We start from the raw sequence: 135,873 nt of genomic DNA, 5'->3' as shown, positions 1-135,873 counted from the left end.
GAATCTACGAACATGTTCGTTCGTTCGTTCGTTCGTTCGTAGAATCTGCGAACATGTTCGTTTGTTCGTTCGTAGGTAAAATTTCATTTTTTTTTTTAAACATAAAATTTTCTTATTTCTTAAAAAAATATAGGAATGATCCTATGTACTCAATAATACTGTAAGCACTATAATACTGTAATTTACAAGTTGTGAACATTATTTTCGCACAAAAAATTTAACGAATATTTTTTTGAGTTTCCACTTGCGCAATTGAATGCATAAAACTAATTAAAAACATCTTCACTCAACAAAAAACATCGCTGAAAATCTTACTTTCACTCATTGTGGTTTGTGTGGCGAGAATAGAATGATATGATAATTAGCTGGACATGAACGTGGAAGTTGTAAAATGATGAAAGTAATGCATACACACAGAGAGAGAGAGAGAGAGAGAGAGAGAGAGAGAGAGTGAGAGAGATAAAAATGACAAAGACAGCAAAGTTCATCTTTTTTTGTCATTTATGGTGTGCAATTCAGAGAGACTTGTTGCAGTGATGATTTAAATCACATGGACGTTCAAACAGTGTGTGTTTTACGCACTGTGTTAAATCGCCACGTGCAAAACAGTTATACGTTTAGACAATGTTTTGTTCTGTGATCGTACAACACACACAGTTCGAGAGACAACGTGCTTCATGATATCACAGCAACAAGACGAATCTGAAATGTGCACACCATACTTGGCAAAAAGAGATGAACACTGTCTTTGTCACTTTTTCTATCTCTCTCTCCGTATGCATCACTTTCTTCGTTTCACAACATTTGAAACCAGCATTATTATTGCTTATTGCATTATTATGCATCCAATTGTGCAAGTGGAAACTCAAAAAAATATTCGTTCAATTTTTTGTGCGAAAATAATGTTCACAACTTGAAAATTACAGTATTACAGTGCTTACAGTATTATTGAGTACATAAGATCATTCCTATATTTTTTTAAGAAATAAGAAAATTTTATGTTTGAAAAAAAAATGAAATTTTACCTACGAACGAACGAACAAACGAACATGTTCGTAGATTCTACGAACGAACGAACGAACGAACGAACATGTTCGTAGATTCTACGAACGAACGAACGAACGAACGAACATGTTCGTAGATTCTACGAACGAACGAACGAACAAACGAACATGTTCGCATACGAACGAACGAACGAGCGCTCGTTGACCGCTCTGTCTTAACTGCGTTTTCATAAGAAAGAAGCGCAAACACACAACGAAACAAAAGGCTTTTGCGTACAATGACTGGGGTCGCACATGACATACACACATCGTGGCGTTGCGATAGAGAACACGCACATTATAAAGCCAATCGCATTGTGTAAAAACACAAAATATTATATAAATTGCAATACAATCGCTGATTGGCTCAAATCTTCGACGCACCTCTCTTTTGCTCAATCTCGAAATAGCCCAGAAGTGAAAAGAAAACATACAGAAACACACACACACACAACTACATGCACATTCCGCAACCGCATATCGAATTACGTATATTTGTAGAATCGAAAGTTGTGCGTTTGTTACTGACCCTCAACTGGCGAAATAGCAACAAAAGCCGTACAATTTGCTTAGATGAATGGCACACCAATTTTTTTTTGGGCAAAAATTGTTGTACGCTGTGAAGGATTCAAAGACCTTTGCGCTTAAATGATAAGAAGAAAAAAGAGCAGTGATTTTTTTTTTGCAAGCCAAAAAAGGTCATCGGATATGCACTGCTGCTGATGATAAACGTGGCAGCAATGAACCGGCAAAAAAAATTTCCAATTGAAAATTACACAGCAAAAAAACAGAACATTCAGAGTGCCGCTCAGTTGACTCGAAGATTTCGAGCTGCCATGATAAGAGTGTGTAAGTGCGTAAATATAGTTGAACGGTTTGCCAGAGCAGTATGGATGATCGCCAATTTTATTAAATCACTGGACTATCTCTCAGTCTCGCACATACAATCAGCTGTTGGCAATTGGACGTGGCATGAAACATTGGCCTGACACACACATTTTTTTTTCTTTGTTGCTGCTCCCATCGTTCACTTGATGTCATGTGACGAATGAATGCACCGATCGAACGCATGACGAAACGAACAGCGAATATTTCAGGCCTACGGCGCTGCAATTTTTTCTGCACAGAGCCTCAAATACATGTGCAGCGAACAGTGTTTTTCATTATCTCAAACTCAAAACGGTTTATGACTTGAAATCGGAGACTGTGGCTAGAGCGATCAAAGATCGATTTTATAAAGCGGATTAATGTATAGTACACATTGTGTATTGTATGGTTGGGGGAAGCCCATTTGGAAAAATCCGTAGAAAAATTGGAACGCCGTTGGAAATTCACTTGAATATTCAGTTCATTATAACAAGATGAAAAAACAAAACAACGATCGGCTTATAATACCCGCACAAACATGGTATTGGTAGGCGCAAGCATCTATTGAAATTGTTTTTATAAATTGTACATGTGTTGCCGATTCCGTAAACCAATCCAACAACAATAACGGCAACAACAGCCGAACAACGAAAAATAGCGCCGAGAATCCATAAAACAAAAACAACAATCGTTGTTTGGAAGAGAAAAAAAACGGTTCCGTATGATTTGCAAACAATACTACGATTGTGTTCGTATGTATGTACCTTAGCGACTCCATGTTCATGAACAGTGTAGTCGCTTCTGGTTTATCGAAGCGTGATCTGCCGCTGTGTTAGTGAGTTCGCTGCGAATTCGTCGTTTTGTGCGCTCGATTGCTTTAAAATGAACATTCTTGCCGCAGTTCACAACAGTCAGCGTTAGCGCAGTCATATAGTTCGCACAGAAGCCGAACGTGGTTTACATTTTGAAAGCACTCATAAAATGCGTAGTGCGTGCACGTTTATAAAAATCGTATCACAGCCAAAGAAAATCAACGATCAACAACGATTGCACATTCTAAATAAGAAATCGTAACACAATTGCTCGCATCAACAACGAAAATATTTATTCCAAAAACGAAAAAAAAACCTTTTCTCAAAAGTGAAGTGATTTGGCATTCGACATACTAAACTTAAAACAAAAAACACAAACACTGAAAATCATCTGTGATAGAATCCAAGTAGAATTAAAAGTTTTGTGATTCGCGCCATTTTTTTTTTAAACAAAATCATCGAAATAGAATTAAAATATAGCATTACGACAACCAATCGATCCGAGTGGGAAATTCAGTTGAATTATATAAGCATATAAATAATATTTATTTGAAATTTAAAAAAACACACCGAACTAAGACAAAGTTGGGAACCTAATTTATTTTGCAAAAAAAAAAACTGAAATCAACCGCCGTTAGCATCTAGAATATATTTTGTGATTGGTGAGTGTGTGTTGTTTTTTTTATTGTTTTTAGCGTAACGATTGGCGGACCAAAATTAGCATCCGCATTCACACAAAACAGTCCACAGAAACGTCTCAAGCGATTCCCTTTGTTTCTTGGAAATTTGATTTTCGTTTCTCTCGTCTTCATTCGAATCCGGGCTCTAACATAAAATCAATTCTATAGCTAGAAATCGAATGATGAAAAATAACGTACTTTTTCTCTCTCATTCCCATTGAGGCCATGCTCACAATTGCATGTGAATAGTTTGTAATTTAAGTGATTTCAAAAATGTACGCATCCGTTCCTGTGCTATGTGTGTTGCCTATCATGACGGTATTTGGAGTTTTCGACATCGAAATGGCATGGTCGACAATCATCGACTGCCAACGATCGTTCGCTTCGTATTCTAATTGTGAACACACTGCTCAACGCGAATTGAGGTGCACATTTCATTCTCTCTCTCTCTCTCTCTCGCTCTCTCTCTCCCATTTGCCTATAAAAGATTGTTGGCATGATGCCCGTTTTTCGCACAGCAGTCATGTGATGCTTAGGTCACACATAATGAATATTGCCTCAATTTTCTCTCTCATCGGTTTTGATGGCAAAGAATCTTTGTCTCAATTTGACACTAGTTGAAATTGATGGGATGCGCGTGCTTTCACCTATGGTATTACGACGTTTTTTCATTATTGGTTCATCTTTTGTTTCGTACTTTTGGTAAATGGGCCACTAAGAACAACCTGAAACGTAGTGCGAATACGGCAAAATAGCAAACAAAAAAATGATGTCGCATTTCATATCTTTACTCAACGCTATTTACGCAAAATGTACCGGTTCTGGAGAGCTAACTGATTGATAAACAAAAACAAAACGACAATAAAGGGAATCGCTGATCAAATCGCGTGCAATGACTTCGAACAACAAGTGAATTGTAAACAAATCCCAATGACTCAAATGGTGTTTTTTTTTTGTTGGTAATGGGATAAAAGTCCAGTTTGAACGGGATGCCTTCGTTTTTCTTTCTCTTTCTCTTTTTCTGATAAATCTTGCAATTTATTTTTGTATCAAGATTTCAACTACGCAAATTATTTTCAGATCGAATATTTGCTCAATTTTGTTTATTTTAACGACACAAGAAAGTCATTGAAATTTATGGATTTTATGCAATGATGAAAGAACTGTACATGTACTATTGTGTAACATAGAATGAAGTGTATACATGTGTTTGGCTGAACGCCAAAATGGGCAGGTACTAGTATCCTCTTTTCGCATCAACAATACCATACCGGCGAATTGAGAGAACGATACAAATATACATGCTCTGGCAAAATTAGCAATTCAATGTTACTTCGGTTGTTGTTGTTGTTGTTGTTGGCCGAGTTTTCATCTCCATTGCGAGTATTAGCGCGCGCGGGTGATTCGCTTTTATCACAAAAATACTCAACTCATTCTGAATTATCGTATTATCTAATTTGAATCGTCTGTCGCAATCACACTTTGATGAGAAAGTCAGCGCGTTTTTCATTTGCTTTTGCTAATAAAACCGAAAATTTTTGTTTGTATATGTGTTGAACAAACAATAGTAATCGTTAATTTTTTTTCACATTTTCTCACAGAGCTAATCATCGATAACGTTAAACATCCACCTAAACCTTTTGGTACCGACGACGGATTCAAGGGAGCTGGCGCTGCTTGTGGCAGTTCTATTGTAAAAGTTGCACATCAGATGGTTTCTGCTAAATCCTTGGGTAGAGGATTCGCCATTGCAAAGTAAGTTGGGCAATTGCAATTTTGGAACTCTTTTTTTTCCACTGTTGATAAGGAATTTTTTTTTGTTGCTTTCGTTTGTTTTTCAATAATTTTCGTTCCATTTGTTTTCATCTTCTTATTTTCTGTTTGCTTTTGATTAAATTTTTCAACAATTTTTCTTTATCTTCTACTTTTCAACATTGAAACCGTCATTATGCCGTTGTTTCCGTTTATTTATTATTTTTTTTTCTTCTTTAAACTAATCGTGCGACTCTTTTCTTTCCCATTTGTCCAGTACTCTGAGTAAAGATTCCGAAGAAGTATCAGCTGAACCGACAACAAGCAGCGATCCGATAACGAACAGTGATTCGCCGCATTACGATCAAATGTCTGCATCGTCACGTTTTATGGTACGTCGTGGATCAAAATCATTGCCTGCATCACCGCTTGGTTCACCAAAAACAATGCGTCGATCACATAATCCATACTTTACTGGCACATTTGCCATTGTCAATCAACAGCAGCAGCAGCAGCAAACGCAAACGAGCAATATTAATGCGCCCGATGGATATCGTGGATGGTTTTTGTCCAGTTTATTGGGTATGCAACGTGAGAGTATGTCATCAACAACATCTGTTGCATCGTCACATATTAGCGAAGAAGGCGAAGATTTGCATTCGCAATCGAAATCATCATCAGCCGGTGCACCAAAAGTCATCAAAGCCAAACCATCCGAATTGCGCGAAATGAACTTTTGGTCTCCCACTTCAATGTAATTTCATATATACACTTTGTATACAACACAATTCCCTTCCTCCTACCTTTCCCATTCATCCCTTGGCCTCTCCACCATAATCACACAATATACCTAACCCCAAAATCAATTTAAGTTTAATCGTGAAGAAAAAAAAAACAAAAACTTTTTTTCAGATCTTTAGCCATTAATTTTATTTTGTGTTTGATTCAGTTCTTCGTTTCGATTTTGATTTTTCAATTAATTCACAAATACATCAACCGTTTTTTTGTTTATCGAGCATTGTTAATCGCATTGATTAGAAAATGTATTGTAATTGTATTCATTGGAAAAATATTTGTACACAAATTCGTAGGTAAATGGAATGATAAGTGGCTGATCATGTTGATGTCGAATAGATAACCAATAGTTGTGTAACCCCGAGACACTTTGCCCGTTTATCTATCGATGGTTCTGTGTTTGTGTTTTTGCTGGACGAGATCTCAGTTTTTGATAAATTAACAAAGAAAAAAAAAACAACCCTTTGAACGAAGCACATTCTCAGAACGGTGGATTGGATAGGCGAATAAAATGATTCCCGGGTCGAAAGCATATGTTAGATGATTCTGTTAAGAAGTGTTCAACTTCAATGTCGAAGTAATGGACCAACAATATACAATTCAAATACAATTCTAGTGTGTACTTGTTAGGTCATTTGATTTTTTTCGTTTTATATACGCCCCCCCCCCAAAAAAAAAACAATATTAACACAATCTTCCAATGCCCTACGACACACTATCATTTTAATGGTGAATTGTTAAGATAAGCACACTCGAAAGATATTTCGGCAAAAATAAGAACAAGAAATACCATCCAATGACGTCGTGAAGAGCAAGAGAGAAAAAACAATCGAAAGAAGAAATTGAATAATCACGCTCATTTAATTTATTAGCTTAATGATAACATTAAATTACTGATTGAATAATTTTCTTTTTTTTTCTCATTGCAAAATTCTTTGATCACACAATTATTTCTTTATCATCGTAAATGCGGATTTGTTTTCTCATTCACGCACACACATACATAATCGACCATCACAATTATGTTGTATGCGAATTATGTTAGATCAACGCGAAAAAAAATCAGCAGAGAACAAATTTTTCGGTTTAAGTATCCAGTTTTAATTATATTATTGGACAAGAATATTACTTACACAATTGTTTTATATATAAATGAGATATTCTCTTAAAATTAACCTTGATTTTGTGTTTTTCTTCTCTCGAAAATTTTCTTACGTTTTTTTTTCTTTCAAAATTCCAGTTCATCTTACGTTCTTTTGTTTATCTCATTAGTTTCGTTTTGTTAATCGTACATGAGAAGAAAAAAAAAACAATCGATTACCAACGAAACAAATAAAAACTTCAGATTAAAATGAAAACAATAATGACGGAATAACAATTTTGCTTATCACGTGATGCCATTCCATTCAAGCGTCATCAGAAAATTACCGAATGAGTTTCATTGACAAAAATTTTACGTAAAATTTGATAAGGCTCATTTGTTATTATCATTTCTTTTCGGGCGTTTTCAAGAGACTGGAGCAAATCGGGTCACACATATACAGAGCTATTTTATTAAAAACACACATTTTTAGAGTTTCAGGATTTTATCTTTCGATAAGTTTTCTTTTCCTTCATTTATTTCGAATTTTTCCAAATTCGATAATTTTTCAGCACAATTTTGAGAGAAAAAATTTGGCCCTGCGCTCATGAGCTAAAAACATGAATCGTGTTGATAACACACTGTCTCTTGACAACAATTTGTTTACCGCTAAAAGTATACTATTAATGGGAAGCAGTGCTATCGAGAAAATACTTTGTGCGATATTCATATGTGTTTCAATCATGGAATGTTTTCCAAAGAATTTTCCTATATGCCTACGATGTACAGATAGACTGTCTTGATGAAAATGAACTCTTTGGACAAAATCAGAATTTGATTTTTTTTTTAAATCTGGTTTTTGACTTCACCAATTTTTTTTAACATCAAGTTCATTTAATTAAATTCATTTTCATTGAAAAGGTGTCACATCTGATTATAGCCAATTATCATTAGCTATGGCTAATGAAATGTCTCTAAAGAGTTGAAACTGTGAATCAAGAATCTTGATTCTTATTTCAAGATATCGGTTGAATATTGAATCGAGACGAATGCTGTATTCCACATCAAGGCAAATTTCAGATCTTCCTAGAGATCTTTGCATCAATTAAGTGTTGAAACACAACATCAGATCGAATTCATATTCGCCTTCTTAGTTCTGATCAAATTCTCCTCTCTTGAATACTTGGAAGATCACTTCGCAATGTACTTTTTCTACAAAGTTTATTCTGTTGCATCGTTTTCGATTTTTTACTTCGGTTTAACATTTGCTCTAATTTTCGTTCCATTTGATCTGATTTGATTTAATTTCCATTAATTTTTCCTTCGCTCTTCAATTCACCGTTTGATTATTATTAAAATTTTTATTCTTTATTCAATTTAGAAAAATTTCGTTTTTCCTCTTATTTTTACTAAAATATTGTGTTGATAAGCTATATTCAATCAGTGTAACCAAATAGAATTAGTAAAAATTGCAATTGGTAGATAAAAAAAAGTTCATTTAGAAATTAAATCAATTGACGCTTGCATGTCGAGTAATCAATAACAAACCCATTTTAATTCTGGCAATTAAATTGGACCATTTTTTTTATTAAATGCTAATTTTAAGGATTAGGCAAATTTATTTGGCTAAACATTTCATTCTACTATGTAATATCTTCATTTACATTCTTACAGATGGAATAAAATTTTGTTTGAAAAATCTATGGCGTTTTATTAATAAAAGCGAAAATTTCCGGCCACTTGTTGTTTTTTCCATGCCGTTCCCATATTTGATAAAGGAGAAATGATAAATATCGTGGAAAAATGTAGCAGAATTAGTGTCATTGAATCGTATCAAGGGTGAACATTTATGTCGTAGATCGAAATTTAGTACAGCGAAGGTAATGCCCGCTATAAACGGAACAAAAAAAAAATCAGCATTTCTGTACGTATCACTCGAGTGAAAAGAACGAAGAAGAGAAACCCGTTCGCGTGCGGTGCGCGAGAATGCAATTAAAATTCTTGAATATTCATGTTTTATTTTCATTTAGGCGAACACAAAGATGTACGTACGTATAGGCTGCGATGAGAGAAACCAACAAAACCGGCAACAATGATCAACCAAGTTCATAGAACCTTCGAATAGAACTAGTTGCATATTTACCAAACGGTTATGCAAAATAAATAAATGAAGAAACACGAAAATGTGACCAAAAAGGAAAACGAAATGCATGCATGCAACGGACGTTGAACAGGATTTGATTTCGGAATGCAAGCGCTCGTCTGCAGTCTTCTCGAATAGTTTAAAGTGATAAAATAGTCGGACCATTGAATTGAATAGAATTGCAGCAAAAATGAGTGGATATCATCTGATTTTTGGTGGTTTTTTGGCATTGAGCCTATTGAAAATAATCAGTGCTCAATTGTTGACCATGCAAAATTTGCCGTTATGGCGATCCGTTGTTAGTGTTTTTATTTAAATTTTACGATTTAATTCAGTTTTCGCACTTAAAGTGCTAAGAAATTTAATAGAAAAATGGTTTTTTGCCTCTTTTTTTTGTTCTCATTTCACCGATAGTTGTATCCATACGATGATTTAGGTAAAATAGCAAAATTAAATCAATAATTGAATGCAATGAATTCAAATTTTGTGAAAATTCTTGTTAATTCAGGTGATCCGTTGGTGTTGTCCGAATTGATTGCAGATGGTAACGAAGATGAAGCGCGCAAACTGGCGCGAGTTAATGAAAGTGAATTCTTGGATGTAGTCAGTTATTCGGGGTTTTTAACGGTTAACGAAGATTATGATTCAAATTTATTCTTTTGGTTCTTTCCGGCCGAGGGAACTGAAAAACTGTACGAAGACGATCGCGAAGGCAGTGACGATGATGACGGTAGTTATAGTGGCATTCATGATGATGATGATAGTCGAAAAAAGGGACCACCGCTGTTGTTTGGAAGCAAAAAGACTCGGAATAACACACAAAAGTTTGCGCATAAATTGAAAAAAGAATTTCAACGACCTGTAGTGTTGTGGCTTCAAGGTGGACCGGGAAGCTCATCATTGTTTGGCCTCTTCACCGAAAATGGACCGTTTTTTGTCAACAACGACATGAAAACTATTCGAAGTAGAATAATTACTGTGAATGTTTGAAAATGGACATTTTGGTCTAAATAAACGTTTTCGATTCCAGAAAATCCGTATTCATGGCACAAAAAATACAATTTATTGTTCATCGACAATCCGGTTGGAGCTGGATTCAGCTACACCGATCCTGATGGATACTGCAGGAACATTACACAAGTCGGAGATCATTTATACATTGGACTGAAACAGTTCTTTGAACTCTTCCCATGGTTGCAGCAAAACGAATTTTTCATTACAGGCGAATCGTTTGCAGGCAAATACATTCCGTCCATCGGAAATGCCATTTGGGAAGGGAACAAAGAAGAGGACTTTATCATTAATTTACAAGTAAACGAAATTCTGATTTTCTCTTTCTCATTTTATTTAGTTTTGTTAAATTTCTTCATTTCAATATATAACAAAGAAAACTGTCTCAAATATTCATTTTTCAAATCTAAGCACAAAATCACATTTTACCTGTAAAAATTGAATTTTTCGGAAACATTTCTAAAAGTTGTACCTAATTTTGTGTGGCTTAAGGGATTAGCTCTTGGTAATGCTCTGTCTGATCCGATAAATATGCTTGAGTATGCCGATTTTGCCTATCAAACTGGTCTAGTCGATTTACACGGTAAACACGCCATGAGATTATTCGAACTCCTTGCCAAGGAATACTTTCCCAGCGTCGAATCGAAAATTGTAAGCTTTTTCTATTCAAAATTAACGTATTTTATTATCAAACGTATTTAAATGTTAGAAAGAGGTAAATTTTGATTGATTTTCGCATTTTAATCATCTTTTGTCATTATTTTTATTGCATAGTATTGGGACACGATGCTGTACGCCTTCGTCCAAAGCAGTAACTATAGCAATGTTTATAATATTCTCCAGCCAGAGGCACTGGATTTGGAATCGTATCGTAAATACATCGAACAAAATCACGTAAATCTCTTTTCGATTAGTTGAATTCTTCCATGGAGATCATTTTTTACCCGAAGTTTTATCATTTTGATTTATACTTGATTCATTTTCGAGAAGAAAAATCGCTGGAAAAAAAATCTCGATTTGAAAATGTCCATTCCAAGGATTGACTTTCGATTGAGAAGTATTTTTCAAGTGAAATGAGGACTTAGTCTCTTGTTCAAATTGTTGAATTTTTATAAAAACAATTGAATAACCGTCTCATTGAAAAATATTTGCAGGTACGTCGTGCAATTCACGTGGGCGGTGCAAGTTTCAAGTCACCCGAATTTGTCTACATCAATTTGATACCCGACTTCATGACAACGGCAATGCACTGGACGGAGAAATTGTTGAATGAAGGGCTTCGCATTATGTATTATAGCGGTAATATGGATTTTATAGTCGCTTATCCACTATCAGAAAACGCTTATCAGCACATGAAGTGGAAAGGTTCGGAAAAATATCGATCGGCGCGTCGTGAATCTTTTATTGTGAACTCAAAAATGGCTGGGTAATCGATTACATTTAATCAGATTAGTTTTATTAGTGTCGTAATGCATTTCCTCTTCTTCTTTCTTTTCTAGTTACGTAAAAGTGGCGGATAATTTCGTAGACGCGTTGGTTTTGAATGCCGGTCATATGGTTCCAACCGATCAGCCTGAAGTGGCACTTGAACTTATCGACCGTTTCATTCGTAATGATTTATAATTTGCACGCGATTTCCACTAATTAATGATTGATTCACAGCAATTTCTCCAAAGGATCAATCAAACTTATGAGAAAAAAATGGAACAAATTAATAAAATCCATATATTTTTATCCAATGGCTGAGCATTTTTTTTATTACAGTCAATAAAGGTTAGTTTTTTTTGGGAAAGTAAAATCCAGAATTGAAAAGAATCCAACTGAATTTGCAATTCATGCCATCTTTACCGAAACGAAATGGTTCGAAACATAAGGTAAATTGAAGCGACAGTTTTCATGGACCTTGATTAAATATATTACATTAACTTCAAATCCAAAATATTTAACCCCAAAAGGACGCCACTCAGGACGTAATATTTACACAATATATATTTTATGATTGTCAATGTTACCCTCTCAGTTGAATTCATGGCATTTTCGATGGTTTTTATTGAAACTGGATCTTTAACTATTGCAAGTTTATTTGAATAGGTTTGTTGTTACAAATTATTTTCAATTTTGTAAAATTTCTCTTACTTGCACCCAACCTATACTTTTGGCCGGCGCAAAATAGCGGTGGCGCCTAAATAAGATGTATTAGCGATTTGCGGCATTTTTAAGAACTATCAATACTTGTTGTTGTTGTCATGAATTTCGCTGTACGGCTGTTGAAACCATCATAAGCAAACCAGAAATAAATAATAGTGCAGGAATTATCGCATATAGTACTATAATTACAATTCAGGAGCATTTTGTGATTAGCAAACAATAATCTAACACAATATATTACCTTCAAAGTCGGTAAGAATGAACCAACTTCTAATAAGCATTTGAATACAATGGCCTCCCAATGTAAAAAAATTCCTGTACATATAAAGGGTGTCCCAATAGCAACGCAAAAAAGTATTTATAAAAAAAACAATGAAAATAGTTTCCAATTTTCCAAATCTTTATTGTATGTTGTAGTTTGGTCTTTACCATTTATGTATGAAAAAGAATATCGTGCAAATGTCCACCACGGATCTTTTCACAGACCTTCAGCCGCTTGCCCAAATTTTCAATTACAGATTCGAGTAATGGCACATTTAGGTGGCTATGACACGTCTGATTTCAATTTTCAGCTCGGCAATGGTGCTTGGTTTGTTGGCATAGACTTTATCCTTGACGTAGCCCCAAAGAAAATAGTCCAATGGCGTTAAATCGCACGAACGAGGCGGCCATTCCACTTCGGACTTTTGAGAAATGATGCGATTTGGAAAACGTTCTTCGATTACCGCTAATGTTTCAGGTGTTGTGTGTGGTCTGGCACCGTCTTGTTGAAACCACATGCCGGATAAGTCCATGCCTTCAATTTCCGACCAAAAAAAAATACTGCAACATCTCACGATATCGCTCGCCATTGATGGAAACGGCCCGATGATGCCGCCGGCCCATAAACCGCACCAAACAGTGCAACGAGCTGGATGAGCTGACACTTCTTCAGTTTCTCTTGGATTTTCGCTTCCCCAGAATCGACAATTTTGGCGATTCACATACCCATTCAAGTGAAAATGAGCCTCATCCGAAAAGATCACTTTCTTCAAAAAATCGGCATCCGCTGCCTCTTTTCCTTTGACCCATTCGACGAAATGTCTTCGTTTTCCGTGGTCCATCGGTTCAAGTTCTTGAGTGAGGACAATCTTATAAGCGTGTAGACCCAAGTCTTTGGTGAGAATACGCCATGTGGTCATCCTAGAGAGGCCAACTTGTTGAGAACGTCGACGAACCGAGGTTCTTGGCTCGTCCTCCACACTTTCACTCACAGCAGCAATATTTTCGTGCGAGCGGGCCGTTCGCATACGGGTTGATGGCTGATCGTCTAACACAGAGCCAGTACGCTCAAATTTCTGCACCAGGCGACTGATGGTGGACACATTTGGTCGATTATTTCGGCCGAAAAATTCACGAATTGCACGAAACGTATTTTGCAAAATAGACCCATTTTCGTAATGGGATTTAACGACTTGAACGCGTTTATCTTTACTTAATCTTGACATGGTTATAAATGGTATAGATGGACGCTTCAAACTGACATTCCAGTTTGACAGATCGGGGCATCCATCATGAAATCCCTATTGAAAAACTTTTTGCGTCCCTATTGGGACACCCTTTATTTCTCGGACACCACCTGCCGCTGTTCCAATTCATCAACGATTCGCTCGTGATCGATGGATCGAATATTCTTCCCTAGAATGGCATCCAAAAGTGGCATATTTAATTCTTGCGTTTTGGTTGTGTACGAAAAGGAGCAATAGGTCTTCTCCTAAGGGGATTTATCTCTCGCGAATCATTTCAGAACAAAAATTCGAATGTTTACGAATGCGACGAATGCGGCTATGACAGCGAACTTGTGACTACATAATTCATTCGTGTTTGGGCACGCATTCGCAACGCTGCCGTATGATTTCTATCTAAACATTCGCACTCGCATTCGTGAGAACGTTCGAGAACAGCGAAATACGACTGCCATACGAATGCGAGTGCGAATGTTTACATAGAAATCATATGGCAGCGTTGCGAATGCATAGCACTGAGCGCGAATTTGTGAATAAAAATTCGAATGCCAAACCGACATAGAAGCCCCTAGGTCTTCTCTGGTCTGAGTGTATCGACTTGTTTCACCCAAAAAATGAGATTCGCATAACTTATATCTCCTCGTATCATCGCACCAAATACGACTTGAATAGATATGAAAACATTTAAATCTGTTTGAGTCGAAGTAAGAAAAAAATGGCAGAAAATGCTTTTCTTTTTCAGTTCATTGCAAAAATTAGCTTGGCAGTGCGAAGTGAAACAGTAAATTCCAACACCTGTTGAGTGTTGAGCCGCAGCAATTAGAAATGTGTTTGAATGCTATTTGGCACAGGATGTCGACAGCGCCTGCGCGCCAATTTCACATCGAATACCAACCGAGTGCTTAGCTTTCCATGTACCAATACATATGCAAACACCGACGCAGAATCACACATAATTTCCTTTACAAATGTGTTTTTTTTTCTCAACTCGCAAATATTCAGAGACGTCATATTCTATCCATTCGCAAGCATTGCTCGAGCCATTGTCGAGCTTCCTCTCGCTGTCGACTACTCTCATCAATTTCTGAGTCTCATGGTGCTATTCCAAGTCAAGTTGTATCTTTGTTGAATAAATAAAATCAGTGGACTTGTGAGTGTTTTTATTTCATTTTTGTTCGGAATTTTAAAGTGAAATTAAAATTAATTGAATATTTATTGTGTGAACTGTCTAGCACTGCGAAACAAAGATATTATGAATAAATTAGTGAGCTGCGACGTCTGAAGCACATCGAAAAAAGCAACGATTCCAAAAATCATCTTAATTAGAGTATTCGTTTGTCGCTCATCATGTGGAATTGACCATTTAACATTTACCATTTGACCAAGAAAAAATTCTCTCATCGAAATGTGGTACTCATCAAATGCGATTTGAATCGAACAAACGCGGACCCTTTCAATTCGATAGGCAAATATGAAAACAATTATAACGGGAAAATATTCCAAAATGGTTAACGAATTTGCATTAACGTAATAAGATATCATGCAATAAAATGATATCGACAGACAAATGAATATATAAACAAAGACATCGAAAGAAAAAATTGTGTGCGTGCAAAACGAAACCACCCAATCGAGATACGAATGTGCTAAACTCAAACGACATAGGAACGAATCGAATATTACTAAAAAGGGAGAAAATAAAACAAAATAGGTGAGACAATTTATGAGGTTCAATTAATTTATGATGGCAAATAGAAATGGTAATTTCGACCAGGACGTCAATGTTTGCCCCATCCAATTGCCATACAATATTCATTTTCCAATTGAAGTGTCATTTTTTCGTGTCATAAAGCTGAAACTCATATTGAATATTAAAATTATACCAGCAAAAAGGTAGGGAGACAGATAGATGGCAATGTGACATTCACGTGTAGATGTGTCACATTACGAATGGGGTGTAATGAAACGAACATAAAATTGAATGATTTTTCATTTCCACCCATTGAATTTTCACTGAATTACATTTCTCTCTCGCTAAATTCCCATTAACTCAAAGTTTCTTAATCCCCATTCGTCTCATTTTAAATTATTCATTTTGGTCAAACGGCAATATATCGTGCGTCATAATGATGTCTTATTATCCAAATCTTGTGCCCTAAATTTCGAATAAAAATAGACGATGAAGAAAATGTGAATGAATTAAGGTAGAAAAGAAGAGGTGTTGGAGAACACAAGTGTGTTTCGACGAATTGGCCCAATAACAATGAATTATCTCCATTCACACCCTCTGACTTGGAGTGACGTCAAGCGAAAGCGCATCAGTTTTATTACCTTCGTTCGTTACTAAGGTGCTTGTTTCTCACTCCATTCAAATGTAACTAACTGTTGTGTCAAAACATCAATTACTAACCAAACAAAAACGTTTGTTAGCTTGAGTTGGTTTCAGATGGTGTGGCAGCCTCATCGATTGAAAACCGATTAAGGAGCGATAAAACTGCGGTACAAAATAGCAACCAAGTTCAATAATAACTCAATAGACATTTACACGAAATGGGCTCATTCACTATTTTATCCATTGTTTCATAGGTTTATTTGTCAATTCAAACAGAGAAGGAGAAGCAGAAAAAAAACGAAGAAATGGTCTGTCGCACCACATTTGAAATGAACGCACGCAATTGGTTGGTCAACGTCGTTGATAAATTCTCGAAATTGAAAAATCACCAAGTAAAATGCGATCCACGTACGGGCGGCCGTGTGCCTCGCGAATTCTAAATGGAAACCGATATTGTGTGCGTGAGAGTTGATTGACACACCGTTGAGATTGACACACCGTGTGTTCAGCCTGCCTGTGTGTTTAATGTGCATATAAATCACATGATTGGTATTGCTTTCGACAATCGGAATGTGTTGACTATTTCAATTCAATTTCAATGCAACATGAGCTGCGTTTCGATGTACAATCGAGCTCGTTACGTTTTTGTTTTCTGTTTATTTACCGCAGTTTTACCGAAGACTTTTAACAAAGTCAACCGGATTTTTATCGGAATCACATGACAATCCGATAATTAAGTAATATAGACGTTTATTTTTTACACCATTGTTACATGGGTTCTTTATTGTTGGATTTGAAAAGTGTTCTTTTTTCCAATTTGAAATGGTATTTGTTCTTTTCTTTTATCCAACAGATGAAAGAGTAATGACTGACGAAACCTAACGCCAATTAGCCGAGAACGAATAATTTTCAACGAAATTTTGCAGCAACAGAAAAGAAATGACTGATACAAAAGATGAGAGGGTTGACGTACCACCGGCAAAGCCAACAAAACCCGCTATACCACCAGTTGCACCGCATCATTTGTTGCCGCCAAAAGAAGAGGAGAATATTTTGCGTCGCAGTCTCAAAGAAATTGGTGAAGATATGAAAAAAATGGAAGATTTAATTACCTTAACGGAGGATATAATACGACGTGAACGTGAACGTGATCGAGAATTTTATTTGCGTGAACGTCGACGAAAGCTTAGCGAATATCCATCGATACCAAGGCACTTGTTTCAAGTGCAAAAAATCGAACCGAAAGAAACACGGCAACCGCAAGTTATTGAAGTGGAACCCAACAAAAGCTCATCGCCCCAAAAAGAGAACAAGAGTCCGCTAACGCTTCGAATGAAAATAACGAAGCGTTTTAAACGGAAAAGTGTAAAATCGGATAAGCGTAAGTCAACGAATAATCAAGAAGAAACAACGCCCAATCAACCATTGAAATCGCCCACACTAAAGATTAATACGGTGGGCCAATCGAGTCGTAAATTGATCCGATTTAGCCCACGACGCTATCGTTCCCGTTTATATTTTCGCAACGGTAAAATTGGATGCATCGATCCGGAAAATGTGAGCGCCAATCAAACAAATATAGAGAAAACACATGCCATTGTTAATTACATCACCAGCGATTTGGACAATTATACGAGCTCATCGGCAAAACGATCGTCAATAACATCGAATATCAGCGATATCCTTTCAAAAGAGTCAACCGAGAGTTTGGACGATCTACCCAATAGCAATAGTTATTTCAATTTTGACTATTCGGCCACCGAAAGTGATGATCGCGGCATTGCTGATGATGATTTTTATGTGAACAGTTTGAGTGACATTGATTCGTTTACGGTGCAACCGAAAAGTGATGAGGAATTGACTACGAGTCAGGAACAAAGTGTCGAGGTGATCGAAGGTGCCGTTCAACAGCAATCACTCGACGCTGAAATGTGTAACAATGATGCAACACCAAATATACCCACTTCAGCTTCAGATACAGCGTTGGTCGACTTCATTGATGAAACCACATCGAAGCAGTTGGTCGAAGAGTCGGAAGAAAAAGCACCCAACAGCGCTATGAGCAATCATTCAAACATTACGTAGGAAAACAAAAAATTATTCAATTTTTTCATCAGTAAATGAAACATCTCCGTCTCCTTTTTCAGCTTAAATTCTGACATAAAGAATCAAGTGCGACACCTGGTGCGACGTTTCACAATGCGAACGGGAAACATGCGAAAACGAATCGAAATGCCACCTACACCAAGCACAACGAGCTCATCACAATCGCATTTAACACGCAATCGTGTGAATTTAGCACATAAACTGGGTTCGCCAACGCAATCACCATCACACACGAATGCATTGTTCAAAGCCGATGAACAGCATCCAAGCAACGAAAGCCCATTCACATTGAAAATGCTATTCAACGGTGTAATTGATCCACAGGGCTCACTTTATATCTTTTGGTTATGCATTGTATCGATGACATTTCTCTATAATGCATGGGTCATCCCATTGAGATCGACATTCCCATTTCAAACACCAGAAAATACAAACTATTGGCTGGCCGCCGATTTTTGTGCCGATGCCATCTATTTGCTGGACATTGTTTTCATCAAGCATCGTATCATGTTTTTACATGACGGATTTTGGGTTCATGACCGTAATCTCACTCGCAAAAATTACATGCGCAAATTAAAATTTAAGGTAATGCAACCGTTTTTACCGTTGTTGTCCATCGACTGCTAGTCTAACAGTCTACTTGAATTTTGTTGACTGCTAGTCTCTAACAGCCGTTGACATTGCTGGAGAAAACATAAGAAATACTGAAACTTTTCAAATTTTCACATAATTCAGATGGATATTCTGTCATTGGTGCCATTGGATTTGCTTTATTTCAAATACGGCATGCAAGCAGTTTACTTACGAGCGCCACGTTTACTCAAAATTCAAAGCTTTTGGGAATTATTTCGTCTTTTGGACCGGGTTATCGCCTCACCTTATCTTGTGAGTCTTTTATTTCTAGAATTTTACACCATAGGGGTATTGCAACGACCATAAAATATATGTATTTCATCAAGTTTGTCAAGCTCTTTCCAAGTTTATGCATAGTGTCGAACTTTTGTTCAAGCTCTACCATCTAAATGTACAGTGAAATAATTTATGGGCACGACGTAAGATGACGTTTTTTCTGGTCAAAAAAGTTGTAATATCCCTTTGTTTTACACGGAACTGAAGTATTGACCATTTCTGCGAAGAATATTTTTCCCTTATAAAATGACTTCTCTGAAAAATGTTGATGAAAACAAAGAAAAAAATGTTGCAAACTGGTTCAATTGTGAAATTTTCTCTCAATAGGTGCGACTTGGAAGGACGTTGACCTACATGTTGTATATGATTCATATTACGGCATGTACATACTATGCATACAGCGATTATCAAGGTGCGTGTTTCACCTAATTCCATTCATAAAAACCAATACACAACGATCTTTATTCTAATTTCAAGTGTAGCTACTGCATGCTAATAATTGTCTTATCTCGAAAGATTTCTCTAAAAATAGATGTTGAATCGCGATGACTCATGTCAGTGCGATTGATGTAATTCCGAGATTATTTTTGTTATCATTTTATCTGCTATTATCGTTTAATAATAACCATTTGTTTATTTCAATTTTCTGTTATTATTTCTCCGACTGCTATTTTCATTTTTCTATGAATCGACCTAGATCACATTTCTAATAATATTTAGAGAAAAAAATCCACTGAAATGATTTGTTGTTTCGAATACTGGCATTAAAATCGATGAATTGAAATAATCGAAGCTAAAATTTAAAAAAAATCTGTAGGTTTGGGAAGCGATCGTTGGGTGTTCAGTGGCAAAGGACATCCGTATGTGCGATGTTTTGCGTTTGCAACGAAGACAGCAACGTCCATTGGAAAAAATCCGAAGCCGGACAGTGAAGGTGAGCTGCTTTTTATGACAGTTGCTTGGCTAATGGGCGTATTCATTTTTGCACTGTTGATTGGGCAAATCCGTGATATTATCGCCACGGCAACACGATTTCAGGTGAGTTGATGCAATTCTAAATCTGTAAAAAGTGCTTTATTCTCATCACTATCCCTTTTCCTATTCCATTTTGTTTTTTTTTCTTTTTTGCACAGAGTGACTATCGTCAGTTGGTCGATGAAACGTTGGAATGTATGCGACGATTGAATCTCCCAAAGGCATCGATTGATCGTGTGAAAAAGTGGTTTAAATTCACATTTGAACAGCAGCGAACACTCGATGAGAATATGATTTTGGATTATTTGCCATCGAATTTAAAGACGGACATTGCGATTGCTGTTCACATTCAGACCCTATCAAAAGTACAGTTGTTTGCCGATTGTGAAGAGGCGTTGTTGCGTGAGTTGGTGTTGAAATTGCGTTCGGTCACCTACTTGCCGGATGATTATGTGTGTCGTAAGGGTGAAATTGGCAAGGAGATGTACATTGTGAAATGGGGCCAAGTTCAAGTGATGGGCGGACCAAATAATGATGAAGTGCTGGCAACGCTGACCGAAGGTTCAGTATTTGGTGAAATTAGTTTGCTGGCTATCAACGGAGTTGAAGGAAAACGTCGAACGGCTGATGTTAAATCGAAAGGATTTTCCAATTTGTTTGTGTTGTCCAAGTCGGATTTGAATGATGCCCTTGCTCAATATCCACAAGCACAGGCGATTCTTAAGCGACGTGCCCATAGTGTCATGCGGAAAAATGCGGAACGTGAACGAAACCGTGCGAATATGTCGTCATCGAATAATAGTATTGATGTTGTTATTAAAAATCCAGCCTCACCACGATCACCGCCCAAATTACTGGAAACAGTTATCAAAGCTTTACCCGAAGAGTCGTCAGCTGTACGACTTTTGACGCAAGGATCACGACGACACAAACCCATACGAAAACAATCAATAGCAGCGATTACTTCGCAGCATGCCGAAAATACAAATAACAAGAGCAGTGATAACAAAACGGCAGCAGAAAACAAAGCTATCGATAGCAAAACCATCGGTAATTCAAGTCAAACAACAAGTGAGCCGCATCGATCGGCCGAAAAATCCATCGATTGTCAAATTTTGTCGGTGGAAAATGAAAAACTGAAGGCACCACCATCGCCAGATCTATTGAGTGCAATACAAGCCGCTCTTTCCCATCGAAATGGCTTCATGAACTTGACCGATTCCGAAAAAGCATTCATCGCCAATCCAAACACTTCAACCGATATACGAACCGATTTTCTTGATCCTCTTGATGGTCGAATGGAACAAAACAATTCATAAAAGCTAATTAACCGTGTTTTTGTCCACAAGAGGTGCAAAATTGACCAAAATAAATAGTAGCTAAAAGTTAAGCGGCAATATGAATCGAACATGAAATGAAGAATTCGAATGAATTGTCTATGATTAAGCTGGAAATAGCACAACACATTCTTAATGCATTCATATTAGATTCAAGTGAAAAACAAACAAAACAGTTTCAAAGCAAACGAGAGCTTTCTTTCCATTTGAATTCATTTCAATAAAGTGTCTTTTTATTTACTGAAACATTTATTTCGTTTTATTTTCTTCAATCCGATAGTAAAATGAATTGTGATCATACAATGCTTATTGTAATCGGGTTGGATGTTGTTATTAAAAACAGATATGACGATTTACTCTTCGTCTTCGTCGTATTGACGGGCAGTCTTAGGTTTTTTCTTATCTTTTTCGCGAACGAAATCGTCGGCGGTGATCGAGTAGCTGAGTTGATTGTTGTGCAAATCGGCTGTGACATCAGCGGTACCGTTTGGATTGTACTGTGGACCATCTCCAATCGGCTCAATCTCTTCCCTGGAAGCAAAACAATGTGAAAAATAAGTTGAACTCCAATGTTACAAGATTTCGATTTTCGTCGAAAGAATGGTAAAATTAATGACTTTGAAAGTCCACTTTTCTCTTGAACTTTGAAAATAATGAAGACACACTCACTTGACCACCCTGTATCCATTTTCATCGGCTTCATAGTGGATGGTGCGTTTGAAGTAACCATCGCTGTACGAGTACATGCCACGCAATGCCAAACCTTCGCGTGTTTCTGACCGTTGAATTGAATGGTCGTTGATTTTGTCATCGATTGATGTTCCAAATGAGTAGTAGGCATTCTTGGCTTGTTTTTCACGCAACAAACGTTCTTCTTCGGTTTCTTCATGTGGAATACGTGAAATTTCTTGTTGAGCCAAAAGGTCATCATCGAAATCTTGTCCTTGTGATTGTGGTTGGAATCGATGTTGCACTAGCTTTACTGGCTGCACTTGTTGCACTGGCTGAGGACGGATCTAGTCAATTCAGAACAAAATACGATTAATTGGCATTGAAACGAAGTGTAGAGTATGTGAGAAATGAAAATCAAACGATAACTTACGCGTCTGACTGGTGCACGAACAGCTGGAACCGGGATAGGGGCTGGAACTTCTTCTGCTTCTTCTTCTTCGACTTGCTCATTAACAAAGATGGGTTGCGGTGTGGTTGTGGTTGTTGTAACTGGCACAACTGGGGCAGTTGGAGCAGTTTGGAAGGTTTGAACTTGTTCGTATTCAGGCCCTTGGTAGTTAATTCGAGTGTTGACATTGGCGGCTGGCTGGCTCTTAATATGTTTCTTCGGTTGTTTCTGGCTATGGACATGGGCTGGTTGATGTTGGGTCTGCACATATGCTGGTTGTTGTTGATTTTGCACATAGTTTGGTTGCTGTTGTTGGGTTTGAACATAGGCTGGTTGCTGTTGTTGAGTTTGAATGTGGGCTGGTTGCTGTTGGGTTTGAACGTAGTTTGGTTGTTGTTGTGGTTGTGTTTGAACATAGGCTGATTGCACGTAGTTTGGTTGCACCTGTCTTTGGACCCAATTTGGTTGTTGTTGCATTAGCTGTACCATTTGCATATATTGTACTTTTGCCTGATGTTGAGCCGCATTGCTCGAACCTGGATAATTCACCTGTGTTTGATACTGTGGTGACGTTGGATAATTTTCCAAACGCGTACGCAATTTGCCATGCAATTGGTGAGCGGCCGTCGTTGGTCTTCCATCCTATTGAACATACAAAAAATAAAATTATTCAATAAACATTATGAAAATGTGTCTGTTAATCTTGATCTTTCTTTCCCAAGTGGAACTTTTACAAGTTTAGTCTAAAATTCCGAAAGGTAAACAGATGCTACGATTGACGTCAGACAACGAAAGAGATAAAAGCTAACAACAAATAAACATTTGTAAGCAAACCGTTTTGATGAAATCCAACTAAATCGTTTGCAATTGAAATTTACGCTTTTTTTTCAAGTGTGATTCATCAAAGCGGAACTTTTAACGTGACTATCGAAGTGGGTGTTTACTTATAATAAAACGCTTAAAAGCATTCATCATGTAATTGGGAAAAAAAACACCGAATGTCAACAATCGCGTCACGTTAACGTGAAAACAAAGAATAAAATTAGGAGTGAGAAGAGAAAAGAAAACAAGTTCGACTACTTCATTTGAATATGTCTGAATAAATTGCTCTTAAAAGCGTTAAATGTTAAATTGTCCTCGTGACCATCGACATGGTCGTGTGTCAAGTGCAGAAAAACACTTGAGTGCTATAAAATGTTTACGTTTCAATTTATTTCGATTGATTCGATTCACCTCGAATTTTCTGGCCGCAAAAACAGACGAGCGGATCGAAACAATTGACAATTCAACACAAGACGGAGAGAAAATCGTAAAAAAAAAACTGACAAAAGTGATAAAGCAGCTGAGATAAAAAGTCGATTGTTCCATAGATGAAAGTAACTAGAGACTTGATTCATCTTCTAGTTTTGAATGAGTTTATTTTTTTCTCTGTTTTTCACTGATAAACTTATTTTCAGAGCTTCAAAAATGTAATGAATCAAATGACTCACTCTGCAAAGTGTGATTGATTTGAATGTATGTCGATATCAATTCGGTCGATGCATTGCAATCAAAGGTGATCGGTTGCGATCAGTGCTTCGAATACTGACCAGTTCAAACATACACAAACGCGTCTATTCACTTTACCCGATTCGACATGTAATACGTATGAATATGCAATACACTTACGATCACGAGTGATAATGTATTATAATCAGGTATATACACAGTATGTGGCGTTTGCTTACGATTGTGTGTTGGTAAAGAGTGGTCACAAGCAACGTACACAGCACTTGTGTAGAGTTGTTGTACATATCCTACTATTCTCTAAATGACTTCGACTTTTTTCGATGGATATCGTATTGCTTATGATATGGCATAATGTTTTGTAATTCGTTGAGATTCAGCTCAGTAACTAAACAGTTCAAGACTTGACTAGATCTTCGCTTAGTGTTTTGCAGATCACGAAAACTTCCACACATTTTACGGCAGTGAAGTAAAAACCACTAAAATGGGTATATTCTAATTGAGTTATTTTCATTTTGCTTTGCTAATTAAGTCATTTGTTAATTTTTTAGTGTTGGTAATTTTGAAACTTGCGTTTTCTTTTTCTTTTCATGACAAAACGTTATTGATTGATTCATTATTTATCCATCCAGCAAAATTTATGTTCCTGTTGGCATTGGCGGTAGTATTTATCGCAACGATCGAAGCAATAAGTAAGTTTTTTTTTTGTTAAACAGTTTCCAGTGTTTTTTTTCGCTTTTGGAGAAAAATGCAAATATATCGAACTAAATGCTTCTCGAAATGTTTGGCATTCGTATTTTCTTCTTTCTTTGAAATTGAAACATTTGTAAATTTGAAATTTTTTCCATGTAAACGTGATTAGATTCAATATGATTTCAATATATCAATCAAATCATTAATTTTCTTTCATACAACTCTTCGAAATTTTCTTTATTTTTCTTCAATTTTTTTTTTTGAATTTATCAATAACTTTGTTCACAGACTTCGGTGAATGTCCATTATCATCGCAAATGGCGTCATGTACGCCAAAGTGTATACAGGATAGTGAATGTTCGACTATGGGTGGCATTTGTTGCCCGAATTTGTGTAACACAAAATCGTGTGTTCGCCCAAAAGCCGGTTCACAAGGATCCAGCAGTGGCGGTTACAAAGGATCGGCCAGTGAGTAGAAAAACACACGAAATCATTTTATCATTATTCAAAAAAAAATTCCCTCAAACAATTCAAATCATTCCCAATTTGAAATAGCTAAAACTGCTACCGGTGTATACTGTGGCAACGTTAAATGCAGCGCATATGAAAAATGCGATCTGGACAAGTCTACCAAGCGCCAGAAATGCGTACGAACATAAGGAACAAAACTGGATCAACGATGTGATATTCATTCCATTTAATAGCACAATTTATATTCAACAACAACAATAACAAGCGTCGAAATTGCGACTTTTTCAACACGAAGTGAAGCCATCAAAATAATCGGTTTAATTGGTCAACTTCAGAATAATTTACAACTACTCGAAAATAAAAGTGTTTTGTTTCCTGTTCTTTTTTTGTGTGTCTTGCATCAAATTTGGTTTAATTGAATTATTGAATAAATACGTATATTTTGGATCACATGCTCAAATTTAAACCATCGTCTTAATGTGTTTAACAAAAATGGTCAACAATTCACGATTTCAACGACTGTTTTGAACTGAAGATAATCAATCACACTGTCTTTCGAACCGAAAATCATAATTTTTTTTTTTTGAAGTAAAAGAAAAATTTACGTACATAGCTGTTTTCTAGCGGCTGTCCGCTACTGATGGCAATGCCACAAACAATCACGAAAAAACCGAAAATATTCATTTTTTTAGCACAATTCCTATTTTCTACAGAGAGTGTTCGTTGATCGAATGGTAACTAAACTAATTTGAATTGTCAATGGTGTCACTGGTTTTTATACGGATTGAAATTCGTAATGGTCAATGCACAAGTGCAACAAATGCAATGGAAAACTAGTCGTGGAAATATTGCAATTGATTCCCCTCTCCTTCATTCATTCGGTACATCGTTCAAAATGCAGATGAATGCAAAAGACGAAGCAAATCTGATAGGGCCATTCTGCAATTGGCCAATGTGTGGCACTTTACTTTCAAATACTTTTTTTCGTATTTAGCTTGCTTCCAGTTTCGTGTAATGCCACATTTTTTTTATGTGACCGCACTTTTGCAATTTGCCATACATAATCTTATTGGTCCGGTTGGACCGTACCCAATACCCAAATTCATCAAAATTATTTCACTTGTTTTATGAGTGCTGAGCTAGCCGACACCTTTTACTCGCACTAATGACTCACTGTAAGTACAGGCTAATCAATATTTTCGGTGAAACAAAAGTTAATGATCCAACTCCAGACACACTCGATACTAATGAAGCGACGTAGAGACATTTTTGGAAACTTTCAGTTTTTTTTTTTTTGAAAAAAATGTTTTATTGCGTATTTAGGAACTGTGATAATTTCTTTTTTTACATTCGATTGAGGTACTTAACGCCTTATGTGCTATGGATACAAATTTTGCGCAACAACAGGCAAATGTTACTAAACTTAGCTCAGAATTTGTCATGGTGAAAATCAATAGGTAATTAAATGTTGAACAACACAATATTTTGAATGCTTCCAATCAACCCATTCTTACAGAAATTACTTTTCAGTCTGCAGTCAGCTGAAAACTTACACAGAAAGAATGTTCCGTTTTATCATATCACATATTTTGCAAACTATAAATCCAAATATGAATATTGCAAGTGGATATAATATTGCAAGCGGTTATATATTGCTATATACTTCAATCCATATGGATTTTATTAGCCGTTCTGTGAATTCAAATGTCTCAAAGATTTCAATAAGTCAAAATAAAAACGTACTGCGCTAAAAGCCTATATAAACAATGTTATTATATTTGACGATATTTGAGTCGATGTAAATGACGATGTGGCAGCGCCACCTATATAGATTCCTTATTAAAATAGGTGGAACTATTAAGTGCGTGCACCATATCGCACGTAAATTTTCAATATGGCAGCGTCCATAGAATTGAAACGTTAACCAATTTCGTAGTCACGAAATATCACCGTACGAATAAAAACGTCATTGGACTTCAGAAAATGAAGAGAAATTTATTTTTATTGGGAATTTTTCGATTATTTATCATTGACTTATTATTATTATAACATGAATGGTCATCAGCATTTTCTGTTGAAAACGATTGATTGCATTGTCTTATACATGACTACTAGCTCGAATCTCTTGCCATTGTGAGTTTTTTTTTTCAAATGAATATGCTAAGCCTAAAGAATAGCCTATTTTTATGTTGCAAAATCATTGTTGCTTTTGTTATATTAAGAAAGTCTGTTCTCATGATCCATTTCGTCCAAAGTCACTTCGATCGCCTCGTTAACCGTTCGAAGAACGGAGAGTGTAATAACATTCCTTTGGTGTATATTTAGCCTGAATCCTGCAGTTGGATTAAAATCAGCGAATGTATCTGTATCTGTATCAGTTCCACATTTTCCAAGAAAGTCATCGTTGCTCAGGTAAGAAATCATAACACCAGCTAAATTCTGTTAAACAACTTGTCTCATTTTATTTGCAACCGAATGGCTGCACTCGTATTTAATTGTCCAGCTTATATGATTAATGTCATACTTTTTCTATGCAACACAGTTGTCGCCATCATAAGACCTCTCCCAAATGTCTTTTTCGACAAAGTATTGCAGATTTCATTGTATCCTTTAATATTTACAATACTAAACGATATGTTGGTATTTGACAACCTTTCACTTGCGTGGAGCAACAGCTGAAGAATAAGTTTTTCTGTTGGCACACCCGATTCGATGAGACCTTTGATCGCGTCCATGTTTGCAATCTGTATGTAGTCAAGATATTTCGACACAGCACCCAATTCGTACTCATTATCAATAATTTCTGCATCCGTTTCAAAAGTTAATGTGAGCAAAAGGTGTCTGGCTTTGAAATGTCTTTGAAATTCTTCAAAAACTATCATCATCGTCTCTTTGTCCAAAGGATGTTCAAATTGAACACTAGAAGAGAAATAAATTTGGTGTTGATGGAATTTTGAAAAAAAAAATCATTTGAACTTTCATAATAAATACCAACTTTTCCATTGAATAGTCATTCAAATCCTATACAAATCCTTATACTATCCATACTTTTGGAAGAAAAATGATTTTTTTTTCATTTTCAGCAGAACTTCTGCAATTTTAAATAAATCAAAAGAAGAAAAAGGAAAACTTTATGAGTAGTAGAAGAGAGCACGTACCCTCGCCCGTCATCCAACTCAAATCCTTAAGCACGAGATGTGTGCACAAGTCCAGGTCAACCGATTCAATATCGAAATCACTCAAGGGTTTTGGTGACACTGAAAAATCAGCACACATGATAACTTTGCCATGGGATGAGCCTAATTATCGGATCATCGAAAGTTAGTGAATGATTTTACAAAGAAGGAATTATGATGAGAATTAGAAACGAACCGGTTTCAGCTTTGATTACCATAAAAACACAAAAAATTCTCAATATGTTTAAAATCATGATGAAGGGCCGATTTATGATATAACCGATTTATAATAAACCAACTTTTCAGAGTCTTCAATTGCATCGAATAAATGCTATGTGTAAAGCAATTAGGTGTAATAGAAGACTCAATACAAATGACACAACTGAATGAAAATGATCATTTGTATTTAAGCAATTAACTCATCATTAGGGAAACAAATGATGACTTTTCATTGATTAATAAACCATTTGTCGTTGGATATCGATTTGTGTAAATTTCTTCATCGAATAAATTTCCCGCATCAGCTGTTTGATTATTTGGAATTGCATTAGGTTTATCATTCTTCCTACATCAATTATTTTTATTTGTCAAACACATTTCCTTAATCATAATCGAAACGTTTGCAAACACCTAATTACCTAACGAACGATGAAAATATTGATGATAACCATGGCCGATAAAATAGATAGTGTACGTGTCTTCGGGATTGATTCCCTTCAAAAACGTTTCTTTTAGTTGCATCGATACGCATATTCACATTATTCGTCGTTATAAGTTGGAATGAAGTTTTGGTTTAAGGTGTTCAGCTGTGTGCTTGCACGAAGTATTCCGTGTGTATTCCATTGAAATCAATGTGAACCACCGTGTCGTCGTTTCAGCGCTTGAAACCGCGATTTCAGTGAGACTTTGATATTCAACCGTGATGGTCGCGTTCTATAGACTCTGAATCCAGTAGTCACATTATACATTGTTTGTGCACAAATTTGTATCGATAGTTTTGCCGATTGCAGAAATAACCAGTAATTGGCTTCACGGAACAAAATACGAATAAAACAGAAGATTTATATGGTGTTGTTAGCAAGTTCTATGAAATGAAAAATCGAATGGCAAATCAACGAAAAAAAACTATTTTACGGCGAATATTGAGCGGAAGTTTCAATTGAAACAAACAAGCAACCATACGCTATTCCCGATGAAACATCGAACAATTAAGTTTTATATGTGGCGAACGCATCACGGCGAACGAAAATTTACGTGTTAAATGATTGGCATGCCATTAAATGGGTTATTTTTTCTTTTTATTTTATTGTTGGTTTGTGTTTTACCAATGAAAGCCAATTGCTTCATTTGAACGATGATTTAGAGTGAATATTTGTGCATTAATTGATTCAGTTGGCCTCGATCGATTGGGTTGCAGACATTAAGGTAAGTTCATTGAATTAAAAGATTCAGGCAGATTCAGGCAGACTCAGACACATTCAGGCTGATCATTAGCAATGAATAAAAAAAAGAAGGCGATAGCTTCTTAAGACGGAAGAGAAATAACATCCGTCTCTTTTCTCCCTTTCCCAGTCCAATTCAAACGTATAACAAAAAAGAAGATTTTAATCGACGTTTTAAACGACATTTATTCCAAGAAACATAGTTTTTTTCATCATCATATAGGCTTTCCGTTTCAAAACATAGTTCAACGGAAAAAGTATTCAAAAGAATTTCTCAATGAATAAAAAAAAAATTCCAAAGAAGCCCGGTTATAAAAGAATTTGAAAGAGAAATAATGGTAGAGTCAAAGAAGAATATTCGTTCCGACCTGAACCTAAAAAAAAGAGTAAATTTCACCAGGGCAAAACCAAAATGAGCAGCAATATCTGGCATCAATGTGGCAAATACTTTTATTGCATTAATTTTCTACCCAAAACTCAACCAAAAACAATTGACATTTTTGTGGTACGTGCAAAAAGATTAAAACGTTCGATAAGCCGACAACATTTTATTTCCAGTTGCAAGCGATTCGTTTGCTCAAACTAACTTGTTTTACTATGTTCGAATGGCATAAATTACATTTAAATGGTGTACATCATGCACACGATGAGTAATTGTATAACCGAGTCATACATAAAATAACAACAATATATATGGAAATTAGTTTCAAAGGGAGCAAAACCAACGACTTATTTATTTGTACGTACAACTCATTTATTTGTTGATTGTTTAACTTTCTTTTTCGTCATTTTGTTCATCAATTTCTTACCAAACTTTCGATGAATTCTTCACGAGTTTCCATTTTATTTGGTATGTGGATTACAGACAAAATTCAATGTCCCTCTGAAGAAGTCTCTTACTTGTTACGATTTACTTATTTTCATTTATCGATGCAATTTCCTATTACCTTAGTTTTCCTTTCCCCATTCTTTTCTTTTTTGATTCAATTTTTTGAGGAAATTGAATTGAAGTTTTGCTTCGAAAGTATTTTCTTTCTTTTTCATTCGATTAATACAAACCGTTTGCAATACAAAGGGAGACATCGCGAAATGGTATGCAACTGGCTATACACAAAATAACGATTTGCCAAGTAACTGACATGCCCGCAAAGAGAGCACAAATTATTATCGATAGAAAAAAATGAACCGCAATACACCAAATTCTGGCGACATTCAATTGTATAATGAAACTAGGCATTTGCGGCTTTCCATATTCACACGAGTAACAACCACTTTTTAGCGGTAGTTCAGTTTGGTTTACTCTTTTTTTTGCTAATACCCTTCTCGGTGGCTTGTTCACTGACTTCAGTTTCTTTTTTTCATAAATTGTATTATGCATTGTATGACATGACATAACAAGCATACTTAACATATCCTCCGCTCCACATGATTTGCATATATGTATAAAACTAACAATCGAAAATTAACTGTTTACATTCATTATAATGTATTGCGTGCACAACCTTTTGAGCAGTTCAAATCCTTCTTTTTTGCTTTCCTTCAAAAAGCATCCTTGTAACCAACATGCGAAAAAAAACAAGTCTATTTTTACCATTTCGAGCTATTTATAATAACATATTTCAATTTGTCTTGTGACTTAAAACAGAGTCAATTTGTTTATATTTCAATTAAGAATTAGGAAATCAGACAATTACCCAAACATGCTTGCATGCTTCATCATATTACAATATATTATTCGACTACAATCCAACAACGACGCAATCAAATTATGTCAACACACAAATATTCGCATTAAAAGTTTGTTTATGGAATTTATGTGCCATATGACTGCATACCTACGATTACCATTCAGACCCTTGATTTTTCAATCGCACTCATTTGTTTCAACATTCGTTCATTATTCACCGATTCTTTTTTTTTTTGTTCTTCAAACAGTTGCAACTTGATGCATGCACGAAGAATTGAAAAAGACGACATTTCTTTTCTTTCAAGGGAATTTATATTATTATTTGAATTCATTGGGAAATTTAATTATGATGGAAAACTGTGTGTTATACTATGTACTGAGACAATTTTAGAACGTTGGTTTTAGATTTAAAAACAGGATATTTTGAAAATTCAAAAATTTTGAATTTGTTTTCAAAATTCGATTTGATTTGTATGTCTTTATGGCACTCATAAAAAGTACAGCTATTAGATTTGTCTGTCATTTTTTAAATTTCTCCACAATGTGTTGATCGGTTCGTTTCGAATTCTGCATTGAGGTACCACCAAAGCGGTGCCAGAAACGGTTTTTTTGCTGTCCATTTTTGAAAAAATTACTCTGTGTCGGTATTCTACGACACAATTTCGCAAAAATCGTTCGTTTTTCGATTATTCCAAACGATCAATTAAATTTCGGAGCCACAACGTTCAATAAAAATTTAAAACGGTTAATAATTTTCCAACAGAAAGCCAATCGACTTAATTGAACGTTGTGGTTCCTTTTTTCGAAACGCTTTGAACACTTGAAATAATTCCGAACGATTTTTGTGGAATTGTGTCGTAGAATACCGAAACAGCTTAAATCATTGTGGACCACGGTGGCCGATACGTGTAAGTCGTGTATCTTGTTGATGTAGACTACAAGTGACGAGCATTAATGATATTCAACACTTTATTGACTATGATATCGACCACAAAATTGTGATATAGATTATACTTTCCTGTAGTGGTAGTAAATTTCGTTTTTGAAACAAATTTAACACTATGACTGTTCTTCATATTTGCAACATATTACTGTTCTTGGGGGACTCCAGGGCCCCCAAGATACTTCATATGAAATCTGGACTGTGATAAGAGATAACAAATTAGTGTCTGCAGCAAAGTTGTAATACTCAAAGTTTGCTATAATTTTGGTGTAACAAATATTGCTTATCTCTTATCAGTTCCGCGAAAAACGCGAAAAAACGCGGAAATCGCAAAATTTTCCCACATCGTTTTAGTGAAGATGATGAGAAGTAAGAGACTTGCCTCTTCGACAGAAATGTAGAGCAGCTTGAGTACTACAAGTTCACCATAGACATGAAATCGTTATCTCTTATCAGTTTCGCGAAAAATGATTATCAAAAACTCGAATTTTTCGCGTTTTTTCGCGTAACTGATAAGAGATAACGACTTGATGTCTGTGGTGAAGTTGTAGTACTCAAGCTGCTCTACAACTTTGCCGAAGTTACCAAGTCGTTATCTTTTATCAGTTTCATGGAATACGCGAGAAACCGCAGAAAATCGCGAAAAAACGCGTTTTTTTCCTTATCATTTTTCACGGAACTGATAAGAGATAACGAGATGGCGTCTAAGGCAAAGTTGTATTTCTGGTTGAGTACTACAATTGTTCCGATTCATTATTTCGTTAACTCTTATCAGTTCCGTGAAAAAACGATAAGGAAAAAAACGCGTTTTTTCGCGTTTTTTTGCGGTTTCTCGCGTAACTGATAAGAGATAACGGAATAATGAATCAGAATAATTGTGGTCCCCGACCAGAACTACAACTTTGCCTTTGACACCATCTCGTTATCTCTTATCAGTTCCGTGAAAAATGATAAGGAAAAAAACGCGTTTTTTCGCGGTTTTCTGCGGTTTCTCGCGTATTCCGCGAAACTGATAAGAGATAACGACTTGGTGTCTTCGGCAAAGTTGTAGAACAGCTTGAGTACTACAACTTCACCGCAGACATCAAGTCGTTATCTCTTATCATAGTCCAGTTATAATATAAAATAGCCATGGGGCCCTGTGGTCCCCCAAGAACAACAGCGTAATAAGTTTTGCGGCAGGCTGTATTTTACACATACTCACACATATGCATATGTTTTTTTTTCATTCGTGTAGAGAAATGTTCAATCTATACAATGAGACTTAACTCCGGTTGGTTTATACACTGTTTAGTACTTTTATTCAACTTTAAAGTTCGCTGGGGGCCCTGGGTGCCCCAAGAACAATCATAGTGTTAAATCCGAATTTTTTTCTGCAAATACTATGAAGAAATGGATTTGTATGAATTTCATCCAAAGCAAAAAGATCGATTCATAAATCCGAAATCCCTAAATAGTATTTATAGAGTAAATGAACGTGCCTCAATATTAATTGAAAACATTTGAAATTATTCCATTTACTCCACAGTATAATAAATCATCATCTAAAAAATGGGTCGAAAGAAAGTGGTTAAAGATCCGCAGGAGGAGCTCGAAGCCGAATGTAAGCTGCTAATCGATGAAGCTACCAATTTGATGAAAGTTCATAACTACACAAAAGCTATGTCCATATATCAGAAGGTAAAACTACATTTCCCGTGCAAGTTTTCCGCGCGCTTTGCTCAATGAGCTTCAGTTTTTCGCAATAACATTTGGCTTTTTTTTCAAAGCTTTCCACGCTGGAAAAGCTTTTTCTCATGCCAATTTGAAAGCATGCCATTGTTTTAGCAACTGATTCACCACCGTATTGGATGGCTGATGGTACAATATTGCTATAGCTGGTGGTGTTTGATTGAAAATCCATTTTTTCAAAGGTAAAAATGATACGATTCAATGCGACAATCTAAATTAGAACCGAATGACATTAATATCCTCATAAATTGAACGAAATGCGGCAAAGTTTCACACCAACTAATTTTTAACGATTCTTCCTGCATTGCTATCTATCCATTTTGCTTGTTAAAACAAAGCCGCTTGGTTTTTCTACACACATTTTCCCCGTCACCCGCGTACCTCGGTATGTGTTTGAAAATCCATTGATGCGTCAATAAAGAATTGATTCTCGAGGTGTTGTTGCCATGGTGCCAAATTGAAAGGTGTTTCTTTTAAAATGCTTTCAATAGCTTTTCAATCGAATTAACAGCTAAATAACGAGTATCATTTTCGTCATCTTCAATTCCATTCAATTTGTTTGTTTGTGTTTTTTTTTCTCGTACGTTTAAAGTTTTTTAAACCACCAACCGTAACAACAAAAATAAAAACAAGAGAAAAAACTATTGATAGTTGTTATTCGTTTGCGTTTTAATAAAGAATAAATTAAATTGCTCTGTACGTTTGAGTTTTAAGTGTAAAGAGAGCAAACAAGAAAAAAAATACCACCAAGTTTTGCCATTATATCATTGGCCTGCGTTTCGTAATTAGAAAATTCCAAACTTATTTCAAGAATCAATTATATCAAACACGCGAAGTGCGGACGTGCACAAATCGAAGTGAAAAATGTCAAAAGTTCGAGATATATTGGGTGTTGATAAGGAATCGGAGTTCCTACAAAGTTTTGTACGCGTTGGTTTGACGGCCGATCAGGAAGACCATGAGCCGCACAAATCGTTGTACATGCAACCGAGAGCACCGCCAATTGCCAAGCAATCGTCAGAGATTCGTTCGGATCAGGACAGTGATGGTCTCACACGAGCTCGCACATCACCACGTGGTGACAATGGGCGCGTTCGACGCGGCAAACGCATACAATACTACGAAGAAATGTACACCGATAAAGACCGAGCGGCTGCCGTTTCATATGGTTGATTCATTTGATTTTTCAATGAGTGTGACGTTTCGATTTCTAGGGACACACTTTTTGTTTAACCTCTTTTTATGTCACTTTCGATTCGACTTTTGCTTAATTTTTGAAAGAATCGAAATTGAGATCATTCAGCAAACCAACCATTTTTGCCTCAAAAGCATTTTAACATCTCCTTAACTCCTTTCCCGCAATTAGGTTATTTCGACATAAAGCAAAGTCTAAGCATAAAACGTCGCCAAGATCGTTCTGAGGCGTTACAGCTGCCCGACGAAACCGATCCAAGCACTTTATTGGCACTTGGTCAGCGTGAATTCAAGAGTGGAAACACTGAAATTGCTATTTTATTCATATCTAAGGCATGAACTTGTATTAATTCCATTGGAATAGTGCAACGTTGAATCTTGAACATTTTTCCTATTTCATTTAGTGTTCAATGTTTTTTTTGTCAATATTTTCTTCAAACAATTTTGTATTCACCTCTATCAAACTTTACATTTTAGGCACTTGAGCTGAATCCATCGGATCAAAATGCGCTGGTTGCTCGAAGTAAATGCTACCTGCTGATAGGTGACCCGATCAAGGGACTACAAGATGCGGAAACCGCATTAACCAACGACAAAAATAACATTCGCGCCATTTACCAAAAAGCCGAAGCACTTTATTTCCTCGGCCAGTTCGAGTTGAGTCTCATGTTCTTCCATCGTGGTCTTCGTTTGCGGCCGGAACTGAACAGTTTTCGGTTGGGTGTACAGAAAACGCAGGAAGCAATCGAAAAAACGATTGGCGGCTTTAAAAGTTCGAAGAAACAAACATCGTCGGCCAAATCCAGTACGAAAACCAAACGATCCAAATCAATGCCAACAATTCATGAAGAAAGTCGACCAAAGACTAGCGCAAAAACCACACATAAAGTGAGCTTGGAAAAAAGAGAAGCACGTAAATTACTGGGTGAACTGTGCGTTGATAAAGAATATTTGGAGGGGCTATTGAAGCATCCAGATCTCAAGAGAGCTGATACAGGAACTGAAGAGGTATCGTCACTAGTCAATGATGCGGTCAAATTTTTGAACACTCGTCAAGAGTTTTGGCGCCAACAACGTCCCTGCACTGCCTTGCCAAAAAAGAAGAAAATCGACATGAAGTGGAATTAATGGCATCCATCGAGAGCATCGAGAAGAATTGAATTCGAGATGATTTACATTTCATGGCAGTAAGGTGATTAGCAGCATAGAAGATGTTAAGAACAAAATTAGACAGTTAAAAATTTGAAAAAATAAAAACATTTAAATAAAGTGGAAAAAAAACAACGGTTTGAAATTCACTTGAAAAAGCATGGATTCAAAAATAGATTTGGTTTTATTCTAATAAAATCGATGATAATTCCCAAACATAGTACATCCGAATGAATTGCAATCAATTTTGGTTTTGATACACTAAACTAAGTCACTTGACATCCTAAAAGCTAACAATTTCGTTTTTTTCTGTATAGAATGGAATTTATTAAAAAAAAAATACATCGATTTTTATTTAATTTTTTATCGCAATTCAAAAATAAGCATTATATTACAAAAAAGAGCCCCTTGATTAAGCCACAATATGTTGGTTTGGGAATCGTATGTATCCTAAATGTTTTTTTTTTTTATTTCTTAACTTGTGAATGTATATATTTGAGGAAAACCAAAATAAATGAGAAAAAGAATAATTGGTTCTATCAGATCCCAGGTGTAAATATCAAATTATTCATACAATTCCGTTTTGATTAATCGATTATCTTTTGACAATTTTGACCAATCGATTTCCTTTTCGTGGATATTTTTTCCAATTTTATCATAATTTATTGGGTGATAAAAATGATTATCACTCCGGATAGTGAGTGAGAACATTATCAACATGCTCTTGGTTATGAATTTGATTTCCAAATTCTTTTTTTTTTCTCTGGCACTAATTTCGTTCACGTTCGTTGGAATCGTTCATCGTTGAAATAAATGGAATCCAATGAAATCTGATGAACTTTGCGACTAAATTTTATCTTGATCTTTTTTTACACTATAAAAATGTTTGATTTATCTTTTTCGTTCATTTTTTGATATTATGTTTTGTTTATCATACAATAGAAAAAAAAAGAAGTTATAATTTCGTTTTGTTCGTTGAAATAAAAAATAAAAGTATTTGGGGAATGATTGACATTTCGTAGAATCGTACGAATATCTCGCACCGAAACTTGTATAAGTCATATATCGAATATCTCAATTTGTTTAGTTCCTATCGGTTTTCTTTTTCATTTTTTTCGTTAAGATGCTACGATGGCACTGAATAGTCCCTTATAACGGGATTTCGTAAAACAAGGGCACTTTGTTCCGATATGATAGGCAACACATTGGTCCAGTGGTAATTGATTAAATGGCTAATGCTGTCAAATATGCGATCCTTTGTGCGTACCTGCAAGAAAAAAACCAGATGCAAACCGATGAATTTTACAACACAAACAATGGCATTGAATGAAAAAAAAAAACGGAATGAAAAACCAAAATCATTTCGAAATTATTATTTTTTTCCAATCAAAATAAATTAATCGTACCGTTCCTTCTGGGTCAATAAGTAACAAGTGCTTTGGAGTTTGTGCTTGTAAACCGGTAAGAACATATTGCCCAGATTTGCCTTGTGATTCGCGCACCAAAAAGTCACCGTCATGTTTGAGCAGCGCTTCGGCCGCTTGTCGACTGATCGACGCGTGGAACCATTGCTCGGTTAGTAGCTGGGATCTTTGTACTTCGGCCGATAGTGAAAATGGCTCTACGAAAATGACAAGCAAATGATATTTATTTTTTTCCTTTAAATTCTAATCACGAAATTCAGAAAAAAATGAAGGAAACCATGAGAAAGTTTCTCAGAAATTGTTGAATTAAAAATGATTTCACAGAAAACAAATCATTATTATTATACGGAAGCTTGATAACAAAACAAAAAAAAAACAAATTGTGTTGAAAACATACGCATGTCGAAGACATCTCTCGTAATTGCTGGCGGTGTTGTGTTACTGTTGACATCAAAACTTTTGTCATTCACATAGTTTGGATCAGGCGGTGGACTATTCAAATCAATCAAATTACTACTCAATCGTTCGCGTGGTTTCTGTAATTTTTTTTTTTAATTTTTGAAATGAAAAAGTGTAAATATTTATTAAATGTGTAATTGAAAATCTCACAGAACGAGATAAAAAAGTGGCCATACTTGAATTGTGAGTTTTCTCAATGATTGTGCATGTTGCGATGATATGTCTTCGACTGGATCTAAGAGTTCAGGTGGTAACTTGCCCGGTAAATCATTGTAATAATCTTTTTCAATGTTTAGGTTTTCAGTGTCCCTTGATGCAAATTCAGCGCTGTCAAAAGAGAAAAAAAATCAGCAAATTAGTCGACGTTTCCTTCACTTTCCATGTGATGTTCGGAAAAATGGTTTCCGAAAAAATGGATTAAACTTTGAACAAAATTAATTGCTTTTAATGAAAAAAAAAAATTGTCATCTTTCCAAACCCGAAGTTCAAACAGTTTCGTATCAATTCATGTGAAATTGATCAACAAATGTGCTTGTTCTCTTGAATACTAAAATAGATTGTCCATTTGGATTAAAAGTACATAGTGAATATCAATTTAGTGCATTCAACTCACTTTGATTTATTGAAGAATTCATTGTAACGCAGTTCAAATGCTTGACCTATAGCAGCAATTAAATCGGACGCTTGACCACCGCCGCACTCAAGAACGTAGCATGCACGCCAGTCTTGCACATTTTTAGCGACATAAGCAACAAAATCGAGTGTTTCCTACATCAATGGGCGTATAAAATGTCACAAAACTCATTAAAAATTTCTCAATAAAATCTAAATAGCCATTCAATGGCATAAACGGTGTGTGTGTTGCTTACCGAGTCACCGCCGGATGCAAATGATATTCGGGGCATGTCATGTTTTGCAATCGTTTCATTATTTTCTAAACCTACGAGTGATAAAAATTTACTCGATACGCGCAATGTGGCGTTTGCGCCCGCCTTACTCATATTGGGTGTATCGGACAAGGCTTGCTGTATTCGTTTATCACAGCGTCGTTTTTTCATTGTTTTTAATCCGGCTGCTTCGCATACACGGTTTATACACTCCCTATGAAGAAAAACGAAAGTGAACAAATTTCAGCATATCAAGACAATCTTTCTCTGAATTTTCAGCGCAAACAAATTCCAAACAAAAACCAAATACTAGTTCAACTTACTTGGCCACTAATGATCGCAATGTAAAGTCTAATACTTTCATTGATGTTTTTATCTCAAGGCATCCAATGTACTGTATTTTGGACCAATGACACATGCAGAAGACGAGAGAGAATAAAAGAAACGAAATCATTTCATTAGGAATATTTCAAACGGAATCTGGATGAAATAAAAAAAAAAACAAACGAGCAAATAAACATTAATGAAAACACATACCCGAACATTGAATGTGACCCCTTCATTGGAAATTATGCTATCGGCATGCGACCATCCTCGAGCTGGTTTGCTGCCAAACGATTTGCCGCCATCGCAGCCACCGTCCGCTCCATCCATATCTCTGGCAACTATGGTGAATGGTGAATTTCAGCGGAATCGTCTGTAAAACAAACACAAAAACCACATTACATTCTCCCTCTCTCTCTCTCTCTCTCTCTCTCTCTCTCTCTCCATCTCTATCAATATTTGAATTTATTGTTTGGTTTCGGAATATCGTTGTTCGCATTTCGATTGATATTCGAATGGCCAACGGCTTATGCGCACAAATATGGGCACACACAAGACTGGGTGCATTTCAATTGAGAAACCGGGTCATATTTACATTCACAAGTGGCCGTTATCATATTACATGCACCGCGCGCTATCGAATCGGCCATATCGAATATTTGCATTCCAACATATCATTTTTCTTTTTCTTTTTTTTTCTTTTTTCTTTTCTTGAGCTCTGCATCGATTCAATGCATTCCGTTTTGCATACATTGCTCAAGCTGAATCACATCAAATTCCATGTATTCATTTGGACCGTAAGTAAATCACATACACACAAAAAAGGCAAACGAACGTATTATAAAGAAAGCGTCAGCCAAACAACAACAACAACAACCACAACCAAAAAGAAGAATAAGGAGCGAACGAACGAATGGCAACAACACAACACTAACAAAACAAAACAGAAATTCGTCGATTGGCGACTACAAACAATGAAACAGCGCACGAATAATGACACGAGCCACGCACAATGTTATCTGTTATTTTTTTTTCCAGTTATTCACATGAGTTCACTGTGAATTATTCATTCTTCGAATTAACATATAAAAAAAGGCTCTTGGTAGCGCATTCGAAAATAGAAAAACAAGAGGAAGATTGGTCTTCGAGAATAAGAACGTACTGAATCGAAATAAGTCGTTGTGTACATAAATGGCAACAACGGAAATTTATCTCCATCGAGAGAAAGAACCCAACGATTGACCCTCTCTCTTTCTCTGCCGCTCTACCATATCGGTCGGTTGACTGCGAATGAGTGATTTTTCATAGGCACATTTCGGCTCGCCCGTGTTTCGGTGGATTCGTCATACACTGATTAATCTATCATCATGATATGCGCGTATATTTCTTCATTTGACTAATGCACTCGGTGGCCAATTACTCGATGAAAGCTTCATTAAATGGCCTTGGCACACACACACACACACACACACACTCACTCAGTGACGCATACACAATCGTTCATGCAATTAGTTTGGTTGGAATTTAATTTAAATGGAAACGAAAGAATATTCGAGCGGCAACTTAACGAAGCAAGAGAAACTAATTAGTGAATTGGCCCGATGGCGTGTGTCAACCGCGCGAGTGTGCAATACACTACAACTCATCATACTTTGGTGGCGGCGGTGGCGGTGGCGATGGCGGTAACATGATCATGATTTCCGTGTAATGTTATATAAATTCACAGCAATTGGCGCGTTGTATGACTCGTTATTCACATCGGCTATCGTTCATTCTCTATGTATATCGTTTATATTTTCTAATAACTGTCACCATGGTTGCCAATTAGTAATAATTTATTGCCATTTAATCCAATTTATTGCCATTTAATAATTTATTGCCATATACACATGCACATACACACGCCGAATCCACAAAACCTGGGGCCGAAGACGGAATCACACACAAATCAACCACATCAATAATCAATAAATTCAATTATTCATTCCTAGCTAACATTTGTTGACGTACTAACTCCTGATCGAATGGGATGCTACGCTCACTTTTCGCCTTTGTTTATCAACTCAGTCGTTTGTTATTTTTGTTCATTGAAACGTATGTATAGATTTCTAGGCGGAAATATATGGTGTGTTGTGCGCTGAAACGATCAACAACATATCAAAATCCATTAAATAACATAAACACTTTTCGAATGAGCAACAATATTACGCTTTCAATTTGAATTGGCTGGAATGTACTATGCATTCCAGTAGTGATATTTCTGAATCATTTCCCTGAAAAAATTATTCATCATTTTCGAAGTCGAATGAAAAAAAAACAAAACAACCAACGAAAAACTTAAAAATGAAGAAATCAGACACACAGCATTGAACTGAAGCATTGAACAGGAAATTCGAAAGCAATAGACGATCAACACTCACAATTGTAAAAACCAACAAATTGTTGTCTTTCTGTGGTTTTCCGATCAATACACACACAAAAAAAAAAATTAACCAAATTAAATTATAGTTTCAGAATTTCATTTGATTCTTAAAATTTTCGGTTTTTCCCGTTGTGATCGCTTTATTTTGTCATCATCGTTTTTTGTATGGACGAAAACAAAAAAAAGGCCGTAGCAAACAATGAAATTATAAAGAGACACACAGAAAAAGATATACGAAACAACGAAAAACACGTATAAATCAGAGTACGTACGGAGAGCACGGAAAAAAGGCAACACATAAAATTCAAATAACAACAAAATGATGTGTAGAGAGTGAGAGACAGAGAAAGAGCAAGTCAATTGAAACAAGACAACCGAATACACTTGAATATTTGTATCTTAATTTCTATGTAGAATATGCTCTTTGTGTATGGTGCTGCCATATTTTGCTGCTTGCTGTCAAAAATTTACTACTTACTAGTACCAATACCAGTGTACATGGTCACTAACATGTATGTTATACACACAGTAAACGGTTTTGACATTTCGCTCACACTCCGTGTGCATGTGTAATTGTAATGGTAATGATAAACGTGCAAAACACTGAGAAAGATATATATTCACATAGCTGTTATAATGAGTGGTTCATTTACGTTGGGTTTTGGTTTGAATGACGAATTTTGAACGTTGATCTGTGTGTGCTCCCCACGTATGTTGATGGTAGTGTGTATGAACTCAATAACACACATCGGCATTTTCATAATCTCTCTCTTGCTCTGCTGTCACTCGGTATTTGTTGCACCAATACAATCGACCGATACGAAAACCATCCAAATGATCGACAAACATTGCAATTTGCGTTCGATATAATAAAGTGCGACAGAAAGGCAGCACACACCAAAAGCAAAAGTAGAAGAGAAAAAAAAGATATTTAAGAAGAAGAAGAAGACGACACACAACGATGAAACCAGTAGCATATCAAAAACCTTACATATTTTTTCTTGTGTTTCACAGTTTTGACAGTAACACAGAGCCAAGTGAAGCAACAATAAAGTGCAAAAGACCATTTTATTGTTGAGTTTTTGTTTTAGTATCTCTTTTGTTTTCGCATACAATTCTCTCTTTAAAAAAAAAACAAATCCATTCTATTTTTTTCCAATTCTACAATATAAAAAACAACCACGGAGCCAGGGAGTAGCGAATTCATTGGTTTTTTTTTATTAGTTCGCTCGAAAGTTCATTCAACAAAAATTACCGAGAAATTATTACGGTGAATAAGCAAGCAGAAAAAAAAATGTCGAAAAAACAGTAAACAATTGTAAACAACAACATAATTAAATATTGAAAAGTCTCTGGTGTGTAATAAAAGTTAGCCACATTCGCAAAACAAGACACAACAACAGCAAAAGTAACAGCAACCGTAGCAGTTCGAATGAATTGGGTGAATGCAATTCCCTAAATGCAAAATAGAAACAAAAAACAACAACAAATTTAAAAGGATTGAAATGTTGACGTGCTTTCATTGAGTGTTGGAATCAGATGTGACGACAACAGCTACGACGACGACGGCTCAGCTGCCATTTTTCTGTCGCTCACCGCATCGTCTCTCGACAGCTATCAGTTTCAGCTCATTGTCCGATCAGCTCATATTGAAAGTCCAAACCGAGGAAAAGAAGCAAACAGAAAAATAAAAAATAAACAAATCACCACTAACGAGACGAGGAATTGTTTCACGCTCAATATCTCATTAGGAGGCGCAGACTAATTTCCGAAAAAAAAACTCAACCAATACCAGATAGATAGAACCAGAGACGAATAGAAAAACAGCGTAGAATATATATATATATGTATACAAGAAGCGGATGAGATAATGCATGTCTTGTGTGATAATAATAAATGTGAAGACATTACGACGTTGAAACATCAATTATGAAAACCAAACAACAATGTAAACAGACGATCATTCAACGCAAAAGAAAGCGAAAATTATTCAAACAACGCTAGGCCGTGTGTGCTTGTGTCTCTGTGTCAAATATCACTTCCTCCCCCCGAATCAAAATAAGCGTGAAAATAAGAAGAGAATATACGGCAAACGGCACACAAAACAAAGCCCTCAAAGGTCTTGTTTTTTAACACTACATATAATTTATTATTTTTTGTTCTTGTGTCTGTCTTCATATTGTCGTCGATTTTTTTGCATTACCACAACCACAACCACACACACACACACGACAACCACAAAAAACGAGAAGTGAAATTGTATCAAATACCACGTGAAGTGCGCAACAATAATTGTGATAAATATTTCCAGAAGAAAACAATATTTTTTGACATATACCCATTAAGTAAAACGAAACAAAACTAATCGTAGAAAGAAAAGAAGAAGAAAAAAAAACACAAAGTAAAACGAAAACGAATTTATTTGTGAATTGATGTTGGAGGATATAATCAGATCTGTGTGACACCCGGCCAGTTTATGATATCGAACGATGGAACGGCCCATTAAAAATCAAAATGCCAACGAAACGGATTTTGACAAACAATACAAAGAAGATTTGGAAAAGGCGACGGCGCTTAGTTTGGAAACATTAGCACTTGAAGAGTTTCATCGCACCAAATCATTGCAATTGACCGGCTCATCGGTGACCGATGGCGGCGGCGCCGCCGGCGGCGGTAGCTCGGTCATCACTAGTAGTGTTATGAAATTTTCAACATGTAAGTCATTCTGCGGGAAAATTACCGCTCATGCCCACCAAAAATGAAAATTAATCCGATTTTCGGTCTTTCATCCCGTCAACGTTACAGCACATAGCAATTTATCATCGATAAGTATAAAATCCAATCAATCGGTGACCCGACCACGACCCGGCTCATTCGGTAATTTACCATCGACATCGTACGCTGCCAGCGGAAAATCAACAACATTTCCCACATCGTCGAGTAGCGGTTCATTGGCACCACCACCATCCAGTACACAACGGAATCCCAATCGAAACACATCCAAACCCAATGATACCGATTTAATATCATTTTCGAATCCCACGGAAAGCATTTCCAATGATAATTTACTATTGACCAATGACTCGGCATTGACGACAACAACAACATCATCATCGTTGGCCACATCACCCGTTTGTGATTCGCATTCAAATTTCAAGCAAATGGTCGATGAAATTCATAGGTAAAAACATCAATTATTTTCATAATCCATTCCGCGATACAAGAAAGAGACAGACAGACAGACAGACAGACAGACAGACAGACAGACAGACAGACAGACAGACAGACAGACAGACAGACAGACAGACAGACAGACAGACAGAGAGAGAGAGAGAGAGAGAGAGAGAGAGAGAGAGAGAGAGAGAGAGGAACAGCAAAAACAAATATGTGCGAATCTTTTTTGAGGACAAAAATAAACCGATTTCACGCGCATTCACTGCAACCGATCAATGTTCTTTTAATAACTTGAGCACATGTTGTTCAGCTGTAGCAGCACTCCTTCTATCGTACTGCTTTGTTTTAAGCTAGTAGGAGGTTGAATAGTACGGTACTGTACTGATATTGATGGCTATTACCCGTTTCTGTTGTATCTATTTCAGACGCAATGCACAATTCTCGTCATCGATGGGCTATCTACATGCGGCCTCCACTTCAAATTCAAACGCAAGCAGTATGCAATTGATGCCGTATACCGCACAAACAGGAAAAACCCTGAACCCAGATGAACTCACCAAACTCTATAATATGAATCCGTATAATCGGCCAATGATTGGCGGCGGCGGAAGTGGGACCGGTGTCAGTGGTATGGTTAGTTTTCCAAATGTACCGAGTGGAATTGCCCTAGGTCATCAACCAAATCACAATTCAAACATTGCCAGCCAAATGTCATTAGCACAAGCCAACACAAGTCCAGCTCAATATTTCACCTCAACGCCATATCTACAGCAACAAGGTATCAAACATTTTTCATCTAGATTCTAGATATATTTGATTTAATCAACAAAATTGAATCCAATAATGGCAATAAACTCACGTTGTTTACACAAGAACAGAAAACTTATAAATATCTTTATGCTGGTTGTGCGGTAATTAATCTGTAGGTGTCTAGTTCGCTGTGTAAACAATCAACAAAGTTGGTTTTTTTTCTAAATTGCAGTAGCAACTGAAGATCCATATTCTCTGATGCTCTAACGATGTTTCTTTCTCCTTAAACTGTAAACTTTTCCTTGAACAAATTTATGTACTTGAGTGTTGCTTTGAATTACACACTCGATAAAAGTACGACTATGACTTGGTCGTAGCTCTTTGAAGCGAGATTTTTGTTGCGACTTATATTAACTCTAGCGTGAAATAAAATTGATATCATTTTCTCCCTCTATGGTAATTTACATTGTTATCGCCCATATTTTCTGGCCCAATCAAATCTATATTCATACTCAATTCACACCCAGGATGATTCAGTTCTATTTTTCAAGTCAAATATTTTTTTTTTTAAATCACTTCGAGTCATTTGATAGACATTCTTATGCACCGATTTTAAAGGAGAAAAAAAGTTCACGTTACACCGCAAAAATATTGTTTTAAATTTGAAAAAAAAAGAAACGAAAAAAATAATGAATTTATTTTGTTGTGTTTTTTGTAAAAAAGCGCGGGGCTCAATGTGTCCATATGCATATCAATCATCGGCTGGTGTTCCGTCAATCGAACGACCCTTACTGAGTGCGGCTGCAACACCAAATCTATACACACAACGACAAACCACAATGACAGTCAAATCAATGGCTATGCAACAAACGCATTCGTCGACATTTGCGTCGAATTCAAGTACAAATCAGGAAACCGCCTTGGCTCACGTATGTCACCGTTAAATGTTTTCAACGAATATTTAGCGTCACAATTTCTGGCAAACACATATTGCGTTTTCTTTAATATTCAAACAAAATTGACAGCTCCTTCGTTTTTTTTTATCATGATTGCAGCTCCCCAATAAGGAACCGATCAGTATTGAAAAGAAAAACATTCCATTTGGACAAGAGTCTACAAATTTAGCATCGAAATCAACGAACAAATTATGTGATAATAGCAACAGCGGTAGTAGTCGTAGTATTGTTCTACGACGAACATCAACTGCTGCCAAACAGATGGGTGAAGATCTTATCGATTTGGACAATGGAATCGAGGACACGTGAGTTGATTAATTTAGAGAGAAAAAAAAACACAGATTGCGATTTTACCTGTTTAATGCTTGATATTGTCGTTATAGGTTGCGTGTTAGTGTGCTAGAAGCATTTGATCCATTGCTTTTGAACGACAACAGTGAGGTGAACGATCAAGGTAACTAATAATACCATATCCACTTCATATAAACACCGACACCGACACACACACAATTTATTTCAATTTAATCGAAGATGAGCAAAAGAAAAATAACACGAAGAAGAAACACCAATTTCAAATTTCACTCGATTTACACAAATATACCGAATCGGTTACGTCCATAATCGAAAAATGCTAATTAATAATGTGTCAATCTCATGTAGTCATTTGACTAGCATAAAATTGTGATTTCAACTGTTTTCGTCATTTCAGTTGAATTTATTATTTTTTTTCATTTTTTTTCATCATAATTTCTTTCCATTCCATTTGGTTTGATTGCGTGTGGGTGATTATTTTTAGAACGTTTTTTTTCTCCTTTATTTTTTTTTTTTTCACTTCACAAATGCAATAGTGTGTATGTGGGCCTCTGATCCATGTGTGTGTGTGTGTGTTATATGTATAGAATATTGACAGTTGTGTATTACGACAACTCAAACAAAATACACTGTGATCATGGATTATTCTAAAATATTTTAAAGCTGTTACTTTGATTGCGCACAAAAAATTGATTTAAATTTATTTTAAAAATATATATAAGACACAAATTTCGGTTTTTCTACGAGTTCGTCAATCGATGTGATTTAAGTGTAGATAAAGAAAAAAAAATTGGTGATTTCCGTGGCCAAAAGAAGAAAAAAAAAAGAAGAAAGAAATGAATTTAATATCATCAATGATTTAACTTCGAAAACGATAAACCGATCGACTCAACGCTGTGAGCTGTTCAACGGAGTTTCGGAATATGAGAAGAAAAACCGACAATAAAATAGACTCATAATGACGCATTTAAATTACTATTTCAAGCGAGAATCAATTTGTTATAGTAAATATAGTAGCAGCAAATATGTAATTTCTATGTGTACGATGGCAATTTATTTAATTTTTCTTCTCATTTGCTCTCTTCCACTCATTCCAATGACATTTACGACGCATTCACTTTTCACGTTGAAATCAACGAAATAATTTTGATGATTTTTTTGGATACATTGCAGGTGATGCCGCTTCGGAGTGTGGAACATCATATTATTCGGAATGTGATCCCTTTGACTATTTGTATAGCAGTGGAACACAGTATTCGGATCCGGTTTATGAGGCCGTCATTAAAATCGATCGTACACCCGCTTCGATGACAAATAATGAACTGTATGCCGTAACGAATGCATCGGGTCAATCGATTGACTTGAGTGAAATTGGCAAAAAATTGGAAAATTCATCGTTTACCACACCCGATTGGGATGAGAGAGACGATGAATTCCCCGATTTCACGACGATTTCACCAACAACATCCGCACCACCATTACCACCACGGAATGCAATGCCAGCTTATTATTCAGCTTCCTTCTCCGAAACCAATCGGCCGATTGTCAATCGTACCGGCAACAAAACCGGCGTGGATCGCCTAAAAGTCGCCACGAAACTCTATGAAAATGTGATTGAAAACCGAACATATGACGCTGAACTACTTGCCTTCTATAATATGGTGAGTGAAACGACAAGAAATTTTAAACGATGACATGCGAAAAAAAATGCAAAAAAGAAAGAACGTTAAAAAAAAAAAACATTTAGAAAAAAAGGACGAAAAAGAAATGATTTTTTTTTAAAAAATGAATTCAAAGATTGTTTGCGCTCTTATCGATGACTCATGTGTAATTTCAGGTGAAACGAGTGCGGTCTCAGTTCAAATATAATGACGAAACAACAAATGTCGGTCACATTGTTGCCGCTGAATACAATAATCACTATCCCGAGGGAACGGAGATAAAATTGTTGGTGCATCCATTGTTGCCGGGCGGGAGCGTAAACCAACATACAACAACAAATCGGAATAGTGGAGGTGACAGTGGCATTGAAATGGCATCGGATGCGGTCAGCGATCAAAATGGGATTAACAATCAAAAAGGTCAAATCGAAGGTTATGGACCACCTGTTGTGTTTACATGTGATAGTAAGTAATTGACGACATTCATTTTGACTCGTCTCGAGAACGAGCGAGCATCTAGAACAAATCACAAGCCAAAACTCATTCGTAATAATTATCATTGTTATTTTTAGTTTGTACAACGGTTGAACATGTGATAGCGCATGTGTTTTGTGAGTTAGAAGGTCAACAGTGTTCTGGCAATGAATTTGATGATTATATTTTAAAGCCGATTGGCGTGAATGAATGGTTGCGGCCAACATCAAAACTCAGCCAATTGGATTGTGTGCATCAGAGTATCAAGCTGGAGCAAGATGTGCAATTTGGATTGTGGCCAAAAACGTATGCAAATCTCAATGGTGTAGCGCGTACGCAACAGGATGACATTCGTGATGCGGACATTAAACCCGAGGACATTCTAGCCCATGAGCCAGTTGAAACGATAAATTACGATAGTCTTATGATTTTACTGGAAACGCTGGAGGATGAAATTGCCAAAATTGAATCGACCGCCACCGATACACGGCCACACATAACGATTTCACAGTCGGGTGTGGTGCAAGCGGTGAAAATGATATGCGCACTATTCGGTTCGATTGATACGTTAAGCATTGCGGCAGCTATAGATGCATTGAATCGGATGATTGCACGTAACCAAAGCCATGGATATGACGATGGTGCATCGTCGCTGGTGGGAGGTTCGATGCTTGAAGTCGATACCGAAGTTGGCGATTATGCAAAAGTCAATTTAAGACCAAAAACAATTGCCGAACAAATCAAACACTGTTGCAATCGCATCAGAGAATCCGTTCAATCGTTGATTGATACATTTTCGCATGCATTTCGTGTCGATTTCTGTGTCAGCACTACGGTGTTCCACACGAATCCAATTCCAATTTCACAAGTGTCCAAAAGTGTTATGGTGCACATGATGTGTTTGCATCGCATACCACCGCATTGGAAACACGATTACTATATGCTGGGCGCGATGATCTATCATGGGACACGGTATATCGGCGAACCGGTTGTTATGCAGTGTTCGAATGAGAAAAGTGGGCTGTTTTTGCGAAATTTGAAATTTGACTCTTGGTTACAATTTGATAGCATTCCGATTTGTACCTTACCGAGAGAGTCGAGACTGATTTTCGTTTTGTATGGATGTACAACTGAACCGGCAGAAGGATCTGCCACAAATGCAAACAATGATACAACCGAAAGTGGACCAGATCGAAAGGTGACCAAAGTTGAATTGGGCTGGTCATCGATTCAGTTCTTCGATTTTGAGCGTCAAATGATCGAGGGATCATATTTATTGCCACAATGGCCACCAACAACCGATAAATTCCTCGGGCCAGCACCATCGAAAGGTACACATCCGCACGGTGATCATTGTCCAACACTGTCGATCAACGTTCCATCGTACGGTGGACAAGTGGTGTTCCCAGAAATATCTCAAAATATCGTTGCGACGCGGCTCGATTTTAACAGCCTCGATAAGAATCTCCAGCAGGAGCTGATCGATACAGCTGAACAGGGTTATCCAAGTGCACTTGACAAGCGCGAAGTGTTGTGGGAAAAGCGTTTGTATTTACATAAATTTCCGCATGCCTTACCGAAGATATTGCACACAGCGCATAGCTGGGACTATGACAGTGTGAGCGATTTGCATGCCTTGATTCGATCATGGGAACCGCTTTCACCGCTACAGGCGCTGGAGTTGTTTTTGCCACGGTATCCCGATATTGTTATACGTGAGCATGCCGTTCGATGGATGTCAGCGATATCAAACGATCAGTTGACCACATTTTTGCCACAACTGCTGCAAGCACTCAAACATGATACGTACGAAGCATCGGCTATGGCCGAATTTTTGATAACACGATCGCTTCAATCGCCCCGTATTGCCCATCATCTCTATTGGCTACTGGTGCACTGCTTGCCCGGCGATTCACCGCAGAATACCATCGATCAAACGCAATCGAACGAAATCGAAGAGGCAATCATCACAATGGCACGATACAATCGACGTAATCTCATGATGCTTCGGGCTCTGATGGCCATTTGCGGTGAACGATTGACTGGAAAATTCCTTGCCCAGGTACGAAATGTTTCTTTTATTATAATTTAATTGCAATTAGTGTAAAATGAAGCATTTCTTTTCAACCGTGATATATTTACTCATTTTTTTTTCGTTTACTTATTTCTAGAATATGATGTGCAAGAGTCTGGCTGACGTTGCCTTAAATGTGAAACAGGCAAAAGAATCCGTACGACAAAAGGTTCTGGTGCACGGCATGGAGAATGTCAATCAAATTCTGCTCGAACAACCGACGGCATTGCCGTTGAGCCCAAGTTTTGAAGTGACCGCTGTCAATTCCAGATCGTGTGGCTACTTCAATTCCAACACGCTCCCATTGAAAGTCAGCTACATTGGGCCAGATCGAATGATTTTGCCGGCCATTTTCAAAGCCGGTGACGATTTGCAACAAGACATGCTAACCATTCAATTGGTTCGGGTGATGGATAGGCTGTGGCTTGAAGAGGGTATTGATCTGAAAATGGTGACATTTGAATGTGTGCCAACGGGACACAAGCGTGGCATGATTGAAATGGTCACGGATGCGGAAACGCTGCGCAAAATTCAAGTGGAATGGGGTTTGACGGGATCATTCAAAGACAAACCAATCGCCGAATGGCTGGAGCGGCAAAATCCAAGCCAATTGGAGTATCAGCGTGCCGTTGATAATTTCACGGTTTCCTGTGCGGGCTATAGCGTGGTCACGTATATTCTAGGCATTTGTGATCGTCACAATGACAATATTATGTTGAAAACATCGGGCCATTTGTTCCACATTGATTTTGGGAAATTTCTCGGCGACGCTCAAATGTTTGGCAATTTTAAACGCGATCGCACCCCATTCGTTTTGACTTCCGACATGGCATACGTTATTAATATGGGCGATAAGCCATCGATTAAATTCCAACATTTTGTTGATTTGTGTTGCAAAGCATTTAATATTGTACGGAAACATGGTGATTTACTATTGCATATGCTGGCACTTATGGCGACATCTGGCATTCCAGGCGTTACAGCCGATGCGGTGACCTATGTGAGAAATGCATTACTTCCAGGCCAATCGAATCCAGAAGCAGCTGCATCATTTGCCAAACTCATTCATATTTCGCTCAAATCTTGGTTCACACAGTTCAATTTCTTCCTGCATAATTTGGCACAAATGCGATTCACCGGCGATGAGTGCAACGGTGAACTATTGAGCTTTGTGCCGCGCACATACACGTAAGTTGATTTTTTATTTTTTTATTGAACGTCTTTTTATCTATTTTGAACGAAACTTCAAGACTAAGCCAAAGAAGCTTTCATAAATTTTGGAAGAGTGAAATTAAATTGTATCTTTGCCTTTGCAGAATGGCTCAAGACGGTCGACTGAAATCCGTTACCGTGCATGGATATCAAAAGCGTTACGATTTAGAGAAATACTATACGTATATATTGAAGGTGACACGACAAAATCAACCGGATCCAGCATTTCTATTCCGATCGTACAAAGAATTTTTAGAATTTCACCAAAAATTGTGCATTCATTTTCCACTTGCTAAACTTCACAGGTAAACGCAGCCATCATTTTCGATATTTAAATAGAAATTCTTCATTTCCTCACGTTGAAAATGGCTTTTTTCCAGTGAAAATTATTCTTTTTTTTTTCATTAAAAAATATCTCTCTATCTCTCGTTCAAACAGTTTATCGAGTGGCATTCATGTGGGTCGATCGAATATAAAAACGGTTGCTGAGCGTCGTTTGCCAGAGATTCGTTTCTTCTTGGTGTCGCTATTCAATTCGGCTGATGAAATCGCTCACTCAGACTTAGTCTACACGTTCTTTCATCCGATTTTGCGCGATCAACAAGAACAAGATATAAATGTTGCGAAAGTGAAAGGTATTTATCATCTCGATTCCTCACGCCGTTTCGATGATTTATTCTAATTAAAGAATCAAGAATTAATATTGTTTTGCTCTCCCTTTCGAAAATGTTCATTTCAATGCGCTCAGATACCCGGCAAATCGCGAGTCCGGCTGAGAATGTTCGTGGTGAAATTAAACTGTCGGTTCAGTATCATCGTGGCGCTTTGACGGTGATGGTAAGTATTTAAAAACGATGCTGAATCTGATAATGATAATAATTCGATGTGATTATCATATGATTTTCTTCTCTCTCTCTCTAACAGATTTATCATGCCCGATCACTGCCTCCGACGACCGGTGGTCAAGAGCCAAATACATATGTTAAAGCTTATTTAAAACCAGATCCAACGAAAATGACAAAACGTAAAACCAAAGTCGTTCGCAAAAATTGCTTCCCAAGCTTCATGGAAACGGTAAATGATTTGCATAATTTTTATATTCTTTGCCCAATAATTTTTTTTTTTCAACTAATTTCATTCATTCACCTTCATTTAGCTGGAATATCGAATGCCATTGGAGAACATCCAAAATCGTTTATTACAGGTCACCGTTTGGACACATGATTCGCTACAGGAAAATGAATTTTTAGGCGGTGTCGAATTGAGCCTCGGTCAATTAGACCTAAGAGAGGAATTCATTAAATGGTTTCCGCTGGGCTATGTTACACGATCGTAATGGATGCAAAGCAAGCGCTCCTACAATCAACAAAAATCAAGTGGAAAAATTTTTTTTACAAAAACCACTGGCGCCAAAAATTCGTTCAATGACCGAAAGAAAATAACAAAAAATACGAACGAACAAATAATGCAGCAGCATTCGATTGGATGCAATCACTTGCTTTATCTGAATATTCTTCAATTCCCAGAGAAAAAAAAAACAACAATAACAAACACGTTGATAACAAATTAGATTTGGTATTTACGACAGAAAAACAACATTCAATTTATATATATATACTAATAGAAGTGAATTAATTATGATAAATTTGTATACATCTTTTATTCGTTAAATGATAAAAATGTAGCATAATAAAACAGAACAAAAAAAATGCAAACGATGAATTGTATGTGATTTGTTTGTTTTCATTATTTCATCAAAGTTCCCATTGAGATGATCAACGACGATATGTGAGTCAGCGTTCATCATTTAGCGGCATTTGATAAATGGTATTTAAATTATGCAAAACGATGTCACCGGGTTGAGGTCATCTTTCTTCTTCTCATTTCAACAAATAATCTTATTCTTCGACTAGAAAAAAAAATTGTCTACCATCCCGATACGATGTTTGCTCAGAATTTTTTCGATATTATGTTCGGATTTGTATCGCACGCGAGACAAAAACGGGTTTTCACATTTTTTGACTTATTTGTGCGTCGTTAAACCGCTTCTAAAATAAGAAATTCAGAATGATTAAATGGAAAACACAACTATTTCATATTCATAATCTCCAGTATGCTAATGAGGTGATACGTTTCGATCTAGGGTTCGACAAGTAAAATAAACAATTCGTGCTTATCAAAGAAAAATCTTTCATTCCGTTGATTAATTAGAAGGAAAAAAAAATGCGTGTGTGATCAAATTCAATGATGTAATAATGCGTTGATCTCGACCCTGTTTTATGCGTCTATTTTCAATCCAATAAATGTATTTCATAATATCTTTTTCTTATGAATTTTTAATCACTTCCTTATATTTTTGAGATGAGACGTTCAACATACCTTTTAGACTGTTGCCATTTGGATTTTACCGAGACTGTTTGGTGCTTGTATGCCATGGAAATGAATGAAGCTTCGTTATAATTCTTTTGAAACATGCAGAAAGTAAAAGGGAACAGTTTTGAACTTTATATTTTTTTTAAGATAAATAAAGGTGAATGAAATTAGTGCTGGGCTAATTCACCGTTTATGTGGCTACAATCCAAAATTGCACGCACTTCCTAAAATAGCACTGAAGGACAGAAGGACGGAAGGGCAGACTGTATACAGGTAATGTGTACCTTAGCTAATCCATTCTTGTTATTGGACTTTAACGATTTATCAATACAAATAATTTATTCTATTCTATTCTATTCTTGTTGTTGTGGTTTTTTTTCTCCATTTATGTGTTTTTTTCACCGTTGAATTCATTAGAAGAAAAAGATGTTGCGTGACCATTCACTTAAGCATAAATAAATTCTACTTTGCTATGAATTCATTAGGATCATTCTCTGGACAATCGGACGATATATAAACATGCGACACACAAGAATCCTCAATCAGTTGCCTATTCGTTGCTGAAGTGTTCATAGATTTATTCTTTTATTTCAATATGAAGGTACACCGATTTGTAACATTTATCATTCGAAAGAAGTTTTCTGAACAAAAAGATATTTTTATTCTGTGAATTGTGGTGATTTCAGGTGTTCATTTGTTTAGTGGCTTTATTCGCTGTTGCGAATGCAGGACTTAATATTGGATCTCTTCTCGGATCGAAGTTTGGTGGCTCTGGAGGAGGTTCAAGTGGAGGAGGCGTGAATCTTGGATCCCTTTTGCAGTCAAAATTCGGCGGTGGTGGTGGAGGCGGCGGTAACACCCAAACTATCAAAGTATGTATTATGCTTGTTGATTTTTGATTTCGTATCAAGATCAGAAGAAAATTCTTGATCTATTGTTAAATATTTAATTAATGTTGCACATCAACTGAACAAATGACATAACGAAAAAAAATTCACCTAAATTTAACAGGTAATTCACGTTAACGGAGGATCATCAGGCGGTGGCTATTCATCAGGTACCGAAATATATTTTGCATAAAATGTTGATAATAATTAAACATTGAAACATATCAAATCTAATTACAAATTTATATAAATCCAGGTGGACACGGAGGTTGGTCTGGAAATGGTGGTGGCTACTCATCAGGTGGCTATTCAGCACCAGCTCAAGTCTATCATGTCTACACTGTCCCATCAAGTGGAGGCTACTCATCAGGTATAGTTGGAGTTCTCTATTGATAGCTTTCGATTGGTTGCACAATGACAATTTCAATGTTTTATACTATCATCGTAATATTTAATATGTGTCATTCGTATAGGTGGATACGGAGGTGATAGTGGTTGGTCCAATAGCGGTGGAAACAACGGCTGGAGCAGCGGTTGGTAATGAAAAACATCCCAACCAAAGATCTTGATCAAGCGTACAAACTCCATACTTTATTTGAATAAAAAAAAGTGATGAAAAATAATTTAAAAAGTTGTTGTTGTTTTTTCTGTTTTGCTCATTACGAATTAATAGTTCCAACAATGAAAACTGGTTCAATAGCTAATGATCATTAGCAAAATTCAAATTTGCATGGAATTCACGTTTAATTTTAACAGATGGTTCTCATTACGCCATGTCAACCACAGGAAATGGAATGAGAATTGAATGCAAATGTGGACAAAGTGAGCGTTATTCAACTAGTGTAATAGATGCAATTTAAATCGAAATATGGAATTTTTGCGAGAATTCGAAATAATTTAATTTAATTAGCGTTAGCATAAATTTCACCTTGAACCTTTCAATATCTTACGATTCAACTAGCAATCAACGAATTGAATGCACATTAATATAAGACCGCGATTTCACGAACAAGAGATAGGAATTACCTTAATCTGGTTCAGTGTTGCCTTTATTTTTGTCCGCTGCAGCAAGAAAAAAAAGAAAGTGAAATAAAAGTACACGTGTGTCATTTAAATTTTTGTCAACATCTCTTTTTTTGTAATTCTTTTTATTATGTGGTTTTTTTTCCTCTTTTATCTCGTCATAGCAGTGTTCAGTTACTTTATTTTATCACAAGGCCTTCGTTTATTTTCTTTTAAATAAATTAAGTTTACAAAAGAGAAGTGAATTCGAGTACTAATTCTTAAAAATGCATTATAAATTAGTAATTAATTTATAATTGATGCCATCTCATTTCTCTCTATGTGTTTCGTTTTTTGTTGTTGTTTTTCCTCGTTTGTATCGGAATTGAAATTGTGGATGTGTGTGTGTGTGTGTGTACACACAATGATGATTACCGTTCGTTCGCTTTCGAGTAGATAAATAAATTAGTTTGTTATATTTTGTTTGTTTGATGTTTGCTGCTGCAGGTGATGAATTGGTGCTGATGGATTTGCTACTGGCCACTGCGGCTGTTAATGTATTCACAACGGAACTAGCCGAATCCCATGACGTATTTGGGCAGCTTCGTAATTGACATGATAACATTCATTCTGTTGTTTGATGATGTTGTTGTTGTTGTTTGTTGTTGTTGTAGTGGTGGTGGTGGTGGAGATGGTCGTCGTCAGTCCAGACGTAATTCAAATAGAAATTATCAACAAAATACCGATTATATTTATCAAGTGGGACTATCACTTTATTGTATGTTAATAGCTTACAGTGGTTATTGTTCTATTTACATGATTAAACTATCAAAGAGTAGTTAGATTATATATTGAAGAAGAAAAACAACTGAACAAGAATAGACCCCAAACCATTCAAAGTTCGAGAATCAAAGGTTAGATTTCTGAAAACAAAGGCTTCTTACACACATCTAAATATTAACATATTTCATATACAATATTTTTTTATAAAAAAGAGATGACTTAACACCAAATACAAATAACACTGAATATCTTTGACAAATTGATATCATTCGAAGTGGTTTCGGTTGTGGTGTCGGCCATCCGACCGCCGTCGGTAGATTGTTCAAATTCCGTTGATGACTCAACGATGGTCATCAACTTTGACACTTGTTCCAAGTATTTTTCATTGATGTCAGACGATTCTGTATGTTTAACTGGTGTTACTTCGTTAGTTGATATCATATCAGAAATTGTGTCATTGTTTGTGATTGACTCTGGTGTTGATCTAATATAGATCAGTTTTTATGTGATTTTTTTTTATTTTGGTTAGTATCCATCACCATTTGAATAATATTGACCATATCACCAAGTGAAAACCAAAAATTTGAAAGTAAAAAAGAAGAATAGGTTTATTGGGATTGATGCGAAAATAATTTGAAAATTCACTTCAAAATATACAAATTGAATGGGTTTAGGTGCGTATGAAAAAAAAAATGAAGATGTGATGAAAATTGGGGAGTAATTTTTACCAAACAAAAAACAAAGTTCGATGCTTACGAAACACTAAGTCCACGATAGAACCAGGCACCCCAGCTCTTGGAATTGCCTTCGTCGATTTTTGATTCGACACCTTCACAAAAATGCCTCCGGTCATGACTTCGGCCACTCTTGGCCTGGCAAAGAATGTGCTTCTTACATTCGAACAAACACTGCGGCCGGAGCGGTGAATTCTTCCAATAATGCCTTGAAACGAAAGAAAAGAACAGAAAAATTTGTGTGAATAAAAAAGAATATGTGATTTGTTTGAAATTCTTATCAGAATTTTTCAAAGAAATTCTTTCGTTTTCATTTCTTCATAAATGTGTCTGATTTTGTGTTCAAAAGTATTTCAGAAGAGATTTTTTTCGGAATTTATCGCCCATTCTACTTACTTGTAATACAAATCGAATATTTCATCGTTATTAGTCATTGTATTGATTAATTCATCCCAATCAACTGGTCGTAAACCTCGCATCGAGTATGCGTATCGTGTGGAATACAGTTTATACCAGATGGGATAGTCATATAAGTTTGCCTCCTTCAAATTCATTATCCAATTTTCATGGTCAATGACCAACCGTGTGGTTGCATCATGATCACCGTCGACGTAGTAAATTCGATAACCGGGATTTAGGTTATCATATGGCGTTACCGATGGTCCAATATATGCAACATTTGTGGCACGACCTATAACATTTGGAGAAATATTTTTGGATTTTCAATTAAAATTAATCTGACAGCGAGCATTTGCTCATATTAACTCCAAAGAATGCTATTTTAAAATGAAAATTTTTGTAGAAAAAAAATGGTATTTACTCAAGTCTTTTGGATCGTAGAACACTTCAAATTCATCGAAGTGAGTGTGTCCAAAGAATTGTGCGGTGACGGTGCTCTCGTATCGTGCGATAATGTCGTAGTAATTGCGTGACCATACTTTTAAACAATCTGGATGACCGGGCGGAATGTGACCGACAATGTGCACTTTTTCGTTGGAAAATTCGGCACTCTGGAGTTCATAGATGAACCATTGAAGTTCGGTGGCCGGATCGGTGGAGTTGAGTAAAAGCCACCAATTTTTGTTATTACAATAGTTCATGTTCAACGAAATGATACGGAATCCGGGTCGTACAAGTACTGAATAAAATGCACCGCGTCGAATCGTATGTGATACGCTAGCCGGTAGCCAGCGACGCCACAGTGTATCCAATTCATCGTACAACCATGAAATCGAAATATCTTGCTGTTGCACAAATGGTGGCGGGAAACTACAAAAACAAAACAACGACTAAACGTTAACAATAAATTCCGTGGATAGCCAAAATTCCAATTTCCATACCTGTTGACTGGTGCACTTTCGTGATTGCCTAAAGCTGGAAAGATTGGAATGCCCGGGAATTTCTCCGACATTTGTTTGACGGTGTCTTTGATGATTTTCAAATTTTCCTCTTTTGTTTGGTTCCAAACATCATGGGGCACCAGATCACCTGTCCAAACAATGTAATCAATGTCCTAAAATATCAATCATAGGCACATTTCTTATGTATAAAAGCGAATCGCCTTTAGTACCTATTGTCTCACCGTGTGTGTTTCAGCAATGTGATCCAATAGATGGTCAATGGTCCGTTTGGGTGTATCGCATTTACGATAATCGCCCCATTTACCGGCTGCATTGTGCGGTGTATTCGGTCGGCCATGTGTTAAACGGCAACAAAGTGGTTCATTGCAATCGGCATTCGCACCTTCCGTATAGTATGGATCATAATGTGTGTCAGACAAATGAAGCACTTTAAATGTTGGGAAGCCCTCTTTTGGCAACGGAATGTCATGCACCTCTGGCTTTGGCACCGGTGGAAATGTAACATCCCAATCGTGCAACGGATTATAAACATCGCCACAAGCGTCACCAATCACAAAGCTACAAATTTCATCGGGGCCAATTGTTACACGCTTCAATACATATATCACCTCGGTACCAAACAAATGACTCACACCATCGCACACTCGTGCCGATTGAAGTTTTAAATTCACACAAAACTGATAAATCATTTTAATAATCTCCTCATTGCTTTTGCCCGTTTTGATGTAGTGCATCAACAGACCCGCACCTAAAATGCCAGAGCAGAATAGAAAAAAAACCGCACGCAATCATCAGTATTTCGTTTATCTAAAGAGGTTAGCGACAGTTGGCAAATGCAAACTGCCAAGCGATAACGAACCTGCTTTGCATGCTGTGCACGACACTTTCGACATAACACTTGTTTCCAGCTCGTGTGCAACTTGCTTCAAATTGAACAGCTTCAATGTTTTATCAACAAATGGCGGATAATGCATCAAATCGGTTGTATCAAACCATAGCATACGACCGCTAGCCACTGTATCGTTGCTGTCCTGCGATTGATTGGAAAAAAAACAAAACAAAACAAAAATATGTTATACGTAAATGGCAAATTAAAATCAATCAACGATTTAAATTCCGATTGGGTAGCAAAATCTATCTAAATGGTTTTTTTTTCTCAATTAAAATTCCAACAAAAGATTTTCTCCTTCCATTTCTGACTCTTTTTTTTTCTCTGTTTAACTTACTTTTATCTCATGAAGCCGTCGAAGAATTTCGTCTTCGAGTTGCTCTTCGGTTTTTCGTGGCGGTATGACATGATTTTGTGTGGAATTCAGTGTGCCGATGTGTGGTATTATGCTGCGTGGAACGCTTGTTATGTTCCATTTGTCGTCCGGTGTTTGATATTCAACCATATGATCGCGATTTCCGTATGAGGTGCCGAATAAAAACGGTAATCCATTCACATTCGTTAAAAGTAAAAGCAATAAAAGTAACTTATAAACGATGGCCGATAATTCATATTGAATTTTCATTATTTTTGTGTTATTTTTTCTTTGTTTAGTTTTGTTCGAAATTAATCTTTCTATCGCACTTGAGAGATGATTTAAATGATTTTTTTATGCTATCAGAAACGTTATTTTTTTTCTGTTGATTTGACTGCGCGCACGTACGTTCTCGTTCGCTCGCCCGGATGGTATATAACTAAGTGCGTGTATTATTCGTGCGATGAACGTTAAACGAGTCAAAAACGTTCAATTAATTCAACTGAAATGAGATTGAGAGAGAAACAGAAACTGATTTTGTTATATTTATATTCAGACACAAAATTTAATTTGAATTCGCTGACAATCGCTAGTTAACTGAGCGCTCGGCAGTGATCGCAGCTGTTTATTTAAGGAACAAAACAAATCAAATCAATGCACAAACACACACACACACACACACACACACATACATAAATACTATCACAAACGCACGCAAATAAACAACAACAGAAGAAAAGGCAATTCACATATCGCAAGAAGGAAAAGTTGAACGGAATAGCAAATGATAAATGTGAAGAAGAAACAAAGAGCGGTCGAGAAACACTCATAAATACAATCACACCGTATACATTATCAATTAAAATCTATTTAATTTATTATTGATCATTATCGTTCGTGCGACTGTGAGTGATTGGTATATAATGCTCAAAACAACAAAGGATTATTTGAATGTGGAACGACAAATGGTTTGCATTTCTGGTGCAATTCGGAGCACTGTGTGTGTGTGTGTGTGTGTGTGTTTCAGAATAATTGTTGCTGATACGAAACAATTGTTTCAAGTTATTTTGTATGACAAGCAATGCTCACGAGAAAAAATGCCCACTTTATCACACTCGAAACGGCTCGAGAGACTGCGTTTCGAGTGATTATCAAAACAGAAAGTTCATTGAACATCCCAAATGGATTAGTCATAAATTTTGTACGAATTCGCGGTTCAAAGCAGAAATGCGTATTTTATGTGTTTATCTCGATTTGTGGTTTCCGAAAATAGCTCACATTTTTATTGCTAACGAGCGCTTATAAGCAAGTAGAAAGTGGAACTGAATTGAATACTAAACTTCGAAGTTCAATGATTTTTCAATTTTCATTCGGAACACGGTTGCTAAATGTCATTATTGGCAATGGTCGTTATTGCATCATGACGAATTGCATTTTGCAATGAAAATGATTTGGCAATAAGTGCACCCACCACATCTTAAACATGGGAATTAGAGTTTAACGAGCGCACGCAAACCATTCAATTAGATTAAAAGATCTAGTGTTTTCGTTGTTCTACTACTGATAGGAAATCGTGATAAGCGTAGCTCTGAAGTGTATTCATTCACGTTGATCATAATTATTGTGTTCTAGCTAGTTCCGTTTCAAGATTACTTTCCAATACTGCGGCCACACACACACAAACATTACATTCAACTATCTTATCGGACAAAAAAGAAGCAATCAATAACAGCACAACAAACACAACTCAAGTGCTTATTCATTTTTGACAATTCGTATCTTTTTTATTGCTTTTTAATTACTAATGAAACGCACTTCAATTGAAAGCGGCTTTTTTTGTTCAACGGAAGCATAAGAACAAACACCATTAAAAAATGATTTTTCGATAATGAAAACCATTCGATTAAATCAATAGGCGAGGGTGAATGTTTTGCTTCACTAAACTGTTTGACAATACCCAGTTGGCACGAATCACTTTATGACACTGATATGTTGTTCGGTTTGTGAACTTGACCGGAAAACAAACAACTGAAAACGTCTATTGAAAATAGAATACAAAGAACACACCACCTTGACTGTCCATCATCCAGCACTATGCTACTCGTCATTATACATACTATTCCGGATAATTGGATGAAAAATGTGAATCTTGTCGACGAATTGTTATGTATAGACTGTGACGTGTTGTATTGAACGATTATAGCTACTCTATGGATATATTTCACTTTCCATTCATCGGTCTACGGCGCGGGAGGGAGACTACGCATTTAATGGTCATTTAAAGTTATTCTGATTCAACTGATATCGATTCACAAAGCCACTTTACATACACACTACTTTCACCTATTTTCACGCATTTAGTCCGGTATTTTGTACGGTAAAAAATAAATTTAAAATGCGTCTTAATGACGTCAAAAGGTACTTTTATGGTGAAAAGCTTGGTTGAATGGTCCAACTGGACGTGCGTGGTTCTGCGTTTGTAGTTTGTTTTTTTTTGGTTTTTTTTTTTGGAAAGTTGAGAACTTTCGGGTGAAATGAATCCAAGGTCAAGTGCTTTGGGTGCTCTAAATTGAAAATTGGCCGACAGTGAAAATGACAAGAAACATGTTTTTCACCTGACTCCCATCTCTGCCTCGAACACGGAATGGAACGGAGTGAACGAAAGTGACAACCCATTTTTATATGACTTGAAGAAAAAAAAATCGTTCCAATTATCATCATCGTCGTCGTTGTCGATCCATCGAGAAACTGCCAGAGAGAAATAAACATTGCTTCGGGTTTTTCCAACCAATCAAATAGTTTGCATATCTTTTGAAATTCCTATTAAATAATAAAGACAGAGAGAAGTGGGTCATTTCACCGTAGTTATACTATATAGATTTGTGTATGGAACAAACTAACGGTTTCTTCGTCTTTATAAAAAGACACACACACACACACACCTATACTTTGTCTTCCAAAAAAAAAAACAGCAACAGCCGAAAACGATCTCACATTAGCTATTCAAAGTGGTATTAAAAAAACGCCGAAGAGATTCAATAAAAGTGCTTTTCCCACCTGAAGTGAGCAAGAGAGAGAGAGAGAGAGAGAGAGAGAGAGAGAGAGAGAGAGAGAGAGAGATTTGAAAAAAGGCAACCGAGAATCTCTTAAAAACGCAAACAAACTTGTTTACCATTGAAATCTCTGCCTGAAAAAAAAGTAAAATAAATCGTCATTCGTATTAATGACTCGCTTTTTTATGGAAATTGAACCACAGTCAACGACTTTCAAAAAGCTGAGAAATTGAGTCGGAAGTAAACCAAAACAATGAACGAATCTTGAAGTCAAAAAACAAGTTAATGGCCGGTTTCTATTGATCGATGAAATTCGGTAATCGCGTTGTAATCTATCCAGGATCGAAAAAAAAATTCCAGTTTTGTCGACGTTAATTTTGTTCATTCTCTTTTCTATGAACTTGGTTTATATTCTATCGTACAATTTTTTGGAGTGTAACAATGTCACTTTCTTTCAACACAAAGAAAAAAAAACTGGTTTTCAGAATAGAATACAAATCTGACACAGAAACTATTATTGGATGGAATTATATAAAACATGTAGGCTTGCAGCCAAAGATAGAATAGGAAGAAAAAAAGAAACTAGTGCAAACTGAAATAAATTTGTTGAAAATCATTTGGGTAATTTTTATTCAAACAAAACCACAAAATAAGTCTCAACTGCCGAAAATTTATTCGCATTTTTTTTTTTACTTCTCAAATGACCTATTTTCAGAGAATGATCGTTGGTAAGAATAAGATTGTTTTGAAGATTAATTCGCACATTGTCATTTTCAAATGAAAGTGTTTGCATTCCCAACCCAAAAACCAATCATACGCTAAAAAAAAACTATCGTACTGATAATAAGAACAAGACCAGAAAAAGATAATCATTCATACAAAATGAGGAATTTCTTAGATTCTATAATGATTTAGAGAGTAAGAAAAAAAAGCACTTACTTGTTGCGGATATCCAGCGAAATCAATCGAAATCGAGTAACATGAAAGAAATGTTGGATTCGATAGTCGGTATTTGGTTTTTTTGGTTGGTTGCTGTACTACCTCTGGACGACGAAGACGACGACGAAGACTACTACTGACTACTGCCTCTCGCTCCTTCTCTCGCTCTGTTGCGCGCACTCACTCTCACTCTTGGTTTTGGTTCCCTTTGCTCTTTCTCTCTCACACACACACTCTCTCGCTCGCTCTCGGTCACTTAGTAGCTTTTTTGAATTTTGCGCATTTTGCTGTTTCCCTCGACGTATGCTCACTCATTTAACAAGTGTTGGTTTCTGAAAAATTGTCGAATAGTTTGCCTTTAAGTCGTATTTCTTACACTCTTGCTGTAATCTCAACGCAAAATGAAAATAATTATGTCGGTGTGAATTATCAATTGACCTCTCATGTGTGTGAATTGTTTTTGTTTCTTTCATACGTTGAATTGAGCGTGTGTAAAAATCGCGTACAAACAAAAATATACAGACACGCTGCAGAGATGGAGAGATGTTGTCTGTCTTAAGTTGATACAAACACATTTCAAATGATTGGAACCAGAAAATAGACCGAATGGCTTTTGTTATGAAATTTGAGGCAATATCTCAGCGATAGCCAAGTGAGACAGACAATTGGTCAATGATGTAAAGACATTGGGGGGAGAAAAAGTTCATTTCAATTGAGGAAATTTGTTTCATTTTGCGAATGTTGACATTTTCAAACAAAATATCATCTCACAATGACCTAACGCTCTTCATTGTTTTGCCTCTGGATTGACCTGAATCCATAGCACGTCATGTGAGCAATCTTTGCCCGTTTTTTTTTTCCTTCCGTTGCTCAACATGATAAAGATGCATACACAACGCTTCATCACAAAAATCAATTATTTTATTCGCTATCACGGCATAAAAAGTCGCACGTCATTTCTATTAAGGGATCTAGCAAATGTATATAATTGACGTTCTTTGGACATGAACACTGATTTCAATCGAAAATATACATATAAAACATCGACTATGTGATTTTGATCTGTTTCCGATTCACGATATCGCTCGCTTTGACATCGAATTTTGCATGGTTTAACAATCAATATGAAAAAAATAAATAAATCAAAGGTAATGTGAATGAGACAACAAAATGGCATGCCCTTTGTTCGTTACTATTCAATAGATTGCCGCCCCCATGCCGGATATTAAACCTTCAACACACAGAAAAAACACAAATTCGGTATTAAAAGATCATTTCTGTCATTGGCATAATCGCGGACATGAATACGCTGTATTTCAACCAACAAGAATAGAATTTGTTATACACAAAACATAGGAATTCCAATCAATGCCCAGGAATGAATCGCATGTGCTCGTGAAAAAAAAACACACACGCACACACACACACACACACAGAGAGAGAGAGAGACAGACAGAGAGAGAGAGAGAGAGAGAGTGAGAGAGAGACTGGGATCGGCACAAATGTACGCAAGCGTACGCACAACTCACCGATAGCGCATAAAAAGCGTAATTCAAGCATTGCGCATATATAAATTTCGAACAACAACAGCAGCAGCAACGCTGAGTGTGTCTAGCCTGATTTCGTTTACAATTTGTTTTTTCTTCGACTTCTTCTTGTTGTGTGTATTTTGATTGAGGTGAAAATTGACCATAAAAAATGACTCACACTCGTTCAATTGGCATCACACTTCTAACACTGTTTTTTGTTGTTGTTGCTGTTTGATTGTGGAAGTGAAGACGATTGGACTGATCTCGTTTGCAGTACCCGAACGGTTAACGACAATTTCATTTGAATGCTACTTTTCGCCTCTTTTGAACTAAATACATGAGCGGATTTCACAGCTAAACGAAATATTCTCTCAATCGTTTTTGATCATTTCGGTTTAATGAGTCAGTCAAATCGTTCTGCATGATTTAAATTGGTAACGGGATAATTCAAAGTGTGCGGCGCACGGCTTCTAGCCTTAAACTTGAATCATTTTGCGCACCAATTTGTGTGTTGGCGCTTTTTTTTCTCTCTTTTTCTCTTCACTTCAATTTGCATTTTTCATTCGAAGGTATTTAAACCATTTATCTCTGATATACGAAACAAAAAGCGGTGCAAATTCTTTGGCATTTTAAATTGATGCCAAGATTTACACACATTCACACGCCACAAATTCAAATGACGTCATCAGCATAGCAACAAAGTGAAAATGCAACGAGATTTATGCATTCGACGCCCTACAGAAACCCAGAAATTATTCCATTTTCTTGCGATAATTGAGTTCATTCAAAAAACACATATTTGTATCACGTTCCAAGTGGCGAATGGGCGCCAAATGCTGCTGCTACGGCAGCTGTTGGCTACCTTTTTGTTTTTTGTTGTTGTTGTTGTTGCTTGCAAAAAACAAATGTTGTGCATTGCGTTAGTCATGGTTGGTTTTGGAACAAAAAAAAAATCTCTTTCTCCATTTAAAACTGGCACAACACCAGTTGGTTGGTATTTCTTGGTTATCTCTCTCTCTCTCTCCGTTTTTTTTTTTTTCAATAAAAAGAAAACGCGTAATTATTATGCTGATGAGCATGCCTTGGCGACGAACCATTTGCATTCGTTTGTGTTTTGGACCAACACAAAACAAAACCATACTCACAAGTGTGTTTCCTTCGATTTGCGGATCAACGTATGTATGTGTGTACATAGTGATTCATTGCTTCAAAAGAACGCCATCGCTTTCTTTAGCATTCTTTGGACGACAGCAACAGCAGTAAAAGAAGAATGAAAACAAGTCTGTCGGAGCTCTTGAAGTGCGCATAAATTAAGAGAAAGAACGTTTTGGATGACAACCACGTAATACACATGCTGCAAAATTTATCGCAGCGACAAACAGTTCTAAATTTTAGAGTCGGTGAGTCGCACACTCACAAGCATTAGTTCTGCAATTTGGACGTAAAAATAAATCTACAAATTTACATTGATGCGATATTTTGATAAAATTGATGATGGCATCAAAACTGTTGATGATGATATTAAAAATAAATTGAACAATTCTGTGTCGGATAGATATAAATGCAGGAAAACACAAAATATCATCCAAAAACAATTTACATAAACTGAACTATGAATTATTATCAAAAGTATGTGTAAATGGAAAAGAAATTGAATTCGTCGATAATGTCAGAGATTTGGCATTTCAACTAAATGACGAATGAATACAAATGATCATCACACAAAAATCATACAGCAAAAAGTTTTTGAAGCGTTAAATACTCAAAACAGTTCTACCATCTGGTATAAAACTTGAATTATACAAAATATTAACTTTGCCAAATAATTGACTATATGGACCATGATCTACCATAATTTAAAATGTAAAATTAAAATTCAACCAAATTGTGATCAGAACGAATATGTGAAGAATGCTGTTTTCCTTTATTCAACACCATTATAAATCAATAAAAATAAAATATTTACGGTACATACACACAATTGGTGATTATACAAAAGCTAACAAATAATTTTCATAAGACATCGCTGCACCTAAATTATCATTACACGAAACTATGAAATCGAATTCCGGATGAAATGCGTGATAACGAAGACTTTAGACATTTTCATAAACAAAATTTACTACCACAATAATTTTACTGAAAAAGAATCTCATTTTTATATTCATAATTAAAATCTATCTAAGGCATGCTGTGATTGATTGTTATCTTATACCGAATAAAAATGAAAATATTGAAACATCGCATGCGTATGCTACAGCATCGAAATTCCAAGCGACCAAAATGATAGTAGCCAGTTGTCATTGTCAAGAATAACGAACAATCATGACGATGATGACGATGAAATTGAATGAATAACCCAAAATAAAAGGAAAATAATAAGAGTTGCGACAAAAAAAACCATGACAACAACAACAACAACAACAACAACAACGACAACGACGACGATGACGATGACGACGACGACGACGACGACGACGACGACGACGACGACGACGACGACGAGTCTTCATCGAAGACAAACGCTTGTGTGAATGACGAAAAAAAATGCGGCCATTTGGATTTGGTTTTGGGGTCAATCATCGCTGAGTGCGCTCACACGTATTCTTGCCCAGCCAAACCAAGTCAAGTGTGCGCGCGTGCTGTGATCGGTGAGCGAGTATTCTTCTTTTTTTTCAATTCCATCATTTTCGGTTTCTTTCACTATTGGCTCTTTTATCGATATGAGGAGATTGGCTGCACTCAACTTGTTGTGTGTGACTTTCGTTTTGTGTGTGAGCTCGTGTGCGCACACACACATGAAATGTTCAAATTGTTTCTTTCCAAAAGTAGTACACAATTCAAGATGCAACTTGCGACAATTTGGGCTTTTTTTCATCTCACAACATTGTGTTTTTCTTCGAAGTGGGCAATTTATATTAGATTTGAATTGCGGTAATGATAAGAACCATAAAATTACTGACTCAATCATAATTGAGTGATTCACCAGTATTAATTCAATGTGAAAATGCTATTGCACGTGTAATTTTATCGCAAACAAAGAACTAGGAACAATCTAACTTGTTACGTTGTTTTTTTTCCCACTTCATTCTAAGTGGGCAAACTGGTGTATAACTGTAGAGATTTGTGTCGAACACGTGAGTCCGTTAGAGTATTGGCCATATGATTGATGATCAATATTTGTAATCATTGCAATTGAAAGTTGAATTTACTTTCGAGATAAAGACCGATTAAAATGTACCGTGTACTGTCAATCTTTATTTGTGCGGCAAAACAGTGCAAATCGATATCAAAATTGCAATGTCCTGTTATTGATGTTCCATTGATTATGGCCACAACACATGATAGGTTCTGTTATTTTCGTTCAAAAAAAGGCAGAATGAGCGATTGAGCGGAAAAAAAGTGCCGACACACCACTGAAACCAAAATAATCTTCCGAATATAAGTCAAAAAACAGTTATTATGATTCCTTGCCTCTTTGTTTCTGCGAAGTACGAACAAAAAACAACATCATTAGCAATTCAGAAACGATCGATCGAAATGTTATTGCCACACACACACATACACACACAAGCCGTTTGACCAATTTAAAATGTTCTTAATACCGATCGATGGAAAAAAAATCACTCGCCAATGGAATTGGCCAAAAACGACTCGATCTGCTGTGAGAATGCGTTGTTTCTTAGTTTTTTTCATTTTTAAACATTTCTACATTTCTTCCACATTTCTACGACTCAGCAAAAATCGATTGATCGCAAATGTGAGCGCGTCTCTGAGTGGTTTATACGGTTGTGTGTTGCTGTTGTTGTTGGTTTTTTTTTCAGCTGCTTCTTTCTTCCATGCCGAAGTGTGAACGCAAATGTGAATGAAGAGCAAAAATAGAAAGCACTTCATTTACAGTAATCTGATTTAGCGCTTTACTTGCAATATAATTTATAACAATGGAACTGTTGTTTCTTCTTCTTTTTCTTTCACAAATTATTCCATATACGGCACTTGAACGCAAACGAATCAAAATCGGTGCGTTTTTTTTTTATTGTTTTGCCAGCGTATTTTCATTTTTCGATTGTAACGATCACAACAACAACAAAGGCAGGTTTTTTTATCGGTTTTAAACAGATGGCCGATAAATAATCAGATGAGGGCAAGATCAAGGGCAAAAAGAAATGAGCATGCGGTGGACTTACGACGTAAAACAAAACAACGGTCAAATTCGGATTTCTTTTGTTAGCTGGAATATGCACATTGGTTCAGATGATGAAAATGAAGAAATCACGTACGAATTTTTCTTTTTTTTTTCTTTCGTTTTCAGTTGTTGTTGCACTAAAACTAAAAACCCACATACACCCACAACGAACGCGCACACCGAAGTGAAATTAAAAACAATATTCCGATTGAAAAAAAAAACGATGAAGGCGACGAGCAGCACGTCGAACATATACGCGAACAGCGAACAGAATCGAAATAGAAATTTGAAAATTTAAAACGAATTTTGAAAAAAAAAACGGAAAATAAAATCGATTTGTTTTTATTTAAACTAAAAAAAGGGAAGGAAAAGCAAAAAATTTCTATACAGTAGCAACACAGTGAATGATCTATTCGATTCCGCATTTATCACTCAACTGAGAATCCAAACATTGTGCACGAACTATTAAGAAAAAAAGTGTATGAGAAACAGAAACGAAGCAGCAACAGCCAACAATACAAGCGACCGATGTAGTGTAATCGCAGCAACAGCCAAAGCCACAGCCACAGCGATAGCAATAGCAGCAAACAGCATCGACATCAACATAAATGTGAATTTTCGTTGATTCGGTGTGCATAGCCGTGAGAGCGAAGGAGAACGATATCAAAAGAGAGATGGATGTAGTGGATTTAACGGCGAAATGGTATGACCAGGCGCACATACATTCAGCACTATTCAAATACGTACACACAACAAAAAACACACCGCACGTACAATAGAAATACCGCAGCAGTTTATAAGCAAAACTTATGCTACGAATTGGCTTTGTGTGAACGTGTGCGCTTCGGCTTTGTTTTCTTCTTCGTAATATTTTCTGAGCAGTTAACACACATCGTCATGTTTATACTATCATTTGTTTTAGTTTTGTTTCAAGTATTGGCCATATGATGTATACGATAACGATCATAAACAATATACAAACGATGGGCGATGGACAGTGCCAATATCACGCACATTTGCATGCTCGTTCTATTGCACTGTTCCAACTTGAAGTTTTTTTTTCCACACGTACTCTTCTATTTGGCATTCTTGCACCTTTGCAATCGCAGTAGACACAAAATGATATTCCTCATGAGATGATCACCGTTGAAAAATCTTATCTCCAAATTCCGAATATTCCAAATGGCTTTTGCGCTTATGAATTCTTCAACTTTGCCCATGCTGACCGTCTGCCCAAGTACTCGATGGACTTCTGCTAAGAACATATGATTGAAATACCAAACATTCAACCGTGTGAACCCAATCGAGTTCAAAGATCCGACTTATAAAATTCGACATTTTTCTATCGAACCGAATCATAACTGATCAATTTTCTGTTTTTTTTTCTTTCTCACATCGAATCCAATTGTTGAATTATTATGAAATATGCTATGCTGATACTGATGCTCAAAGAAACTGCTTGGACTGACCGAATCTCTTCGTTGTGTAGCACAATTGAACCGCTATTTTCAATATGGATGATTGTTTTTTGATTGTTTCTTCTTCTGTGCATTATTGTGTAAACGTGATGCCTCTCATGTCTAATGCGCACACATCACTTCATCGAGCATCATCGCGAACATTCTAAGAAATGTATAGCAATGTACGCGCAATTTCTTTTTCACTCATTTTCTTTCTCGACGCACCATCCATCTGGTTGCTGTGTGTGTAAGTGTGTTTTGCACACACATTTGGTACATTGACGATATCTAACAAATTTGTAACCCATCATCCACCGAATTGTTTGCGAATTTTTTTCTTTGCATTCTGAGCTTGTGATGTGATTTTGTGTTGAGATTTATCATAATACAAAAGAAGCGCGAAACATCTTAGTTTCAAAACAACTCAACTATTAAACCCAATTAAAACAATTTTGATTTTACAAGGCTGTACAAAATTGTTGGTCGCTTATCATCTTACAGAAAAAGTGTAGCGCACATTTGGATCTAGACACAGAGCTACAAATGAAATTTTTACTCAAATAGTTTCATTCGTACATTGGAGTGTGAATTTGATATCATGATTGTTGCCCGATATTTGTTCTATTCGGTTGGATTCAAAAAGTAGCATAAGTCTTGCTTATTTAGCTGGATTCAAATTATGCTTTTATTTATTTAAAAAAAAAACTCGTCTTATCAGCAGTTTGTTGGCAGATGGTGTTGATAACGAAGCTTCGTCAACGGAATTATTGCGCAGAAATCCGTTGAAATGCTTGCTTCTACTTAATTGTAGTAATTAAACAACTTTCTCATTCTTTTGTTACCGAAACTAGTATCAATTAAAACAACAAACGGTAATGTGATGCTATTTTTATATTTAATGATGTGGCAATTTTCGGCCGGGAATATTCGTCAGAGCTTATAATTAGAAACGATTGGAGTTGACTTTGTAGCCATTTCCTTTTTCCGTTATTATTCCGAAGTTCTGTTTTCCATTTCCGTTTTCTATCTACAACTATTTTGACAGACATGTAATAATGAGCAAAGAAAGCGTTGCTTACGTTTTAATATGCCCGAAAATGGTAGTTATTTGGCTTCAACTGTAATTAATGCATCTTCGATGTATACGCATAGAGAAAAATGGCAGATGCGAAGTTTTAGCTCGATCAAATAGGTTCTCTATAGCGATATCTCTTCAGAATGTTCTTAGAAGCCTACTAGATTCTTTTACATTTAGAATAGTTGTTTGAAGATAATTAAAATTTCGAAATTACATCTACAAAATTGACAAAATGTTAATCCTGTTGTTGTGTAACATGTCTTTTGATAATTTTGAACCAATTTCATTTAACAAATGGAACGGTAAGATGTTTCTACTTTATACCTTTTGTTCACCTTCCAAATAATTGAGAATTTATCTTCACCTGCCAAAAAATTGTTTTCATTGAATGAATCAAACGATGTTTGAAAATTATCCAGACATCCCAGATAAGACATATTGAACTGAGCTATTTTCAAATGGCTGTCTGTTTGGTACATTTTGATTTTGTGACTATCTAGCCATGCAAATTCATGTGGAATGATCAATTTAAATTGATTACGACAAATAAATTCGTGGAAAGGATTGAAAAAGGTACCCTAAATTCATCACTCGATATGAATTTGCATGGCTAGATAGTCACAAAATCAAAATGTACCAAACAGCCAGCTATTTGTAAATGGCTCAGCTCAATATGCAGCCAAACGGAATGTCTGATATTATCTATTATAACTTTCATCCCCCACTCCAAAAAAAAAGATGACGTTGAAGCGAATCGAACAATCGATGGCAACATTTCGTAAATCGTGCGTGGAACGAATTGGGGTTGATCCATCTCTCATTGATGGCGTACGCCGCGGTGAATTCCCAGAAAATGACACAAATTCGAAAATATTATTGACTAAGCTGGATCTCATTACTAGAATTGCATTCCTTAAATCAGTTCTGTATTTAAAATCCGGGTACTTTTCCATTTTATTTTCAGTGTTTTGCATTATGCTTAGCCGAGTTAACGGGATGTGTAAGTCGAATTATTCTACTAGCACTCGTTCCGCTCAATATTTGAGTCTAAAAATGAACTATTTTCATTTTGTTCAGTTAAACCGGAAAAAGGAGGTGTCAGAGTCAAGAATTAAAAATCTAATCGAGACACATTTGCCAGTAGATTTGAGGGGATTAGCTCTCAGCGCATACGAAGCATGCAAACATATTCGTAAGTACATGGATCATTTGAACGTCATTTCAAGTTTTGTTGTTGCTTATTGGAACATTTCGATGTTCTTTCATCCATTTGTTTCATGTGTGTTCCTTCCGCTTTTTAGAAGAAGCCTATAAAGATCCCTGTGATAGAATCTACTATTCCACGAAGTGCATTGTTTCATTCCTGAACACTTGATGTTCCTATGAGGATCATCTGTTATCTACGAGAAAGAGTGGAGAGTTGACGAGAGTCTTCTCACGCAAATCCATTTCTAAATCAGTTTCAATAAATGGATGGCAGAAGTTTTTATCTTGTTTATGAATAAAAAACACATTTTTTCAAGAAAAATTATAACAGACATAAAGTTTGAATGCTTTTTTTCATTTATTGAAATGTACCGAATATTACTTTCTCTAAAAAAATGTATCCACTTTGACTGCGTATGTGCATCAAAAGCAGAAAGAACGAATTGATACTTTTTTCCCGTACATTTGCTTGCCCTCCCTCACTATACTCCCATTTGAAGAGGTCAATGCTCCGAAAACGGTGTCTGTGTTTCGGAACAAGGAAGCAGCAACCTTTTACTAAATTAATATGAGATTAGGAGTTCATTTATGGTGTTTATTGTTCATGGCAAAGCTTTCAAAGCATCCACAGCTGTATAATTAAGACGGAATTTTTCGATTAGAATTTTTATTTTAGAACAATGCGTTGATACCACTTCAGAATCTCATTGTAACTTGTTATAAATCAATTAATAGCATAGACAATGGTATGAAGGACAAAACAGCAGTTAACTTTAGTTATATCCGGTGGATAGTGACTTCAGTTAACTACAGTTGACTATTTTGTTTGAAAGAATCAAAGCAAGCACAATAGACGGATAAAACGTCTGAAACGCGTTGACAATCTTTTGACATGGACAGCAATTAGTGGATCAAATGCGTCGGAGTTTACTGGATGGGCGTTGTTCTTTCTCATATTCGAATCGTGCAATGTGCACGCAAGAAACTGGCTTATAAAAAAGAAGATACGATGTTTAAGCTCGCTCAAACCGATTATAGAATTTCCACAGTAATCGCCACTGCTTCAAAATAAGCCAACAAGATTTCCCAGCATTCAATATCCAAACATTCATATACATAAAAAACAGCTGTACCAATTTCATTATTCCTCAGGATAAACATCAAAACCGGCAAAATGCTAACACAAATCTATAATATCATATCGTTTATTGTGATTTCGAGTTATTTTGATTTGACATATGGAGCGGTAAGAACTTTTTTGAGTGGTTTTTTTGATCATTACTCTTAAGCTGTTGATTAACTGAGTTTAATCAGAAAAAAAAAATAATTTCCATTACAAAATAAAAAGATGACAATGAAGCAAATCGAACAGTCGTTGGCGATGTTTCGGAAATCGTGCGTAGAAAAAACTGGAGTTGATTCAGCTCTAATCGATGGAATGCACAAAGGGAACTTTCCAGATGATGACAAAAAATTAAAGGTAGTCCCCGTTTATTGAATGAATAATACTTTATTTAGGATACGAAAACATGTTATCGATGTTACTCTTTTTCCTGTAGTGCTTCGCGCTCTGCATAGCCGAAACTGCTGGAACAGTAAGTCAATATTCTCCATCTCTGGATGTTGAAAATAAAATTTTAGCATTTTTTCAGTTAACCAAGAAAAAGGAGTTGTCGGAGACAAAAGCAAAAAAGCAAATTGAAACCCAATTGCCAGCCAATTTGAGAGAACTGGCGCTGGGTGCATTAGAAAATTGCAAAGATGTTCGTAAGTACTCGAGTGCATCTACACTGTCCATTTCGATCAATTTTATTACTTTAATGTTTTTTTCTTCTTCAGAAAAAGGTTATAAAGATCCCTGTGATAGAATGTACTATTCCACAAAGTGCATGTATGAGTTCAGCCCCAATAACTTTTTATATCCATGAAAGATAACTGATATCAACAAAAGAGAGTACAACATTTTAGCGGTCAATTCATTCATTGTATTTTTAGATAATTATTTTGTTTCAAAGGGTAGTTTAAACTTAAATTGATCAAAGTTATTCTTTTCGCACAAAGCAAAAGCTATCATTCAATTGAATTTTTGCATCACTTTTTCAGGACACACAATTTACTCTACCTTGCCACCATTGCGTTGACCTTACAAATTTTCTTACCGTGTTTCTTCGCCAACGAAGTAATTGTCCAAAGTTTCAAATTATCCTGAAATGTCTACGAATCTACATTAAAAACGACTCAAAATTCTAAATTTCAAACAGTTCGGATTTTATTCTATAATTTATCGCCAACACAATTGAATTATAGCTATTAGTTACATCCCAAGAGAAACGGCCAATATGTTTATACGCTGTCTATCCGCCGAAAATACACTACAATATATATTCACGCTTATTGGACGCCGAATTGAATATATATTTTAGTGTATATTCGGTGTATTCTTCAGCGTGAAACATATTGAATCAACGAATGCATTCATGGCCACCAGAGGGCGCCTGAATATGTTTCAGTATGTTTCACGCCGAAGAATAGGCCAAATATACACTAGAATATACATATATTCAATTCGGCGTTCAATAAGCGTGAATATATATTGTAGTGCATTTTCGTTGGATAGACACCGTATAAACATATTGGCCGTTTCTCTTGGGATAAGTATGGCTATAAACATGAGCGTAAACGTAGCTTCTTCTGCGTTTTAATATTAGACTTAAGTATTCAACAAATGCATTTGAGATCTATTTTTTAGTTTTTTTTTGTATTCTTCATATTACTTTGAATCAAATAGTTTGTTGGAAAAGTGCCGCATTTAACCCGTTTGTGCACGGTTAGAATTTTTCTTTCCAGTTTCATTTTACTAATATTTATATACTACATGATCCTCTGAATAAAAAACTGTATGAGCATTTTTTTGTCTGACGCTTAGTTTGGCCAGGGCCCTATTTCACGAAATGTTTTCGTGAGAAGATTTCATGAAATTTTCTTGCTGAGTACATTTGGTGAAACAAATGTATTCTTATGTAAAAATAAAGAAAATTTCAAAAAAAATTGAAAATATTCTCAAAATTTTGACATTTGATTCAGCGCCAATTTTGAATTTTGAGAATTTCTCACAAAAATACGACACCATAAATTAGTTGGCTCAAAAGAAAATGAGAATTTTTTCAAATGATTAGAAAAAAAATCTTATCAAAGTTCATTTTCGTTTTTATAGACCCCCGAAATATCAAAATAGTTTTATTTTCAACATAAAACAAAATTATCGTGATAATACTAAAATGTCCTCTTGAAAATTGTTTTTTTTATTTCAAAATCTGAGAAAAACGCAAACGCTGTAAAATATTCATTTATTCGAATAAGAACGAAAAAAAAAATTGAAAATATTCTCAAAATTCATTGTGCATAGTCAATGTGTCAATGGTCACACTAAGAGTTTAAGACTTGCTGTATAAAAATATTCTACGGCTTTAATAAAATGAAGAATGGAAATGAGTTTCAAAGTTGTTAAAGTTTCAGTAAAATTCAATTTTTAAATCAATATATTTGTTAATGAAAAAGTATTTAAACGTGAGATTTTTTAGTGAAACAGAAATTTTGAGATTTTCTCGAAAATGCAAAAATGAAAATATTTTCATGTGAAAACATTTCGTGAAATAGGGCCCAGGTAGCAAAAAATTTGAGACCCATTTAGTGAGAAAAAACAATGAAAAAATAATTTTTTCTAAATTTTGAAATTATATACGCTAACACACTCACGGTAAGTATGTTAGTCTAACTTATTGATATGCTACCGCATGTTACGAACGGTTCTATATAAGTATTTTGCTTTAGAATCTTTATTCTAGGAAATTATTATGTGTGTGGTTTTGGCTTTTTTAGTGCATTGTGCAAACATAGAATGAATAATTGATTCTTCTTTTTTTTCATATACCTGTTTTGATCCGGGGATTCGGAACCAAAAATCGTGACGGTGTCCGGAGAATATACGGGGAAAGTGTTGCGAACCAATTCAGAAATGATGTCGGCGAGATTCATTTCAGGGGCTACGAAAAAATGTTTTAGATTAACCAGTTGATAAAAAAGAGAGAGATCGAGGGAAAATAGATCAAATACGGCACAAATCACACCGCGAAAAAATGGTATTTATAAATCTTCTTAATAACGAACTGAATTGTTCTACAAGCGGTAGCCAATTGAGACAATGAATTGATTTTTTGGATTAAAGCAAGAAGTTTCTCGTCGCCGATTTGAATGTTAAATGAGTTTGAGAGAAAGTTATCGTCACCGGTCATACGGAAATCGCCATTTATTCCTTTGTGCATAGCGAATGAATGGCCACCGCCACACATACAACATCAGAGAGAAATTTTCGTTTAGATTTCATTGTGATGTGTGTTTGACGTTGACTCGTTTCGATTCATTATTCTCTTATTTCGGTGCCACGTTTCATTCCACATTCACAATATGTGGTTGTATAGTATGGCAATGCAATGGACAAAACTCCGTTGTCCATCCCAAAGCCATATATTCATTTCATGGCAGTGTTTTCTGATGCCATCGTTTTTAAAAATCATTTAATGAATCATTATTATATAGTATAAATGTATATGTGTCGGGCGGGCGCTCAATGCTGATTAAATCTATCTATTTTAGCAGGAGGACATAGCTTCAACTCCAACCACCGGCAATGGCAATCTTTCGGTGTATCCTCATTGTGTACTATTGGGTGTATAACTTTTGCTTCCGCCGTTTTTTACCGCTGGAGCCATCTGTTGGAAAACGGCGGAAGCAAAGTTATACGTCCAATATATATCACGCACAATTAAAAGAGCACTTGCTGTGATTTATCGGTAAGCAAGCAAGTGCGCTCACAGTTCAATGAAACGATTTACATCTTTATTATGAAAATCCAATGGCCCGGAATGATATTCCATAAGTACAACAATACGAATATGAAACTTCCAGTACTCACCCAATTTATTGAATCTGTTTAAACTGGAGCTTGATCCACGTAAGCTAGTAACCTATCGAAATCAAAAATTCAATAATTAAAATTGAAATGGGATCAAAGCTTGGGTTGTATTACCTGACTTTTTACACAGAAATATACAATATTTCCCCAGTCGCCTGAGAATGGTCCAAGTAAACGGTTCCCATACACTTTGACTCCATGAGGTTCACTGCGTGCACTGCTCGAACCAGTCAGCGACGTCTTGCTAGAGCGGCTGGCAACAACGGCGGCACAACTTGCGCTTGCCCTTGCACAACGCCTTGTTGGAATGCGGCATTGGCAACGTTTTGCACGGCGTTTTGTGCGACTGCAACGTTCTGCGCCGCTTGACGATTCGCCTACAAGTTGTTAAGGGCTGTGACGAAACTCTGGCGCACCGAGTTGATCCGGTTCTTCATGTTATTTTTGATTTGGCTGGTGTAGCCGTCAGTTTGGCCTGCCGTCAACGAACCCTCCACTACGCCAATCTGCCGTAAAGCCAGAACAATCTAGTCGCGCGTCATACTACCATTAAATGGTATATCACCCGAAACGAACAATGCACGCAGCTCTCGGAGTACGTCAATGTTTGGAATGACAGCATTGGCGGCAATGTTGAAGGTGTTGGTGGCTGTAGTGTGCGCTGGCCCAAGCAAGGCCGAAGCCGCTGCTAAATCCGCCAACGTCGGATTGTTGATGTTAACTTGTTGTTGCTGTGGTTGAGCCATCTGAATAAGAAAAAGAACAAACGTAAGTTAGTGAACTGTTGGAAAAACCATGAGCTCCGCCTTGGATTTAAAACCTAACCAACCTGATATGCATTATGCTTAGCCGAGTTTACGGGATGTGTAAGTCGAATATTTCTACCAGCACTCGTTCCGCTCAATATTTGAGTCTAAAAATGAAATATTTTCATTTTGTTCAGTTAAACCGGAAAAAGGAGGTGTCAGAGTCAAGAATAAAAAATCTAATCGAGACACATTTGCCAGTAGATTTGAGGGGATTGGCTGTCAGTGCATACGAAGCATGCAAACATATTCGTAAGTACATGGATCATTTGAACGTCATTTTAAGTTTTGTTGTTGCTTATTGGAACATTTCGATGTTCTTTCATCCATTTGTTTCATGTGTGTTCCTTCCGCTTTTTAGAAGAAGCCTATAAAGATCCCTGTGATAGAATCTACTATTCCACGAAGTGCATATATAATTTCATTCCTGAACACTTGATGTTTCTATGAGGATCATCTGTTATCTACGAAAAAGAGTGGAGAGTTGACGAGAGTCTTCTCACGCAAATCCATTTCTAAATCAGTTTCAATAAATGGATGGCAGAAGTTTTTATCTTGTTTATGAATAAAAAACACATTTTTTCAAGAAAAATTATAACAGACATAAAGTTTGAATGCTTTTTTTCATTTATTGGAACGTACCGAATATTACTTTCTCTAAAAAAATGTATCCACTTTGACTGCGTATGTGCATCAAAAGCAGAAAGAACGAATTGATACTATTTTCCCGTACATTTGCTTGCCCTCCCCCACTATACTCCCATTTGGAGAGGTCATTGCTCCGAAAACGGTGTCTGTGTTTCGGAACAAGGAAGCAGCAACGGTGTCCGCACTATTTCCCGAAAACGATTTCCCGAAACAACTTTTTCCCGAAAAAATTATCCAGAACTTTTTTATTCCCGAAAGACAAATTTCCCGAATACCAAAATCCCGAATCGAACAATTTGATTTCCCGAAAATCCCGAAAATTCTTTATTGAATTATTTCTATCTATTTCGAAATGAAAAATGGTATGGTTAACAAGGGTGAGGAGTTTGACAGGAATGAGTGCGCGCGCGAGTACACCATACTGTAGACTGTACAAACTATTTTAAACTGCTTGAAGATACGATACTGAAATGTAAAAATGGTGCGATCAACAAAGGTAGGTAGTTCCACAGGACCGAACGAGCGCGCGCGCGAGAAACTTTTTTCAACCGTGTGTGGCTTGAGTGGAATATAATCAACTTTACGGCGACACGAGCTATAGCTACACACTAGCCAATACACATGTTTTTGCAATGGTTACTCGATGCATTTGTCAAAATACTTTGATTTTCGTATTCTCTATGATGTGTGTACAGAGAAGCTGCCAGTGTAGTACTCATTCAAAGCCACTTTCATCAAAATTAGATGTTAATGAAAAAACCATCGACGGGACCTCCCACTCTATACCTCACCCAATCTTTGATATGAAACTCGGTTAACGAAAATCAAGCATTCACTCTACATGGGCAGAAACCATCTAAATCGCTTCAAAATTCCTAAAAATATCAATTAAGATTATACACAATATTACGCAGTTATTTCAGTACATGATGATTTGGCAATCTTTGATAGCAATTGTTGGCTGACTTTGTGATTGTTTGTTTATTTTCAATATGTAGGAAATTGTTTGTAGTTTGTACAACAATTGGATGTCTAATGATGGCTTTCGAATAAATTGGAGATTTCAAGACATTAATTAAAACCTAATATCCGCCCACAAGTAAAACTGCACTTCATTCAACACACTCATCAACACTCTGTGAAACGGCTACGACATCGGCATGACTTGTCATCACTTTTGTTCCCACGTGCACAGCAATTAGTGCACTAAATGCGCCAGTTTGTTGGATAGGTGTTGCTTTTGTTCATATTCGGACGGCGCACGCAACAAACTGGCCTATAAAATGAAAGATGTAAAGTTTGAGCTCGCTCAAATCGATGATAGAATTTTCACAGTGATCGCCACTTTCGGCACCTTTTCAAAACTAGTTGACAAGATTTCTCAGCGTTTCAATACAGAAGAAATAGTTGTATCCAGTTCATAATTTCTCAAGATAAACATCTAAACCGGCAAAATGCTAACACAAATCTATAGTATCATATCGTTTATTGTGATTTCGAACCATTTCGATTTGACACATGGAGCGGTAAGAAGTTTTTTGAGTGTTTTTCTTGTTCATTACTCTTAAGCTGTTGATTAACTGAGTTTAACCAGAGAAAAAAAAATAATTTCCATCACAAAATAAAAAGATGACAATGAAGCAAATCGAACAGTCGTTGGCGATGTTTCGGAAATCGTGCGTAGAAAAAACTGGAGTTGATTCAGCTCTAATCGATGGAATGCATAAAGGAAATTTTCCAGATGATGACAAGCAATTAAAGGTAGCCTCCATTTATTATTCACTCAATTTACGATTTGAAAACTACTTTTATGGTATCAATGTTACCCTTTTTCCTGTAGTGCTTCGCGCTCTGCATAGCCGAAACTGCTGGAACAGTAAGTCAATTTTCTCCATCTCTGGATGTTGAAAATAAAATTGTAGCATTTTTTCAGTTAACCAAGAAAAAGGAGTTGTCGGAGCCAAAAGTAAGAAAACAAATTGAAACCCAATTGCCAGCCAATTTGAGAGAACTGGCGCTGGGTGCATTAGAAAAGTGCAAAGATGTTCGTAAGTACTCGAGTGCATCTACACTGTCCATTTCGATCAATTTTATTACTTTTATGTTTTTTTCTTCTTCAGAAAAAGGTTATAAAGATCCCTGTGATAGAATGTACTATTCCACAAAGTGCATGTATGAGTTCAGCCCCAATAACTTTTTATATCCATGAAAGATAACTGATATCAACAAAAGAGAGTACAACATTTTAGCGGTCAATTCATTCATTGTATTTTTAGATAATTATTTTGTTTCAAAGGGTAGTTTAAACTTAAATTGATCAAAGATATTCTTTTCGCACAAATCCATTTCTGTCCGTTTCGGGAAATGTACGGCAAAAGTTTTCTTTCTATCAATGAAGAAATAAACATCGTTTTTTCCTAAATAAAAATTATATTTTTTTCCTATTATTATTGAAAGTTTTGTGTTTATTTGAGCAAATCGAAAAAGCTTGACGTAAATATTGATATTGGATTTCCTATCAAACTTTGCATGCTTAGACAAACCAAATAAACTAAATTTGCCCACATTTTTATATGGAGTATTCAACAAATTGAGTTACATATCACCCCAAAACTCAAATCGATTGAATCAAGTCCGTTTTTGATTTATTGAAGTCGAGGAAGAAAGATATTCAAAAAAAAAATCGATAGCTTTGCGGTTCAACGCGATTGTTTGTAAGGCGATTTGAAGCAATTTTATGTCCTCAGAACAATTCCAAATGTTGAACTCTCCTAAATTGAACTATATATTTCTTTAATTGCCACCAAGAAAGTATTGTATTGAACGCCTTCAGCCCAGGACGTTTTTAAGCTCACAGTGTACTTGACATTGTAAGTGGAGTAAAACATATTCATGAATCACATATATGTTTTCAAAATTATAAGAAAAAAGATATTTATTCTGGTGTGGTCGCTTTTTTTGCCAATACATTTACGATTTTTACTTACTCTGATGCGGTACACCTCTGTGAAATTTAACTCTATTTAATAAAACACCTGTTTTCTTCTGAATAAATATTTACGATAAAAATAATTCCGTAATAATATCTAAGCTAAATATTTTCTGTGTTTAAAGTCACGTGATTATGACAACATATGATTTCTTGTAATTTTCTTTCATCATATTTTTTTTTCATTCGTCAAACATACTCCGATTTTGATCAAACATATTCCGAATTTGGTCGAGTGAAATCAATTGTACCTAGAAAAACAAACAAAATTAGCAAAATAAATGAAAAATTATAATATAAAAATGGGACACGGAATTCTCGATACAAAACTAATTCTTTATTTTTTCTTAATGGTATTTTTGAAGTACTACGCACTTAATGAATTTTCATTTGTGTACTTCAATTCGAATTCATATGTTTTCTTTGTAAAATATGAAACTAATGAAAATGGTGAATTGGCTTCACTGACGTTCAAAATTCCCGGGTTGTTGGTTAAAAATGCACTAGACTCCATATGAAATATTGAACTACTGAATACAAGTTAAGTAGAAAAAACTGTAAACTGTTGAAAAACGGATGTTATCCCAAACAATCAATTGATTCGATGACAGTGCAAAATAATAGTTGTTGAAAAATCATTCCGTTCACGCCTTAAAATATCAACGATTCGTTATGATCATTTTTCTATATATCCGTATTTGGTAGGAAGGAAGTGTATGATGTGAAGGTCTGGCAGAATCTTGCGGACTCGATACAAGACAAAATTGACGGAAAAGAAGAAACAAACGTTGTAAATGTATATTAATCATCAAATCAAGGCGAATCGTGATCAGTAAAATGTATGCCGTATCCACTGGATTTTGGCACCATATATATAAAAGAACTGCGGGAGCTCGAGTGATTTTACATCGACGGTTGAACTATCTGTTACAGTCCGAAATATTGTAACCAGTGCAGAATTTGATATTCCATGTAGAAAACGACATTTGCAATATTGAAAAAATCAGTAAAGTGTAATACGCCGACATTCAATTCTGAAAACATCACAAAATGTTGCCACATCAACTATCTGTATTGTGTTTCATAGTAATCTTGAATCGAGCATATGCAGCGGTAGGTACTCATCCAAATATTATCTCATTGTGAATGATTTTCTTACGTATAATGCAATTGAAAGCATTTACTTAGGAAAATGAAAAGGAATTGAATGAAAAAAAAATCAATTTTTTTAATTGAAAAAGATGACGATGAAGCAAGTTGAACAGTCTTTGGCTATGTTTCGCAAATCGTGTTCCGAAAAAGTTGGAGTTGATATAGGTAATATATAACCAAAACCAATTTATCGTTGATTTTGAATATTTCCATTTTTTTTGTATATTCAAGCTTTAATAGAAGGGTTACATCGCGGCGAATGGCCAGATAATGACAAAAATTTAAAAGTAAATCATTTTTTATTTTCAATTCCAACAATTTCTGAATTAAAAAAATCCTCTTTTTTTCATTTAAAGTGTTTCAGTATGTGCGTTGCACAGTCTTTTGGAACTGTAAGTTTAAAATAACGCGTATAACAACTGAAATCAATATGATAGTAATGAAAATCCAAAAAAATAATCTCCTAGCTAACCAAAAAGAATGATATTTCGGAGGCAAAAGTGAGGAAGCAAATTGAGACTACGTTGCCAGTAAATTTGCGTGCATTTGCACTTGGTGCGCTGGATGCATGCAAAGATGTTCGTAAGTAATCAAATAAAAAGATTTATCAATCTTTTAATGATCATTTTGTGAAAACAATTCTCATGTTTTGTTCTCTTTCTTTCAGAAAAAAATTACAAAGATCCCTGTGATAAATCATATTATTCCACCAAATGCATGTATGATTTTAGCCCAAAAGATTTTCTTTATCCATAAAACCAAATCTTATAAGATAGATTTGTGTACAAATTTATTATGTAAATTTGTCGAATGTTTTCGTTTCTTCAAACACACCAGACATATTGACTTTCTATTAAACAAATAAAACAGCGTCTTATTGCGTTAAACTATACAATTTTTTATTATATAATTTCTTTTTATTCTGTGGTGAAACTACTTGTTGTAACAAAAATCGGTATTATTCAGCTGGATCCAGGGAATGGATCAACTCTATTCTTTCTCAGAACGAATTGAATTTTTCGTGACATGTCTTCGTTGTAAAATGCCTTACAACGTTCATAATTGATGCGTCGTCGAACTTGGCATGGCTTCTCATAAAATTCCATGCGTCGATATTGATCCAAAATTCCTTCACGGCTCAACATTCGATTCAATATACCGACCGCTTGATCCACATTGTTGTCCTTCACCAGAACCGTGCGTGCAATGAATTTGGCGTGTCTCATCTTGGATTAGCTGAAAATGATGAAAAAGAATGAAAATCTTACATATTTGATTTAAATCAGTCGATCATCAGTTTGTGTATTCATTGGAAATTCTTCCATTCACTTTGTTTTCCATCCGCTGTGTCGGGGTTTGATAAACAAATGCAGGTTAAGCGATTTGTAAATCAGCCACAAAATTGCCGACTTCTTGAAAACACAAAACCTGACTTGAATTATGGCTAAACAAATGCACTCTGATCGATCAATGAACTCAGCGCAATAAAATCCTGCAATTCATCGCCTGTTTATAGAAACATTTCACAGACGAATCCGTATTTTTCCTGAAAAAAAAAATTGAACTTACAATTTGTTGAAACTTTTTCTCACACACCACCGAATCGCAGCACATATGAATTTTGACATTGTCTGCTCGATATGTCAAAGTCGTGCTCACGTGTCACACTCACGCATCGGCATCATGTGACAATTCAGCCAATTCAGCAGTTGAATGTAGCGGAATTTCAATTTGAGCATTCGTTTTGTTTGGTTTTGGATGGAATTTGTTGCTTTTTTTCATTTCTTTTCGATTTCATAAAATAAAGAAATTAAAATTCAAATCATTTCAATGAAAAATTGATTTTCTTTGATAAAAAAAAACTCATCAAAGAGCGAGAATTGAAACTCATATTCCATGTATCACATTCAAATGATGACGCTTCGCGTTTGTATGTATCAACACGCGCCAATATCACTGATACACACTATCAGTTGGTGGCGTTACAAATGTATGCGTGCGCTCGCTGGCTGCCACTTGATATGCTGACAGCCCTGCAATTTTGACAAGTGATAAATGTCTGTGCTGATTGTTTCAATAAAGATGGCTGACGGTGAGAAAGAGGAGGCTAAAAACCTCGTAAGTAAAATCAAATTTTTTGCAATTTTCCACAAAAATTCGCCAATTGGATTGGTGTCAGGTCGTCCGGTGCACAAGCAATTAACAACCGAATTCGAAAATTATTGTGGTTTCATTCAGTGTGACTGGGAATTTGTTGAAAAATTCTGACTCATTCGAAATCGATTAGACGTTTTTCCTGGCCTAGCATTGAAGTTTGTATTATTTTTTTTTTTCTGTTGATTTTGTGCGTGTGTGTTTGTGCATGTGAGTGTTTGTTATATCGACCACTAAACTATAGTCAGATTCATTCAACCGAATTTTTTTTTATCTATCTCTCGCCTTAAAAACAAAATTCTAAACGACGAGTGCAGCCGCAGAAGCAAAAAAAAAAAAGAAAGAAAAAAAAGAGCTGTGATAAAACAAATGCAAAAGAAAAAATGAAATGAAAATGCCAATGAGTACACACGAGATGTGTACATCTGACATTTCCTCTGTGTTATCGTATATATCGTGTGTGTGCTTCTTTTTTGTGTATACAATCCAAGATACACATGCATGATTCGCAGGCAAAACATATAAAGACAAAAAGCAGAAGAATGAGAAAGAAGAGAAAAAAACCCTGCAAAATATTTATCAAAATGACAAATTGGTTTAAAGTGGTTATGTGGATCTGTGGAAACGCAACGGCGACAATAACAACAACAACAAAACACTTTGTTTGCCACAAAATGCTTGCGATGGCAAATGCTAATTTATCGCGTTTCTGAGAAACAATAACAAAAAATTAGCGTGATGTTGTCTTGCAATCCAATGTCACATTGTCGGACTGAAACTCAATTTTTTTTTTCATTAAGTCATTTACTCGGCCGAACTAGTTTCAAGTGAGACGATTGTTTTTTTTTCTTTCTCCGCTTCGTTGTTTCGTTGCCAGACTGAGAATAACTGTTGTTGAATGAAGCGTGTAAAAAAACACGATTGAAACAAGCAAAGCGAAGAATTTGCATAGAATGTTGAAACGAAACTATGCAGCAATGCAGAATGAGAATGTAGATCAATGTAAATTCGTTGCAACAATGAAGCGAGGAGAACAACAACAACAAATCGAAACAATTGCAATGTTCAAGTCAATTGGAACTAATTAGCGTCTGTTGAAAAATGGATTGATTTCCGTATTATATCTAATTGATTGGTTATTGTTGTTTTTTTTTTCTTTCTCTGTATAGCAAATAGAATTTGAGTGGGTACTACATGTTGAGGTACACTCAGTTCTTAAGAATCTCCACACACTTCTTGTGGTAAGTATACGTGAATTCAAATCAAATTGTTGAACAATTCCTCATTGAAATCGCAACGAAATGTTAATGATTCGGATGGTCATCACTCTGTCTCTTCTTCGTAGGAATGTGCACATCGCTTTCCAGTGCCATTGTATGGCAACGATGGACGAAAACAGGACAAGTTCATATTGACAGTTCCACAAGATCATCTGAAGTGTGTGGTAACGTTGACGGGTGATAGTATATCCCATGCTGTGAGTATTCAATGCCATATAAATGGCTCATTTATACAATTGTCCTTTCTCAATACGCCGAGTTTTTCATTGAATTTTTTTTTCGCTAATTTCCGGTTCCACATCACAATGCAGGACATTAGTTTTAAGGTACAAAGAGCGCAAAACGCTGTTCAACGAACGTCCATCAATCAAGACTCACCATGGAAACTTCAACAAGTGCAGGACGCCGCGAATCATTTACAGCAAGCCATACATCACATTGACAATGTAGACAGCTCGTACCATTTCAAGTGAGTTTCCATTCTTTTTGCTCAATCTCGCTCTATCTCTCTTGCTCAATTGCATACTCTTTGTGTACTCAATTTGATCATTTTTTTTTTAAATTGATATCACTTTTTGTTCATTGCTTATTCAACAGATCATCCGATGAAGTCTTACACATTTTGAGCAATATTTTAGGCGCATTGCAGCGAGGTCGAACGGCGCTAGTCATTCCCAAGAAGAAACCGATCGACGAGCTCATGAAAAGTAGAAATATGGTATACTTGCAAAACATTCTCACACACACACACACACACTTATACTCGCTTCTACTGCATCAGTTCGATCACATCGTAATGATAACCACGTTCATTTGTCCCTCTCTGTCTCTCTTTCTGACACACAGAAATCACTGGCACCAAACCTTCCAGACGATTTAGCAATCAGTTTTTATTTACAAAGCCATAAATTGATTTTTGCTGTATATCAATTGACAAACATTCAGGGAACTATGAAATTTGATTCCTGCCAAGCTGAATGCTCCGTTCCATGGCTGAACGAGGTTCTAGTATTGTTTACAGTGGCGCTGCAATTGTGTCAGCAATTAAAAGACAAAGTAAGTGCATATTTGGTCCATTTGTTGTTTGCATTTGGCTCACGCATACACACACACACACACACAACAACAACAAGTACAAAAACGCAAGGGAACAATATTTTATAATCACGAAATCGTAAACATCACATTTAATTCAAACAATATTCTTGATTTCATCAAAACTATTTGCAATTGAGTACGAGCATAGCGAGTGAACGATGTGAAAAACTGGGTCGCATTCGCTCTTTTGCTCAATCTTTCTTTCTCTCTCGTTCTCTCCCTTTCTAGCGCTCTCTCACTCTTACAAACGTTCTATGGGGACTTTGCTACTGTTATCAGAGCGAGATTATTAAAATGAGTGAAGAGAAGAGAAAAATAAATAGACCAAAATAGAAAAGTTTTGATTGCGTTGGCAAATATTAATTAATAATTATTAATATTTGAGCAAAATTTGATTAAAATGGAATGTGTTGAGGCGTTGAATGATTCGTAGATATGGTTAAAACGCCATTGGCCATTCTAAATTAACAAAGCAAAACAAAATATTTGGATTTCAACACAAATGTTGCGAGAATAATTGATTTTTCTTTCCCATGAAAAACCCTTTTATTATTGACAAAGGACAACTTGCAAACTACTTTCCACTGACATTATCAATTTTATTTTTTCAGATATCGGTATTTTCTCAGTATAAAGACTTTACAGTAGGATCTCGATCGCCGTCAGCCCTATCTTACTAAAAAAAAAATGAAAACAACAACAACAACAAATGAAACGTGAAAACGAAACCAAGAGCATGCACACAGAATTGTGGCGGTGTAGTGATAATATAATGCTAATCTAGATATCTTATGATTTATATACACTTTTTGTTGTCCTTCGTTTCCGTTTCGGTTTCAAATTTTTTTTATCTTTGTTTTGGTTAATATCATCAAAACAATTTCGATATCGTTCGAAAACCGATCCAGCTGATCTATAAATCGCATGCATCGAAGGAAACAGTAAGATCATCTAAGGAAAAAAAAACAAACAAATTTATGGTATTGAACAATAAAAGAAAAATGGAAAAAATATCGTACACATATAGGTTAAGAGAAAAACGGAAAATGAAGAAAACAAAAAATATTGAAAAATCTCAACAACAACAACAACAAAAAGAAACATGATGTGCTCGAAACGAAAAACCAATGGATTTGATAGTGATCTGAATATTTCTATAGAAGAACAAACTTCGAGGAAATAATTAGCAGAAAAAAAAACAATGGAAATAGTCAAGTGGGCGTCGATGATTAGATTAGCACAAATTTACCATAGCTGATTTTAAGTGCTCCCCCTGTGCTAATCTATGATCGACGACTTCGGTTTGACATTTGACATATTTTTTTTTTCGGATTTGCCTTCAATTTTCTTTTGTTGAAACAACCACTGCAATGAGAAACGTTGTCAACACGGCATATCGCCAGCTTATTTAGATAATCATGCTAAGAATACAAATAATTTCACACACGTCTACATTTAGAAAAAAACAAATGAAATCCACTCAGCATATTTATGCAAATCGCATCGCATACTTAATCATTCATTTTGCAAAAAACAGCAAACAAATATGTAAACCAATTGTACATAACTTCTTTTTTGATGCAAATCAACTATAACAACAACAACAAAACAACACTTATGATTTTATTAATTTAATTATTATTTATTGACCAAACTATTGTACATATAAAAAACAAATCAAGTTATTGTCTTCTTTTTTCTTATTATTATAAAAATAATTCTTGTTTCTATGAACTACTTATTTTTTTAAATGATTACTTAAGCAATTTTTATTTTTGATCAAAAAAATTCGATTAAATGAAACCCATATTAAATTTCAAAAGGAAACCTGGAATTATGCTCGTGTATTATGTATAATAATATGTTGATTGAAGGGATGAACACATTTTTTATTGTTCCCAGAGCTGTTATAGTCACCTCAAAAGTGCTGGTACGGCGACAGTACTTCACCCAAGAATCAATTAAATTGATTTTGGTGGAACGGTTATTTGGATTTGAAAAAAATTAAAAAAAAATTAAAAATGAAGTACGATAGAGATTCTGTCGGTGACATTCAACGTATTCGCACGAATGCCAGCTAGTAGGTAAACTACACACGCTTATAATCCCATAGAAAATCTGTGTCAAGACATTCTGCAGTGCCGTCGATTTATATGACAAAATTCAGTACTAATCGGTGTTATTATGCAGTATTTCGCAATTTGTCGAAATCACTTCCAGCTATTTACAGGTGATTTCGTCGTCATTAATCGACGGCGCTGTAGAGAGTCCACTTCTTTGATTATAATCGTGTGGTAAACTAAGACAGCAGTTGGGACTAGCATGACAGCAGTTAGTGCGAGATGGAAAAAATTTGACAACGCCAAAAATTTACGAAAATCTCAATGGTCCTTAAAAAATTTGTGAAATGAATTTCATGACATTTCTCATCTGAAAAAATTTGAAACTCTTCAGGTACGGCACTTGGATCATGCCCACACTTCTGAGGTGCCTATAAAATCTCTGCTTTTTCTTACTGTACCATGTACGTACAAAATTTCAACACGAGAGATACACAAAACCATCGATGAATATGGATGTGTGTGTACGATAGCAAGATAAACGTAGACGATGAGAACAAGATGCCCTCTGCAATGATGATAAATATTCAGAACAATCTTTCTCCACATCACTGGCTAGAGAAATCACATGTGCAGAAGCCCAGACCGTTTATTCATATTATTTCTCTATTGAAAACCAAACAAATTGCCGTCTATCGATCACACATTTCAGTGTTTATTTATTTGTTTTTTGATTGTTTTTGGTTTATTTCCATAAAATGAATAAATTTTGGCCAAACCGGTGGAACAACGGTATCTATGCAAAATGTGAAGCATCTCTTTTTTTCGTTCACATCACATCAATTCTGCATAACAATTGTGCGCGCCGCATAAACAACTTGTTCACCGCTTGGAATGGTTTTTCAAATGTCAATATTCATGGAAATTGACTCGAATCCGGGCATTTGTTCCGTTTGGGCTTGTTTTTTTTCTCGTTTCCAAATCTAAATATTGAAATATTTTCCAAGTAATGTACTTATGAGATAATGAAATGGAGCGGCCCATACAACCAAAACTCTATGTTTACATACGCATCATTCAAATCAGCATTCGCATCTTTTATTACACGCAAAATTCAATGCATGAGATAATTTTTTTTTTTCATTTTTTCTACTACAATTTGGGTTTTTTCCATTGGAATATTTGAGTTTTTTTTTTTTGAAATAAATGAAGCGAACGATGAAAATTAATTAAGTATTTATTACTTGCAAGTTTTCGATTTCACAACATCTCTATGTCTCTGTAAATCGATAACTTTTCATTAGAGAAATGGAAAAATTTATTTTAATGAACATTATCAAGGCAATGGGCCATCGATATGATACACTCAATGTGCTGTGTTGCAAAATCAAAAACTTGTATTTAATCAATAATAAAAAATTAATACGTAAAATTCATCTGAAAATCAACATCATACAAAGCGTTCGCTGTGTGTGTGTTTGTGTGTATTACATACATACCCATCTACACACAACTCATAATCCTCGACCGAATAAACGGAAAATGCGGTAGATCGAACATTTAAATTTACCATATTTCGATTTATCAAATTGCATCGATTGAGGAATACAACAACAAAATGACAACACCAAAGCACAAAAATATCACATTGATGTGCGCTTTAATTATTTAATGGCGGAAAATGTTTAGCTGCTAAAATCCAAAACTAAAAATTATATTCAATTAAAAAAAAAGAAACAGAAAAAAAATACGGCTGTCATACCGATGAAACAAAACACATCCATTGGATTGTATCAATATTTTTTATTCTGTTGGTAACAAATGAAAATTAAATATCATTTTGCTATATACACCATTTGCAAATATATTACTGCTATTTTTGTTTTTCGTCAGTGAGTTTGTCTGTCAGTTATGTTAAATCTGCCCGTAAAACTTCAATAAAAAAAAAAACAATAATGTCAAATTAATCTAGTGTCTATTAAATTTCGTACATATACACATTAAATTGTAAATGTTTCGTTCTTCGTATTCACATTGTCACTAACATAAATGTTATTGTTGCGTGCAAAGTGCTCTTATTCAACCACAAACAGAAAAACTAAACAAAAAACATTGATCTTATTTATAAATTACACAGATATATTTAAAAAAAAAAACCTAAAATTCTAGACAAATTAGTGGTAATTAAATTTTCTTCGACTTTACCGTATTATATTTATTGCATTGATTTTTCATTTCAAATTCATTTCTCTATGAGTAAATACTCAGCGCTTTTCTTCTAGATCTGTATTTTCTTCTCTCCTTAGAATCTAGACAAGGAAACGAAACAAAAGTGTAGCCGCTTTATGTGTCGACATTTGAAAAATGTGACGAAAATTAATATATTGAACGGTTGACCATATGAATGCGTGAGAGCAAAAGAGCAACTTTGATTCGCAGTATTTTAAAGTGTAACATCTCCATACAAACGTATACGTGTAAAATACTGCGAATCTAAGTTGCACTTTTGCGCTCACGCATTCATATATGCAAGCAGGGTTTTTCACCAAAATCAATCGAATCATTCCACAACCTAAGAAATAGAAAATGCTTAGTTACAACAAACTAATTGAAATCACTCAGTCTCAGTTCCAATTGAAAATCGAACTGCCACATTTGCTTCGGCAAAATTGGTTGAATTTAATGTCGATCAATTGGCGAACTAGTAAAAATTATGCATCACTAGAATTGTTTACATTTTTTTTTGGTTCTTTCATTCTATGTTTTGACACACAAAATTTAGCGTACAAATGAACGTCGAAACACTTTAAAGCGTTGCACTATGTCTGCACATGTAAAAAATTAAATCAGAGACTTTTTTTCGTTTTTGAATTGGACTTATAAGCAATAGTATGTTTTTGAACAAAAAAAAATCAAACTCATTTTCCGAACAAAAGATGCGCTCGCGCAAAATGCGCATCATTTATTTAAAACGAAGAAAAAATGAAACACAAAAACGGCACAAACATTGTTGAGACAAAGCGCAATGAAAATAACCAGTGCGAAAATATATAAGAAGATAAACAATATAAATATAAAGAAAAACCTTTATGATGACAATAAGAAACATGTTAATGGAGGATTAAATAGTATTATTATTATTGACTTGATACATATATGAAATAGTCCATAGATTAGAATGTCCGCATTTGAAGAGAAAACACATACACAAACCATTATTTCAATTTGAACCAATAAAAAACTTAAAAATAAATAACTTGTTATTTTCCATATTATGTCAACAACAACAACAACAAATCGAGTCTTATTTGAACTTCTGTATTTCGAAAATTGTTGTATCTTTAACGAAAGAAAAATAAAGAAAAAAATCTGAAAAAAATGACAAAACAACAAATGACGGAAGAATGTTTTTTTCTCTATTGTAATTTTGGCATTTCGTTCGAAATGGCAAATAAGATTGTTGCAACAGTTATGCATGTGAGATTCTTTTGGCGAATGTTTCTTTCTTTCTTTTTTAGCACTACATAAAATGTAGAGCTACTAATCTGGTTTTTTTTCCTAATACTTTTTTAAGCTATCAACAGAATTAAATTGACTTTCGATTCTATGCTCATATTATTTTTTCAATTTAAACCAGAGGAGAGTATCTTTCAAAAAAGAAATTAAACCAAGAACTTGTAATTCATTGTTGAGATAACTGAGAAAATCTTTTTTCTGTACCTACTTTGTTGCAAATATATATCCTTCGTACTATGCTTTTAATCCATAGTGTTATTAAATTATGTTACTTCGATACATTTCATGTAGTGCGCAAAAAACTAGTTTGTTGTGAAACAACAAAATAGAATGAGTAACTAAAATCTGAAGAACGCATCGCTCCACTCTGCCGTCTTGTTACCTCCATTCCTCTCTCTCTCTCTCTCTCTCTCTCTCTCGCTATTTTTCATTCTCGCTCTAGCTCTTTCAAAACCAACATTTTCTTTCTCTTTTTTATTGCGCCATTCACTTGTTTTTCCTTCTGTCTTGTTTGTTTCAGTACTATTTCGCTGCATTTTTGTCAACTAAAAACCGACATTTCGGTTGTTAAGTAGACAAAAATGCAACGGTAACAACAACCATTGCAATGTCGATCCCATTTAAATAATGGCTTACTTCTAGTGGCATTCATTCTCTTTTTTCTTTCGCGTTGAAACAGCGTTCAATTGCTTCATTTGATCATTAACCGATTCAACAAAAGAATTGTGTGCATTGTTTGGATAAGTAAAAATGTAAACATTAAACGTTTTGTGCATCATTTGATTAATGAATGAATGAAGCAATAATGTTTCATATCAATCATAAGTAACCAGTTTTCTTTCCCCATTCATCCAGTACAGTTACAATATTTGTTGAACGCGAGTTCACGTTTGAATACATCACAGCTTAAGAAGCATGCACAAATCCGCACAAAGAAAAAAAAACAGCAATAACACCACACGAGACAAAGAGAGAAAAAAACCAGCAAAAATTAAGAAATCCGACAACATGAACGAAAACACTATTTTGTATGGTGCTACGCGTGAATGAGTCAAATAACCGAACGAACATTAAAAAAAACCACCATATCTAACAATATATTGCAACATATGAAATAACATTCATCGCAACAAGTCTCAGTCTATAGCCTCACACTTATTGTGTGAATGCCTTGGAATTACCTTTCGCTTTCAGCCAAAGACTGTTTGCCCTCCACCGAAACATCTCATTCAATCGTACACACCGTTGAAACTAGCGAAATGTTTACGAATGAAGGCGAGCGCGCGAGAGCGCACGTCAACAGAAACCAATGTTTGCAAGAAATAAACTAGTGGCTAAAATACTCCAAGTTAAAAACCAGTTGATCGCGATCAATAGGCAACAACGAACAAGAAACCAAAGACAAAGAAAAACGAGCTCACATCACCATCAACAGCTTGTCTCATATTCTGATTCGAAACGATTGCTCAGTATAATTCGCTGCGTCACACGTGCCCAACCAGAAACCCAAAGAAAGTTAGTAGTGAAGAGAGAAAAACGCCGATCTGTTGTTAAGACACGAAAAAAAACACACGAAATAAGCAGGTGAATTATCTTAAATCAACAAGTGACAATAACATTTCAATATGACGTGAATTCAATGTGTGAATGTTTTTTCAAATAACAAAGTGCAGCACGAATTCCAGCACAACATTGGTTCATTTTGTTTGAAAGAAAAATTGCATTTTGCAATTGAACATTTATTACTTTTTTTCCGAGGATTTTTTTTTCACGAAAGAACCTTTAACATCTTTGTTGGGGTATAAAGATATTTTAAGACATGCTCGAGCATAAAATTGGTTGAACAGTGAGAAAGAAAATACGATAATCTAGTGAATTTGAATTTCAGAATGTTTCAATTGGATTTTATCTTGTTTTAAATTAAAAATTATTTTTTCTTTTTCAAATTATTATTCTCATCTTTGGGATTCATAGTCAAGGGCATATAGTAGACAACATTCGGTTGTTCCTTTACTCCCTTTGCCACATGTAGCAAGAACAGTATTTATGCCGGATTTTGAGTGGATTTCACAGTGCATTAATATGTCCACATGTTTGAATGGAGCGAACAATTGTTAGATCAAGTGGAATGGTTTGTTGCAAAAATATGCGAGCTGTAAACAGTGGTTCAACGAAATTGATTGAAACTGTAATGATGTGAACCATAATCGAATTGGTGTGGCCCATTAAAACAACTCTCTCTTAATTTTGCTGCTTCGCAGTACAATAACAGCTTAACTACCATAAAATGGAATTTTGTTGCTAGTTTATTTCACACTTTTCCCGATTTATACGTATATAATAAATTCGCAATGAGATGGATTGACGAGATTTTAAATATGATGTTAATGCGAATACAACCAGATTTTAATATCGGCTTTTATTGTACTGGGCATTGTTACGTTTTTCCTCCATATCGGCAATAAATAATCGGTGATGAAATCGTGCGTCAAAAAAATGTAATTCGCTAGAATTTCATCATTGATTCGTGGAAAACGGTTTGAAAAGAGGGTGTTGCACAATAATTACGCGATGTACACAGCGTGTACACGAAAATACCAAAAATGTTCATTAGAACGATAAAATAAACGAAATGAGTACAAATGCGCGATTGACGCAACATGCTCGAGCCCATACACAACAACCGACCGACCAACTGATCAAAAAGCCGTCCAATTGCGAATTAAATGGCAAACGTGAATTAAGCAAAACACCCAAAACAGCATACGTGCGCGCTGCTTCTCGCTCTCTGCATGCACGCGGCTAACGGCTACCGATGTGCATCGACCAAAGTAACCAATTCTCTTTTTTTTCCATTTTGTTTTTGTTGTCGTCGTCGTCGTCGTCGTTGTTGTTGTTGTTGTTGTTGCAATCAATTATTATTTGCTTAAACCATTGAGCCAATCGATTTGACCTGAGATTTAATACAGCAATAACGGAAGAAACAACAACAACACAAATTGCCACGACTGATTTCTCGACATTTTATTAAAATTGATGATTGATTTCAATTGGGCAAAAATATGCGTCGTTTTTATAATGCATCAGTTTTGATTATTCATTCACATTGAAAAACGAACCGAGAGATGAGACACACACACCAGTAAAACACCTTAATCGCAATCATTTGGAATAACATTGAAATTATGCCATTGGAATTTGTGCGTGTGTGTGTGTCGCAGATGATGATTATTCGCACCATGCTAATTGCCATTTGTTGGAGCACAGCTGAAGATTGTCATTCGAGCGCGCAGAGTGCCACTGTGTGTGTGCGATGAGTGCCGTTGCAAATGTGTCTCTTAGCCTTGCTAATAAAAAAATTTCGTTCTTTGAATTGGGAGATAACAGAGACAAGAAAAGCCATCACCTTTTGGATTATTATCACAAGGCTTCACCTTGCGCATTTGATACTAATAAATTTTATAAATTAAAATTTGACCGCGGCTTTTCGTTCGATGCTAAACGATGTAAATGACGGAATAAGAAGTCAACAAATGTTAATTCATTTTTCTACATTTCGTAAACCACATAAACTTAAAACACTGTGGTTAATTGATCAAAATCAAATGATTTCTCCGAATAATTTGCTCATTATCTCTTCGCCTATTTCAGACAAAAAAATGGCCAGAAACGGAGACGTAGTACTCATTACAGGTAAGAATATACATTACACATCGACTTAGGCCTCCAAATAAAATGTCGAAGAATTGCGAATTGTGATGATTTCGAGTTTAGTTCAGGGTTGATTAATGACTTCTTTTTTTTTATACCTTTTGATTAGGTGGTAGTGGCTTCCTTGGCCAGCATCTCGTCAAGCATTTACAGGAAAATGACGACGATGTCAAAGAAATCCGAATTGTCGACCTAAAACCATACAGAAACAACTTAAGTACGTATTCACAATTTATTACACTTGAAAGTTTATCATGTTGATTTGCCATTTGCAAAGTAAAAGAAAACGACAATGACGGCAAAGTAGAAGAAAAGGTCAAGATGTTAGTCAACTTCTGTGCTCGTTCTGTCTCTTGCACGCTCCTGCCCATGATTCAATATCAAACTGGAGTAATTAAAGTTGAATAAAGTCACTTTTATTACTTTAATCTTCTTCTTTTTTTTCTGTGTCTCTTACATTCACTACCATTGATATTATGAGCAATTGCATTTGTTGAGAAGCCGAATGAAAGAAGAATCGTCTTTTTTTGTATTCTTCAAGCCAATAAATTCACTTTTTTTCCCTACTTTTTGTTGTGTTTTGTTTAAAGAGCACGCTGAAACGAAGCCTATTAAATCCATTGTTGCTGATATTTGTGACACGGATGCTGTCGGGGAAGCATTCGATAATGTTGATGTGGTGTTCCATTGTGCGGCCTACATCAATTTTCAATTTCCACCTAACATCAATGAACTCGAGCGCGTCAACGTGAACGGTAAGTGCGACCGGAGCTATTTATTCATTGCAATAGTTACAGATGTTTGTCAAAGTACTTTAACATTTAACATAACAATAATGAGGTCGACGCAGACCAAGAAAAAAAAAACAAGCTAAGAAAATGGACAAGAACAAGAATGAACCGAGTGTTATAGAAAACTCTTAAATGATATTAGGAAAAGGAAAAAAAGAGAAGAACGAACGAACGAAAGATAGACCATCGCAAGAGATTGACCAAACAAAACTTATATCAAAACTCCATTTGCTTTCATTAAAGGTACAAAAAATGTTATAAACTTGTGCATCAAACACAATGTGCCAAGGTTAATTTATACGAGCAGCGCATCTGTTACATTGACATCATACTTGGGATTGGCACCGTTTGCTGTTATTGTAAATCTAACGGAGAGCAAAACGAAGCAAGTGACATCCGACAACGATATTCTGATACCCGGATATTCGGTGACCAAACATCGTGCCGAAAAGATTGTGCTAGGCGCCAATGGAACGAACTTAGCAAATGGCACAGGTACTTGAATATAAAGCCACCGGCTTTTTTTTTCTTCTCATTCTCTCTCTCTCTTCCTCTCGTTGTTCGTATTGAAATGCCATTAGAAAGTCCGGAGAAATTTCAAGGTTGCTCTTGAAACCGGTTTATTCAAAAATCATCCGGCATATACAACAGTGAGCACAACTACCATTTGGTTTGACATTTTGCTATTAATTTAGTTTGAGTAACTTAAAAGTATGTTACTTAACAAGTAAAGCCGCTGAGCTTCACGTCAAGTCAACTGTTAAGTAGAATTACCACTCATATTGAACCAAGTAGTTAGTACCATAATGATTTCTACAAAACTCAATAGATGTCGTTAGGGTCTTGCATGGGCCCCACGTCAAAAATTCATGAAAACTAAAAGAAAGCCCGATTTTATGACCGCAGGTGAACTCCTTACCACATCGATTCGACCGACTGTATTGTATGGCGAAGAAGATCCATACTTTTTCCCAACATTGGCCAAATTCACAAAGAAAACCGGAGGCATTATACCAAAAGTGCTGGGAGCTGGTGGAAAACATCAAATGACCTACGTCGGTTAGTGAACTTGTACATTTTCAATTTTGCTTTCAATTTTTGTTCGCTTCCATTTTGCCACATACTTTTTTTTTCCCTATTTTCATCGTATACGAAAAATTTCATCTGGAAAACAAAAAATCTCGTTTCTAAACTAGGTAACGTTGCCTGGGCACACATCCGAGCAAAACAAACGTTAAAAAATTCATCAAAGAACATTGCTGGTTTGCCGGTATTCGTAACGGATGACACTCCCATCGAAGACACTTCACGCTTTTGCCAACGTATGTCTCGTCGCACTGATGCCTTCAACATTCGCCCAACATCGTGGTCAATTCCATCGTTGATCGGCTATTGGCTGGCTATTCTATTAGAATTGATAATTTCAACGTTGAATCCGATTTTTGGCACCAAGCTCAATTTTCAACCAAGAGCATTAGCAGCATATGCTGGCTCATTATTACAATACAGCCGATTACGGGCTGAACTACACATGGATTATGAACCAATTTACAATGAAGAACGTTCACTGGACGACAGTGTAAAATGGTATTCAGCATGGTATAAATCCTATTTCAACAAGGATAAACAATCCAAAAAAGCCGAATAATTCATCGCTCTTGACTATAGTATACATGCAATTTAAGGGCTTTTTTTGTGTGTTAATAACATGCACGGACATACACTACAAAAACGTACGCACGCAACATACATACATTCATAAATTTTACCTTTAAACATTGGTGTTGAACACTTCTTCTACTTTCTTGTTCTGTTTTTTTAGTCTTAGGACAATTTTTTATTGGGTTTGATCCAATTTGAAATTATATATATTTTATTAAGGGCATCTATCGCCCACATTTTAATAATGTATTTTGTATATACTTTTTGTATATACATTTTATATTGCAGAAAGAAAAAAATGCGAATAAATTTATGAGAGAGAAATCAATCACTAACTCATTGTGGTTTTTCATATTTGACTCGAAACTTCGAAGCGGTTTCCGTTCGTGAGAATCAATATTTACATTTTTCAATTAAAATAGATCATAAATTATTCAAAGTCCAACAATTTCACTAAATATGTTGAGACTATTGCACTTATCGACTAGGGGCATTTCTCACGAAAAGAATGAATGAATTCTTATAAATTTGAAAAATTTCTTCCATTCGGTCCGATTCGATCAATTTTTATCAATTCGTGTAAATAAATGATCATTTACACTGAACTTGTGTTCTGGAAGTGGGTTTTGGTGGATCTCAAGGATTGTTCAGAACTGCTCCCGGTTCTGGAAGTGGATCTTCAGGATGGGCCAGGGCATTGTCAAACCGGATCTGGTCCATCCTGAGGATCCACCAAAACCCACTTCCAGAACACTTTCATTCAAGCAATATCGTCATTTCAGTACATTTTCTTACAATTTCAATAAAAAAGAAGAAATAATAGACATTTTTGCACATTTGCTCAAATTGTTTGTGTGAGAAATGCCCCTAGCTTATCGAATAATTGGATAGATTGAGATGCCACACAATTTACTCGAAGATTACTTCAACGAAACCTCAAATATGTACAAAGGCAATGGGAATTCGGTTTGAAATGTTGCAACCCCATCCAGAGATTCCAGAAAATGGTTTTCATTTATTTTGAATGTTGCATGAATTATGTATGCATTTCTTATAAATTTGAAATAAATGAGAATGGGATTGCAACTCTTGTTCAAATCATCGATTCTAATTTGGCCAACATTTTTTTTCTTCATTCGGTTCAAACGTGATAGAAATTGAAATGTTGCTTCAAATGCAGAATAGATTCATTATTTTCGCTTGGGTAATTGAAACATATTGCAGTGGGTATTCAAAGCATATTCTGTCGGTAAAAACCAGGTTGTTTTTTTTTCATTCATAGGAGAAAAAATAATCCATGATCGGCTCAAAATTAATAATCCGCAATCGTATACGTGATTTGAATTTCAGCCAAAGCAGATCACACTAAATGTTATTTGTAACACGAAAAAAATGTGCTCCTGTTGACTCGGCACCAAGTAATTATACATCAAATGCCATTTTACTGGGAAAATGCTCTTTTCATCACCGAGAAAAAAAAACACAAAACAAAATAGGGCTCGAAATTGGATGCTCTTTGTAATTGGATTCAATTGAATTGATTTTGTTGAACGTCGTTCAATTAAACATCGAATTTTGATACTGCAGCATGGTAAGCACTTGCAATCAATTCAATTCAATTGAACAAGATTGTTCAGACGATGAAAGAGTTTCAGGCTTATTTAATTGAAAATAAAGTGGTAACTAATTTTGGATATACAATCATTAAAAATGCCTTGAGTTCGACGTTGAATTCGTCTAGAGAAATTTAAATAATGGGGTTCCACACATAGATACGAACGGATCGGGGGGATCACTTGTTCACTCAGCCAAAAGAAATTAGCAACACATCAAAGTATTATTGATTGATGTTTTGCATTAAGCAACAAATTTATATAAAGAGAATGAACAGAAGACGCTATATTCTATAAGTCCGATATTGATTGCGGTATAGGTATAACTGTTAATATTCTAAAACGCTCAATGTGTTTAAATAATTTAATTTAAATTTCGTCGAAATCTCGAATTGATAAGTATACAAACGTCGAGAAAATGCTTAAAAGAATCAAACGGAAATTGGTCATTAGAAAGGAAGACGAAGATAATGTGTGAAAATGAGAAATTGAACGAGAAGATAAATATGTCAACATGTAACGAAAATGAGTGACAAAATGGAATGGGAGAACGGTTGAGCATTGTAATCGTTTCGAAATTAAATGGTTGAACGCAAGACTTGTCTAAAAAAATATGTTTCATCCCTTCCGCATCTCGTACGTACTTAATCACCTTACGGTTTTTTTTTCCTGCTCGTTCCCTACCTTGTGCGAGCGAACGGAGTGAAGTACCACACTTCATATCGAAATGATGGTAACATTTAGCCCAAATGCAGTGTGGCGACGATAGCAGCGACGGCTATGGTGGTGGTGATGGTGGTGATGGCTGTTACAACGGCTAGTATACCAAAGTCAAAGAGTTTCTTTAGCGCTAATTTGCTTGGGAATTTTGTGACTTGATGATACGATGCTAATAAATCGTCGTGCCGTTGTGTTTGGTCTGGTTTGCACCGAATTAATTGTGTTCACCAAAGATTTCCGATTATTCAATTTAAGTGAACGTGATGTGCGCGCAAGCGAGCGAGCGGACATTTGGTTCGTTGTGCAAAAACCAACGAAAAGGGCACACGGTGTGGTGCGGTAAAAAGTGAACGAAAGTGAGATAGAGAGGTAATCTTCATGAAATATAGATTACAACGTTTAATGATACTGCTTTATGGAGGAATAAGACATTGCCCATTGTGAGTGCGCGAAACAGCGCTGTCAAATCAATTTTAAATATAATCAACCACTCATTCTATAAAAGCGACGAGATGCCGCTTTCAAAAACAAAAGCACACAAACACACACATACACGCGCTCGCGCCAGAAAAATACCATCTATCTATCAATAGATGTATACGTATAAAACATGTACCGTTCACGTGCTTCGAATTTCCCTTTTTTTCGATTTGTTTCGCTTCGTTTTAAAGACAATCGAATTTGTTCACTCGCGCTACATCGTCTCTCATTGTGCTCCTTTAAAGGATGAACGTGAAAATAAAACGTAGCGGTCTTATTGGAAAACGCTACAGTATCTTATTCTTATCCTTATCCCTTTTGTCTTTTTTCCAGCGCGTTTCGCTCGGTGTTGTGTGTTTGTGTGTTTTTTTCGCTTTTCTTTTCATTCCTTTTGCTTTGTGCTTATTTCGTAGCGTCACGTTTACAATCGCTGCATTACATTGTACAATCTGTTTCGGGTGGATTTCGCAACGGGATTACGATTTGCTGTGAAATCCATGTTGACACACACACACACACAGCTCCCACTTCCCTATCATCTTTAAGCATCTCTTATTCGTACGCACTATCTCATTTCACGTCTCTTCCATTTTCTCTCTCTCTCTCTCTCTCTCCCGTCCCAAACGAAATTAGACAATTTTATTCCACATCGCTTAATATTTTTCCATATTTTCTACAAGCCAAGTATCTACCTCTACCTATATACCGGAATGGAACTGCGAACTTATTAGAAAATTAACCTCTCGACTTTCTGTTGCATATGTGTCTGCATGTACACACACCAATCCAACCAAACCCAACCAGCCGCCCTCGATCACCCTTCATCGTAATAGAGTTCCAGAGAAAGAATATGTCGCTCCATTACGAGCTCACTGCCAACACCACCACCAACACCCTCTCAAATTGCTTGAGACAATCAATTCGAAGCTAAGCAGCGAATAATACGACTGTATTTATGGTGACTTGAAGGGTAAATGCAGGTATTGTGTCGGTAGTTTAAATGTTGAATTAATATTCATATAAAATGGTAGATTCATTGAAAGCCACTGCAACATTTCGGTGCCTGGGATATTAAAGTGATTTATATTAGACACGCTTTTTTATACACATAATTTTCCAAACGCACACACACATACACAAACATCTCCCTTCATCTGGGAATTGTGAGAGGAATGTGTGTGAGTTAAGGTACAAATGGCTTACACCTTACACTCATCGTCATCGTCGTCGTCGACTGTTCATTGTGGCACAAAACACGAGGCTCCATTGAATCGCTTTGTGTCAAACAAATGAGAGGAACACATCCTACCGAAATAATGAAATAGCTATGTTTTTCACATTTTTCGGGTGTGAGCAATGGCGCTTTTATTTAGGGAATTTTTCAATTTTGATGCAAATATGCTATAGCAAAACGTAAAAACGCTATGAAACACTCTTAATATCATCTCAAAGAGTAAAATCTTCGCATTTTCCCGAACTGAATTTAAATCAGTTGTTGTTTCACTCAACAGGAGCGTTTTTTCTTTCAATTTTAAGACGAAAATCCCAAACATACATGTATAAACGGGGTGAAATAGAAAAGTTCCACAGTCTGATTTCAATAGAGTGTTCTCGAAAGAGACTAATAAAATTATGAATGTTTAGAGTTCTGAAATTATAGCAATTTTGGGTGAGAATATTTTGTAGATTGGTTTTTCGAGCGAGATTTGAGTGGAAAACTCACACAAGTCCGGGCAAGAGTATTGTAATTGAAAATGTAATATCAAACACCTTTGAAAAATATTGCCGGGCATCCGAATGCAGTGATACTTTCAAAAGTGCAGATATCATTATTGATGGTTGTAATTTTCACTTTTAAAACCATTTAATTTAATGTGTTCAGTCTATCTCAAATCTATTTATATGTAGCGTGCTCAAGCATTAGGCATACAATTGCATTTGAGACCATCTATATATGCGATACATGTGGTGAAATAATTCAATTTAAATTCAAATGATATTATAGTTTTCTACGTACCATAGTCGCATTAGTGCATTTCGAAATTTGAGCTGAAAGGAAACTGAAAAATCGATGGGAAAATATCACTTGGTGAAGTGTGCAGTCATTTGAGCCATGGGTAAATAGAAAAAGCATAATTTTTCACCCAAACATACCGTTGCCACGCAGATATTCGCACACAAATCGACAGGCGAATGAAAACTAACAACAATTCAATCGCAACATTTGTACAAATGTATGGCATTGCGCGAAACGCAAACAACGTATACACCCAAATAAGTTCGAAACATTGAAAAGGAAATATTTTGCGGTAGCATCGTATTTTTGGAATCGGACACGGCATCGGAATGTGTTTTTGTTATGCATTCTGCATTTGGGGTTAATTACGGTATATTGAGATTTTAAAAAAATGCGCACGATTTGGCTGGTTTGGTGCATATCATAAAATCGGTCATCGGTGCATCCGTGGATGTTTGTGGCATATTATTTTGTGGAAAGGTCAATTTTCTAGTTTTTAGATTTTTGGAACGTCCATTGGTTTTTCGGCTACTGTAGATACTATATGGCTGTGATCGGGGCCGTACCGCTGCTTGATTTGCGAGAATTGGCAAAACGGCACAAAGTAATAGTTTATCATACCACATTGACAATGAGCATGTGGATAGAAAGAAAATTGTGTTATTATTTGTATACGTCAGCAATTGTGAAATGAATGGCAAACGAAACGATTATTCAAAATTGTAAGCGAGCAATACCATTAACCATAAGTCAGCAAACTGAAAATCATTACCATTGTACCGAAAGAGCCGTCCATTAAAGACCATGCATGCATAGATATGCATGCAATGTATCGGGGTATTTGAAAATGAGCACGCTCGTTCGTTCGTTTGTTCGCAAACTCACTTATTTACAGAAAATGTGTGGGCATGGGCATCCCACATGCCGAAAATGTATCGATAACTGTTTGATGGTGCTAAATGGTTTAATGAACGAAACGGGCCATATGAACCGAAACAAACCGTTTTGAACAAACAAAATTGCTGATTCGAATGTTTTAACAAAAGACATACCATGTGACTGCAAGCTAATAATAATCACGAACCAGTGTAAACCTGATACGCACACACACACACACACATAAACACATTAAAGAATTTTCCTCACTTCCATTCAATTGTGCGCTACTTCTCTCCAGCACCGCATGCAATTTCCTTTGTGTTCGTGATGGGGCAAAACTTCGTAATTGAAACAATCGTCACTCTCTCTCTCCCTTGCGCTCGGCTCTGCAATAATAATAATAATCGATTTTATGGCCATTTATTTTCTCGATGAAAGAGCCAAATGGGTTTGGCCAACACAACAATGCCATTTTTGACATTATTGATGAACTTATTTACCAACTGAACCCGATGCGATAATCGATTTGATATTAAAACCGATTTTCAAATTCTCCGAATTGTAATTGTACAACCTGTTTATTTGCGTGATGTTTCGAACGTGACCATAGATTTTTGGCAACGTTTTTGGCTCAATTTTAAATCGCACCAAATTTTCCTCCCTCTTCTCCTCCTTAATTCCACGAATATAAATCTTCATGAAGTCTGACCCCAAAACTTATGACCTAATGTAGCCTTTTTTCCATTCACTCTCTCTCTCTCGCTCTCTCTCTCTCTCTCTTGACGAAAGGCTTCTTCTTTGTTGTTTCCTTCTTTGTAAAGACTTTTCCACTTGTTTGAATAGACGATGCGATGCATGTGACGATTTGGAAATTGAATCCATTTTACTTTTACAAATCGAAAGAACACTTCGTTTTCATCCTAATGCAGCAGTTATACGCATATATACATAGTACGTCTTTTGTTGCCTGCTGCTTAAATACCGCTTAATATGCGCAGCTGTTTTATTTAAACGTCCAGTGACATGTCTTTCATTTGCAGATCACTCTATAGTCCGATATAAACTCCGTTCTTTTCTTCACCGTCTCACTCTTTCTTCCTCACACGCGTGCTTTGAACCTTTTTTTTTTCATTTAGCACCGAAAATAATTTTCGGCCTGAGCTGCATAAAACCATTCCAAAGAACCTCACTGGAAGTGGCCAGTCGACACTCGCTGCGAAATTGCAATTCATCGATTTTCAAACGATTCGTCAGAACACATCATCTAATCGCTATGAAATTAAAATTCACCAACGTCGAACACCTGTCGTGAAAATGTGCTTCCAAAACATACTCTCGCCTTTTTGCACGCTTCTTTTGATTTCTTTGTGTTCTCCGCTTTTGCATTGATCCCCGCTCTTGCTTGCTCGTGCTCGTTTGGTGTGCGTACGGCAGTTTCCGATATACAAAATATGAGGAAAGTATTAAGTTTTGATAATAAAGTAAACGCTGTTTTTCTCCCGAATAAATTCACGGCAAGTTTTCGAACGAACAAAGTTTCCCAATCAATTGTGCCAAACACAAGTTTTTATCCATAACATTCACAATGTTTGTATACGTGAAATAAACCAATCGCATCTTTGCATCGATTTCAAAGCAAGCAAAATGATTTGCGAATAAAAAAAAATTGGCAAATTTATTCATACGAACACTGCGTTTCTCTCATATTCGAACTTTTTTATGCTGTTGTTGTTCTTGTCTTTTAGAAAAAGTGAGTTCGTCAAATGCAGTATCATTGCTTCAATGAATTTGATCGCTTTTTCTATTTCGTGTGCACTGTTTCGTGCTACACATCAATACGACTGCAATGTAGATTGCGATGTTCAGAATTTAGCGCTTATGTACAGCAAACGAATACGGTTGACTGTGGGAGTGCCATGGAGAGAGAGAGAGAGAAAACGTGTGCGAAATTTAATCCAAAATGGAAGGAAACGAAATTACACATACAAGTGTGAACATGACACCCATAAAATTCGTGCATCTATTGGTATTTATCGCGTAGCGAGCGTAAAAACAATTTTGATATGATAACAGCCCCATCATCATCTTGCTATCTCTTTCCCGCTCTCGTTCTCGATTAGAGAAAAGGTTTTGTAATACTTTCTCTTGGCTTTTAAAATCAAATGTAATTTCTGCTTGGAAAGACTCGTCTTAGTGACTATATGATGTGTGTGTGTGTGTGTAATACACACTGTGTATTGCTTTGTATCAAGAGAATCACATTTTTGACGTATATCACTCGCTTAAATCGCGAACTGTTCTCTGGATTCAATGAGACAATCCCGTTTCATAGCGTTTTAATAATTTGTCACGGCAACGTTAAACGTTTTGGGTAAAACTAGAAAATTAACCATTTCAAATCTGCCACTCATGTGATGCAAAGCGATAAAATGAAGAGAAGAAATGGTTCGAGTGGGTGGTTGTGATTTTCGGGTCATGTTATCGGCATGGTGTGTATTGTTCGCATATGATTCGACGAAACTTCGTTGAAAATGAATCCTTGGTGCCCTTGATAGCGGTACCGTTCGCTTTCTCTCTCTCGCTCTCTTTCTCTCCATATTATTTGCACTTTCAGTTGCACTTAGATACAGACACACAATTTTTGTGTTTTTTTTTTAAAGCTAAAACAGAAACATTGTGTGCGAACGGCAAACAGTTGGTGAAGAAAGTTTGAAACCCAGCAAACTTCTCTCAAATTACTCTTTCAATGATAAAGAAAATGGTTTAAGGGCACGAGGATTGAATAAGTTCATAATTTTCGCTGAATGGGACGAATGGGTTCGAATCAGGACGAACGACGCCCGACACTAGGCAAATTAAATTTTATTCATACATCAATCAAAATCTCAACAAATGCAAAAACTCACGCATATAAAAATGAAGAGAGGGAAAGAGAGAGAGAGAGAGAGAGAGAGAGAGAGAGAGAGAGAGAGCATATCAAAAGACGAAGACGAATCGAGAGACGAGCACATACACACGCACACACACACGCACAGCATTGGAGTGTCGCTTGCAAGAAATAGAGAGGGGGAGATAGAGCTATTTTTATGGGGGCCGTGCGTCGCAGTAAGAGGAGATGGATTTGCTAAATGCAAATAAGAAAAGAAACTCGAATTAGATTATTATACTTTTGGTTAGATGTGAGCGTGCCCTAGCGATCCTCTTCCATATTCGGCAAACGTATCCTCGGCTCCTGTAAAGAAAATACACGCACACACACTATGTGTGTATACATGAAAAAAAGAAAGATACAGAAGAGAGAAGCGAAAAAAAACAACACTGTATAAAATCATACAAAATGACCTTTGAAAAGCATTTACAAGTTATAAACAACAAATAAAGGGTCCAAATGACTCAACAAACACAATAAACTGATAAACGAATCCAAAGCGGCTAACGCACAAAAGAAAACACAGACACAACGGACAATTTATCGCATAAATGGTTGCAGTCGGTACACGATATGGCCATTGTTTGTGAATAATAAGTATTGCTGTAGGTCGGACCCATTTGACAATGGTGTGCTTGATTTTTCTGGCGTGAGCGCGCACGCCATCACTGAATCGTTGCTCCACTGCTGCTGCTTCTGCTGCTGCTTCTGCTGCCTCCGGAGTTAATTTTGATTGGGACTCAAGTAAATCGGGAGCGATAAAATTATGTATAATTTTGCTGTTATTTCCATTTTTTTATTGTAACGCTTTTTTCTCACACTCCGTCGCCTTCTCCTTTCATTCGTTCAATTGTTCAACGGGCCGATGCCATTGCCTTTTCCCATTGTGCCAATGCCATTGCTGCCGTTTGTTACCATCGTTGTTGGTGTTGGCCGTCGGTGCGTCTGTGATACTTGCGTGTTTTACGTGCATATACAAAGTTCTCTTCTGTTCTTGCTCCCTTTTTCTCTCACTCTCTCTCTCTCTCTGTGTGTGTGTGTCAATGGGGCTCCGTGATATGTTTTTGGCGTTGCTTTCAGCGGTTGGATTGTCGGTTAATATTGTTGTGATTTAACGACGCACGATTTGACATGTTTCGTTTTTTTTGTTCGTTGTACCAACCAGATAATCTCAACGCATTCAATTTTCTGGCCGACACTCTGGCCTTGCTCTTTCTTTTTCTCTGTTTATTTGTGTTGGCCTTTTTTTATTATCTTTTTACGAAAATTCTCTGTGAAACATTTTCGAGTAATGCGATTTATGTAGTCTTCTTTGTTTCATTGTCTCTGTCTCTGTCTCCATCACATTCACATTGACATTGAGATTGTGGCGCACGCAACATAAAGAACGGCCAATGCATCCATTGTTGGCTCGGTCGGTCGGTCGATCGTTCCCTCGAATCAGAATCATATTTTATCGAATCCAATTGTATGGTTGTTTGAATTTGTGGTGTTTCTATTGAATGGACCCGTCCAAAGTGAAGTCATTTTATTTTTCCTTATGCACACGGTATGATGAATTTTTGCGATAAAATTAAGCAACCGCATTGCCATTTGTATATTGTCCAATTTCCATTTGCCGAACCCTGGGCAAGCTTTATGACAAACAGTAACAAAAAAAAATTATTCTTTATTTATGGCAGATGACATAAATTTCCTCCGAATCGCAAACCATTTTCTGTTTTCTGATTCATTTCGATTAGATGCTTTTCCATTGAAATCGGTTTTATTTGTCGCATCCTGACGCGACTGATGGGAACGGCTTTTTTTTCGTAATACTTTCATCGGTTACTTCGAATGACATGCCCGTCATTTAGATAATCAAGCCGAGAAAAGTTATTAGATTTGAGCTAATTAACCAAATGGATGGATTGCACGGAGAAATATTTCGCGGAAATCGTATTCAATCTTCGAACCGTAATGGTAAATCAATCAAATATTCATAATAAACCCAAATGAATGTTGGCAATAAATTTAATCTCTGATTTGTTCGCATAGTACGCTGACTTAGCGTAAGTTCACAACATTTCATTCTTTAGAAATTGCACGAAAAACAGTCTTTTCAAGTGCACATTTGTAGTCCTATTTAAATTCAGATCCGTCGATTAAACGCATAAATTTTTTTGCATTGTGATTTAGGTGCAATTTTCAAGAAAATCATCTTATTAAATGATTTATTCGGAAAAAAAATGTTTCAATTGCATAATTCGATCGTGCACACGGTTTGAAAGTAGCAAAAAGCAGAGCCGTTGCATTGAAAGCAATTTCAGTGGCGGCAATGGCAATGGCGATGATCTATTGAATCCATGAGAGAGTGTGTGAGAGGAGGGGGTGGGGGCTAAGGCAAGTGAAAAAGTGACAAAATGTGAAAGTATTTATGGCATTCAAACACAGATAACAAATTTTTCAGTTGAATGAACGCATTTGTTGGTGTGAAAATGGACAGTGTCGTTTGTTCTTTTATTCGCCGTATTCCCTATTCGGTTCGATTCTTTGTTCTGGATTGGCTTTTTTTTCGGTTCGGTCACTGTTTGGATGTGTGTGTGTGTAACTTATCTTTCTTTATTCTTTTCGTGGTGAACTGTGTCGTGTGCTTTTTCCACTTAAAAATGATTTGCTAGTCATTTTATTTGGTGATGGGCGACGGTTTGTTGAAATCGATTGCTCGGTTCGGTTGAGGCCATTTTTCTCTTTGTCGAGCGCTGTAATCCGTGCTCAGCCAGGCCGTTCTCACTCTGTATCGCTCTCTTCTTTCGCTTGTCCACCGTCAACACACCGCCACCGTCGCCACCACCACACAAATCTCAACAAACACACACACACAGCCATAAAAAGCGCACGCATTTCAAGCAGCCAACGAATGGATTTTGATCACATTCTATGAGACGATAAATTGCCCATGATATGAATCACGGACATTTCAAATTTCCAAAGCTTCATCACAAATATTCTCTTTTTTATCCCTCTGTGTTCATTCTTTTTTTTCTTTTACTATTACTTCAGTTTGCCCTTTTATTCTATGGTTCGCTCGTTCGATTTGTCTCTTTTGCAGCATTATATTCGTCCATTCAAATAATCAGAATCTTTTTCGAGTAATCGTGTTGCATTTTTGATTTCGTTGTGTGTTCTATTTTTTTCTGTTGTCTTCAGATGTTTGTCGGAAGGATATGCCGTCATCTCTCAGTTTGTGGCGAAAAAAAAATAGACACACACACGCACGCTATCATAACCTCAGCATGAATTTGAGTTTGTATTTTACACAGTGAACATATCCTAATGCCAACATTAAATAATAATGCAAAGAAGTGAGGTTGGAGTAAGCGCACTCCACAACGACAGCAAGTGAGCATTTTATAGCGCAAAATGTAGAATCTATTTGCTTCCTTTTTCATCTTCTTCCTCTTTTTGAAAACATACCTACCTTTGTTGTATAAAGTAGAATTTAAACAGCAACAGACGTACGATACGAACATACATTTCAATTCGTTGATTTGATGTGATTTAAATGGGAATCGGGGGAAGGTTATTTGCATTTCGTTTTAGTGCCTCATTAGCTACAAAGTAAGTTGCGAGAATCGTACTTTGCTGAAATTAGCTGATGATACATATACAGACGATGCGTAAAAATTTGAAACGCAAACAGTGGCATAATTAAACCGATGAACGGAATTCATTTCCGATTAATTGAGCGTTCTACTGTGACTGATGACTTAACGAATGATGAGCGAGAGGGAGATATACATACACACAAACAGATAGAGAGAGAGAATACAAATGGTAGAATTGCACAGAGAAATCCATGAAAGCAGCAAACGCAAATGATTTAAATACACAAATTTGTTTTCCGTTTAAATGGGTTTTCTACTGCTATTAAAACTGACAAACGAAAATGTATCCAAACCGTTAGAGAGATAGAGAGGGAGGAAGAGATGGGTGGGGTGAGAAAAGAGATTAACGGCGATGCTTAAGAGGCAAATGTTGATATTTCGTTGATTGAGCAGTTTTCGATGAAACTCTCACAGACAGAGTCAAAATGTGGGCTGCATATGTGCGCATTCGGGATGGAATGAAGCGCCCCTTTTGTGTATCAACGCAACTTCTTTCATTTTGGGCTATCAACTCACACAACATTTGTTTCTCCTCTGCTAGATTGAACTGTATTGACTGAAGTATTTGCACGTGTGCAATAATCAGACAGTGAGACGTTCATTTCGTACCATTTTTCTCTCTCTTCTTTTTTTTTGCCCATCAAGGTCATAAATTTTGCTGACAATACCACTTAAAATTATCATATCCTTTGGAAATGGAAAAATAATCGTATCCGTAGACATCAAAAATAATGGAAAACGAAAGAAACATCAAATGCATAATCCACGAAAAAATTCCATGGAAAGAACCAAACAACGAAATCTCGACGAAGACAGTGGAGAAAAAATTGGAAAGTAAAAACTCTCTATAATCGGAACAGAGGAGATAAAAAAAACACCCAACCCAAACTGATAGATTTAGAGTTGATGCGAAGTGGACGCGTGATATCTAGACCATGGCGCATATCGAGCACCATCCATCGCAAATTGATTTTGTCAAAACACACACACACACACGGACGACCGACGATTACACTCGGTGAAATCAAAACGACTGGCCACATCTGCCTGCCGAATACCATGCTTAGCTACATATATACATAAACATAAATATAAACCAATGATGGCTCAATCGAACGCAACTGAACTGAAATCTTTGACGATAAGACAAGTAAATCGAAGTGAGATGAACTGCAGCAACATCATTTATTAGCAGAATTCACACCATTGAATCAGATTACCCAGTTTTGATGGCGACGCCAGCTTTAAAATATATTTCAATTGAGCATCCATTGATTGCCTTGGTCAGTTGGCAACAGCCAATTTGTGTGGAAAATAATCTTGCGTTACGTTTTCGAGCCGTGAGTGTCTCAAGTAGTTTTTGCTAAATGTATTTACATCGCAGCAACAGCAACAGCAGCAGTAGCAGTAACTGCAAAACCCATTCAAGTTAATTTAGTCAACAATTTCTCTGCCGTCGCAAATACGACATGAAATGGTAGGCACAGTGTACACACAACGGGCAACCGGTACTCGTAATCTCTCAAGTATTCAAACTCAAATCATCTCCAAGTAAAATAAACAAACAGAAACGTTGGAATACCGATGAAAATGAGATATATGTGTGTATGAGTGTGTGTTAGAGCTGGATGGAACGAGCCAAAGTGGGCCTATGAAGTGGTCAGATGCAAACGTTGTACGACAACAGGCGAATTAAAGTCTAATTTGAGACACCGTAAACTAGAGCGGCAGCATTAACAACAACAACAACAACGACAATCAAGCAATGAGCGACTCGAACATTTGCACAAACATCACATCGAAATCGATAACAAGGGACAACTAGGTGGAATGTAACGAAAGGGACAGTCGAAAAATAACATTACCGAAATTAAGTAAACACACAAAAAGAGCCAACCGACCAAAATTGCGCATCGATTCCGGGAAGTAATGTCTCTCATTCTCTTTCACCTACCAATTCCTCTATCTCCATTTCCCTTTCTTCTCTCTGTCGGCATCTCGTCCACTTAAATGTTCGTTATCATAAAAATCCATTTAGTTAAATGTTTTTATGGTAACAAAGTCCATTTAAAATTAATTACGGTTACTTCTATCAAAAATGTGTGCTTCATTGTCGCTTCGGTTTTTTGGCCAGTAGCATTTTCCACACAGCAAGAGAAGAAGAAGAAAAAGCACGAGGCACATTGAATGACAAATACACCGGACAAGTGAAGTGGAGAGACAAAGAATGAGAAATTCATCTACTAACCAGGCAATTATAAATAGAACGACATATTCAAATGAAGCATCGAAAATGGCTGGGAAATTTAACCGTCGTTGTTGTTGTTGTTGTCGGCCACAATGCGACATAACTCCGGCAACTTTGAACAACCAAAATCGCAAACAATTATATTGTGTTGTATTATGACTGCGACATGCAGACTGAGATTATAGACTGATACAATCATTTTGTTCATAATTTTTTTTTTTTTATGTCTTCGCTATGATCACAATGTGTGCACCCGTTTCGGTAATCCGCCACCACCATCTCGTGCACACATACACAATCGCACACTTTTTTCCCTTGGCTTTTTTCAACACACACACTTTTTCGACGCCGCGGCCGCGTTATCGTTAAATCGATTCCCTTGATATTAAAAGCTTACGGCTAATCCAGAGTGTCGAGACCAAATTGACATAAAAAAAACGAAGTGGAAGATGCAAATAATATTGTTCAGACTGTGTATGCATGACTGAGTGTTGTGTGTGAATTTCATCCAGCGAAATAAAACGATGGAGTAGCTCGAATGATGAACAGAATCAGAAGAAGAAGAAGAAGAAGAAGAAGAAGGAGGAGAAATAGCGTAAGTAACGAAAAGGATATCCTGAATATATAAAGACGATGTATCTCACAAGTGACTGTGCTCATTCGCCAAAAATACGGTGAACAACATTGAACCGAATAGAAAGACACCATCACCATTTTTCTATGGCAGTTTGGTGGACTTGGCGCTACGGCAACAATGGCAAATGGAAAGGAAAAACATGAAATTTGCCAAGAAATAGTCAGGAAATATCCAAAGACGGCCATTCATATCGATTGTCTCAATCATTATTACTATTATTGTTATTAAAATTCCAAATATCGAAACATTTTCAATAACGAAAAATGCTCCGATTCATATATATACACACAAAATTCCAAATCCTTTATGGTGGACACACGCACACACATTTCTACTAGAGACGGAAAAAAAATGAAGAGAATTGGCAAACGAGATAATATTGCGATTGTCTGGCTGAGAGAGGAAGAGAGAGTGGGAGAAAAACAAAACTTATCGAAAGACGAAAATTTTGTCTCCTACTCAACCGTGAACTTGGCACTTTTCTTGTTTCGCCGAAAAAACGTATATATTTTCAATTGCAAGAGAGAAAATGGGCAATGGCACACAAAAAGAAAACACACACACACACACACAAACACAGCGTGAGAGCGCACCCGTAATCAATATTAAGATACACGAATTCAGTTAAGCAAAGAGTTGATTTTGCTCAAATGACGTACTTAAAACAAGAAACTTTCTTCCATGGTCGCTGTCGTCATTTTCATTTCGTCGTCGTCGTCGTCTGCTGCTCGCATTTGGTTTGTGTTTCAATGAAATTCATTTTCCATGCGGTTTGATTACCTTTTTCTTTTTTAGTTTTCAAGTGGTTCCATTTCGTTCGTTTTTACTTCTTTGTTGAACTGACGCGTCATCATTAGAGCAGGCCAATGATGGTTGGCTGTCAATCGACCAACTGTGCACAGCCTGCACACACACAAAATCTTCCTCAGAAATCATCGCCCAGCAATCACACGATGACAATATTTACGTATTCACGATTATGGCAACAAAAATGGGCCAATAGAATGCCTAATCTGACATTAGGAATGATTTATCCCAATTTTATTGCATCATTTGCGCGTATGTGACGACATAATAAAATAAGCACGATATTATTACGGGTGATGAATATGTGCGACGGCCGCAATAATCATAGCATGTAAATGCTCAAACCAACAACGAACCCGAGAAGAAAAAAAATTGTATGACACGAAACGAAATGCAGTTGATTGTTAAGTTCAAAAGAGCAAGTAATTCGGTGTGCGTCAAAGTGACTATAGTCAAAAAGAAGTCGTTTTTATTTTTTTCACATTGAGGATTATTTGTGTGCCGCACGCACTACAGACAATACAATTTCACTCTGAGTCTCACATTTCACACACAAGCACATTCCAATGTATACAAAGGATAGCGAGAAAAATAGCGGAAAGGATAGCATGCTGGAAAGAGAGATGGAAAAAAAAGCACCAGATCATCAATCGCATGTACCAACGATGATGCTTATAATTCACCGACCCAGATGAAGACTTCCACTTAGTGATCGATTCGCATTTTCGTTGCAAAATACACGCCACATACACGCACATACCTACATTGATGATGATGTTGGGTTATTACATACTGATAGAGATGCTTCTCATACGATCCGACTTTTGGATGAATCGAAGTTTTTACGATGCATCCAGCAAAAAAAAAACCACCCATACCATACCATTCGTTGCACAAGCAATCTAGAGATTGAGAGGGAATGTGTGGAGGATGAAAAAAGAGAGCTTTTTTGTGTCATTCTAATATCTATCGTGATGCCATCGAATGAAGAAACATCAGTACGTTGTGTGTCTGTTTGTGTGTGGGTGTCAATGTTGCTTTTCCCTACTGCTGCTGCTGCTGTTGTTTTACTCTCCGACTATTAGTCGGGGTTGCCACAAACTCATTCAATTTAGCATCGAACATTTTTGGGTCACACGCTCAGACACATCAAGCTAACACCAAAAAATTGAAAGATATTTAATGTTCAATACATGAGTTTTGTTCGGGAGGCTGCAACATTGACTTCTTTCCATACTAATTTGACGTTTGTCAGTGGTGAACGATTTTACAGCGCCATCTGCACATATTTGACTATTCAAAGTGAACTAGCTGTCATCAGTATCGATGAGTTATCGATGCTCAATTTTGGGTCATAAACGGCACATTTGAAATTTTCAATGTACCGTTTACGACCCAAAATAAATTGAGCATCGATGACTCAACGATACTGATGACAGCTAGTTCACATTGAATAGTCAAATATGTGCAGATGGCGCTTTTTGTGTTTGAAGCGCAACGTTGCAGCTGCCCGGTTTTGTTCGTTGTATTTTTGCTTGTGTATTGCTCGGGGTGTTTCACTCTCAACTCCCTCACTTGGAATGACTGTATGTTGGATTTTACCCGTTGCAAGGCTGTGCCACTGTTGAAACTATTTTTTTTTATTGCAATGTAATGCATTCGCTTCTTGGTTATTCGCCATCGCTATCTTTTCCCTCCGTCTGAATTCACTTTGATTTTGTGTCCCTTTTTCTATGTTATACTGCGGTATGCGAATTCTATTGGCATGTTTTTTTATTCTCGTATGTGTGTAAGAGCTGCTCGTTGACGATAAGTGTAATACGTGATCGAATGTTGGTTTTATTCAGTGTCATTCAGTTACCATGATGAAGATAAAGTAAGATTTCACAGCCAATTACATGAACTTCAAAACAATCAAAGTGCATTGAAAAAAAAAATGTTGAATTCATGTAGTTTTTTCCTATTTCCAATTCCGCCTTGAATGCAGAGCATAACTGCAGTTTTAGCCAGCGTACACACATATGGAGAAAGTGTACAAACGAGTGAAATAAAAATTATGTAAAACAAAGGCGCATTGTAAAGCGATTCTTCTGTTTTTTTCCCTCTGTTTTGTTGTTTCTTAATGGATAGCAGCAGATAAATGGGGGAAAAAATATGAAAAGAAATCAGATCAAAAGAATGAGGAAAAAGTTCACGCGCTCATGATAAATGCTTAAGTGCAGCTGGAAAGACACGAGGAAAACTCATATGCACAAAAATTATGAACATAGCTTCAAATGAGGGCATTTGAAATTTCATTTCTCTCTTTCTCTCTCTCTCTCTCTCTCTCTCTCTCTCTCTCACACACATTTCGTACGATGCAACGGGATTCAGAACAATGAACGAAAATGAAAGGGCCTGAATTATGTGTTTATGTTGAAAACGCGGGGAGACGCAACATCAGACTCACACACACACCACTTTTTTTTATGGTAAAGCGCGCAACCGTTACATAAATTCGATCAACTGAATGAAATATGTGTGCATTTCTATGTTGAGTGTGTACCTCTGTATGTGTGTGGAAAAGAGAGAGAGAGAGAGAGAGAGAGAGAGAGAGAGAGAGAGAGAGAGAGAGAGAGAGAGAGAGAGAGAGAGAGAGAGAGAGAGATGAGGCTGAAACGAGCACGCTATGCATAAACGAGTATTCGGGTGCACGCGTCGCCATTCAAATGAAAACCGAATGAGAAACACCGTAAATCTCTGGTTATTGTGCTACGTAAATGGCTAAACTCGGTGCGATAATAAAAACATTTAGTGTTGCCAATGAAGTTTATTATCCGTTTCCGATTTTTCGTCAAATGATTTTCTCTAGTCGTTTGGTGGTGACGGTGGTGGCAAAGGCAATGATCGCAAACAGTTTTCCAACATTCGCGCATACACATTGCTTTTACTTTTCCTTCAAAAACAAATACCAATTTGAAAACGTGCGAATGTCATCATCGAGTAAAGGAGAACGAGCGAAAGTGAGAGAACAAACAAACAAATCGAATGGGCAAACCGACCGACCGACCGACCGACCAAACGAACGAGTGAACCGAATAAACGAATATACCGTAGTATCCTATGTTGTATGTCTAGTTGATAATATTATGAATGGAAAATCGCGCGATGGGTATAAGCCACGCAGCATATGCAAAGATTCGCACACACAAACACAGAATTGCACATGAAAATGCCCCCCTCTAACTCTGGCATCCACATACAATGCACACCATTTACATAATGAGCAATGTGTTATTATTATGTGTAGCATAACAGAAACAGCGGCCAACCCGAAGCCGATCCGATTCGAGCGGGAGATGCACAAGGACGTTGTTACCATATCAACATCAAATATCGGGAAGCAATGCGAGTGAAACAATTCCGCAGTTTATTTTCGTTTCGCATAATTGAAATCAATAGAATAGCCATGTCTTGTTATCCCTTGGTGCGTGCTTTTTCGCTATTGTTGTTCCTTCCTCTCTCTCTCTCTCTCTCTCTCTCTCTCTCTCTCTCTCTCTAGCTTTCATTCTTCTCTTCGTTGTATTTTTTTCACTTTTATTTGCATTCACTCCATTGAACCGCCTTAATATTATGGCCTCTCGTAACACAAATAAACCCCCGACGACCAAAACGATATATATATATGTATATGTATATGTATAAACATACACAGTGAAAACAAAAATTGTAAGTGCATGGCAACGTAATGGAGCTACTTCAGTTTTCTTTACCATATTTGTTTTTTCGGTTCTCCGCTCATTGTCATCGATGCTCGGTCGATTCGGCCGCAGTTTGTCTTATGGTTAAATATTTTTACATCCATACGTAGGAGTATAATATGAATGATAGAGAGAGAGAGAGAGAGCAAGAGTGCTGAGCCGTTTTATGATGCGACAAAGGGCATGGCAAAAATAAAAGTGCGAGTGGCAGCGAGAAGCCGATGAAGAAAAAACAATAAAAAAAAGATGGTAAGTTGACTGCGAACCACGTCTAAACCAAATCCTTACTCCATCCATTCAGCCAAAGACTCTCTCTCTCTCTCTCTCAGTCGCTCCCCATGCGTATATACACGCGTCCATATAAGAATTGTCAATGGCAAACAAAGCACATCTGGCGCATTGCGATCGCGAAAACAAATGTTCATCAAAATAACAGACATCTATTTGTATTTGTGTCTATATCATTTCCGTGAATGTATACGATTGATTAATGGTCATTTTGCTCTGTTGAAGTGATGATGCGCAAGACAACCGATACGACGGGAGCAAGAAAAAAAAAGAGCGGGAAACAAAGAGAGTGAGCGATGAAGAGCGAGAGAGAGAGATAGATAGACGAAGAATAACAGTGAGAGGAAAAACGTGCTCTCGCCAAGTCTATAACTTTTCGCTCAATTTTTCTAAACAATTGCTCACATACTGCGTCGGCAAGCAAATTTAATTGATTCTCAAGCTCTCGCATACTTAATGGCACTTCATTTGCATGTGTCATATATTGTGTGTATTTTGGCTCGCCGCCAATTCGATATCAAAATCAGATCACGAAAATTGCGTAAACACACAACAGTCGCTATGTCTTGTTTGCTTGCAGAATGGGTGTCTATTAGGACAGCTGTAGGATGCATCTAAAGCGGTACACTAACAATAACATTTACTGTAAAGTGTTATTCGTTCAATTCTCCTCAGTTTTACTCATGGGTTTGAACGCATACGCCGAAAGAAAATGAACGGAGTTTACTCATGTGCGAGTGGCCATTCGAATATATTGCCGATACACATGATGACCGATGGCGCTATAGATTTGAAAGTTATAAATCAACACTACAGATGTGCTTACGGATGTATTATTATGTATCAGTATGTGTATAAGTTTTGTGCGGCCGTGCGCACGGCTCAGTTGAATTTCGGTTGGTGCGGGTCGGGTCGGTTCGCGTTGGAATTTTTCTCAAAACACATAAGCTTTAATTAGATATCAACTATTTATACGGCCCATGCAAACCAATTTACGTTTATAAATTTCGCTGCAAACAAGTGCAATTTTCCGTCGGTGCAAATGAGCTTTTGGTAAGCATGTATACAATACAATACAATTTTATACAATACAAGTGCAGAAGCTTTTGACCTACGGATGCAATTTGATTTTGGTGGAATTTGTATCAATAATTCAGCTCGATTCGTGAGGGGCTCAAACTAGAGTGAGAGCTTTGCATAAGCTAAACATCGCCATGGATTATGGTAGCACATATTACTGCAGCTGACACATATTCCATGCATCGAACCCAAACCTATGTTGCTGTTTTTATTCCATGGTTTTTGGTTCCGGTTTGGCTTGGCTTGGCTTGGTTTGACTTGGCTTGGCTTGTTTCGGTTCGGCTCAAGAGGAATCCAATTCCAGTTGGTGGTGTTGGTTTTTTTTTCATTCACTCTATCGCGGTCAAAATATTGCATGCTCATTGCTCATTGTTTTACAATGACACCTTTGATCTCGTCCCGTATTTCAGGATTAAAGAAGATTACTTAATGCATCTCAATGATTAATCTATGATATTACATCCCAACTTCTGGATTGCATTATGATTTTACCAACCCAAATAATTCACAAATACATATAAGAAAACACTGTCGGCAAATGCATTACGAAGAAGAGAAGAAATAAATATACACACACAACACCATACAAAGCAAAACGATACAATATCAATTAAGTCAATATTTCTTATTTTTAGTATTCTATTATGGCCTTATTTTTGCCACCATGAACATTTCATGTGATAAAGCAACGAAATGAAGTCAATAAATTGTGCCGTTCGGGGGCCGTACAATGAATGAAAATGTCAAAGAAAAATCATTGTGTTTGTCTCTTGTGTGTATGTGTGTATGTGATGATGTGTTCACCCTGTAGGTCATATGATTCGGTAATTTGTGAGTGCCAGTTTTTATGATTACTTGAGCCGACAGCCAGATGTTTGGTTTTGGCTATTTTCGGATTGTGTGTGTGTGTAATACATTTTTGTGTAGGCATTTTCTCCGTTTCCTTTCAATTTCATCAAGCTCATGATGAAATGAATTCGGCACGAAAAATGCTTTAACACCAGACACCTCTCGTACTCTCATTCTATCCTTCTCTATTTCGCTTTCTCTTCGTTTCGATTAATGTTATGCCATTCTTGTTTTGATGCCGTATATTATTACATTGCCGAAGCGAAATATAATATAAACATTTCATCGTTCAATTCCGTTTTCATTTCATATTTATTGTAGCAATCGTTAGTATGTAGAATAGCCATTGTCGTGTATGCTCTCTTTGAATGAGAAAGAGAAAAAGAGAATGAATGGATATGTGTGTGTGTGTGTGTGTGAGAGAGAGAGATGGAGAGAAACGAGCTGGGAATACCGGAACCCATAGACTGAATACAACTTCCACGAACATACAATCCCAAAAAAACCATCACACACGATTTCAATATGCATTGCTCTTTGCTCATTTTAACGCTAGCTCGCTTTATTTCCCAAATACGAAATCGCAAACAAATACACTTCATAATACTCGTTTGTGCGTAAATGGAATGGCTAAGTGTACTCCGTACAGCAGGCAGTGGAGGATATATATGCGAAAAGTAGTTATCGTGCATCTCAGCAACCAAAAGCCCAGAGAATAGAAAATACACTGAACGCACACACACACACACACATACATTCACACATACACACACACACACACCGAGCGAGAAACACAAACACTCACGTCGACTTTATATCTATCTCAATCTATATTCTATTTGGTCATAAAAAAGCGAAACGAAATGAAATACGAAAGCTCATTTGTATCTTCAAACTTGATTGCGCGCACGATTTCTCATCATATGTGATGCTCACGGTAAACGATGCTATGCTATAAACTCACTGTTGAAACGAAAAAATCCCCATGCTGCTTCTACTGCCGCCTCTCATGCACACAATGTATGGTATAGTTTTGTGTATTAAGTGAAAACAGTAAGTGCGCTCCTCTTGATTTCCGTCAAAAGAGAGCGAGAAAGATACTAAGCGAGCAATAGAGACAGAAAATCAACGAACTTTCGCTATGAAAAGGAATGTGTGTAGATTTTTATTTGGTTTTATTTATTCATGTGTTTATGACCGAGCACAAAGCTACTATACATCAATTGTAACTGCAATCGGGTATGGTGATGTGTGCGCGCGTACTCCTTTGCTGTCGCTGCTGCTGCTACTGTTGATGCTACCGCTTTGAGATAGAGATACCTTTGGTTCGTGCGCGTGAACCGCCATAACTCTCTTTCTCTCTCTCACTCAACACACAGTGGTGTTCGGTTCCATTTACAGAGAAAAGCTCATTGGCAAAAGAAGAGAAGTGAACAAAAAAATTAGGCACGTTTGCCAAAAAGAAACCGAATTCACGCCACTTATAATGTGCACATTCAATTCGATGTACGCTCGACACTTCTGCCTTACATACGAACACACAGCAGCAACATATCCGCACAGTACTCACTCACCCACACTCTCAATCCCGGAATTCAACACGGAATCGGCATCGCGTGTTCCAAGAAATGAAAATGTCACCATTGGACTTGTGAGAGACACATCCGTATTTTTCTATTTTAATTTCAGATAGGATTTTTGGCTTTTGGCATACGGTTCAAGCGAATGAGGCAAAAGAGAGGAGAGAGCACATCGCACATGCACACACACACATACACCGCTCGTGACACCTATTTGAAAATGTATCATCGCAATGGCGGTTTGTAACTTTTGACTCGAATTCAAGTTGCAATAGCGACAACAACAGCAACAACAACACAACACTGGAAAGAGGAACAAGAAGAAATGAGAACGACGAAAAAAGCACGAGTGAAGCGAAGTAAAAGGGAGATCAAGCAAATAGATAGAAATTTCAATAAATTTTCTCTCTAGCACCGGCGTCATGGTTTTGCGTTGTTCGAAGAGACGCAACAACACACATATGTATTCATTTTGGGGAAGGTCCTATGGCAATCAATTGGCTGAAATCAGAAAAAATTCTTAAGAAAAGTCTATTTACCGTCGTCGTCGTTGTCGTTGGGCAACTGAGAAAAAAGAAAATGTAAAAGGAACGCAAGTTTGATCGCATGAAAGCTATGCGACTCTAGAGATTTATTGCCGAGACAAACACACACATCCAAAAAAGGAGACGTTCATTGAAATTTTGGTTTTGAAATCATGGAAGAAAACGGCGAATATTCTTGTATCACATCAACTTCCAATTTCTCACAGAGCAAAGAAAAACAAGACCGCAGAGCAAAATCTTATGGGGAACTGGAAACATGTTTCCAATCCATGTTTCCTAGTGTGACTGCACCCTTATACACTTATAATGTATTAGTTGTTGAACAGTCAAGCTATTGCATACTAGTAGCGCCTCTAGTGAGTTTCGCAAAGATTTACCGAGAATAACAGCGACAGCATTCAAAACAGATTATAACGAAATATCATTCGTGTCTGTGTGCGTGTGGTTTGTTGTGTCGGTATTGGTGTGCTATGCTGCACTATGTCGGTTTTCGCGCGAGTTACTGAAGGTGGCGGTACTAATTCATTTGTACGAAAACTTCAACATTTATAATGAAGTGATTCCTGCATCGCTTCGCTCCGCTCTGCGTTCTTGAGTTTTAAGTTACGTATTCTATTTTGTTGTTTCACAACAAACTATTTTTTGGTGCACTGCATGAAATGTATTTCATCAAAGTAACTTTGAAGTAATATATTTATTTGCAACAAAGTAAAGAAAAAAACTCAGTTATTTCAAAAATGAATTACAAGATTTTCGTTTTAATTCTTTTTTGAAATATACTGCCTTTGGTTTAAATCTAGGGGCTTCATTCGAATTTTAAAACAGTGAATTTTTGTGAATATTTTTGAATATTATAGATATTTTCTTATAGAATTTTCGAAAATATTGTGAATATACGTGAATAAATTTAGATTTAAAAAAAATCCAAGATGGCGGCTGGTGAGAACGGCTGAACTGTCAAAATAAGAAACACCGAATATCTGTGAAAAGGAGTGAATATCTCCTAAAACATACCGAAATTAATGAATTTTTTCGATAAAAAAAATGATAGTTCCCCTTAGGTTTAAATTAGATAAATAATATGAGGATAGATCCAAAATCACTTTAATTCTGTTCAAGACCCAGAAAATACTGTACGAAAAAAGCTTGAAATAATGTTAATTTAAAAAAAAACATTTTATCATAAAAATTTGATTGGCGCTTCGAGATATTATGCACTTATTTGTCGTTACTGCCACTGTTTTAACCTTCAAACCGTGAAATGGGCACTGTGTGCCCAAAACCAACTTTGAATGTTTAAAACTTAATTATTTCTTATCATAAATTAATGAAATAACTATGGTTCGATTCGTTGAACATTTGGCTATAAAAATTAGGTTAACATACCCACATACGTGCACTAGCTTACCACATATGCGCGTAAACATGTGTGATGCGCTATACGTGAAATGGGTGCCTGAGTGCCCATATACATTTTTCGACAAATTGCGTATAAAATTTAATGTGGGAACTATGAAATATGCATCACTGGAAAGATCTTGAAAAGTACATGTAATTTGAGCTATAAAACATCAAAATCGATCATCATTTTATCAAAATATGGCCATTTTATCAATTTTGGCCAAAAAATTCCAACGACCAAATATTGGCCAAATGCCGGCCTATTTTGAAGTTTTATATCAAAAATGGAATCTACTTTTCAAGACCTTTCTAGTGATATACATAACTTTTTGATCCAACCTGCCGTTCAAAATCTCAATTTTTGACGTCAAAATCGGCCATAGTGGAATTTGTAGGTACATGTTTTTGCCTTCATTTTTGTGAAGAGATCAACATTGCAATCTCCACTTTATTAAAAAAAAATTCCAAAAAACTTGCTGTTGTCTTTCATATTTCGATTTTTTATGACTTTTATCACATTTCAAAGTGATTTTCTTACTTTTCCGATCAATAAATACTGAAATATTTACATTTAAAAATAAAAATTCAAGAAAAAACTAACATTTCCCTTTAAAATGCATTATGGGCACTCAGGCACCGGTTTCACGAACAACGTTAGAAAATAGGTTTCACGGTTTGAAGGTTAAATTAAATAAAAAATATGAGCATAAAATTCAAATTCACCATAATTTGTTTCAGTAGTCAAAAAGTATTAAGACGAAAAAACAGCATATTAGTAGCTCTAAATTTCATGTAGTGCTAAAAAACGCAACAACTAACACGAATAAACGACACTGAATCCATTTTAAATACCTTACCAAATGATAATAAGAACATGAGCCATTCGACTTATTCTACTAATAATCAACATCAATGTGTACTGGCTTTTGCAATAATGGAGCCAAACGATTAAATAAAAAGAAAGCAAACCTGTTTCATCTTCTGAAATTTTTTCGCAAATAGTAAACAAGGATGATGCGTATGCGAACAAGCGTGTACGGTAAAAAGTCATGGCACAATCAAAATAACACGGCAGTAGGTCAGAAGCTAATGTGAGAGAGTAGTGCAATTTTGCGGAATGTGGAATAGCATGCAAGATGATGTGCGACCGTTGTAGTTTCGAAAGAAGGTACATACCCACACAAACAAAATGTACGGCATGCATATAAGAATGAGAGAAGCGAATGAAAAAAAAATTGTAGCTAAAAACCGAAATATAGAATGAAAAAGCCGTACAAAGACGATCGAAAGCAAGAGAGCGCGCGAGAGAGAGAGAGTAAGAAATAGAGATAGAGAAAAAAAAGAATTCAAACTTAAACCGAGTGGAAACAATAATGATACTTGATGCGCGGTCGTGTTATGCTATCTCTTTGTGTTTGCCTCGTACATTCAACCGTGAACGCATCGTATTTGACTACATTGAGTGAGAAATGCTTGGTGATGAATTGCTTGAGCCTGTCATTGATTGTGTGTATATGCGGAGGAGTCTGAATGAACTCAAAGGGAGCAGAAGAGACTGAACGTACGAGGCGGACGAGAGAGCGTGTACGGTTTAAAAATGGCATTCCGTTACTGTGTCTAAGCCGAAATGGATACGACGACAGCAGCAGCAGCAGCAGCAGCAGCAGGAGCAGGATCCATGCACTGCATGCGCTCCCGACATAAAAACAAGAAGTGATAGAGAGTTCGAGTGGCATTCATAGCACATGCCTTGGCATCATGTTGCACGGTATTGCCGTAGCACATTTTTCCCCTTTACAAATTTCCCTCTAGTGAACGATTAAGCGCTGCTTGCTAGCAGAAGCAGCAGCAGCAGCAGGAGCAGCAGCAGCAGTTTCTCCATTGCAGTCGCAACAATCGGATTCAACGATCGTCAATGATTCGGTATCTATACGATAACTTGCGTCGCATATTTTTCCAACAAATGCTATGTTCATCCACCGCAACATACCGAACCATATCGTTTTCGTTCAAATGAATGAAAAGTGCTGCTGTACTGTTGCCGCGAACGACGACAACGACGACGACGACGACGAACTATAGAGTGGAGTGGCATACACACCGAATTTTTTCGTTTACCCCGAGCTTCGAGGCAATCGGTACAGTTGGTTGTGCTACAGTACGTTTGGGAACTGGTGACAGTGCGAACGTTTTTTAGCCATTTTTCCGTCAAGTTGAACGAAAGAGCCGAAAGCACACAAATACCGAAAGTGCGGTTCGACTCTGCCATATTTTACTAAGCATCTTCATACACACAAATCAATCACAAAATCTCGTACGTAATTTTGATTAAGTGAAACGCATCGCATCATTGCGCCGGGAAGTTAAAGAATAAAAAAAGGATCGAATGAAAAATCAAGTGAGAAAAAAAATAAAGTGATTTTGCGAGAAATCAAATCGGCAAAACAAGTAAACAAGTGTGAAGTCAACGGAATAGAAAAAAAAGTAGAGTAGAGTACATTAGCTTCGGCGTGAGCTCTTCATTCAATAAATTGAATTACCAATTGAAGTTGTACTTCAATCGGACCTATTGTGGTCGATTTACAATGGATTTCGATGAGTCGTGTTCTCTATATGGTGTTCTCACGTTCCAAATGAATAAAGAAAAAATACAAAATTAAGTGAAGGTGGAAATAATCAAAACTTTTGCAATTTTTTTTTTCGCTGGACGGTTTTTTTTCCTTCTTCTCTTCCACTCGCGCTCGCTCTGTTGCTTTATTCGAATGTCGCCTCGTTTGGTAGCGCACAGTGTGAAAAATGGACTGAAAATTTAATTTCGCTTTTTTGTTGTGAGTGAAAGCGAGAGTCTGGTTCTTGCCTGCCAGGCAAGGCCGAAGAACTAAAGTCGGACAATCGAAGTGACAGTATGTTTCCAAGGGAATAAAAATAAATGACTGTTTTCGGAACGCAAAACCACCAGCAAAAATTTCTCTGTTGTATTTCGCCAACATCTAATGTTCCATCGGACACAAGGCATATACACAAATCGAATCAAAAAAGCAATTTCGCGAGCACACAACACATATTCGAACAATTGCTATTGACTCGGTGCTGGTGCCAGTGGTTGTGGTGATGCTTTTATCGGTGTCCTTCTGCAACAGCAGCAGCATTTGTGTATGTGCCAGCTATTGTGAATTTATTTTGGCTACAGAAAGTTTAAGTGACTCTTGGACCTGCAATGGCATGAGAAAATTTGCCGTGTGTTTCAACAACAACAACAAAAAAAGAACGAAAAATTCCCAGTACGAAAACCAGAACATTGAAACCAATAGATAAACACATTCGAAAAAAAAACCCAACAACATTTCAAACAAACACCTAATCACACACCCGAAAAAAGCCGATAAAAAAAACTATTGATTGAAATGTCAGTTGCAACTGAATACATGAGAACATTTAGTTTGACGAGAAAATGAATGAAAAAATAAACATTTGCTAAAAAAGTAGACAGTTTTGATTGGTTAGGGGACTGAGTTGAAAATACACCAACCGAAAAATAAAGTCGGCGAAAAAAAAGTAGCGCTGTGGAAAAACCGAGCAATCGACAATTGGGAAAAATATAAACTGCTTAGTTCAAATTGAGTGTGGAGCATCTCATCATAATCATTATCGTCATTGTTGTTGATATATTCATGGATCGTAAAATTGTTCAGAAAAACCTAACAGCGAAAAAACTTTTTACGAAACAAACAAATTAGGCAACTGGAGAGAGAGACAGAAAAAGCGAATAAAAAGGTCAAGTATCGCGCTCAGGCCCATTCTATCATCACTGCTAAGATAATTTGATAGAAAAGGCATAAAACATTGTTTGTTTGTGCGTGAGTGAGTGAGTGAGGGTTATTTTTTTTCTCTGCTCCCATAGATGTTGTTGTTATCGTTTCGATGTAAACATTGTGTATGCCCGAACTGGATTTTTATTCTCTTACATAAATAAACTGATGAGTTCAATTTCGAGTTAGCTCCGACCATAAGAACAAGAAGTAGAAAACAAATTGTGAATTAAAGAACTGAGCATGGCAAAGTGAAAAAATAAATAAAAAACATTTGCGCATAAAACGATCACCAACTACCAAACCGAATTATTCGTGTGCTCATCATTGTTGTATGTGGACTGCTTCGACGCAGCGTTTGTTACTTTGGCATTAAATTAAAGTAAAAATCCATTAAACTTCCTTGTTGTGTGTTTGTGTGCAAAGTGCCATATATTGAATTGAATGTACTGAAAGTACAAAGTGCGCGCTCCCCGCACACAAAGCACATCTCTGTAGCACTCGATTCTGGTCGCTTGTCCTTTTTGCACTTTCAATTTACCAATTTGAACGAACAAACTCTGGCAAAACAAAGGGAAAAACAACAACAACAACGTGCAACGGGAAAATTCAGAGAAGCAAACGTGGGGTGAGGTATAGAAAAAAAAAACCACGAACAAAAACAACAAGCCACCAAACGATGTAAAACAAGTCAAGAGCGTGAGCATAAAAAATGCATCCACAGCATATTTGAAAGACACACATAAAGACGGTCAAAAGAAGTATCATAATGTGGTTGTTTTTAGTTGAAAAAATGTGTGTACCTAATTCATTTGCTCGTTATTGTTTCCCTCGGTGAGATAAAGTGTGCGTGGGTTAAGAGTAAGGGAGCGAGTAAGAGAGAGAGAGAGAGAGAGAGAGAGAGAGAGAGAAAGAAAGAGAAAAAGAGTGCCATACACTCTCTAACTGCTGATTTCTTCTATATAGCTATGGTGCATGTGTAGCGAAGAGACATTGTGTCATGATTATGTTGTGTATGTGAATGTGAATGGTTGAACAGTGCACTTTAAAACTCGAATCAATTGAGAAAAATGAAGCGGGCTCCATAAGCAAAAGTGAGCGAGTGAGCGACAGAGGCAGCGAAAGTAATTGCATTGTAAGGAAGAACATACTAACTAACGGTATTCTTCTCTGCCAACAACAACGACTACGACGACGACGTCGACTCGGCTTGTATTTAACGTTTTGCACTTCATCACACATGCATATCATGGTTGCAGTGCGTTACTGATACATCTTGTGCACTCCACTTGTCATGGATTTTATATTGAAACGAGTCGAGCGAAGAAAAAAAAACAGCCAACGTCAGGCAAAAAGGAAACACTTGAAAAATTATGTGAATACAAAAAAGACATCCACTTTGTATAGCTGTGAATAAGTATACAAATCCCAACGACAAGTTCCGCGTCTCTCTCACTCCATTTTTTTCATTCATCTCTGAGGAGAAAAGTGCAAAGAAAAAGAAACGATACGCAGAAAATACACAAACAACAACAATTCCGTACGAAGGAAAACAGAAACTGGTTCAGCTTATAGGACGAAGAAGGACTAGTGCGTATCGTCAACCGTGTGTACGTTCTTCGGGATACAATATCAGTATCCGTATATCCATGAGTGCTAATGACGTGAGAACTTTGGATTTCCTGGCACACAGCTTTATTAACTCACACACACACAAACATACGCCGTGTTCTCGTCTTAATTTTCCATTTTGCATGAACGAATAAACTTGAACAATTCAGTAATTTTATCGAAAGTATAACCATAGAAACCGATGCTAAGTTGAATGAAATACCCTGTGCGAAAAGAAAAACAAAAGAATCACAATAAAGTAGCAGGAAAATTTCAAGAAAAAAAACCGAAAGAATGGAAAAATGAACTGAGAAAATCAACAACGAACAGTGATTGTTTATTCAGACGTAAAAAGTGTAGCAAATTTTTAAGTGAAATACAAAATTATCGGTAACGGCGTAATAAAAATCTATATACACACACAAGATATATCGCTCGAGACTGAAACAAAAAAAAAACGAAATCTATTGTGACAAATTAAGGTCATATTGAACGATAATAGAAAACTAGGATTTCGATTGAAACGTTTCTGTTTTTGATTTTCTGCTGTTGTCCAAAAAAAATCATCGACAAAAGCATAGAAGTAGCATCAACTGATTCGACTTATTGATCCGTTGAAAATTGAATTGGATGCTGGAGCAGATTGAACGAACAAACGAACGCACAAAGCTGGCCCATCCAACCATCATACCATACACATCAATGCACCATCTAATTCGTAAGTGTTGTTGAAACATTTTTATTGAAAATTAATGAATCCATTTCTGAATAATTGTGCGTTTGGCTCGTTGTCAAACGCAAATTCCACAAAAATTCATTATATAGGCATAGGCTCCCCTTGGATTTGGTGTGGTCTGTAGGTGTATGTATATTGTGCGATTATAATTTAGTTGCGAATTTCTGCTGCAAGCCAACCACCTATAGAACAACATCAACCATTCATTGTACAAACAGAGAGAGAGAGAGAGAGAGAGAGAGAGAGAGAGAGAGAAAAATCAACAGAAATTGAGAGAAAATGCGAATCGTACAGGATTTAATTTTTGGTTTATTCGCTTGTTGTGTGTGTGTGTGCCTGTGCACTGTGCACGCGCGATGTATTCATTTGCGTTAGACTATTGAGTTGAACATTTCAATGCAAAAGCTAGCTGTTCGTGTAGCAAAAAGTAAGAGTGTGGGCACACAGCGCACAACTTGATCGAATTTGTAAATGCCGATTCGAAATAGCGCTATGACTGCGTTTTATATGCGCTTGAATAATGAACGAACAGTGAAAGAGAACGAGTCGAATGAGTGAATGAATGAGATATCAATGGGAATAGGAAGGGCCAATTCCATATAATCAAAGTTGTGTTTGGGCGAGCACATTACACATCGCGCGTGCTGACAGGTTTCAATGTTAAAATCGGAGATAGTAACACCGATCAAGTGAACCAGCCTGCGTACAAGAGCCTGCTGCAAAAAAGAGAGAGAGAGAGAGAGTAAATTAAGAGCAAACGTTCGGCATGCAAAATGGCAAATTCATGGAAATCAAGTGCAAAAATAGTTTGTTCTTTTTTTCATTCTATGACTAATGTTGATGAAAGACCAGGCCAATTCTACCCATTTTCAATGGATTCTGGCTGTTTTTGTTCGTTGCTTGGGCAGAAGGAGGCGGACGGGCCGTGAGTGAGATGGCATAAAGCGGTATGTGATTGAAGATTCTCTAAATTACACTGTGAACTCTTCGTTTTATCTTTATTCCCGTGGTTTTCTCTGCCACCTTTTTTCCCTTTCTCTCTCTCTTTCTCTCTCTCTCTCTCTCTCTTCTATAGAGAGTCTCATCTTCTATCATCTGAGTTGTTGCATCGAGATCGGGATAGTTTGAATGTATTTCTTCGGAGAAAACGCGATCGTCGCACTTTAAGACAGCCAACTTTCACGCCACCAAGACATTCACCATACTGGCACATAAATTATGTTGTCACAGGATGAAGAATGTAGATAAGATTGAATTGGCAACGAAACAGCAACAGCAATTTTCGTATGCTCTATGGTTTGGTTGGGTTGTCGAAAACCTTTTTTTTCTTGCTCTTCGTTCTTTGACTGCTGCTAATGCTTTCCCGCTGCCACTGTCTCTGTCGTTCTCTATCGTTTTGATTTGTTTAATATGAACACGATGTTATGCATTTTCAAGTGTAAACGTGCGTTCCCTACCAAACCACACAAGTCAGCTTCGAGTGTGTTTGTGTATGTATGTGTATGTATGTACGTGGTTGAAAGAAAACGTTAGAAAACGTTGGAACGGAACCACACAATGTTCTATCACCAGAAGTTTCATGGCTTCACCAAATGATAAAACCACATCTCAACTACTCAGTCTGGATAAACTGAGATTTAGTTACATAGTGGGAGTCTTAACTGGTCACATAAGACTAAATGCGTACCTGAGACGCATTCAGGTTAGAGACGACCCCGATTGCGATTTTTGTGGAAGAGGAGAGGAGACCTCTCTCCACTTCCTATGCAATTGCCCTGCACTAAGCCATATCAGAAGAAATATTTTCGGTATGGATATGCTTACACCAAACGAAGTACTTAATTTTCACATCAGTAAAATTTTTAACTTCGTCTTTAAGTCAGGCAGATTTTCCACTTTGAGAAGTACTCATACTGCCGACTCATCCTTTTTTACAAGACGATCCAGTAGGAGCAATGCCTCAAATGCATTGCGGCCTTCTGGAAATGTCACACAGTAAATATGGATGAAAAAACACTTGGGAATACAGTAGTCAAATCTTTTCTCTTAAACGGGTAGTTTTGCAAAAGGTCTCATGACCTACGCGACGAGCATCCTTGCGGTGCTCCCCACTCAAATCCATACATCCATACATGTATGTGTTGTTGTTTTGTTTTGTCTGTGTGTTTTTTTTCGCAACAGCAGTCGTGTATAAATTATTTATGGTTTAAATATCAGACATGCTCAATGGAACGTGTGTGCGTATTTGCCACAAAAGTGATGCGAGAAGGAAAAGAAAGAGAGAGACTACAGTAATTGTTGAAAAAATATATATATATACAGTATCGGACAAAATTGGGAGCACCCATGACAAAAAAATGTACCGACGATTATTTCATGAACGTAATTCGTTTTTTTCATGAAAGATTTATCCTAACACAGTGCAACATTTTTTCGGCCATCGATGCGGGCATAAGTTTTGAGTATCGCTGCTGAATGTACTTACCAAAACTAGAAATTCTGCATCATCAACTTGGCTCATATTTTCATTTTATGAAATTATGTATTTTTGGCTCAAACTGGATTTTGAGCACTTTTTCGATATTTTGAGACGGCTATATGAACTGCTGAGAATAATAGACTGACAATAGCAGGTTTTTCGCAAAAGCGGGATAAAAATCAGTTGCAAAAAAATGCAAAACAAACTTGCCAAAAAAATGCATCTAGGGCCTCGAAATCGCAAGAATGCCCATTTTTTTATCATTTTTCAACCATAACTCGCAGCGTATCCAATTTTTATGGCCACTATATTCAGCAATTTTGTAGCCAACGTATAATTGGACAACTTTGCTCAACATACTAACCCA

The 135,873-nt window shown here is 36.4% G+C and overlaps 16 protein-coding genes across 44 annotated transcripts in view; 12 read left to right on the top strand and 4 right to left on the bottom strand.

Annotated features, from left to right (window-relative positions):
• LOC129577360 (uncharacterized) overlaps window positions 1–8,729 on the top strand; it is a 20,659-nt gene extending 11,930 nt beyond the window's left edge. For both annotated transcript variants that reach the window (XM_055464238.1, XM_055464239.1), the window contains exons 4-5: window positions 5,004–5,157; window positions 5,432–8,729. In XM_055464238.1, the coding sequence (XP_055320213.1) occupies window positions 5,004–5,157; window positions 5,432–5,912 (635 nt within the window). In that variant the 3' untranslated portion in view covers window positions 5,913–8,729. The remainder of the gene's footprint in view (window positions 1–5,003; window positions 5,158–5,431) is intronic.
• Window positions 6,681–11,920, top strand: LOC129577358 (venom serine carboxypeptidase-like). Of its 2 annotated transcripts, none has more exons than XM_055464235.1 (9): window positions 6,681–8,910; window positions 9,061–9,471; window positions 9,588–9,609; window positions 9,682–10,137; window positions 10,204–10,484; window positions 10,677–10,835; window positions 10,959–11,078; window positions 11,339–11,610; window positions 11,684–11,920. In XM_055464235.1, exons 2-9 carry the CDS (start codon window positions 9,364–9,366, stop codon window positions 11,805–11,807), a joined length of 1,542 nt encoding a protein of 513 aa, XP_055320210.1. In that variant the 5' UTR covers window positions 6,681–8,910; window positions 9,061–9,363; the 3' UTR covers window positions 11,808–11,920. The 2 variants fall into 2 exon arrangements, with proteins under 2 accessions (XP_055320210.1, XP_055320209.1); XM_055464234.1 differs by having other exon boundaries at window positions 8,705–8,954.
• Window positions 11,921–14,452: 2,532 nt separating this feature from the next.
• Window positions 14,453–21,742, top strand: LOC129577378 (cyclic nucleotide-gated cation channel beta-3). 3 transcript variants are annotated; one of them, XM_055464291.1, is made up of 8 exons: window positions 14,453–14,987; window positions 15,070–15,548; window positions 17,023–18,250; window positions 18,317–18,860; window positions 19,011–19,160; window positions 19,512–19,596; window positions 20,002–20,222; window positions 20,318–21,742. In XM_055464291.1, exons 3-8 carry the CDS (start codon window positions 17,109–17,111, stop codon window positions 21,476–21,478), a joined length of 3,303 nt encoding a protein of 1,100 aa, XP_055320266.1. In that variant the 5' UTR covers window positions 14,453–14,987; window positions 15,070–15,548; window positions 17,023–17,108; the 3' UTR covers window positions 21,479–21,742. The 3 variants fall into 3 exon arrangements, with proteins under 3 accessions (XP_055320266.1, XP_055320268.1, XP_055320267.1); XM_055464293.1 differs by lacking the exon at window positions 15,070–15,548; XM_055464292.1 differs by lacking the exons at window positions 14,453–14,987; window positions 15,070–15,548 and adding an exon at window positions 16,596–16,906.
• On the bottom strand, window positions 21,673–26,038 carry LOC129577379 (uncharacterized). Of its 5 annotated transcripts, none has more exons than XM_055464294.1 (4): window positions 25,896–26,038; window positions 22,599–23,258; window positions 22,166–22,512; window positions 21,673–22,027 (listed from the first exon to the last, which is right to left on the bottom strand). In XM_055464294.1, exons 1-4 carry the CDS (start codon window positions 25,968–25,970, stop codon window positions 21,850–21,852), a joined length of 1,260 nt encoding a protein of 419 aa, XP_055320269.1. In that variant the 5' UTR covers window positions 25,971–26,038; the 3' UTR covers window positions 21,673–21,849. The 5 variants fall into 5 exon arrangements, with proteins under 5 accessions (XP_055320269.1, XP_055320274.1, XP_055320270.1 ...); XM_055464299.1 differs by lacking the exon at window positions 25,896–26,038 and adding an exon at window positions 24,107–24,231; XM_055464295.1 differs by lacking the exon at window positions 25,896–26,038 and adding an exon at window positions 23,943–24,098.
• On the top strand, window positions 24,453–25,746 carry LOC129577383 (uncharacterized). The gene is made up of 4 exons (XM_055464313.1): window positions 24,453–24,610; window positions 24,755–24,814; window positions 25,104–25,283; window positions 25,371–25,746. Exons 1-4 carry the CDS (start codon window positions 24,607–24,609, stop codon window positions 25,472–25,474), a joined length of 348 nt encoding a protein of 115 aa, XP_055320288.1. The 5' UTR covers window positions 24,453–24,606; the 3' UTR covers window positions 25,475–25,746.
• LOC129577381 (outer dynein arm-docking complex subunit 4) lies at window positions 25,951–36,739 on the top strand. 3 transcript variants are annotated; one of them, XM_055464307.1, is made up of 3 exons: window positions 25,951–26,743; window positions 34,063–34,214; window positions 35,937–36,734. In XM_055464307.1, exons 2-3 carry the CDS (start codon window positions 34,086–34,088, stop codon window positions 36,585–36,587), a joined length of 780 nt encoding a protein of 259 aa, XP_055320282.1. In that variant the 5' UTR covers window positions 25,951–26,743; window positions 34,063–34,085; the 3' UTR covers window positions 36,588–36,734. The 3 variants fall into 3 exon arrangements, with proteins under 3 accessions (XP_055320282.1, XP_055320284.1, XP_055320285.1); XM_055464309.1 differs by lacking the exon at window positions 25,951–26,743 and adding an exon at window positions 27,592–27,698; XM_055464310.1 differs by lacking the exon at window positions 25,951–26,743 and adding an exon at window positions 29,371–29,887 and having other exon boundaries at window positions 35,937–36,739.
• A 7-nt stretch (window positions 36,740–36,746) lies between these two features.
• LOC129577380 (SHC-transforming protein 1) lies at window positions 36,747–48,233 on the bottom strand. Of its 7 annotated transcripts, none has more exons than XM_055464303.1 (9): window positions 47,359–48,233; window positions 39,916–40,075; window positions 39,702–39,772; window positions 39,361–39,592; window positions 39,105–39,259; window positions 38,668–38,818; window positions 38,430–38,568; window positions 38,015–38,229; window positions 36,747–37,875 (listed from the first exon to the last, which is right to left on the bottom strand). In XM_055464303.1, exons 2-9 carry the CDS (start codon window positions 40,030–40,032, stop codon window positions 37,735–37,737), a joined length of 1,221 nt encoding a protein of 406 aa, XP_055320278.1. In that variant the 5' UTR covers window positions 40,033–40,075; window positions 47,359–48,233; the 3' UTR covers window positions 36,747–37,734. The 7 variants fall into 7 exon arrangements, with proteins under 7 accessions (XP_055320278.1, XP_055320277.1, XP_055320275.1 ...); XM_055464302.1 differs by lacking the exon at window positions 47,359–48,233 and adding an exon at window positions 42,397–42,537; XM_055464300.1 differs by lacking the exon at window positions 47,359–48,233 and adding an exon at window positions 42,123–42,536.
• On the top strand, window positions 42,901–54,122 carry LOC129577377 (phosphatidylinositol 4-phosphate 3-kinase C2 domain-containing subunit alpha). Of its 2 annotated transcripts, none has more exons than XM_055464289.1 (16): window positions 42,901–43,094; window positions 44,436–44,839; window positions 44,930–45,305; window positions 45,724–46,076; window positions 46,772–46,977; window positions 47,104–47,309; window positions 47,388–47,458; window positions 48,490–48,977; window positions 49,154–49,442; window positions 49,550–51,513; window positions 51,623–52,713; window positions 52,842–53,042; window positions 53,176–53,372; window positions 53,486–53,574; window positions 53,662–53,811; window positions 53,894–54,122. In XM_055464289.1, exons 2-16 carry the CDS (start codon window positions 44,614–44,616, stop codon window positions 54,071–54,073), a joined length of 6,087 nt encoding a protein of 2,028 aa, XP_055320264.1. In that variant the 5' UTR covers window positions 42,901–43,094; window positions 44,436–44,613; the 3' UTR covers window positions 54,074–54,122. The 2 variants fall into 2 exon arrangements, with proteins under 2 accessions (XP_055320264.1, XP_055320265.1); XM_055464290.1 differs by lacking the exon at window positions 42,901–43,094 and adding an exon at window positions 43,128–43,197.
• A 137-nt stretch (window positions 54,123–54,259) lies between these two features.
• LOC129577382 (loricrin-like) lies at window positions 54,260–56,617 on the top strand. Of its 2 annotated transcripts, none has more exons than XM_055464312.1 (6): window positions 54,260–55,383; window positions 55,596–55,711; window positions 55,797–55,982; window positions 56,122–56,167; window positions 56,254–56,367; window positions 56,471–56,617. In XM_055464312.1, the coding sequence occupies exons 2-6, from the start codon at window positions 55,706–55,708 to the stop codon at window positions 56,536–56,538; spliced, it is 420 nt and encodes a 139-aa protein (XP_055320287.1). In that variant the 5' UTR covers window positions 54,260–55,383; window positions 55,596–55,705; the 3' UTR covers window positions 56,539–56,617. The 2 variants fall into 2 exon arrangements, with proteins under 2 accessions (XP_055320287.1, XP_055320286.1); XM_055464311.1 differs by having other exon boundaries at window positions 55,528–55,711.
• A 489-nt stretch (window positions 56,618–57,106) lies between these two features.
• LOC129577442 (sphingomyelin phosphodiesterase) lies at window positions 57,107–71,415 on the bottom strand. 9 transcript variants are annotated; one of them, XM_055464455.1, is made up of 11 exons: window positions 70,830–71,275; window positions 65,114–65,445; window positions 63,737–63,941; window positions 61,104–61,623; window positions 60,737–60,908; window positions 60,099–60,625; window positions 59,857–60,029; window positions 59,337–59,785; window positions 58,913–59,207; window positions 58,539–58,724; window positions 57,107–57,629 (listed from the first exon to the last, which is right to left on the bottom strand). In XM_055464455.1, the coding sequence occupies exons 4-11, from the start codon at window positions 61,389–61,391 to the stop codon at window positions 57,572–57,574; spliced, it is 2,148 nt and encodes a 715-aa protein (XP_055320430.1). In that variant the 5' UTR covers window positions 61,392–61,623; window positions 63,737–63,941; window positions 65,114–65,445; window positions 70,830–71,275; the 3' UTR covers window positions 57,107–57,571. The 9 variants fall into 9 exon arrangements, with proteins under 9 accessions (XP_055320430.1, XP_055320428.1, XP_055320429.1 ...); XM_055464448.1 differs by lacking the exon at window positions 57,107–57,629 and adding an exon at window positions 57,746–58,266 and having other exon boundaries at window positions 70,830–71,372; XM_055464453.1 differs by lacking the exon at window positions 63,737–63,941 and having other exon boundaries at window positions 70,830–71,376.
• Window positions 71,416–82,484: 11,069 nt separating this feature from the next.
• LOC129577649 (general odorant-binding protein lush-like) lies at window positions 82,485–83,244 on the top strand. Its single transcript, XM_055465060.1, has 5 exons — window positions 82,485–82,524; window positions 82,628–82,759; window positions 82,839–82,874; window positions 82,932–83,046; window positions 83,119–83,244. Exons 2-5 carry the CDS (start codon window positions 82,628–82,630, stop codon window positions 83,205–83,207), a joined length of 372 nt encoding a protein of 123 aa, XP_055321035.1. The 5' UTR covers window positions 82,485–82,524; the 3' UTR covers window positions 83,208–83,244.
• Window positions 83,245–85,037: 1,793 nt separating this feature from the next.
• Window positions 85,038–85,953, top strand: LOC129577648 (general odorant-binding protein lush-like). Its single transcript, XM_055465059.1, has 6 exons — window positions 85,038–85,100; window positions 85,229–85,304; window positions 85,371–85,426; window positions 85,496–85,531; window positions 85,607–85,721; window positions 85,807–85,953. Exons 1-6 carry the CDS (start codon window positions 85,038–85,040, stop codon window positions 85,893–85,895), a joined length of 435 nt encoding a protein of 144 aa, XP_055321034.1. The 3' UTR covers window positions 85,896–85,953.
• Window positions 85,954–86,013: 60 nt separating this feature from the next.
• LOC129577650 (28S ribosomal protein S21, mitochondrial) lies at window positions 86,014–86,866 on the bottom strand. The gene is made up of 2 exons (XM_055465062.1): window positions 86,709–86,866; window positions 86,014–86,375 (listed from the first exon to the last, which is right to left on the bottom strand). Exon 2 carries the CDS (start codon window positions 86,363–86,365, stop codon window positions 86,102–86,104), a length of 264 nt encoding a protein of 87 aa, XP_055321037.1. The 5' UTR covers window positions 86,366–86,375; window positions 86,709–86,866; the 3' UTR covers window positions 86,014–86,101.
• A 267-nt stretch (window positions 86,867–87,133) lies between these two features.
• Window positions 87,134–135,873, top strand: part of LOC129577646 (protein rogdi-like) — a 74,335-nt gene continuing 25,595 nt past the window's right edge. Inside the window, exons 1-7 of one of the 2 annotated variants that reach the window (XM_055465058.1) lie at window positions 87,134–87,257; window positions 88,463–88,534; window positions 88,639–88,770; window positions 88,885–89,042; window positions 89,171–89,291; window positions 89,420–89,629; window positions 90,283–90,359. In XM_055465058.1, coding sequence (XP_055321033.1) covers window positions 87,195–87,257; window positions 88,463–88,534; window positions 88,639–88,770; window positions 88,885–89,042; window positions 89,171–89,291; window positions 89,420–89,629; window positions 90,283–90,351 — 825 coding nt within the window. In that variant the 5' untranslated portion in view covers window positions 87,134–87,194 and the 3' untranslated portion in view covers window positions 90,352–90,359. Of the gene's footprint in view, window positions 87,258–88,462; window positions 88,535–88,638; window positions 88,771–88,884; window positions 89,043–89,170; window positions 89,292–89,419; window positions 89,630–90,282; window positions 91,494–135,873 lie in introns of those variants that run through there. The other variant, XM_055465057.1, reaches the window with a different exon arrangement.
• LOC129577645 (3 beta-hydroxysteroid dehydrogenase/Delta 5-->4-isomerase type 4) lies at window positions 96,525–101,730 on the top strand. The gene is made up of 7 exons (XM_055465056.1): window positions 96,525–96,831; window positions 98,899–98,940; window positions 99,068–99,175; window positions 99,549–99,713; window positions 99,993–100,244; window positions 100,656–100,808; window positions 100,946–101,730. The coding sequence occupies exons 2-7, from the start codon at window positions 98,907–98,909 to the stop codon at window positions 101,395–101,397; spliced, it is 1,164 nt and encodes a 387-aa protein (XP_055321031.1). The 5' UTR covers window positions 96,525–96,831; window positions 98,899–98,906; the 3' UTR covers window positions 101,398–101,730.
• LOC129577644 (leucine-rich repeat-containing protein 24-like) overlaps window positions 129,033–135,873 on the top strand; it is a 143,330-nt gene continuing 136,489 nt past the window's right edge. For both annotated transcript variants that reach the window (XM_055465054.1, XM_055465055.1), the window contains exon 1: window positions 129,033–133,009. The gene's annotated coding sequence lies outside the window, so the exon portion shown is untranslated. The remainder of the gene's footprint in view (window positions 133,010–135,873) is intronic.

The sequence above is a fragment of the Sitodiplosis mosellana genome, unplaced genomic scaffold (genome assembly GCF_009176505.1).
Source record: "Sitodiplosis mosellana isolate CC-2019 unplaced genomic scaffold, AAFC_SMos_1.0 Smas_scaffold_6197, whole genome shotgun sequence".
NCBI classification, from domain to species: Eukaryota; Metazoa; Arthropoda; class Insecta; order Diptera; family Cecidomyiidae; genus Sitodiplosis; species Sitodiplosis mosellana.
This window is presented reverse-complemented; position numbering and strand designations above follow the sequence as displayed.

Bases quoted from the DNA above. Each gene is read 5' to 3' on its own strand.
- LOC129577358 (XM_055464235.1), top strand. From the start codon at position 9,364: ATGAGTGGATATCATCTGATTTTTGGTGGTTTTTTGGCATTGAGCCTA. The intron at 10,138-10,203 runs GTAGAATAATTA...TTTCGATTCCAG, and splicing joins CGACATGAAAACTATTCGAA to AAAATCCGTATTCATGGCAC. The intron at 10,485-10,676 runs GTAAACGAAATT...GTGTGGCTTAAG, and splicing joins ACTTTATCATTAATTTACAA to GGATTAGCTCTTGGTAATGC.
- LOC129577378 (XM_055464293.1), top strand. From the start codon at position 17,109: ATGACTGATACAAAAGATGAGAGGGTTGACGTACCACCGGCAAAGCCA. The intron at 19,597-20,001 runs GTGCGTGTTTCA...AAAAATCTGTAG, and splicing joins TGCATACAGCGATTATCAAG to GTTTGGGAAGCGATCGTTGG. The intron at 20,223-20,317 runs GTGAGTTGATGC...TTTTTTGCACAG, and splicing joins CCACGGCAACACGATTTCAG to AGTGACTATCGTCAGTTGGT.
- LOC129577383 (XM_055464313.1), top strand. The intron at 24,815-25,103 runs GTAAGTTTTTTT...CTTTGTTCACAG, and splicing joins CGCAACGATCGAAGCAATAA to ACTTCGGTGAATGTCCATTA. The intron at 25,284-25,370 runs GTGAGTAGAAAA...AATTTGAAATAG, and splicing joins CGGTTACAAAGGATCGGCCA to CTAAAACTGCTACCGGTGTA.
- LOC129577379 (XM_055464294.1), bottom strand. From the start codon at position 25,970: ATGAATATTTTCGGTTTTTTCGTGATTGTTTGTGGCATTGCCATCAGT. The intron at 23,259-25,895 runs GTACGTAAATTT...TATGTTCAATAG, and splicing joins AGCCGCTAGAAAACAGCTAT to GATGGAAGACCAACGACGGC. The intron at 22,513-22,598 runs GTAAGTTATCGT...TGAATTGACTAG, and splicing joins TTCGTGCACCAGTCAGACGC to ATCCGTCCTCAGCCAGTGCA.
- LOC129577381 (XM_055464310.1), top strand. From the start codon at position 34,086: ATGGGTCGAAAGAAAGTGGTTAAAGATCCGCAGGAGGAGCTCGAAGCC. The intron at 34,215-35,936 runs GTAAAACTACAT...TTTACATTTTAG, and splicing joins CTATGTCCATATATCAGAAG to GCACTTGAGCTGAATCCATC.
- LOC129577380 (XM_055464303.1), bottom strand. From the start codon at position 40,032: ATGGATGGAGCGGACGGTGGCTGCGATGGCGGCAAATCGTTTGGCAGC. The intron at 39,593-39,701 runs GTAAGTTGAACT...TTTTCTTCATAG, and splicing joins TTGCGATCATTAGTGGCCAA to GGAGTGTATAAACCGTGTAT. The intron at 38,230-38,429 runs GTATGTTTTCAA...TCATTTTCGTAG, and splicing joins GAGAGATGTCTTCGACATGC to AGCCATTTTCACTATCGGCC.
- LOC129577377 (XM_055464289.1), top strand. From the start codon at position 44,614: ATGGAACGGCCCATTAAAAATCAAAATGCCAACGAAACGGATTTTGAC. The intron at 46,077-46,771 runs GTATCAAACATT...TTTGTAAAAAAG, and splicing joins GCCATATCTACAGCAACAAG to CGCGGGGCTCAATGTGTCCA. The intron at 46,978-47,103 runs GTATGTCACCGT...TCATGATTGCAG, and splicing joins AGGAAACCGCCTTGGCTCAC to CTCCCCAATAAGGAACCGAT.
- LOC129577382 (XM_055464312.1), top strand. The intron at 55,983-56,121 runs GTATGTATTATG...TAAATTTAACAG, and splicing joins GTAACACCCAAACTATCAAA to GTAATTCACGTTAACGGAGG. The intron at 56,168-56,253 runs GTACCGAAATAT...ATATAAATCCAG, and splicing joins AGGCGGTGGCTATTCATCAG to GTGGACACGGAGGTTGGTCT.
- LOC129577442 (XM_055464447.1), bottom strand. From the start codon at position 61,391: ATGAAAATTCAATATGAATTATCGGCCATCGTTTATAAGTTACTTTTA. The intron at 60,626-60,736 runs GTTCGTTATCGC...CTGGCATTTTAG, and splicing joins GTGCACAGCATGCAAAGCAG to GTGCGGGTCTGTTGATGCAC. The intron at 60,030-60,098 runs GTGAGACAATAG...TTGATATTTTAG, and splicing joins ACATTGCTGAAACACACACG to GACATTGATTACATTGTTTG.
- LOC129577649 (XM_055465060.1), top strand. From the start codon at position 82,628: ATGACAATGAAGCAAATCGAACAGTCGTTGGCGATGTTTCGGAAATCG. The intron at 82,760-82,838 runs GTAGCCTCCATT...TTTTTCCTGTAG, and splicing joins ATGATGACAAGCAATTAAAG to TGCTTCGCGCTCTGCATAGC. The intron at 82,875-82,931 runs GTAAGTCAATTT...GCATTTTTTCAG, and splicing joins TAGCCGAAACTGCTGGAACA to TTAACCAAGAAAAAGGAGTT.
- LOC129577648 (XM_055465059.1), top strand. From the start codon at position 85,038: ATGTTGCCACATCAACTATCTGTATTGTGTTTCATAGTAATCTTGAAT. The intron at 85,101-85,228 runs GTAGGTACTCAT...TAATTGAAAAAG, and splicing joins TGAATCGAGCATATGCAGCG to ATGACGATGAAGCAAGTTGA. The intron at 85,305-85,370 runs GTAATATATAAC...TGTATATTCAAG, and splicing joins AAAAGTTGGAGTTGATATAG to CTTTAATAGAAGGGTTACAT.
- LOC129577650 (XM_055465062.1), bottom strand. From the start codon at position 86,365: ATGAGACACGCCAAATTCATTGCACGCACGGTTCTGGTGAAGGACAAC.
- LOC129577645 (XM_055465056.1), top strand. From the start codon at position 98,907: ATGGCCAGAAACGGAGACGTAGTACTCATTACAG. The intron at 100,245-100,655 runs GTACTTGAATAT...TTATGACCGCAG, and splicing joins GAACTTAGCAAATGGCACAG to GTGAACTCCTTACCACATCG. The intron at 100,809-100,945 runs GTTAGTGAACTT...TTTCTAAACTAG, and splicing joins ACATCAAATGACCTACGTCG to GTAACGTTGCCTGGGCACAC.